At 39.0% G+C, this 138,568-nt stretch overlaps 13 protein-coding genes and 1 long non-coding RNA gene across 29 annotated transcripts in view; 12 read left to right on the top strand and 2 right to left on the bottom strand.

Moving 5' to 3' along the window:
- Positions 1-1,552: 1,552 nt before the first annotated feature.
- On the bottom strand, positions 1,553-4,598 carry LOC111611409. 3 transcript variants are annotated; one of them, XM_023348096.1, is made up of 9 exons: positions 4,512-4,598; positions 4,233-4,349; positions 4,041-4,121; positions 3,652-3,933; positions 3,348-3,509; positions 2,848-2,937; positions 2,657-2,685; positions 2,235-2,300; positions 1,553-1,901 (listed from the first exon to the last, which is right to left on the bottom strand). In XM_023348096.1, exons 1-9 carry the CDS (start codon positions 4,570-4,572, stop codon positions 1,848-1,850), a joined length of 942 nt encoding a protein of 313 aa, XP_023203864.1. In that variant the 5' UTR covers positions 4,573-4,598; the 3' UTR covers positions 1,553-1,847. The 3 variants fall into 3 exon arrangements, with proteins under 3 accessions (XP_023203864.1, XP_023203863.1, XP_023203862.1); XM_023348095.1 differs by having other exon boundaries at positions 2,235-2,297; positions 4,041-4,349; XM_023348094.1 differs by having other exon boundaries at positions 4,041-4,349.
- A 7,699-nt stretch (positions 4,599-12,297) lies between these two features.
- LOC111611451 lies at positions 12,298-14,006 on the bottom strand. The gene is made up of 4 exons (XR_002754056.1): positions 13,954-14,006; positions 13,703-13,804; positions 13,536-13,585; positions 12,298-13,322 (listed from the first exon to the last, which is right to left on the bottom strand). It is a non-coding gene; the product is annotated as an uncharacterized LOC111611451 (long non-coding RNA).
- A 6,089-nt stretch (positions 14,007-20,095) lies between these two features.
- Positions 20,096-30,837, top strand: LOC102218464 (cysteine-rich protein 2-like). The gene is made up of 8 exons (XM_005806437.2): positions 20,096-20,320; positions 25,055-25,149; positions 26,422-26,479; positions 26,588-26,716; positions 26,915-26,983; positions 27,115-27,209; positions 28,638-28,695; positions 30,258-30,837. Exons 1-8 carry the CDS (start codon positions 20,278-20,280, stop codon positions 30,320-30,322), a joined length of 612 nt encoding a protein of 203 aa, XP_005806494.1. The 5' UTR covers positions 20,096-20,277; the 3' UTR covers positions 30,323-30,837.
- A 763-nt stretch (positions 30,838-31,600) lies between these two features.
- On the top strand, positions 31,601-36,644 carry LOC102218205 (proline-rich nuclear receptor coactivator 1-like). Its single transcript, XM_005806436.2, has 2 exons — positions 31,601-32,200; positions 34,573-36,644. Exons 1-2 carry the CDS (start codon positions 31,889-31,891, stop codon positions 34,987-34,989), a joined length of 729 nt encoding a protein of 242 aa, XP_005806493.1. The 5' UTR covers positions 31,601-31,888; the 3' UTR covers positions 34,990-36,644.
- Positions 36,645-46,107: 9,463 nt separating this feature from the next.
- On the top strand, positions 46,108-54,191 carry LOC111611382. Of its 6 annotated transcripts, none has more exons than XM_023347870.1 (11): positions 46,108-46,192; positions 46,564-46,702; positions 47,089-47,239; positions 49,488-49,820; positions 49,967-50,236; positions 50,387-50,479; positions 50,831-50,920; positions 51,000-51,028; positions 51,112-51,168; positions 53,396-53,455; positions 53,885-54,191. In XM_023347870.1, the coding sequence occupies exons 3-11, from the start codon at positions 47,164-47,166 to the stop codon at positions 53,999-54,001; spliced, it is 1,125 nt and encodes a 374-aa protein (XP_023203638.1). In that variant the 5' UTR covers positions 46,108-46,192; positions 46,564-46,702; positions 47,089-47,163; the 3' UTR covers positions 54,002-54,191. The 6 variants fall into 6 exon arrangements, with proteins under 6 accessions (XP_023203638.1, XP_023203639.1, XP_023203642.1 ...); XM_023347871.1 differs by having other exon boundaries at positions 46,111-46,192; positions 46,607-46,702; XM_023347872.1 differs by lacking the exons at positions 46,108-46,192; positions 46,564-46,702 and adding an exon at positions 46,721-46,818.
- On the top strand, positions 53,918-59,825 carry LOC111611383. Of its 5 annotated transcripts, XM_023347878.1 has the most exons (9): positions 53,918-54,001; positions 57,421-57,756; positions 57,916-58,185; positions 58,308-58,406; positions 58,705-58,785; positions 58,866-58,894; positions 58,982-59,038; positions 59,168-59,230; positions 59,519-59,825. In XM_023347878.1, exons 2-9 carry the CDS (start codon positions 57,468-57,470, stop codon positions 59,633-59,635), a joined length of 1,005 nt encoding a protein of 334 aa, XP_023203646.1. In that variant the 5' UTR covers positions 53,918-54,001; positions 57,421-57,467; the 3' UTR covers positions 59,636-59,825. The 5 variants fall into 5 exon arrangements, 3 of the variants coding, with proteins under 3 accessions (XP_023203646.1, XP_023203644.1, XP_023203645.1); XM_023347876.1 differs by lacking the exon at positions 53,918-54,001 and having other exon boundaries at positions 54,366-57,756; XM_023347877.1 differs by lacking the exon at positions 53,918-54,001 and having other exon boundaries at positions 54,366-57,756; positions 59,171-59,230.
- Positions 59,826-61,743: 1,918 nt separating this feature from the next.
- On the top strand, positions 61,744-66,589 carry LOC111611412. Its single transcript, XM_023348107.1, has 6 exons — positions 61,744-62,535; positions 64,761-65,030; positions 65,177-65,257; positions 65,843-65,926; positions 65,997-66,025; positions 66,254-66,589. Exons 1-6 carry the CDS (start codon positions 62,148-62,150, stop codon positions 66,281-66,283), a joined length of 882 nt encoding a protein of 293 aa, XP_023203875.1. The 5' UTR covers positions 61,744-62,147; the 3' UTR covers positions 66,284-66,589.
- Positions 66,590-69,092: 2,503 nt separating this feature from the next.
- On the top strand, positions 69,093-74,541 carry LOC111611357. Its single transcript, XM_023347518.1, has 8 exons — positions 69,093-69,167; positions 69,313-69,642; positions 69,742-70,014; positions 70,209-70,277; positions 70,748-70,828; positions 70,912-70,940; positions 71,291-71,359; positions 72,434-74,541. Exons 1-8 carry the CDS (start codon positions 69,107-69,109, stop codon positions 72,542-72,544), a joined length of 1,023 nt encoding a protein of 340 aa, XP_023203286.1. The 5' UTR covers positions 69,093-69,106; the 3' UTR covers positions 72,545-74,541.
- Positions 74,542-85,844: 11,303 nt separating this feature from the next.
- On the top strand, positions 85,845-96,187 carry LOC111611337. Of its 4 annotated transcripts, XM_023347301.1 has the most exons (15): positions 85,845-85,919; positions 87,610-87,939; positions 88,076-88,354; positions 88,582-88,689; positions 90,674-90,760; positions 90,847-90,875; positions 91,091-91,141; positions 91,228-91,296; positions 91,548-93,092; positions 93,303-93,638; positions 93,767-94,033; positions 94,122-94,277; positions 94,377-94,466; positions 94,550-94,578; positions 94,911-96,187. In XM_023347301.1, exons 9-15 carry the CDS (start codon positions 93,020-93,022, stop codon positions 94,971-94,973), a joined length of 1,014 nt encoding a protein of 337 aa, XP_023203069.1. In that variant the 5' UTR covers positions 85,845-85,919; positions 87,610-87,939; positions 88,076-88,354; positions 88,582-88,689; positions 90,674-90,760; positions 90,847-90,875; positions 91,091-91,141; positions 91,228-91,296; positions 91,548-93,019; the 3' UTR covers positions 94,974-96,187. The 4 variants fall into 4 exon arrangements, 3 of the variants coding, with proteins under 3 accessions (XP_023203069.1, XP_023203067.1, XP_023203068.1); XR_002753998.1 differs by lacking the exons at positions 93,303-93,638; positions 93,767-94,033; positions 94,122-94,277; ... (1 more) ...; positions 94,550-94,578; positions 94,911-96,187 and having other exon boundaries at positions 85,851-85,919; positions 91,548-91,710; positions 92,926-93,023; XM_023347299.1 differs by lacking the exons at positions 93,303-93,638; positions 93,767-94,033; positions 94,122-94,277; ... (1 more) ...; positions 94,550-94,578; positions 94,911-96,187 and having other exon boundaries at positions 85,851-85,919; positions 91,548-93,023.
- A 573-nt stretch (positions 96,188-96,760) lies between these two features.
- On the top strand, positions 96,761-99,866 carry LOC111611338. The gene is made up of 7 exons (XM_023347302.1): positions 96,761-96,852; positions 97,063-97,392; positions 97,521-97,787; positions 97,884-98,000; positions 98,232-98,321; positions 98,405-98,433; positions 98,766-99,866. The coding sequence occupies exons 1-7, from the start codon at positions 96,780-96,782 to the stop codon at positions 98,826-98,828; spliced, it is 969 nt and encodes a 322-aa protein (XP_023203070.1). The 5' UTR covers positions 96,761-96,779; the 3' UTR covers positions 98,829-99,866.
- Positions 99,867-100,512: 646 nt separating this feature from the next.
- On the top strand, positions 100,513-104,557 carry LOC111611360. Its single transcript, XM_023347521.1, has 9 exons — positions 100,513-100,846; positions 101,057-101,392; positions 101,521-101,787; positions 101,884-102,033; positions 102,138-102,221; positions 102,316-102,344; positions 102,609-102,662; positions 102,904-102,969; positions 103,594-104,557. The coding sequence occupies exons 1-9, from the start codon at positions 100,774-100,776 to the stop codon at positions 103,684-103,686; spliced, it is 1,152 nt and encodes a 383-aa protein (XP_023203289.1). The 5' UTR covers positions 100,513-100,773; the 3' UTR covers positions 103,687-104,557.
- A 247-nt stretch (positions 104,558-104,804) lies between these two features.
- On the top strand, positions 104,805-114,492 carry btbd9 (BTB domain containing 9). The gene is made up of 11 exons (XM_005806435.2): positions 104,805-104,966; positions 105,269-105,477; positions 106,721-107,084; positions 107,944-108,211; positions 108,286-108,505; positions 108,702-108,821; positions 110,460-110,569; positions 110,697-110,886; positions 111,242-111,349; positions 112,352-112,430; positions 112,586-114,492. Exons 2-11 carry the CDS (start codon positions 105,293-105,295, stop codon positions 112,781-112,783), a joined length of 1,842 nt encoding a protein of 613 aa, XP_005806492.1. The 5' UTR covers positions 104,805-104,966; positions 105,269-105,292; the 3' UTR covers positions 112,784-114,492.
- Positions 114,493-115,722: 1,230 nt separating this feature from the next.
- LOC102217690 (AN1-type zinc finger protein 3-like) lies at positions 115,723-127,127 on the top strand. 2 transcript variants are annotated; one of them, XM_023347807.1, is made up of 7 exons: positions 115,857-115,875; positions 118,403-118,443; positions 122,179-122,213; positions 122,356-122,547; positions 124,046-124,111; positions 124,204-124,374; positions 125,128-127,127. In XM_023347807.1, the coding sequence occupies exons 3-7, from the start codon at positions 122,207-122,209 to the stop codon at positions 125,280-125,282; spliced, it is 591 nt and encodes a 196-aa protein (XP_023203575.1). In that variant the 5' UTR covers positions 115,857-115,875; positions 118,403-118,443; positions 122,179-122,206; the 3' UTR covers positions 125,283-127,127. The 2 variants fall into 2 exon arrangements, with proteins under 2 accessions (XP_005806491.1, XP_023203575.1); XM_005806434.3 differs by lacking the exon at positions 122,179-122,213 and having other exon boundaries at positions 115,723-115,875.
- Positions 127,128-130,828: 3,701 nt separating this feature from the next.
- The window catches only part of LOC102221850 (polypeptide N-acetylgalactosaminyltransferase 14), a 136,090-nt gene continuing 128,350 nt past the window's right edge, over positions 130,829-138,568 (top strand). The window contains exon 1 of the mRNA XM_023347863.1: positions 130,829-131,256. Coding sequence (XP_023203631.1) covers positions 131,101-131,256 — 156 coding nt within the window. The 5' untranslated portion in view covers positions 130,829-131,100. The remainder of the gene's footprint in view (positions 131,257-138,568) is intronic.

A 138,568-nucleotide genomic window follows, 5' to 3' on the forward strand; every position in this document is an offset into this window, starting at 1 on the left:
CTTATATGATAAGCTCATCAGATGGACAGTTCCACCAAGCGTTTGCTAACTGCTGCTGCTAGTCTGAAGGAGCAGAGTAGGAAAGTCAAGGGGAGAGCTGAGAGGTGGAAACTCAGAAGCTTTGATGCTGCTAATCTAAGGAGGAGCTTTAACATGAAGTAAAGCTCAAAAAGTTGTTTTTACGTAACATTGATCCTGTGACAAACTTCTGCTGCATTTCAAACTTGAACACTGAACCCGTTTTACTTTTTTCCTCTCTTCTCATTTTCTGGACCTTCAGGTTTGCTTGTTTTTAGTGAGTAAATAAAATACACATTGATCTTTAAAGGTAATGATACCAAAAGCAAGTTGGGGGTTTAACTGTGGAAAGCAGGTTAGTTTCTGTTTACAATGCAACGTTAAGAAGCCTGGGAGGAGAAATGTTTCTTCTGCCATTTACATTCTGTTTATTTCACACAGAGACAATACACAACATTTCATTAACCTTTTAAAACATGAACGGTGCCAGTGTAACATAGTTAATGTTGTATAGAATTCCACTTGTCATTACTTCCAAGTTTGGGTTCATGTGTAATGGGTGAAACAGCACCCCCTCCTGGTGGTTGGCAGTGTTAAATATACTGAACACAGACATCTCGTTGCCAGTTCATGAGAGATGAGCGTGAGGTAGGTCCACTGAGTTTAACACTCTGGTCAAATGTTATGTTAGCTTGATGCTAACATGAAATGCTATTCCTCGTAAGGAGCTGTACCCGCTGTGATGAACCTGATTCCTGATCAGTCGTTATTCTGTTCCATACAGATAAAAATCATTTCATCTCATCCTGTCTCCTGGCCCTTATTCACACAACGCAGAACTGAGTTGAACTGAGCTAGAACCCGATCATTATCGAGGTTACACCAGACTAGCAAGAAATTCTAATTTCCACCTGCAGTCTTTGGACTATAGTGTAATGAAGTGCAGGTGTAGTGGTGAGGCAAACGCGGTAGACCCAGGTAGAAGTTAGAGATGATGGTTTAATGATGAAAGTAATCCACAATATAGTCCAACAACCAGGCAGCACGGCTGAGCGGAAAGCCAGGGCTGAACGCCGGTAGCAACTGGAGGAAACGAATGGAAGAACAGCTGACGAGACAAATGACACTAGACAGAACTGACACTACATACAACTAGGACCCGACGAGGAACAAAGAACACAGGTGGGGTTAAATACACAAAGGGTAATCATGGAAACGAGACACACCTGGGAACAATCAAGGGGAAGACAGGACAATACGGAGACTCAGAGACACAGAAACTCAAAATAAATACACAGAAAACTCAAATCCTGACATATAGAGTGCCATTTCAGCCAAAATTACATAGATTATTAATAAGTAAGTTATTGGCTTCTTTATTTATTTATTTCTGCCCATCCTTTTTCATTTTCCTTATTTGTTTCTGCTTCACTATGATAATGAGGGGCGGTGCCTTCAGGCTACAACTTCTCCCATTTGGTTGGTTAGCATCACACTGTACTTAGCTTCAAGAAAGATGGCGACCTACCACCAGTTTATCAGGTAGATGGAGCTTGGCAACTTTATTAGACATTACAACTAAATCAATGGAATGAAAAACACTTTAATTCTACTGAATACATGATTTGCTAGCATAAAAAATACATATATTACAATGAACTTTCTAAATGCATTAAATGTTTGAAGGATTGTGATCCAAGCACTGCAGAGAGGCAGGATGGGAGCAGATTAGGCATCAAACAAGCAGAAACGATCCAGAACAAAACATTCAAATCCACAACAAATGAAAGGAAAATGTTGCTTTTTCTTCTGTTATGGACAGCAGCCAATCAGATCACAGCAGAATGAGGCTGCAGAGTGCTGTAGATCACAGGGTCAGGGACCTGGAATAACACAATAATAAAAAACAACATAAAAAAATATTACTATAACACATTAGCCATAAATAGAGGTGTTAATATTTTAACATTGCTTTTCTGTGCATAGAGAAAGCAGATGGTAAATCCATGTTTATCAGCTCATGGATGATGAATATCACATTTATTATAAAAATTGCACATGAAGCCAATCCATGAATCTTTTGCAATATTAAAACCTAAAGCTTAAGATCCAGTTAGAGAAAAGGTTTCAACATGGAAGACCCTAATATTTGTACATTACATCACAGCGTTTACCAAATGAATAAATTTATGTTGCATTTGAATCGCAGCACTCACGTTGCTTTTTGTCCTGGTTTCCATGCCGAGATTCATGGATGTATAAGAAGCATAAGGCTCAACCTGCTGAAGGAAAACAAAGCAAAGAGAAACAGTGATGTGATTTAAGCAAACTGTTTGCAAAAGAATGTTGTTTTGTCATTGAAGGTTCTTCCTGTTGTTAAGAAGAGTTATTATTGTTATTATTCAGTTTGTTTCTGACGCGTCTGCCTGGAACAGACCTAACCCACAAAACCATCTGATGTCATTCTGCCCTGTGTGGGTTTTTGATAAGACTGAGTCATCATGGCAGAGTCTGACATCAATTCCTCAGCTGAGTTTCATATCTGCGTGGCAAAAGTCCAAAGATGTCCATAAACCAGCAGTGGCTGAATGAGGTTTCAAAATGTCTAAATATGTCATATTTCTGTGGTGAAACTCACAGGTTGGTCTTCCTTCTGGTTTTTACTTCCTAAAAGAGAAAAGAGTTGGACTCAGCTATCATGCATCATAGTTTACTATCTACTGTTACTTTGTTATTTTTTATGCACATCAGAAAAACAACAGTTAAAATATTAAGCAGCAGTTTGCATACATGGTAGTTGTTTTTAAATAAATCAGTAATTGTTCTCACCTTTAGTTTTTATCCATCCAATGGTTACCATCACAGTTATTAAGAGTCCTGCTAACAACATGGACACAATGACAGCCCACCAAATCCACCCTGGTGGAAAGACGACACGTTATATAGAATAACACCACTGGAAGAAAAACACCAACACATAGCATCTGTTTGAAATGAAAGGAATAGGCTGGCTTTGTTAAAGAGACATTCTGTGAGAACAACAATAGGTCAGTAGGTCAGATGGACTCCGTCTTATATATCATTACAGCGGCTTAACAACTTTAACACAGATATATTTAGGCCAAGAAAACAATATAAAAACTTCAGATAGTGTCTTGTGCTGTAGACCTTCCTCTAATCTGTGGATATTTTTACTTTTCTACAAGTTCACTACTTTCTACCACAGCTAATGGAATCATTACTGCTAATATCTTCACTGCATTTCATTTATCAAAGAAGAACCCAGACTATACCTGTAGGTATTTAAACGTAATAAAATGCATCCCTACCTTGTGATTTTGTTTGATTATTTTCGGTAAATAAAGTTGCTGTTGGGGTTTCTGATGTTCGCCACCTGCTGCTGGTTGAAGATGCTGATTCAGTTCTGTCTGATTTGGTTAATATTGAGTTAGTTGTTGCTGATGTAGTTGCTGTAGCTGCTGTTGGCTGTTCTGTAAATTAGGATTATGTTGTGTTAATTAAGCTTAAGTTGCATCATTATATGAAAACAATCAGCTGATTAGAGTAGATACATATAAAAAACTGAAATATTTCAAGTTTGAGAGAATGATGAATAATGTTTCATGTTCTCACCTCTTTTCTTCCCTGATGACTGATGGTTGAAGGTGAACAGCTGGTATTGTTTGGCTTCATATCCATCATGTACTTTGCACTTTAATAATTCATAAAACATTGAGTTCTGATGCAGATGAAATGCTGGGATTGTGACAGCTGCAGAGCAGGAGGATGTTACATTCACATCTGGTGATATTTTCTCTTTCCCCTCATACAGCCACCACACTTTGTGTCTGCAGTATATGTATTGAGACACAGAGCAGGTAAAGGTGACTTTTCCATTGTTTCTTTGTTCAGTCACTGGTGAAGATGGAGATATTTAGAAAAGACAACAAAAGAAATTCAGCTTCATTGTTGTATCACTAAGAGGAAGTGTGACTAAATACGAATGTGATGTAAATACTCACTGGTAACAACAGACAGATCAACCTTCCTGAGGTGATTTGATCTGCAGTAGTAGTGACCAACATCCTCCATTGTGACGTTCTCTATGACCAGAGAACAGTCTGCTGTGACACTCAGTCTGCCTGACTTAGCGTTAGCCTTTTCTGTGAAATTTCCTTGTTCAAACAATGATACACTTCTGTTTCCTGGCTGACCTGACGTCCATGTGATTCTGTCACAGTTGTGTTTCTTCTCTGTCACATTTCCACAGGGTAAAGTGACTCCATCACCAGTTTTAACAGTGAAAAAAGCTCGCTGTTGTCCAGCTGTTGCTGCAGGGAAAAATGGAACAAATAACTGCTGACATGTAGATTGAGAGGTAGAAACAACATAATATTTTTGGTCACAAATAAAACCCAATAAGTAATAAATACTTTCAAGTAACATATTTTACTGCACATCTGAGGATGGATATTTGTTAGATGTTTCCTTACCTGTGAGCTGAAGCATCAGAATTGTAAATAAAGTCTTAGAGATCCACTTAGAGGAAAGCATCGTGCTTCAGTGTCTTTACATCCACGACTGACTGAGTCTGTGAAGCAGCTTCCTTTTAAGCATGAAATCATTGCGTGTGTGTGTGTGTATGGAGGTGTGACTTCCTCAGCAGCAGGCTGTTGTTTGTCACGTATTTAACTCCATTACACACTTCACAGGGCAGCAAGTGGCAGGGGCGGGTGAACAATCATTACAAATATAGTAACCATAATAGAAACTTATTTTTCTCAATTCCACAATGCATGTTAATACCAATAACAAGATATGATGTTTAACTTAACTGCAAAGTAAAATGAAATCCTCGACACTCTCTGCGTTCTGTCACCTCTGGAGGAATCTGACTGTAACTCCGCCTTCTAAGTTATTGTTAGCTTTGATACTAATGTTACATTATTGCAGCATCATCCTGATTTGTAAGTTGCTCTGGAGAAAAGTGTCTGCCAAATAAATGAACAAGAGCATAAACAAACCAGAAATTCGTGAATCAAACATGACAACACCTGATATATGTGCATAAATGTTAGGTCAGGCTCTCATCCTTATAATTCAGGTGTGTTGGAATATTTTTTTTATTGAAGTTTAAAATGGTCCCATTCACAAATCATCCATCCATCTATCCATCCCTCCATTTTCTTCCACTTTATCCAAGGTCGGGTCGCGGGGGTAGCAGCTTCAGAAGGGAGGCCCAGACTTCCCTCTCCCCAGCCACTTCTTCTAGCTCTTCCGGGGGAATCCCGAGGCGTTCCCAGGCCAGCCGAGAGACATAGTCCCTCCAGCGTGTCCTGGGTCTTCCCCGGGACCTCCCTCCCGGTGGGACGTGCCTGGAACACCTCACCAGGGAGGCGTCCAGGAGGCATCCTGACCAGATGCCCGAGCCACCTCAACTGGCTCCTCTCGATGTGAAGGAGCAGCGGCTCTACTCTGAGTCCCTCCCGGATGACTGAGCTTCTCACCCTATCTCTAAGGGAGAGCCTAGCCACCCTACGGAGAAAACCCATTTCGGCCGCTTGTAGCCGCGATCTCGTTCTTTCGGTCATGATCCAAAGCTCATGACCATAGATGAGGGTGGGAACGTAGATCGACCGGTAAATCGAGAGCTTTGCTTTTTGGCTCAGCTCTCTCTTCAACCCCACCGGCCTGTACAGCACCCTCTTGACGGCAGACGCTGTGCCAATCCGCTCCCTTCTTCCCTCATTCAGGAACAAGATCCTGAGATACTTGAACTCCTCCACTTGGGGCAGGACACCCCCCCCTGACCCGGAGAAGGCATTCTACCCTTTTCTGGCTCAAGACCATGGTCTCGGATTTGGAGGCACTGATCCCCATCCCGGCCGCTTCACACTCGGCTGCGAACCGCTCCAGCGAGAGCTGGAGATCACGATCTGATGAAGCCAGTAGGACCACATCGTCCGCAAAAAGCAGAGATGCTATCCTAGGGCCACCAAATCGGATCCCCTCAACACCTTGGCTGCACCTAGAAATTCTGCCCATGAAAGTAATGAACAGAATAGGTGACAAAGGGCAGCCCTGGCGGAGTCCAACTCTCACCGGAAATGAGCCCGACTTACTGCCAGCAATGCGGACCAGACTCTGACACCGGTCATACAGGGACCTGACAGCCCATATCAAAGGGCCCGGTACCCCATACTTCCGGAGAACCCCACACAGGGCTCCCCGAGGGACACGGTCGAACGCCTTCTCCAAGTCCACAAAACACATGTAGACCGGTTGGGCGAGCTCCCAGAACCCTCCAGGACCCTGCCGAGGGTGTAGAGCTGGTCCAGTGTTCCACGACCAGGACGAAAACCACACTGCTCTTCCTGAATACAAGGTTCGACTATCTGATGGACCCTCCTCTCCAGACCCCTGAATAGACCTTGCCAGGGAGGCTTAAGAGTGTTACCCCTGTAATTGGAGCACACCCTCCGGTCCCCCTTTTTGAACAGGGGGACCACCACCCCAGTCTGCCAATCCAGGGAAACTGCCCCCGATGTCCATGCAATATTGCAGAGTCGCATCAGCCAACACAACCCTACAACATCCAGAGCCTTAAGGAACTCCGGGCAGATCTCATCCACCCCCGGAGCCTTGCCACCGAGGAGCTTTTTAACCACCTCAGCGACCTCGTCCCCAGAGATTGGAGAGCCCAACCCAGAGTCCCCAGGCTCAGCTTCCTCAATGGAAGACATGTTGGTGGGACTGATGAGGTCTTTGACGTAGTCTGCCCACCGGCCCACAACTTCCCAAGTTGAGGTCAGCAGCACACCATCCCCACTATAAATAGTGTTGGTGCTGTACTGCTTCCCCCTCCTGAGACGCTGGATGGTGGACCAGAATTGCCTCAAAGCTGTATGGAAGTCTTTCTCTATGGCCTCTCCAAACTCCTCCCACGCCCGAGTTTTTGCCTCAGCAACCACCCGACCCGCATGCCGCTTCACCCGCCGGTACCCATCAGCTGCTTCCGGAGTCCCACAGGCCAAAAAGGCCCGATAGAACTCCGTCTTCAGCCTGACAGCATCCCTCACCAAAGGTGTCCACCAACAGGTTCGAGGGTTGCCGCCATGACAGGCACCGTCAACCTTGCGGCCACAGCTCCAATAGGCCGCCTCGACAATAGAGGGATGGAACATGGTCCACTCAGACTCAATGTCTCCTACCTCCCCCGGAACATGTTCAAAGTTCTGCCGGAGATGGGAGTTAAAGCTCCGTCTCTTAGGGGATTCTGCCAGACGTTCCCAGCAGACCCTCACAACACGTTTGGGCCTGCCAGGTCTGACCGGCTTCCTCCCCCACCACCGGAGCCAACTCACCACCAGGTAGTGGTCAGTGGACAGCTCCGCACCTCTCTTCACCCAAGTGTCCAAGACATACAGCTGCAAATCTGATGAAACGATGACAAAGTCGATCCTGGTGTCCTGGTGCCAAGTGCACATATGGACACCCTTATGCTTGAACATGGCGTTTGTTATGGACAATCCATGATGAGCACAGAAGTCCAACAACAGAACACCGCTCGAGTTCAGATCGGGGGGCCGTTCCTCCCAACCACGCCCCTCCAGGTCTCACTGTCATTGCCCACTTGAGCGTTGAAGTCCCCCAGCAGAACAAGGGAGTCCCAAGGGAGGGGGTACTCTCCAGTACCCCCTCTAAGGACTCCAAAAAGGTTTGTAATCTGAACTGTCATTCAGCCCTTAAGCACAAACGAAAGTCAGGACCCGTCCCCCCACCTGTAGGCGGAGGGAGGCTACCCTCTCGTTCACCGGGGTAAACCCCAACGTACAGGCGCCGAGATGAGGAGCAATAAGTATACCCACTCCTGCCCGACGCCTCTCACCGTGGGCAACTCCAGAGTGGAAGTATGTCCAGCCCCTCTCAAGGAGGCTGGTTCCAGAACCAGAGCCATGCGTCGAGGTGAGACCGACTATTTCTAGTAATAGAAATAATGCAACATGCCTCTCTGAACTGTCTGGTTGGGTCCTTCTGTCATTAAATTGGGTGGTGAAGTGGTGAGGCAAACGCTGAGGACCCAGGTAGAAGTGAGATGAAATGATGTTTTAATGAAGAAAATCCAAAACTCCAGGCAGCACGGCTGAGCGGAAGCCAGGGCTCAACGCCAGTAGCAACTGGTTGTACGAATGGACTGCAGAATACACACAACTGAACTGAACAGAAACAAACGACAAGGACCCGACAGAGACACAGGTGACATTAAATACACAGGAGGTAATCAGGGAATGAGACACACCTGGGAACAATCAAGGGGAAGACAGGACAACACGGAGACTCAAAAACACAGAAACTCAAAATAAACACAGAGAAAAAAACACAGATCCTGACAAAACATCTTTATTCAAAATTTTAAAACAATATTTTTTTCCCATAGGTGACTGATTATTGACATACTTGAGTTATTATAGCCTTTAATACTTGTGGTTATTCATAACTCTTTTATCTAAAAGTATATGAACAACTCATAATGTTCTAAGAAAACAATTTCTTCTTGTTTGACACAAATAAATGTTTTACAGCTTCCTTGTGTTTCAAACTAAAACAGTTTGTGATACATAAAGTCATATTTCATATTTGCTAATGAATTTATTGCTTTATATTGGCTCTTCAATCGATCTGTGGAATCTGACGGAAGCAGAAGACTCTGGGATGTTTTCATATACCACAGTCTCTCCATGCTGATCACGGTTTACCTGCACGACAAAACAGATCAGTATTTATTTTCCTTACATAACGGGCAGCATATGGTATATTTTCCAATTTCCATTTGTATATTCAGTATAAACTTACTGTGTTTCTTTTCGTCGCATGTTTTGTTATCTGAAAAGAGAAACCAGACGACCTTAGCTGATTTCAGCTTCAACAGTTAAAATTTAGCTTAATAATTACTTTTAGGAGCTTTCTTACATTGAATTTTCTCCCATATGGTTACTATGGCAACACACATTATGAGTACTGTAACACCCACAGACACAATGATGCATCTCAAGAAGGACAAATCACCTGGAAATGATGAAAAAAAATTACTTTAATTAGGCTTAATCTGAGAGAATCTGAAGCCAACCACTTGTAACGTTAATATTCAAATATTCAAATATTAAATTATAAAATGAAAATATCTATTGCCTTGTTGTTCTGTTGGATTATGCATTGCTATTGCCTTTGTTGTTGCTTCGTCCCCTAAAAAGTGAATGAAATGCAAGAAACGATGATTTAATTACAGGATATCAGCACCACTAGTGGTCACTCTGATATTCAGACATTTATATTTTAAAGATGAAGAAAACTTAATACCTGGTATTGTCTCCCTGTTTCTTGTTGTGGATATAGGTTGAGTTGTTGTTACTGATGACTTTGGAGTTTCTCCTTTAATATAAATTTAAAGAATTGCAGCAAATCTTTTACCAACAAATAACTGAGCTACATTACCAAAAGCTACATTTAGAATAGCAGGTGTGATGTTACAATTTCAAATCCTTAAGATGTAAATGTGGAATTTGTTCTCACCTCTTTCCTCACTTGATGATTGATGACTGAAGGTGAACAGCTGATATTGTTTGGCTTCATATCCATCATATACTTTGCACTTTAATAATTCATAAAACATTGAGTTCTGATGCAGATTAAATGCTGGGATTGTGACAGCTGCAGAGCAGGAGGATGATACATTCACATCTGGTGATATTTTCTCTTTCCCCTCATACAGCCACCACACTGTGTGTCTGCAGTATATGTATTGAGACACAGAGCAGGTAAAGGTGACTTTTCCATTGTTTCTTTGTTCAGTCACTGGTGAAGATGGAGATATTTAGAAAAGACAACAAAAGAAATTCAGCTTCATTGTTGTATCACTAAGAGGAAGTGTGACTAAATACAAATATGATGTAAATACTCACTGGTAACAACAGACAGATCAACCTTCCAGAGGTGATTTTGTCTGCAGTAGTATTGACCAACATCCTCCACTGTGACGTTCTTTATGACCAGAGAACAGTCTGCTGTGACACTCAGTCTGCCTGACTTAGCATTAGCCTTTTCTGTGAAGTTTCCTCGTTCAAACAATGATACATTTCTGTTTCCTGGCTGACTGAACGTCCATGTGATTCTGTCACAGTTGTGTTTCTTCTCTGTCACATTTCCACAGGGTAAAGTGACTCCAACACCAGCTTTAACAGTGAAGAAAGTTCGCTGTTGTCCAGCTGTTGCTGCAGGGAAAAAGTGGGAGACAATGTAGCAAATAACACATCTCAAGGTTGATCGAGATGTAGTTTCAGCAATTAGAAATGAGATATTTCCTTACCTGTGATCTGAAGTATCATAAATAAAGACATTGAAATCCATAGAAAGGAAGACATAGTGCTTCTGTCTCTGCACACACCCAACTGACTGAGTCTGTAAAGCAACCTCTTTTAAACAGGAAAACATTGCATAGTCTGTGTGACTATAAAGGTGTGAATTCCTCATAGGGACTGTGTTTGAAAAAACTACTTGGTGCCCAACTGCTGCAGCAGCAAGAGCAAGAATAAGTGGAAAAATCTACTGAGCGTCAAGCAACTCACAGACAGAGTGAGGTTAAGCTAAAGATAAAATAACACTATAATTAATACACCAGTACACCATTACATCACTACAACAATTATTTACGCAAAACTGAAGTGTTGTTAAATAAATATTAGCTAGATGTTTTCTTATCTATGAGATGAAGTGTAAGAAGTGGAAATTAAAATGTTAGTTGAACAAAAGCTGATATTTCTGTATTTCTCTGTAAAATGGTTCTAATTTTAACATGAAAACCTTGCGCAGGCCGTGTGGGCGTTAGAGGTTTCACTTCCTCATAGCAACTAAAAACATCACGCCTCCTCTCATTAACTTATAGTTATAGTTCATTTTACAAATTAAGACATTGTTTTTCACATATTTTGATGTCAGGTTTTGGCGGGATGAGCAGCAGATCAAAGGTAATTTGATTCTCAAACTGAGACAAACTTCTTGGAAGCAAAGTGATCAGATAAATGCACAACATCCTCACAATCCCTCTATCAAACAGATGCATGTTTTTAAAGGGACTTTATGTGGAGGTTTTATATTTAACAATGTGAAAAAACTGTTTATGCTCCGTTAGGTGCAACCGAATTTTACACCTAAAATGGTTTCTTTCTCAGTACGTATGATCTCTCCATACAAAGTTAAAAAGGATGTGGACTGGGTGTATAAATACTTATAGATCTCACCTAATATGATGTCACTACCAGCATAACGGCAGTACTATGTCACTCTGCTGCCACAGCATCATTTCCTGTTTTCATATCACATCTTTCAGCAACCATCCTACAGGTTTAAAGTGTTTAGTTGTTTGATGCACCAGTTGACTAATCAGCGATGGCTGAACTGTGGGACGTCTTAATGTCCAAACATGCACATTTCAGAGAACAAGATTAAAGTCTGACCGTAAAAGGATTCTGTAGAAGACGATTATTGCTGGTCATCAGGAAATGAGCAAACCTGGTTTATTTAGACCACAAATGGCATAGCATGTTAGTCTCATTTTTTATATTTAGTCTCAATGATTAACCTGAGGTTAGGGTTTGCAACACTTTTTGTGGTCCTCATTTTGTTCGTCCCTCTTTACTGTTAACATTTATTCTTTACAAACAAGAGTTTTACCCCAGTGTTCAACCCTTCTCTCTTTTTTTTCCTCACTCGTTCCAATTAACAATCCTTTTTCCTGTCATGAGGTGTGGTGGATGGTGGTGAGGCAGATGCTGAGGACTCAGGTACGAGTAAGAAAATGATGATTTTAATGAAGAAATCAGGAATACAAAGTCCAAAATCCCAGACAGCACGGCTGAGCGGAACCCAGGGCTCAACGCCGGTAGCAACTGGTGAAACGAAGGACAACAGTACAACAGCTCACACATACGACAAGGACCCGACAAAGACACAGAGACACAGGTGACATTAAATACACAGGAGGTAATCAGGGAACGAGACACACCTGGGAACAATCAAGGGGAAGTTAGGACAACACGGAGACTCGGAAGATACAGAAACTCAAAATAGACACATAGAAAAACACAGATCACGACAGTACCCCCCCCCCCCACCCCCCTCAAGGGCGGTTCCAAGACGCCCCCCCAAAAAACATCAGTCCAAAATCAAAAACACAAGGGTGGGCGGAGGGACGCTGGACGGGGGGCCAGAGTCCTACAACAAAAAGGGTGGGCGGAGACACAGGAGACAGAACCCACGGTGGACGTCCACGGAGCAGCTCCGACCAAGGACAACAGCGGACCCCTCGGTGGAGGTCTGGTGGGCGACGACGGAGGAGGAGCCGGGCCACAGGTGGGGGGTCCGGTGGGCGATGTCGGCGCAGAGGTGACGGGGGAGCTCTGGGGCCACTGAGAGGCGAGGAGGAAGCACTAGGGGGCGAAGAAGAGGAGGTACAAAGGGGTGGAGACTCAGAAGCACGAGGGGACTCGGGTGGAGCACTGGGAGGCAGAGACTTGGGTGGAGCATTAGGGGGCAACAAGGGGGCAACAAAGGAGCACTGGGACCACTAGGCAGCGCCGAGGGAGCACTGGGACCACTAGGCAGCGCCGAGGGAGCACTGGGACCACTAGGGGGCGACGAGGGAGCACTGGGAGACATAAAGGGAGCACTAGGCGACTTGGAAGGGGCACTAGGAGACTCGGAGGGAGTACTAGGAGACTCATGGTGGTGAGGCAGATGCTGAGGACCCAGGTAGGAGTGAGAAAATGATTTTAATGAAGAAACCAGGAATACAAAGTCCAAAATCCCAGGCAGCATGGCTGAGCAGAAGCCAGGGCTCAATGCTGGTAGCAACTGGTGAAACGAAGGACGACGGTACAATAGCTCACACATATCACAAGAGAGACACAGGTGACATTAAATACACTGGAAGTAATCAAGGAACGAGACACGCCTGGGAACAATCAAGGGGAAGACAGGACAACACGGAGACTCGGAAAACACAGAAACTCACAATAGACACAGAAAAACACAGATCACGACATCCCCACATCCTGACTGACGACTCAGTTGCCCTTCCACTCATCGCCTCTTTTCATACTTGCCCTTCTTTATGGTTTCTTCTTTATAGCTCATGTGGATTAAACTTTAACCATGTTAAATTTGCTTATTCAACTTGATGGTCCCAGATTCAAATCCCGGACAAGCCCCCAAGTTTTATGACTGGCTCACAACACAAACAGGAGACAATGCTGCAAGATACATAAAAGGAAGATTTGTTAAGGATAAAGCATAAGGTTAACAAAAACTATATGATTCCAACTTTTCTCACTGCATAGGTACTATCTTTTTTGTATAAAAGACTCATGTTTTGTTTTGGAAACAAAACTTTCAAAAACTAATTTTAGTGCTGAAAAGATGTTGAAGATTACGATATAGGATTATGGCACAAATAAAACGCTCACCAATGTTTTTGTACTTTGCTGTAGCATCATCTTCATCAGTGGGCCTCATGCTGAAAACAAACAACACATTTGAATATGAGACTCATGTTCATCCTACAGAATTGTATTATTATCTTCCATGTTATTAAAAACTAACACATCCTCATAAGAATAGAGAATGTTTTCACCTTCAGCCTTCCTCTGCAGCAGGATTACAACACACAATGATGTCATCTTCAGAGTTGCCAAACCCAACAGGACAATGATGTACCTTAATGGCTTTAAAAAATCTGGAAAGTAATGAATATCTGATAAGCTAGTACATTTAAACATGACTCAGTATGAAGATGTTTCAGTCAAAACTGGTGGAATATTCACATTTTTAAATTTTTAAAATGAACAAATATTTTGAGTTTGAAGTGATTTTAACAGTTCTCACCTGTTTCTACACCTGGACGATGTGAGTTGCAGGTGAACAGCTGGTCGTTTTTATTGTAACCATCTTTAACTTTGCACTTTAATTGCTCACAAAACTTTGAGTTGTGTTGAAGTTGAGATGTTGGGAAAGTCACAGTGGCAGAACAGGACCTGGAAACATTCCTGTGTGAAGATATTTTCTCTTTGCCTTCATAGAGCCACACCACTGTGTGTCTGCAGTAGACATATTTTGTCACAGAGCAGGTCAGGTTGACCTCATCATCGCTCTTCTGTTCAGTCACTGGTGAAAATAGAAATATTGTTTTAAAAAGAGAAGAATAAAAATAGCTAAAGCCATTTCTTATTGTTTAAACAGAAATAGGTTGTAGATACTCACTGGTGAGAACAGACAGATCAACCTTGATGAGATTTTGTCCTGCTGGGTTCTGACTGCAGAAGTATTGACCAAAATCTTTCACAGTGACGTTCTTTATGACCAGAGAGCAGTTTGCTGTAACATTCAGTCTATGTAACGTAGCCGCAGCTTCTGGTGTAAAATGTCCTTGTTGGAACCATATTTTTCTGGTTCTTAGCTGACTGACCTTCCATGTGGTTCTGTCGCAGTTATTCTGTGCTTGGATCTCATTTACACAGGGCAAAGTGACTTCATCACCAACTTTAACAGTGAAGAACGCACGACGTTGCCCAGCAGCTGCTACAAACACCGCAGAGGAAGAGCAAACAAAGTTATTTTAACTGCAAGCAGAAACTAACGGCACCAAGTTACACACAAAGCATGACTGTCTTAGCTAAAGGAACATATGAAATACTTACCATAGCTGTTTTATTGCAGAGTCAAAATGTTCTGATGGATTTATTCTTACCTGTAAACTGAAGCATCAGTATCTGGAATAAAGACAGCTTCATACATCTGATAGTAATCATTGTGCTTCTGCCAGCTTGTCACATTCACAAATGACTCAAACTCTAATTTAGCTTTAACAAAAACCCTCAGAGCTTCTGCTGATGTCATTTCCTTAAATTGCTTAATTTTGCGTTGGAGTCCAGATTCCCAAGTGTAGCAGAGTTTTTAAATGTCAGAGAGCCGTTTAAAGCCCCGCCTCGTCTCTGGTTTTATCTGGTATTTTTATTCTTCCTGAACTGTATTTCTGGTTGTTTATAATCCATGTAAACTATTTCATTTATTCATCTCTGTGCAAGAAATTTAGTCCAGCTCTGGATGAAAAACAGCTTGAGGTCTTAGTTGTTAAAGAATATGATTCAAATAAGTTAATAAATAAAGAGAAGTTTAAAATGGTGACATGATTCTCATCGTTTTTATTTACAGTTACTGTTAACCTGCTGTTTTGTCTTAAATGCCATTTAAATTAGATGCAGTTTCTAACCAAACCAGGTGGTGGCGCTTCACCTCCTACTTACCAAGACTCATTTTGACCACAAAAAGCTGATAGATGTGGATTAAACTCAAGGCAACTGGAAACAGCGTCTCCACAATTTAAACTTTACCTGTAGATTGTATTTAATTGTAAATTACCTACATGAGCTTTTAAATACAGTTCTGATTTTCTACTAATGTGTGGCAAGCTTTTAACTGGATTGAGTAAATGCAGTCACTGAAAAGTACTGTATGAAATGATTTAACAGTCATCTTGATTAGATTTATAAAATCTGAATTAGTTCAAGAAAAATACAAAAATAGATAAAAAACTGCAGTGCAGACAGATGTGAGGTCTGACTATGTGGTTCAATCTACTGCTAAGCTCAGAGACATTTTGATGTATATTATTAAAGATGAAAAATCTCTGGCATTAACTAAAATTTCATTCTGAGAAAATCAACATTCACAACCTTGTATCACTTTAACGTTCAGGTTTGTTTGCAGGTTTGGTTTTATTTGTTATTTTTCCTCAGTTTGCTTTATGTTGAATGTCTGCAAAATATCCTATGTTAAATCCAAGAAGCAAAAGTTATTTTTATCATCAATGTGGCTTTGTAATGTCTACATTAAATATTTGTGAGTAGATTCCTTACATGTAAACTGAAGTATCATAATCTGCAATGAAATCAGTTTAATCCATCAGAATGCCCTCATCTGTGTTACATTCACAACGCTGTCAACAGTTTCTCTGACCGAAATGTTAAATCTTTTTGCTATGACTTCTTAAATATTTAAGTTCCTTATCTCTGGATGCTTCAGTGGTTTTCAGACTTTTAGATGTTTGAATTTATACATTTTACTGAAGTTGAGCCTACTAGCATTCAGTTTGGTGTCACATTAAGGAGGTCATGTTTAATTAGATGGAGTTTTTGTTGTTTTTGTTTTTTATTTCACTTTATATTTAGAATCTAATGGAGGAGTGCATTCAGGTGTACATTTCTCGATACATCAAAGACTGCAGCTAATTCAGTCTGGAAGAGGTCCATCCATCCATCCATCCATCCATCTTCTTCCGCTTATCCGAGGTCGGGTCGCGGGGGTAGCAGCTTCAGAAGGGAGGCCCAGACTTCCCTCTCCCCGGCCACTTCTTCCAGCTCTTCCGGGGGAATCCCGAGGCGTTCCCAGACCAGCCGAGAGACATAGTCTCTCCAGCGTGTCCTGGGTCTTCCCCGGGGCCTCCTCCCGGTGGGACGTGCCCGGAACACCTCACCAGGGAGGCGTCCAGGAGGCATCCTGACCAGATACCCGAGCCTCAACTGGCTCCTCTCGATGTGAAGGAGCAGCGGCTCTACTCTCAGTCCCTCCCGGATGACTGAGCTTCTCACCCTATCTCTAAGGGAGAGCCCAGCCACCCTACGGAGAAAACCCATTTCGGCCGCTTGTATCCGCGATCTCGTTCTTTCGGTCATGACCCAAAGCTCATGACCATAGATGAGGGTGTGAACGTAGATCGACCGGTAAATCGAGAGCTTCGCTTTTTGGCTCAGCTCTCTCTTCACCACGACGGACCGGTACAGCGCCCGCTTGACAGCAGACGCTGCGCCGATCCGCCTGTCGATCTCCCGCTCCCTTCTTCCCTCATTCGTGAACAAGATCCCGAGATACTTAAACTCCTCCACTTGGGGCAGGACACCCCCCCTGACCCGGAGAAGGCACTCTACCCTTTTCCGGCTCAAGACCATGGCCTCGGATTTGGAGGCACTGATCCCCATCCCGGCCGCTTCACACTCGGCTGCGAACCGCTCCAGCGAGAGCTGCAGATCACGATCTGATGAAGCCAGTAGGACCACATCGTCTGCGAAAAGCAGAGATGAGATCCTAAGGCCACCAAATCGGATCCCCTCAACACCTTGGCTGCGCCTAGAAATTCTGTCCATGAAAGTGATGAACAGAATCGGTGACAAAGGGCAGCCCTGGCGGAGTCCAACTCTCACCGGAAACGAGCCCGACTTACTGCCGGCAATGCGGACCAGACTCTGACACCGGTCATACAGGGACCTGACAGCCCGTATCAAAGGGCCCGGTACCCCATACTCCCGGAGAACCCCACACAGGGCTCCCCGAGGGACACGGTCGAACGCCTTCTCCAAGTCCACAAAACACATGTAGACCGGTTGGGCGAGCTCCCAGAACCCTCCAGGACCCTGCTGAGGGTGTAGAGCTGGTCCAGTGTTCCACGACCAGGACGAAAACCACACTGCTCCTCCTGAATCCGAGGTTCGACTATCCGACGGACCCTCCTCTCCAGGACCCCTGAATAGACCTTGCCAGGGAGGCAAGGTGATTTTCTAAATTTTTCTGGTTTACATTCCAACAGTTTTGAAAGTTGTGCTATGTTCAGTTTTGTCATTTAGAATATTCATTTACATGGTTTATCAAATTTGCAGGTAAAATAAGGCTGAGAGAAACTCTGACATACTTAAAAGGTTAAAATCAACTACTTCTGAAATTTGACCCGCATCGTGATAATTTTGCTCCATTAACCAAAATATATGAAAATAACATATTTTGGTGAAAATTACCTATAAATCAAAGGAGGCTGGGGTAGAAACTGGGAAGGCCCAGACTGACAGCTTCCTCCCAGGGATCCAACAGAAGTCTAGTGTCTGTCAGTTAAACAGGTTAAAATTAGACTCTGATGTTGGTAGGGAAACAATGAGTAGCATACATAAATATAATAACAGCCAGCACTATTAATTTTCGGTCTGACTGCAGACTGTCTAGAGAAATGCTACATCCCTTTTTGCAGAGATGAACCAGAAGCTGCTTGGGTGTCGAGCCGCCTCCACAGCCATGACATCCCGTTGTTCCTGGGCCAAAACTTACAAACACAATCTGGGGGTGTTTATTTTAAGACGAGTCCCTATGAAGATAATAGAAGACCCAGTGGACAGAAGCTGGATGTGTGTTTATATCACTAACTAGAAATACGGGAGGGACTTGTCTCACTGGAAGATTTAGCATCAGTTTTGCTCTTTCAGTGAGACAGTTTTCATCCTTCAGTCATGATGCATTCAGAGTTTATGGTTGTGAAAAAACCTCCCTGACGGCATCTGTAGAAAAACAAGATATAACTTCTGCAAAATTCACATGTGACAATTTCCTGCACTCCATTTAAAAAAGAGTTGACTGGTTTTTTGTTTGTTGTTGCAATTTTACTCAATATCTCCCTCACAGTTAAACCTGTCTGAACGCCATCAGTCAAAGTCAAAATCTGTGTCACAGAGAGTTTTGGAGTATAAAACAAATAAGATTTCACAAACAGAAAATTAAACAAAACTAAATAGTTTGTTAAGTTTTGATTATTCTCTTTGTATACAAAGGGAACTTTTGGTTTGGGGATCATTTGAACATTTATTTTCTCAGAAAGGATTCATCTAATTTCACACCAATTTTCAACAGCTTCTCAGTTCCTGCCAGAAAAAAAAAAAAAGATTCCCCCAGCATGATCCCGTCACACCCATGCATCACTGGGTAAATGGTGATGAACAGTGTTAGTTTTTTGTTGCCACTTCCTCAGTCTTTGTGATCCTTTTTAATTTGTGATATTCCAGTGTAAATAGGTAACTTCTGTGTTTATGCCACAGTTAAATTTCACAGTCATTGTTCTCAGTTCAACTCAAAAGCCCGTCCATGTGTGAGCCGTCCTGCTGTCAGAGCCAGGAATGTGGAGCGTAATAATTCTGGGAGCTGCAGAGCATCACTTAACATTCCCTGTGAAAAGTGGTTCAGGAAAAGTAACCTAACAACCAGAGAGGAAACAAACAGCTGAAGGGCGACGGTGGTTAACGCACAACGAGAAACATGGCTGGAATTCAACATGAATCATATGAGAAACACCTGCAGGATAATATCTGGACTTGGTCATGACATTCATTTTATCTAGAACATTTTTTTTGGTGTGCGATTAAATTTTTATTCTGGGAAGTTTATGAAATGGTTAAAAATATAGTAGACACTAAAATAAGGTATTTCTCACAAAGTAGAAAAAAATATTTAATAGTTAAATATTTAAATTTGTCAATAAGTTAAATTAAATAAAACCAAACACACAACTTGCAGGGACTGTATTTTAATGTAATGTTTTCATTTCAAACAATGGATTAAAAATTAGAACTAAAGAAAAAATATTAGATGAAATCAAAGTTATATTGTATGTTAAGCACATTTATAGGTTCCTGCGGTTGATAAAGCATTTTACAAAAAATAATCCAGGTTGGTGGAAGTTCTATGAAAAATACAACTGATTGTAAAACATCTACTTTTGGAAATCAATCTGAAAGTTTCAAACTTATGATTTCAAGAGATACATATTTAATTTATTTACTTTTTTTTTTACTTTTTATGTCTGAAATCTTTCGTTGCATTTTTGCAAGGTTTTGTTGCAACATTCGATATTTCTTTTAATTTTGCAATTAAAATTTTTAATGCAAATTTAAAATTTGTCTTTGCAAAAGAATTGAATATAGATTTGCATGCAGAACTTCAAAACTTTAATTTCAGATTCATATATTGGAATAAAATTGACCGAAATCCTCAAACTGACAGAAATGTACTAAATTTTTATTTACTTATATTTTGGTCAAATCTAAAAACAGGAATGAATGTCGCTTTGATTTTCTTTTTTGTACATTTTTATATCGCTCTGATCTCATCTGTGGATGAGAGCACGGTGACGTCACAATCGGGGCGGGGCTACGATAGCGCAGCAGAGCCAGTAGAGGCTGGATGTGAGTCTCCTCATCGTCATTAAAGCAGCAGTAACATCCAGAGGTGTGTCTGGTGTGTCCGGTCCACCGGAGCTGCAGACAGAAAGCCTCTCCACCCGGAGGACAGACTGAAAACACGCTCCATCCATCCATCCATCCTGTCCGCTCCGCTCCCATCATGGCGTCAAAGTGTCCAAAATGCGACAAGACGGTGTATTTCGGTGAGTGAATGTTTGCTGTGCAGCCGCTGCAGAGGTACCGGTACCGTGGTTCCGACCGGGGGCGTTGACTGGTGGGTGGAGGGCTGGCCTCTGATCACATTTATCAATGTAAATAGTAATAAGCGATAAGCTGCTCAGTCTTATCAATAGGAAATGATTCCAGTGATTTGTGGTTATTTAGACTCAACCAGACATCGTGGGATTTTATTTTTTGTTTTATTTTATTTTTTTTGCATATTTTATCTCTCATTGTGTCTCAAAAGAAACGCAACTAAAACACATTTATTGGGTTATTTCTGCTGTAGGATTTAAGATTGAGTCACATGAATTCACATTTTCGAAATGATTTTAAGCTGAATTCAGATTTTTTTTTTTTATCAAAATGAAATGATAATTTGGGGGGTTGGGAGATTTAATTATGATTTAAAATATAGGACTCTGACCTTTAATAAACTTTAAAACGTAACAGTTTCAGTGAATGTTTTCAGCATTTTATATTTAAGTAAATATTATGTTGTTTTTTTAATTTAATGAATCTTTGCTTATAGAGAAATTTTACACTGATTTAGACTGCGAATCCACGTTGCAGAGTCTGATTCCAGTCTTTTATTTCCTTTACTGTATGACTTTGTCTTTGCTCTGTGTGTTAAATATTTTTGCTGTTCAGCCAGTCAGACCAGTCACTTCAGCCCCACTCAGACTTTAATCACTCCTCCCACAGAATATCCATTTCAAGGATATTTATGTGCGTAGTCATGTTGTCTGCTGCACTGCTGTCTGAAAATCCTATTATACATTAATCTTCTTAATGCATTATTTGTTTCGCCTTTTCAGCCTGACTGTAGCATTAAACGCTGGTATAGTTGGATACTTTTTGTGAAGTTTACAGAAACATCCCAGCTTTTATGAGCCACTCAGTGATTGTGTGACAGTAACGTCAGACACACTCACTGCACAGATATCTGATGCGTCCGATGTGAAGTGAAAGTGACAGTTCCTCTCCAAAACTGATCCAAAACGTCTCCGCTGCAGAGTCACAGACTCTGACAGATGATTGGTTCTGCCTCGGCTCCAGATCCAGCAGTAATGGCTCCACTGTCTGAGGATAAGATTACAGTGAGCCATTCACTGGCCTGAGTGCTTAAAGACACCAGAAGCTCATAAACAATCCCTGATGTCTCATTAACTCCCAACAGAAGCTGCTCTGCTGCAGGTCTTTGGTTCCAGTGCTGGACTATCAGTGTTTTAGTTTACAATAAATTACAATTTGAGCCGAGACTTTGAGCCACACCCGACTGGCACGGTTAATTATTAAGTAATAGCGCGTTGTTTTTTATGGATCGATCGCCCTTTTGTTCTCTCTCCATGAATTCCCAGGAGGATCTCAGCCAAACTCCTCCCTGCAGCCTGAATGAAAGCAATCTGATGTCAGTTTTTGTCAGAAAGATGATCTGCCTCATGCAGGCGGCTTCACAGGGAATTATGTTAGCTTAGCATTATTAAAGGGCAACATAAGGTGTCCAACCTCTGTGTTGTCAAGACCTTAACATCATTTTTGGTTAATTTTATTTTTTACACTAAGTATTTATTAATAGATCTTATATAATTTATCTTAAGACTCTCAATACTTCCAAAATAACAATAAAAATTATTTTTCACAGTTAAAAAGATGAATTGGACAAAAATAAAACCTTTTAATGTAGATTTTATGTAGAGTCTTTGCAGATATATTTTACCTTAAAATAATGAAAATTGAATTTCTGAAACTTGTGGGATTCTCGTCATGCTTCACCGTTCGCAGTGCTCTGTGTGCGTCAGTCGTCTCTGTCACATATCACCCTGACAGGCGGGCCAGCCTCTGAAACTAAACAGGAAGTGTCATGTTGTATCAGGCTCAGTTTATCTGCTGGGATATTTCAGGAGGAGAAGAAACAGATAAATGATTGTTGGGGAACTTCTCACTCCCTCTGTCCGTCCGTCATGCCTCTCTGATCAAACTCTTCCTGACAGGAAGTATTGAGCCTGAACAAAGGTTTTTATTTGGAGGAATTTGCTCTGTTTATCTAGACAGAGGTCAGAGGTGAAGTTATGTAAGAACTGGAAAACAACAACAGATTTTTGGCTATGATTATTCATTCCTTCTTTGTTACACTTGTGGGTTTGGGCCAAGAAGATTTCATCTACTAGAAGCTTTAATTTACAACCAACAGGGCCGATATTTTTATGCTCAGCTCTGTGGAAATACTTTTCCCAATTCTGTGGTTTTCTTATTGTCATTTAAAGTGATCAATATTTCTGCTTTCTTCCTGAAGAGGTTTTCTTTACTAATTACTACAACAGGAACAGATTTACTGGAATATTTTGTTTCCCGAGCTTCTTTTCTCTGATCTATTAAATCTGAATGAATGAAGTCGAGTTTTACAGTCTGCTGGAATAAGGAATTTCTTAAAAGTCAAGTCGCTGTTGCTACATCCTAATCCAGGAAAGCTTTTTGTCAGTGAATTGATTCAATCTTAGATGAAAAACTTTTTAATCAATTTGAACTTTGCAGGATTGTTTGATAAAATCTATTAATATGCACAATGGAAACCATGTTAGCACTACCACAGAAGCTAATATTTAAAGTACAGCCAATCAGCATCAAGGAAAATGAATGATGCTCACTGATTGGCTGCTTTACAAACACCAGCCAATAGCATGTCAAATATAACAGTTCACTGGTATTTCAGCTTCCTGAGCTTCATTTTCTATCAAATATTTTAGACATGCTCTACAAAAATCTGCAAATGATTTGAAGTTACATTAAACAGAAAACCTTTCTTGGCCAAAAAAACAGTATGGAGTTATATTTGTGCCACCAATCTGAGCACACAGTGAGACTGATATGAATACATATATCCATATGAACAAATAATAGCTTGTGATGTGTGCATTTAAATGTCACACACACTCACTCAGTGCTTGTTCTTGGACGCACTCAACTCTGAATGCTTGGTTCTATGTCGCTTTTCTCTCTTTCATCCAATCAAAGTTTTTCTTGTAAATACTTCATTCAGAATCAGAATCGGCATTATTCACCAAGTTTTTGCATTTATGTTAAGGTAGCTCGTAATTTAGGTATGAGAACTTTACTGAAAATTATTTTTAAAAATAGCAAATATCCAAAAATGTCCCTCAAGAATCAACTTTAAAAGATTACAATAAAGTCTCGTTGCTTGGATGTAAAATATATAGAAATTATTGAAGGTTAGATATTTTTGCATTCATGATGCAGTGAAGTGACATTCTTATCTAACTTGTACCTGACTGATGATGCTACAGGTAACAAAAATACCCATCTCTGTAGATATGGGACTTCATGTGGTCTCTTATGGTTGCCTGGCAACTGATCCAGATCAAGAATTAGGCCGGTACTGTAAGAAAGTACGTTTTTGTTTCCGCCTCTGTGTAGATTCAGTGAAGGATCATCCTTAGGGAGACATTTTGTCAGCCAACATGTGTTAATTATGAAGTAGCCACTTTGTAGAAACACGAACGCAGGATGAAGTTAATTAGGATGAAGGTTCCCTGTGGGAGTCAGGGTTAGGATGATATTTTGCTTCAGTAAAGTTAGATGTAGAAACAGAAATGGACTAAAAAGGTTATGAAAATGGAAAATCTGTGACTCATGACGTTGACCTTTAGATCTCAGTGGAAAGAATGTGCTTTAGACCGATATAGACTCTTACAGTAAGTGGCCTTTAAGTGTTTTCTATCACTTAGACAGTCGACACGGTGACACAGCTGCACTGCTCTTATTCACAGCAGACTGATGTTGGGGTTTTTTCTGGTGCTAGATTTTTCTGTCTCATTAAAACAAAACAGGTAATGTTCTCCAGAGCTAAATAATGACAGAAAGTCTTAATATTAAAGGTTCTGCTGAATGAATTGACTTTTTAAGAGGAGGAAACGGTCATAAGTAGCAGAAAGAGACGTGTAGGTGGAGGAGAAAAGGTCAGAAATAACAATTTATCCCTCTTCTCATTTCTCTGAGTGCTCTACTTTATCTTGTCTTTCTTTTATTTGCCTCCAGTGATGAGATTTAAGGACGGAGACCTGTCTGTACTGTCTTTTCCTTCCTCCTTGTGTCCTTCTCATTGTCTCTCTGTCTTCCAAAGGTATTTTTCTGGACCGAAACGTTTAAATGATTGGAACATTCTCTGTGACAGCTGAAGAGGAATGAGTCTTTGCATAACAGACGGAGAGGAAATGATTTAGCAGGATGATGAACGGCTCATCTGCCTGATGAGATTCACAGTTTAAGGAATGAATGAAGTGATGTGGGATTGGAAATGCACTGAAACAAAAGCAGCAGACCGGATGAATGCCTGAATGAAAGAATGGAAAAAAGAGAAATGATGGAGGCTTTTCAGAGACGAGTGCGGAGGAGTGCCTGCTGTAAAAACACGTTTTTTTCTCACTAATAACAGGTTTCCTGCGTTTTACTGTGCCAGTAATGAAGCATTAGGACAGGTTCATTTTTCACTCCTTCTGTTTTGTTTTTGCTTATAAAATAAAACTTTCATTAAAGCTGGATTACATTCCTAAACGATCAAAACTATCATTTCTTGCTCAGTATTAAAAAGTAATTTGGAATCCTAAATCTAATTAGCAATGTTTTCTGTCAAACTTTACAGGACTTCAGAGAATCATTTCAGACATTTAAACGTATTTGTTTGTTTTCTGGTTGCACAGCGGAGAAGGTTTCCTCTTTGGGAAAAGACTGGCATAAATTCTGCCTGAAATGTGAGCGCTGCAACAAGACGCTGAACCCCGGCGGCCATGCTGAGGTAAGAGGAGCTGCAGCAGGAAATCTGATCGCTTTTCACCAGAAGATCAGGATCATATTGACTCATCAGTCAGACAAATGTTGGTTTATAATGTTTTTAGTTTTAGTATTTTTACTCTATTAGTTTGAGGAGCTCATTTTATTTTGTGTCAATGAACTAAACGAAACATAGTTGAATGTCATGAACATTACATTACATGGCAACAGATGAGAAAACCAAGAGGGAAGATATATAAACCAAATGGGTCCAAAGACCGACTCAAGGGGAACTCCGCATAGGTTTTTATGAAATTGGGACATTTTGTTATTTATAGAAAGAAACTTTTTTTTGTCATGAAGTAATATTTAAAACAACTGAAGGAAGAGTCAGTGAGACCAAGCAGTAACATACAGACAAATAGGTCTTAAAGGTGGAGTGCTTTTTGTTTTCAGTTTCACACTTTAATGCTCAGTTCAGGTTAAAATTGGCTTCATGTCAGTTTTTATCTTCTACAGGTTTTTCTTTTCAGTTCATCTGAAAAGCAACATATAAAGCAGCAGGGTGTTAACAGCTCAGCAGGAGAGTTATCAGACTGTCTGGCTGTTGCTTCAGCAACTTTCACTGTTTTTATTAGACTTCTAACAGGGAAGTAACACAATGAATCACACTGAGCTGGTAACAGCGTCTCAGTAGTGAATGGCTTCATCTTTGTATCATATTAATGTGGCGAGTGATAGAAATTATGCAGACTAGGCAATTTAGGATTAATTATGTGCTCATGTAAAGCCTAATGTTGAGTTAGAAACATGGAAAAACTCGACTAAAAAACGTCATTTGTGGCTCAGGATTCCTGACTTTCCTTCATCGAGCTGAGGGAGAAATTTCACTGATGTCTGGATGACAAATGAACATTTCTACAGAGCAGACAATGCTGCTGATTTTATACCTAAACAACTTTTTATATAAAATTCCTGCTAAACACTTGAGGCGAAAATAGACTCATGTGTTTCTTTTGCTGTAAACAATCCATAACTTGCAACTAGCAGCTTGAAATGTCATATTTCTGGTTCACAGAGCAGAATAACAAACTGTGAACTGATGCGAAGTTTTCTTTTATTCTGCTGTGGTATAAATAGCTTCAAAATGAAAAGCACAAAGAGAAGACTGTCTGTATTTATTCCTTAAACAAGCTCATGTGAAATTGTTATATGGACTTAAAGTTAGATAAATTATGTAACTCAACCTTTTTGAATAAAAAAATGTTTTTTTGAATTATTCTCTCACATTATGCAGCATGATGGGAAACCGTATTGCCACAAGCCCTGCTACGCTGCCCTCTTTGGACCAAAAGGTGCTATTTCATCTTATTAATCAGATTTTCTCTTGGACTGGATTTTTCTCATTAAAGTTTGCATGAAGCACCATTTCTGTTTTGTTTCCCCCTTTGTTCTTTCTACAGGTGTGAACATCGGCGGAGCTGGCTCCTACATGTACGACGCTCCTGTCAACGAGGCCCCGGCAGCCGTTTCCATGGCAACACTTGGCAAACCGGAGGAGGAGAAAAGAGCCACACGGGGACCAGTGAAGGGTGAGAAATATGTGGAGCAGAAATAGAAAACCTGTCACGTGTCGGAAAGTTGTGTTAGAAAAAAGTGCTGTTCCTCTATAAGGATTGTTTTTTAAAAAAGCAAAATAAATAAAGTAGTAGCTTATATTTACCTCAAACTAAATTCAAATTTATTTCAAACAAATGGAAGAAATGACCTAACTGAGTGACATTTTGCAGCTGCGAGCTTTTCGTCTTTCTCCGGCGGACCAAACATCTGCCCCAGATGCAACAAGACGGTGTACTTCGGTGAGCGCATCTGTCGTTATTTCCCACGTCTAATATCTAATGTAGTATCATATCAGTGTCAGAGAAGGGTCTTGGTGACTCAGTCGACTGGTTGCCATAGTGACTGTCTCCATGGTGGTCTCTCTGTGCAGCTGAGAAGGTGTCGTCTCTGGGAAAGAACTGGCACCGGCCCTGCCTTCGCTGTGAGAGGTGCAGTAAGACTCTGGCTCCAGGGAGCCATGCAGAGGTGAGGCGCTGCAGGCGGGCAACCAGTGCAGGAAGGCAACCAGTGCAGGAAGGCAACCAGTGCAGCATGGCAACAACTGCAGGCAGGCAACCACTGCAGGCAGGCAACCAGTGCAGGCAGGCAACAACTGCAGGCAGGCAACCACTGCAGACGGGCAACCAGTGCAGGCGGGCAACCAGTGCAGACGGGCAACCAGTGCAGGCGGGCAACCAGTGCAGACGGGCAACCAGTGCAGGCGGGCAACCAGTGCAGATAGACAACTACACTGCACTGGAAGTCAGGATTTAGCAAAATGACAGCAATTCAGTTTTTTTATGAAAGAATCTGAGGAAAGTGAATCTGGGCTTCACTATATAAAAAAACCCAATAATATCTTGAAGATTTTGTTTTACTTCACATAGAGCTGCACAACATAGTCAATGTTGCAATCGCAGACGATTGCTTGCTTGCATTACTTACTTGGCTATTAAATTTCAAGTGACATGGATTAAATATCTGTCATATTTTGTCATTAGGTTGGATTATTGATCCCCAAATACCAGATAGAGATGTTTTAAACTTTATAATTTTCAAAGTTTAAAATTGATCTAGAATTAACACAAGGCATTATCACGGCACAGAATGATAGAAAAAATTGCTTCCACTTTCCTGCTGCAGAAGCAGAAAAATGTAATGAGATTCTCTCGGCCAGGCAGTTGTTGTGTCCTGGTTGTCTTCTGTTTCAAATCTAAACCCAAATATGACATAAAAGAGGCTGGTTTGGTTCAAAATCTTGTTATGTTTGCCTCCAGGTTTTATGTTTTAGTAGATTAACAGGCCATAGTTTCATTATTTAGGATTTTAAGAGCAGCTGGGGAGCATTTTAGCTAAATAGATCAAAACTTTGCAAAGCATATTTTTGCTCATTGTAAAACATGTCTTTCAAATCAAATATACCAAATTAGATTGATCAAACACTCCAGAGTAAGTTTTAGTTAGCCCCATTTTTATGTAGAAAGTTTTAATGTAAAGTGTGAAAAGTAAAAATGAGGATTTATAAAATGTAGCCTATCCAGGTAAATACTTGCAGGATAGTTTTGTTTTACTGATTATACCATCTGCATACAAAGCTAATGTTGCATTATGTATTTATGGTTTCCAAAAAGTAAATTAGAAATGTTTTTCTGGTGGTCAGGCATAGATTAGTCAAAGTAAAGAGTCAGAACTTTTAGAGGAATGTGAAAGCAACAACTTTTTATTCTTTTAGTCAAAATTTTGTACACAATAAAAAGCAGGCATCTGTATTTTACTGTAATATCACCAGTAGTTCAGTTGTAGTACTACTGCTTGTGCTAGTAGTACTTGAAGCATCATAAAAATTATGAAATGTACACAAGTGGAAAAGATGAAAAGAGAAATGATTAAAATAATATTTTCTTCCTGTTGCAGCATGATGGACAGCCTTACTGCCACAAACCCTGCTACGCTGTGCTGTTTGGACCCAAAGGTATGAAGACGTTGATCCAACCAATCCTGATGGAAAAATGGATTTAAAGCAGAAGCTCAAACCCCTGAGAGTCTAAAATACAGTTTTCAGGACTTTATTTATAACTTTGAACGTTTATTAGAACCAGGTACATGATAGTGGTGGTTTTATTGAATATTTGTGGGAAGAGCAAACTGATTACTGGGCCTTGGAGAGAGAATAGAATCAATATGAAATGTTAACAGGAGGAACAAACAGATCAGAAACTAAAACTGCCACTAATGTCATCATTGATGCTGACAGACAGACACTTTTACTGTGATTAAAACTAATACAAATCCTGCATGCAGCACGAATAAGGTGGTTGCAATGAGCAATCTTAAAGGGCAATCAATGGGGGTAACCATGACTACAAAGAAAGCAAGAAAGATAATCACGTTATCATTGGAATTTAAATTTACATTTTAATCAGCGCACTAGACCCATGATAGATTCCAAGGAGGAAATGTAGTCCAAATTATGAGTGATTAGGATACTGAATATTTTATGCATCATAAAATATTACGATTATTAATGGAACTACTCCAATATTAATGAATATCAGTAAAGAAGCAGACAACCATTTAGTTTTAGTTAGGTACGAGTTGTGTAAGTGGATTACACAATGATCTCCGCCACAACAATAAACCCTTTCAGGAAGTGTGACAGAGACTGGCCTGGTTTAAGGTTTTATGAGCTGACATGGACATGATGTCATGTTGAGTCACTAAAGTCCTGCTGTGTTCTGACAACCTGAATGTCTTCACCTTGATAATTCCTCAGTTTACTCATCCTGACTCGTGATGACGACTCGGAAGTGATCAAATGTTTGCAACAGTTTGCAACAGCTCCGAAACTTTATTTTGCCTCCAAAAAAACCTATTTGCTGTGCAGCTTCGGCACAAATCATGATAAATGATTTGTTCTCTTTGCCAGGCATTAAAACTTTGTTAATATTGTTAATAATGTCAAAAAAACACAATTTCACAATTGCGGTGTTTCCATTACATAACAAATGCATATAAAAATCACACAGTTTGTTCATGCAATAAGTCATTAAATGACATGAGTCATGATCCTCCAACTACTTCCTGTCGTCGTCTTCTTCGTATTTTACACCAGTGGCAACATCCAGTTATTGATCACTTTACTTGTGTGATGTGAAAAAGGTTTTTCCATCGCAGTTTTGCAAAATACACTAACTTTGGACACAGCTAACAAACCACCTCATCCTAACGCAAAAACTTTACTGGTATATAAAAAATGTTTATTTAATTGCCGTGCTTCCATTAATCAAATTTATTTTAATTTTAATGTCACAGTTCAGTATGTCCTCCACAGGAAGTCAGCTGACATGTTATGGCAATCACCCTTTTATTATTATTCATTATAATTTTGCGATCACAATACAAACTCTTAAACAATTTACAATTCTCTGAAAAATAGTGTCCAGAAACATTGATATACGATAAAAACGTGATCACATCTCATGCTGTAGTTTAGTGTAACCAGAAAAGTTGATTTAATGTGGTGTTTCTCCTCAGGTGTGAACACCGGAGGCGTGGGCAGCTACATCTACGACGAACCTGAAGCCGAAGCTCAGCCTTAAACTCAGCCGCTGCTTCCGACGGACAAACACCTCCAGGAGCCTCGTTGTCTCGTTGATTTGCCTTCAATGGTCATTGTGACAAATGATATGTACTACAATTACAGGGATGGATTACCTAGTTATTTATGTTGTATTTGTATATTGTTTATATTATCTATTTTTTGTACTGAAGCAAACCTTTAATATGTCCTCCCAAGTGAGATTGAGATTAACATCTAGGTTTATTTGTTCTCTTTGCCAAATAGTTGCTATTAACCTATTATTGTAGTAGATTAAAGCTCCTGTGTTTCTCCTTCTTGATTAGTTGGTTTTGAAACATTTGTGCACTAATAATATGTACTGTAAAACAACAAAGTACCAGCCCACCTTTTTATTGTCAGTGTTTTTGGACACCTGGTTTTGACAGAAAAAATAGTGTAGTGAGAATTCACACAAACATTTTATTGAATGTTATGAATGCTGGTCAGCTGCAGGTAATGTTTTATACAATAAAACTGTGGGGTATTAAATTATGTTTCCTGTGTGTGATGTTGTGTTTCTTCCTCCAGACTGTAGTGAACATAACTGATGTAGCTATACTTTCTAGTTCACAGACGAATGGCATGAATAAATAGGTTCTGGAGTGGCCTAGTCAAAGTGGATTCACATTTAGTGAATTGCTGGCATAATCTTACGGAGATAATTAATGTTTAAAAAATCTTATATTTGGCTGAATTGATACAATCATGCAAGGATGTATGATATAGGTCTAAATCTCTCTTTGTCTGTTATTGTAACTACTAAAATTAGCCAAAATTTGTTTGATGATCTGACACATTTTAGTGTAACAGAAGCAAAAATTATAAATGTGTAGACAAGTGCATATAATTTTTCACAGGATTGTAAAAGTCCAATTGAAAAGAATCAACTAAGCTGGTACGCCAAATTTCCTCTATTAGGCAGTGCCTGTTAAAAAAACACAATATGAACTTAATTTGATTTGTAGTGGTTGTTGAAAATAGAAAATTTGCAAATTGTTGCACAAAAAAGACAGAAAGTAACTTACTAGTTTATGCCAATATTTTTTACATATTTGTTACACATCATCATAAGTCTATTTTTATATATACATATAGATATGTTTAATAGTGCTTACTGACTACCACGTACTCATTTTAGACTTTGTGATGCAATTTCTGAAATTTTAAATTCATCCACACTGTAGTCACACCCCTCTTTATTTTGAAAGGCTACTACCGGAAATCATGTGACTGCTATAAACTCAATATACAAGCTACTTCTGGTTTATCAGATCAGTCTAGCAGCGACGCGCCACAGAGAAACAATCTTTTGATCGGTCATTTTTCAGTGACCAGAAACGCACATTTTTCAGCACTTGAACTTACAAAAACGCAAACATAAGTTTTTTTTTGTAATTACTGCTTTCTGTTTTGGGGCATCTCGAAAAGTGTAGTTAGCTACTTGGCAAGTTGTTAGCTCACTGTTAGCCTGTGACGTTGTTAGTTAAAACAACTTCGCCGCAGCTGATTTTCGCCGCCTGTTTTATGTTTCCACCACTCCAGAAAAATGTTGGACGGATCTCCTGCGAGCGGTGACGAAGCCAATATCGGCAACGTTGAAAACAACAACCCGATACCGAGCTGTAAAACGAAGCAAGCGCTGCTGAAGAAGGGAGGCAGGAAGCCGCTGCTGCATCACCAGAAACCCCCGAGACACTGCCCGAGCATCCGGCTGTCCGACCACAACAACACCGCCTCCGCCGCCATCCTGACGGGCTCGTCGGGGCACAGACATTCGGCCCAGTCCGCGGCTCACCTGCCTACCGGGACCCAGACGGTGCTGACCCTCCATCATGTCAAACAAGGAGCTAAAAAAGAGGTGAGTTTACGGAAGTTTGTACACTTATAGGCCACAGAGGCATCAAATTCAACCAGAAACAATATTTTATCAATGTAGTGTTTATAACACAGGTAAAATATAAATGACAGGTCTAAACATGTTCCTGATTTCTCAGAAGCAGAACTGAAACAATAATGTGTCCCATATTATTACGCTTTTAACCATTTGGTCACATCCAAGCAACTTTATAGTAAATACCGTATTTTTATATTCATTTACGACACACTTATCCAGTTTTGAGGCAAATTCAGTCATTTTCAAAGTACGTTTCGTGCCTGAGGCTTTTCCAGTGACGCAGTTGCAATCTATTGTTGTGAAGTAATAAGTGAAAAACCAGCTTAACTTCCTGTTTTCACTTGCTGATCAGCGCATAAAGACGCAGCCATTACCACAACAGGTTTCTCTGAGACAAAAGGAGGAAGAGCCAAACTTTACCACATCTAGATAAAAGTGCGCAACAGTTTAAAGCTTCAGCTGCACTTTAGTCAGAAAAAGTTAGTGACATAATTCAGAACGCCATAAACAAAGAGAGCTGGTTAAAGGAAAATGGGTAAAAAGTTAACATTTTTGCAAGTAGTTTTACTAATAACTATGTTTTAAGCCAGCCAAGTGCCAACTTCATTTAATTTAATCATGTAAAACATCATAGCTATTAGACGTTTTTTAATATTATTAAATCTTGGAAAATTGGCTCAAGCCTACTAACAGTTGACATGCTCCTCAAAAGTAGATTGCAAACATGAAAATAAAAGCATCAAACTGACTAAACGGTGCAGAAGTGCAGGACTGAAATCTTCCTTTACCCACACACTCCCTCCAGTCCTGTTCTGCAGCTCTGCACGGCGGTTCTGGGGAACACACACACACACCAAGGTATTTTCTTTCATGTCCTAACCTGAAAACATACTTTATTTAAAAGCTGCTAAATTCTAAACTGTGTTTCCTTTGGGTATGCATAAGAGTAATGAATGTAGGACATGCAGGACTGCAGGCAACACAACACAACAGTTTGTCACAATCCTACTAAAAAAAACGAAAACTACTTGAGGCTGAAGAAATTGCTGGAATTCATGTGTTTGAACTGAATCCTGTTGCTTGAAGTTTTTTCTCCAGTATGAATTTCCATGCCTGCTCCCAGAGAAAGGCTTGGATAAAAAAGTAAAAACAGCAACAATAATTTCCAAAGTTACTGCAAGCCTTTGCAATCAGCAGCGTGACTCAGAACCAGGCGTACGTGACGGATCGTACTTGAACACAACTGTCTGTGGGTGGAGGCCGTTTGTACTGAACATCAACACTGATAGAGAGTGAAACTGAACCCAGCTGCTGTTGAAGTCATGCTTCAGTTTGAAACAAAAGGAAATGATGCTTGTTTACCTCTTCACATCTGATGCATGGATGGATTGTTAGAGATTTGAAGTGAATAGAAAATGGATAAATACTGTTTTTATGTTCATGGAGCAAAACAAAAGGAATATTTTAGCATCAATCAGGCAGAAAACACATAAATTACATATAAAATACAACCTGAATCCTAGTGATTTTTTTTATACTGCAGATTTGTTTCAAGCTGAAACGATGAGTGACTGATCATCAGTTTTAGTTAAACTTTATTTTTTCACAGAGCGCATCTAAAACATCCAAAAGTAGGGCTGCAACTAACAATTATTTTAGTTTTAGCCCATTAAAAAAATTGGCACATTCTGCATATTTTTCATTTTCTTTAAATAAAATGTTAGAAATGCATTCAAAGATGAAAATAAATAATTCAAATAGTTTTCTTTAAAAGAAAGCAAACATTTTGTTTAAATGCAACATCAGCGTTCACTTGATCATTTGTAGCAAAGAATGGATCTGTAGGGATCATTAGCTTCTGTTAATGATTAATCAATGATTAAATTAGTTGATGATTGACACTGATTGGCTGGTATCTTCTGCAGTACTGCTAAAATGGTTTCTACAGTGTGTATTAATACACATTACGGTATATTTGGTGTTGAACTATTAAAATATGCAGTAATAAATGCGTTTAGAGGGACTTTCAAGTATTTGTGGCTCCTAATTCCAGGAAATACCAGCAGCTCACTGTAATTACTCTCAACTGAAATGAAAGCTAAACTAATTACCTACATCTTTACTTTTGTTTTGTTTTACTTTATTTTCAAAAATATCCAAACTCTAAATTGCTCTCAGGTTTGTAGAATGCTACTAGGAAGATTATGATTCTTCATTGTCACTTTTCGTCCTCATTTTAACGACAAACTGTTTTAAAAGTTAATATCTCAAATATGGTTTTGGAAAATAGAAAAAATGTTAGTAATGCATCATTTTAATAATTTCTTTATCTTTAGGTGCTGAAGCCTAAAGGTGTCCAGACGCCCCGTCACCTCCCACGACACGATCAACTCGCCCACAATGTGAACACCAGGAGCCACAAACCCAAACAGAGCCAATCGCCCGTCGCTTCCCCCGCCGCTAAAAAGAACGACAACCGCACTCCCAAGAAGCCTTCGTCTTCCGTCGAACCCAAGAAACACCTGAACGCCTCGAACAACGTCACCTTCCCAACCGGCTCCTCCGCCGAAGCCGAATACCTCAAAGATTGTGAAAAGATTTACGCCGGGCCAAAGTTCAGCGAGCCGCCGTCGCCCAGCGTCTTACCCAAACCGCCCAGCCACTGGGTCGGAGAGGACGGGCCGCAGCAGAACAGCCAGAGCCGTGAGCAGATGAGCGTTCACCTCAAGTCTCTGCTGAAGGTTCAGGACTGACGCGCCGTAAACGAGGCGGTTTCTGCTGAAGAGATGAACCCAGTTTGGCCTTTAGCACTGCAGTAAGATGTGGGGAGTTTTTCTCTGCTCCAGTTTTCCATTGTGACGCTCTGCCTGCGTGTGTGAACACCTCAGCCGCGCTGTGTTGCTGTTTGCTCTTCCTGACATGCTGTGTATGTCAGATTTGCACATGGAAACGAGAGTTGTGTGTTTTTGTTACTGAATCTGTAAAGAAAGTGTTTTGTTTTTTTTAGCAGCAGCAGCAACACAGCCACTGTTTCATGTTTACATTATGCAAAGTGACGGCACTTTGTCCTCCACCTTGAAAAGGCAGCCATGCTTTACTTTTTAAGCGGTTATGTAAAATGTACATAATATATTATAAACATATGATTGTGTATATTTCCTGTTTTAACTGAGATTTTAGTTTTATTACTGAGGACTTTCTGAAAACAAACAAAAAAAAAAAAAAAACGTGTCCCCTGCGAACTGAAGCACTTTGTTCCAGCTCCTTCAGTGAGAGACGGAAAGACTTTTCTGACGGATTTGCACTGAAAACGATGAAGAGGAAGAGGAGGAAAGCTAACTTTGACGTCCCAAAGCTCGACCGGACACTCTGACGTATTCACCAGCCCACTTCCACCTCCTGACTGGTTGCTGCGGAAACGAGACTCGACATAAAGCCATAGCCAAGATTCGAGCCGCTGGCCGACGTTTCTTCTTCTCCTTTCTGTGAACTGGGGTCCAAACGATGAAGAGTCTAATCAGGGACTGGTGTGACCTCTGACCTGAGGCCATCATGTAAAACAATCTCACTGCAGCTGCAGAACGCTCCAGCCGCACAAAGTGCTTGTTTAACGGGTTTTGCACTGAATTCAGGGCGTGTTGACATGAAGCTCGGATAGATGAACTTAATGAAAGGCGTTTTTACGTCGCATCATTTTCTCCTGCTTTAAGAAAAATGAAGCAACAGATTGTTACATTTTCAAATTTATTCCACAGAGCTGTAAATCAGTGAAATCATTTTTTACACATTTAACTGTAAATTTAGATTATTAAATGGCATTTTTTTTTTTTAGATTATTAAGCAAAATGAAACGTTAAAGTGTTGGTCACTATCAGAATGACAAAAGCAACTCTGGCTCATAATGTTTGGAAATATTGATGCACATTTTTATTTTATCAGTCAGTGTTGAAACGTAGTGGATCTTGAATCCCAGATATTATGACATGCTCTATTCCAGCTCCATGTTTTCACTCTGACTCTGAGGGGATTTACTTTCACCTGTACTTCATTTCACTCGCCTCCTCTTGCCTGTTTTTCTCCATTATGACGTGTATTAATGTTTACTGAGGACTTTTTGTTTTACACAGTCTGTCTTCTCTACCGTGAGTATTTTCTTTTTCTTTGGTTTTTTTCTCTGGTGGTTTTGACGGTGGACGCAGGCGGCTGCTGGTTCTGTTTCTGACCTCTGTGATGTCATCAGTCTGATGGGAAATTGTATTAATGTAGCAAACCTTACATTTTATTGCAGTGTTTCACAATCATATCATTCCAGTAATATTCTCATTGGCACAATTAGGGAAAAAAAATGTTTTAAAAAAATTAAAAATAAATTTTTAAATTGAAAATAAGATTAAAAATTGGTTACCCCTATGATGTGTTTGTGATCATTACAAGACCCGAGTCTGACGGAAAGTGATTTTAAAATCTCTGAGTTTAAGTTTAAAACACTGCAGGATTTCTCTGACATCATGGAGTGAACACATGAACTCTTACTCTAGAAAACTCTTAACTCTTGTCTATGAAAACCCCAGTCCCTAAAATTTATATAGTGCTAGCTGTCAAGCTAAAAACAATCACAGTTATGAAAAATGTTGAAATGTGCTGTTGTCTTTTTTTATATTATGCTCTGCATCATGACTGAGGCTTTTCAGCATGTATCAGGCTTCTAGAACAAGAAAACCCACGTCATTGAAAGCTTTATTTTATTTATGATGTTTTACACTTCACCTATCTGATGAGTGATTTCAACACTAATAATAACAATAGCTGGTTAAATATGAGAGAAGAAATACAGAATTGGACACTACATTGCAACTTCGTACGATTTTACATTAAATTCTTGCACAAATGTTTTTTTCAATCAATTCATGTTCAAACGACTACATTCAGTGAGAAATATAAATGCAATTTCACAGAACTTTCAGCATTTTAAGACTGGCTAAAAGTCATAAGAAAACAGAAGACCATGCAGTGGTAAAAGTGCATAAAAAGGAATATTTATTAACAAAAACAACAATGGATTTTGGATATCAGTATCAGTTGTGTAATGCAAATCCTTGGATGTGTTGTATGAGTGCATATGGAACAGTTGAAGTGCAAAAACAAAGACAAATTCAAATGTGCAAAAGGAGAGGAGCTGTACACTTGTAGAGCTCCCAAGACCCTCAGAAATTACAATTAATGTCATAGTGCAAGTATGACAGGAAAGCATGTGGGCGTGGCTAAGTGTCAAACTATTCACTATTCGCTATGAAACATCAAGACTTAATAACATCCGCATGCAAAGTTACAGCTGCATCAGACTTCATATGTCTCACTACAGAACAGTCCAGATCACATTTTCATGGTTAGCTGATGACATCACCTTAGCCTCGCCCACTTCCAACAGGAAGTCACCTGTATTTTAAGACACTCAGAATTTACAATTAATGTCATAGTGCAAGTATCACAGGAAGTCGACCATTTTGGATTGAAGGTCCGACTTTGCCCCCATTCTTACTGTGAACGGTCGCTATCTCACGCCTTTGACCTAATCAACATAAAACTGTGTCCAGAGACAGAAGACATGTTGGTGTGTTGTGGATTCCAACCCCGACCGGCTTTGACATAGCAGGTGGGCGTGGCGGCGTGGCGAAGTGACCTGTAACGCCGTTGCCATACGTTTGGCTCTGAATTCCACAGTTTCAGGCTCAGCTGCTCCAAACTCACTATGATGGATCCTTATCCACCCACCGACAGGAATTCATAACAAAATTTGGTGGGCGTGGCCTAATTTCTCTATAGCGCCCCCTAGGAGATTTTAAATGATCAGCCCCAAGACATGCTTTAACCTAGAATTACGAAACTTGGTACACATGTGTATCTTGTCAGGATGTACTAAAAAGTCTCTTACAGCCATGGTCGAAACCCAACAGGAAGTCGGCCATTTTGGATTGAAGTTTAGATTTTGAACGCGATTTTGACGTTTACAGATCCTATGTCATCATATGATAACGTCATCTAAGCCCCGCCCCCTCACAACAGGAAGTGCTGTTTTTTTCTTTGGAAAGTTATAACTGTAACTATAACTGGAACTTTTATGTCTTTTTCTCTGACCGTTCCCCGCCGTGTTCCTTGGGATTCATGAAGATCTTTGGTCTCTCCATTCTCTGAAAATCCTCTGATTCAGTTATGAAACAAACGGATTGATGCTGACATTACAGTCAATACAACTATTTCCATATAAAATGGCCTCAATTTGTTTCAACTAGATGTGATTATTTGGTGTCAGAGCCAAGGGACTAGGATCACCTGAAACTAAAAAAGTAAGAGCAAAACAAATAACCATGAACCAAAATTTATTTATTCTACGGAAAGAATAAATCAGTCACACTAACACTGTATAACTGAGGAGGCTGGTTGGTCAGTGTGGTAGATTTCTCAAACACTGGCATCATCATCATTCCAAAGATTAATCAAAACTCTGTGATGTCACAACTAGTCATGCTTGTGATGTCATCAGCACTGTATGTATGTAACAAACTGCTACCTTCTTGTCATTGCTTCCTGCACTACTGACGAGTTCAGACGTACGCAAAGCGCTTTCAGATAACGACAGATTTGAACAAGCATTGTTTTGTATAAACATGTCTACGGAAAATTACTCTCCCATTGAAATGCAGAGAGAGATCCAAAGACTTGGATCTATTTTGGAAAAGGAGAGCGCGAGGTTGTTTGATGTGACCCAAGAGCTGGAGACCACCCAGAAAGAACTGGACAAGACAAAGAATGAGCTACAGACACAGAGAACTATAAAGAAGATTTTTATGAAGAAGACATTAGAGTTAAAGGCACAACTGGATGCAGTAAACAGTCCAGCGACTCTCAGCCATGCCGTAACTGACATGATGCAGCTGGAGCATGATGACGACAAGGAGAAATGTCTGCAGAGAGAGCTGGAGCAGATGAAGACGTCATACAGAAACTTAAAGTGGAGGTATGAAGTGGATGTTTCTGCCCTAAGACAGCAAAACAAGAATTACCAGCTCGAGATAACTCGTTTGAATGAAGCACATCTAGAAAAAGCTAAGAACGACCTTGAGATTATTGATACACTCAGAGCAGAAAAGGAAGATATGGACCAGAGAAGGAGGGAAGAGTTGTCTGTCCTGCAACAAGAATCGAATAATACAATAAGACATCTTAAAAGTATTCTGGACCTGGCTACAATTTCTTTCGAGGGACTTAAAGCCAGATATGAAGAAGTTTCTGGCCTAATGCAGCAGGCAGACCTTTTTAAGCAGGATGTGGCTAAAGAGAGGAAAGCTTCCTCGCAGAAAATCAAGGAGCTGGAAGCTGAGAAAGAAAATCTTATTAAAGAACTGACTGACTTCCAGCAAATGCACTCTGGCTGTGAGCTTAGTCTCAAAACGGAGCAGGAAAAAATGAAATTTGATCAAGACGGAAATGAGTTTGGACCTTCAGGAAAAAACATGTCCAAGTGTCAAGAAGGAAATGAGGAAGACACAAACAGCATTTCTCACCCTGGAGCCATAAATCAGGAACATCACTTAGAGGCAACCATGTCAGAGGACATTGATGTACCTCATACATTGAACAAGGAGATAAATGATTTTGTAGTAGAGAGAGATCCTGAATCCATTGAAATGAGAGACAGCTGTGTGCAAAATCTGTTAGAGCAACCAGTGGAGGCAGCGGGCAAAAAACCAACAGTGTGGAAGAGAATACAGGACAGTTTCAGGCTGAAAAAATCCCAGCAGAAGAAAGGCAAGAAAAAATCTTAAAAGAGCAACTAGGAGAAAATATCTAGTTAATTTCTGAACCGTTTGCAAAACCAAAAAATAAATCTCTTATTTTAGACCAGAAAAAAAAAATGGCCGTGGGTTTTCTCCGGGTGCTCCGGTTTCCCCCAGATTTCCAAAAACCGTGTAAATTTTGATGATTGCCCAATGTAACGTGTCCTCAAGAAAGGTAGTATTAATTTCTATCAAATTTAATTTGCAAACGGTTCAGATTGGAGAAACATTTGTGGTGAGAAAAGAAAACCTCTAAAACAAGCAACTAGTTAAAAGAGTCCAGATCAGAACCATTTTCAAAACCCCAAATTACATCTCATATTTTAGACAAAAAAAAGGTCAACACGGTGATGCAGTGGTTAACACGACATCTTCACAGAAAAGAGGCCTTTGTTCTCAACCAGGCGCCTCTTTCTATGGGAGTTTGTCTGTTCTCCCCGTGTTAGTGGAGGGTTTTCTCCGGGTGCTCCGGTTCCCCCCAGGATTTCAAAAATGATGTAAATTGGGGTGATTGACTATAATGTACATTGTCCTCAAGAAAGGTAGTATTAATTTCTAGAAAACTGAATTTGCAAACGGTTCAGATTAGCGAAACATAATGTCAGGTGAGAGTTGCTCTCCACAAGTTGCTCTCCATGGGTTGCTCTCCACAGGTTGCTCTCCACAAGTTGCTCTCCACAAGTTGCTCTCCACAGCTTGCTCTCCACAGGTTGCTCTCCACTGGTTGCTCTCCACGGGTTGCTCTCCACAGGTTGCTCTCCACAGGTTGCTCTCCACGGGTTGCTCTCCACGGGTTGCTCTCCACGGGTTGCTCTCCATGGGTTGCTCTCCACAGGTTGCTCTCCACAGGTTGTCCTTTGTCACCAGTGTCTAGATGCAGTTAAGGTTTTGATGGGATCCGTTTTAGTTGCCTTAGCGTCGCGTCTCTGCTTTTTGCAGATGTGACGAGGTCCTATTGGCTTCAACAGCTGTGAGCAAATAAACTTTGTTGTCGGCCTAACAAGGTGAATGCCTGAACTGGAAAAGGAGTGGCCCTTGGTGGCCCTTGGTGGCCCTGCACATTCAGATTTCTGGCTCCCCACAAGACAGACTATGAAGATACTTTGAACTAACCAATAGCATACAAAGCTAATGCTGATGTTACACCAGTGAGTCACTAAGGAGAGTCTTGAAGCTCAGCACAGATGGACAGAGTACAGAAAAGATGTTGCAGTTTTTTCCAAATAACCATGTAAGTTGACTAATGTTGTATCCACAAAATGTTGCCTAGATGATGACTAGTTAATTCACACCAATATATCATGAAATGCCTGTTAACATGAATATTAATGTTGCTGTTAACCCATGCAATATTCCTTGATAGCTAGTTGTTGCCAGGAATAAACCCAGTTCTCTTTATTTTCTTTGCAAAAGTTGTTCTCACTGTTGCTTTTGATATATTTCAAAGAAATGTTTATTGTCACAACAGAAGGAGCAAAGAGTCGGAGAGGAGACAACAGACCAGAGGCCAGCAGCAGGACCATGATGTAGGATCTTCTGTTACCTGAGAATAATTTGCTTAAGACGAGCAAATTATTACTTATTCATAATTTGTTTATTACTAAGATAAGTAATAAGCAAATTATTACTTACCTTAGTAATAATCTGCTTATTACTAAGATAAGTAATAAGCAAATTATTACTTATCATGCAGATAAGTAATAATTTGCTTATGCCCTAATTTTCACCCATACAAACACAAAACCAACACAATGCTTATGACCCACACAAATACAGGCTACAAGCACACAACTGTAGACACGTTGTGTGTCTGACCCACACAAAGACAAACACACACAATGTTACACAGCCACACACACAAACCTATATTCCTACATAGCCTATATCTTACAAATTACACTAAGTTATAAAAATAGTCAAATGAACCTTACCTAGTAGATATGAATTCTCCTCTTGCCGGTTCTCAGGCTCAGATTCTGTCTGTGACACCCAGAGGAGGTGAAATGATCCCAGACGCGCCATTTCTTTTCTTTTTGTAAATATTTCTGTCTAAAAGTCTGTTACACAAATTCTTTGTTTAATTTTTAGCTTCACATTTAGATATGGAAAAAGTGTGAGTCACAAAAAAACCCCAAGCAGTTTTGAATCTGAACTCAGATCCAGAACCGCACAGCATTCTGGGAGATGTAGGCAGAGGAATGACTTTAGCTGTTCTTCCTGACTCTCTCTTTGGTTACCTAGCAACTTAGTCATTCTTTGGTTACCTAGCAACGACCTTTTGCGTAACTCGCGCAGCAGCAGTTTCAGCTACCAGTTTGGTAGTATTTTGGATAATTAAATCAAAAGACTAATAAATAATTATCAATATTAACAATTATTGACAGACTGATGTGAAATACTTTTACTGCTATGAGTTTTTCAGCTTTATTGTCCAGCTTACATTCAATAGAGATCTAAAAAACTCGTTTCCTTCCCTTGTGAAGTGACGTTTACATACGTGGCTCTTGTTTATAGTCTGATTTAATGTCACACAGAGAGGAAATGCATGTTTCATTTTATGTAATATCGTCAAATACAATGTGTCTTTGGAATTCATGCGACATAATTGAATACTGTAAGCCTTTCTTACGGTGTACATGGTACTTTCTGCTATAAGGTAAGGCCATCGTGAGGTTTTTCTATGTATGCTATATCTCGTTGTGAAATATCTGAAGTGTTATATATATTTTTCTTTAGGACAGAAAAGCGTCACAGACCTATGATATAAACAGAAACTTTCCATAAGTAGGAAAGAAAGAAAACATGCATCCAAGTTATTTGGACTATTTCTGAGTTATGATGGCCTGGTGAGTCATCTGACAGGTTTGATTGTGTCTCTTTTGTGTTGGTTTTCTGAATGGTACAGGATTGTTTTCATGTGCAGTTCCATCTCAACCTTACACAGACAGACGTAGACATGCAGCGTATAAATCGATTCTCAATAAAACGTTTTGCACCAAAGAGTTGAGAATAAACACTGAGGCTCTTTACTGTATTTGAAATGTTAAATTGACATTTGTGACTGTATACGATACAGACCAGCAAATATTGCAGTAAGCATATTGCGAGGGAACACAAAAAAAATCTCCCCTTCCCCCATGTCCCCTAGTTTCACCTTTCTTAAAACACTAAAACTCTCAACACTTGTAGGTAAGGCAGAAGCTGCATTGCCATTAAAGAAGAGCAACAAAATCATCTCAACTTTGTTTTATTGGAGATTTTTCTACATTATTACAGTATTTACATTTACAACATAATTATCAAATATAATCATAGAGCTAACTGTTAGCATGATTAGTTTGATTATGAATTGATCATAAACAAACTGATGGAAAATAGGTTTCACTAAACCGAGAAATGAAACCTTCAGGTCCTTTCAGCAGTTCGGTTTCAAGTCGTATTAAAGCGGTTAGCGCCATCTAGTGGACAGAATGCTGAACGGCATCACCTGACTGGCTTCATCCACCTGCGTTATCTTCAGGACTGTCAGACAATAGTTTCTAGTAATTAACGAAAAATAGAAATCTGTATTAATAATAATAATATGAAAAGGATATTGTGTCAAATAATAAAGATTATTTTTGTATTTTGTTGAGAATAATTAATCTGTCCCCAGTTTCGGGATTCATAAGCTTTTATTTTGAAAGATGGGTAGAAAGTTTATCCATTAGCGGTTGGAGCATGGTATTTATTTACCTTGGTATTTCCTTATTTTAGGTTGCTGCTACAATGTTAAAGTTATTAGTTTGAAATCTGCTGCAAACAGGAAACTGATCTTACGTAAAATAATCAGAAAAGGTTTTTAAATCAAACTAATTCCTCCTTTAATGACTAAGTTAGTGGGAAACTCAAAAATAATTTATGTTCTATTTTAATGTGTATTTTTTACTGCTTACATTTTTGTCCAATTGCAACAAAATTCTGACCTTTAACAATTTAATTGATTTTTTTCTTAAAATAACTGGGTTAGAAAACTATAGAGAATTTTTTTTTAAATCTAACAAAAATCTTTAACATTTGAAATATATTTTAACAACACCTTTATGTTGTATGTAGAGTTAGAGAGCATAAATGTTTCCTTCACTCCATGTAAATAGGAATCAGCTTGAGTGAAGGTTTAATGATCTTTATACTCTGCACATTTTAATGTTCCTTGCTTTCGTAAATATTTAACTATCTTTCATCTACAATTTATTTGCTCAATATATTTTGGTTTTAGTTTTATATTTCATGCAGAAATAGGAGAGTAACATGGCCAGGCGGACTGATTGTGGCCAATAGTTTTATTTATTTAGTTAGTTTTAAAATCTGACATTTATTTAGCGACCCGATTCACACTCCATTCCAGTAGATGGCAGTAATGCTCATCTAAACTTGGCTTGGCGACCGCTTTAATTAGAAACACCTGCAGCCTCAGGTTCCCACGGGAAGCTTTTTACCTGCTTTGTTTGACGGAACTACTTTATACTTTGTACCCAGGTAATAAGAACATTTATATATTAAAGATCTGCGTTTTGCTACAGATACGTGAAAGTCAAACATATTTCAGAAAATGTCATCAGTGAAAATGTCCAGATTTTCTCTCTGCTGATCAAAACTTCAAGAACTTTCTGCTTCTCCTCCGAAAAGTTGTAAATATCCTTGTATCCACGACAAGGTGAGCTTTGTAAATTATGAGGTCAAAAAATGTGTTTTTTCCCGTAGATTTGTAAAATGGGTCCTAATTCTACAGGTTACTGGTTAAAAGCTGAATCCTCTCAGGTGGATGACAGGGAACAGATTTTGACCCCTCAAACATTTAAAACGAATATTTTTATTTTGTTTTGCTGATTTTTGCTGCTTTTGTTTGTTGCAATGTTGTATTACCTTAATATTTATTCCAAATTGGTGAACTTTTCTTATTTTCCTGCTTCTATTGTCAGGTTGTGTTCTCTGCATGTATTTAGGTAAAAATGATTTCTGATGTTCAGATAGGATTTCTCAATAATCAGGATGCTGAATGATTTGTTTCTCTGAGAGAACAATAAATGATTCAGAACGTTTATAACAAATGCACTTTTACCACATTTTGTCTTCAGTCTAGAGTTTTCTTCCTGTAGCAGTTTGAGACAAAAGTTTATTACCAGAATATTTCTTTCTTTCTAAATGTGCACAAGTAACGCCAACAGCAGGAACGTTAGGTTTCTGTTCTCATACATTTGTACATTTTGCTGAAGAACAAAACGGAAACAAACAAACTTTGCTGAAACTGGATCTGCATCCAAACCAGGTATGAACCGTTAACAGTCATAACATCTGTAAACAAACTGATCTGCTTAAAAGACTTTTTCTGCTCTCATGAAGGAAGTTTCTGTGATGTGTTTCAGTCTCTTTGTTTTCTCCACAGTTCTTTGTGTTATCGCTGTAACAGTAAGTCGAACAATGTTTTCTTTTCTCGGCCTGCATCGGATTAGACTTTGGACCGAACTTCATTCAACATGACGCGGCACCTTTGGCAACCTGCCCACCCTAAAGCTAAATGTTTTTGCAGAATCAAACCGCAAATCTCAATTGTTTCTCATTTTCCTGCATCAGAGAAACATCTCAACTCCATAGTCAGAAAATACAATAATATTCAGTATTTTTGTGTTTGCATTGATACTTATGCTTGAGATCAAAGTAATCTATTTTTTGTAGGAAGAGAAAAATAAAATCAAGTCATTTACATGTTTAATGAGGATTTTAATCATTTTGTAGATATTCCAAACATTGAATTTCTGACATTAAATCCACGTTGGTTTATTTTTATTTTTCAGCCTTCAGTCTGACATTTAAATGTTCCAGCTTGCAGCACTGTGGTGCTTTCGCAGCAGAATCATTTCCTCAGTCTTCTGTGGACGCTGCACGCCAGCGTCAAGCTCAGGGCTCATGTTCAACAGTTCTTCACTAAACCAAAGTACAATGAAGCCCAGCAGAGGGGAAATGAGATGGAGGAAGTCTGCGGTCGCCCTGCAGTCAGCAGGAAGCATCAGTGAACCCACAATGGAGCCTGGCAACGAAAAACCCCATAGCAACGGTTGAAGTCTGCTGTTCAACAGGACAGGTGGAAAAATCGATTCTAATCGTACATAAAGGATCAAACTGAACACTTTCCTTTTAGGTTTTTTGTGCCTTTCCTGCCTATTGGACCTTTAACTCTGGTGGACAATAGAAGATAATCCAAGAATCTCCCAAATATAGTAAATTAGAGAATATTCTCTAAAATATCGCAATAATGCTGCAAATGAAACAAAATGGATTGAATCAAAAGTCATTTTGTTAAACTAAAGACTCTGAGCTCAGAACACAGTTCATTGTTCCTCTTTTTTAAAAAAATCTCTGATAAGGAATGTTTTAATGGAAATATTTATGGATATAAATATTTTTCTTCTTGATTGTAAACCAGAGGAAATGTTTTTAACCCCACTCTGTCAGGTTCTCTGAACATTTAGAGAGGCTGTGTGTCTCTGACCTCCAGCTGTTTCCAGAAGCTTCATCTGAGCGGAAATCATCCAGGAAGTCTGGGAATGAAGCTGCTCTCTGCTGGACTGGGGCGGAGATGCGGTTCTGCCAGGTACGGACCCAGTAAAGTTTGAGCCGCCGGGTTAAATTTGTGTAGATCTGACCCTCAGGAGTCCACAGAGGAACATCCTCCTGAACCAGCCGGTTTATACGCCCAGATTTTACAAAGTACGTTCAGGCTAACACAGGAAACAGTTTCTATATGCGTTTTTATTCCCAAAATGGGAAACACTAATAAAGGAACGCTGATTCACCTCTGTTCCTCTTTGTAGGCATAAAATTAACTCTTTAGCAAATATTTTTTTGTATCTATTTTAAAGACTTTCCAGAAAGCTGACTTGTTTCAGTGTTGCTCTACACGAACAGGTCCATGTTGATCTCAATGTTATGGCACTCGGTGCTTTGACTTGGTGACTTTTCACTTTTTATTTTTGGCAGCTTTGCGCTTCCATACTTGTGGATAAACAAGGAGCAGGAGGGTGAACAAACAGGAATTGGTTTTTGACCTGGATTATGCTGAGCGGTGAAGACGCATGTTCTCTGGGATTCTCCACGCTCTTTTTCTGGAGTGTTGCATTTCAAAAATACGGTATGTTTGTCCTTTTTTTTTTTGGACGATGTATATTTTATCTTTATATGATTAAAAACCAAAAACAGTGAGTATATGGAGATAATGTGGTTATTCCCAACAATCAAATATAATGTTATTTTTTAAAATTGAACTTACATCAGATTTGTTGTTGCTGATCCAGACAGAAATGATAAACGTATTTTATTTTGGAGCGACATCCAGAGGAAATGAAGCTGCGGTCCAGTTACCTCGGGATGCGGTCCAGTTTGACGTTACACCCGACGTAACGGCGACTTTCATCATAGTGACGTCCACACAGACCAGACATCATGTTGAACTTTACGCTCCACAACCAAACACCATTTCAGTTTGTTCAGATTAGTTGCTGGTTCTACTCTACCATTGGTTTAAGACACACTCTTACATAAAATAAACATGTTTCCACCACAGCTTACTGCAAGGAGCGGCCATATTAAAACTCAAAGTCAGCCTTACAAGTCGTAACTGGGGCAAGTTGGCGTTGCTCCCAGTTTAATAGTGGGAAATCCAGCTTGTGAGGGCGATCTGCTTGATTTTACCAACTGGGATGTTGGATTTTCCCAATACAACTGGAACGCAGCATGAGTCCCCATGTATGAAGAGTATGTTAATTTAGCAACCCAGAAAACGGCATATAATTGCCATTGGATACTAATAACAAATCTGCCTGTTCTCCTTCCATTTTCTGGGTTTAATAGATGCACTAACTCTAGAACTGTTTGGTCAAATGTTTGTGAAAAACGTTTCATTTAAATCTTGTGAGGTATAAGCATTTCCCATAACTACCATGTATAATAAATGATACTAACAAGATTTTATAAAGGCTGGTATTGAGATTAACAAAGCAACTGCAAATAAAACAATAAATGAGAAGCTTGTCATTAGTCAAAGCCAGTTTAGTTGGTAATATTTTAGAAAGAAGTTTATGAAGGCTGCTATAAAATGAACCAATTACAAACATGACATTTTGGGTGCCTGACTTTTATTTAACTCTAAGAGCTGAAATGTTGTTATATATCAAATAAAGTTTATAGCTGCATTTTTAACAGTAAACTGCTGCCTAATGGTTTTTTGTGGATACAGCATAAAAAATGACAAAACAGAAGTGAAAGATGTTAAACGTATTGAGATCTTAAAGGGAGACGTTTGTTTCGTCGTTGTGAGCAGTTGTGGTGTTGCTGTGAAAACGGATCCTGATGCAGCAAACGTTTTCACCAAACCACTTCCCCCTTCGCCTCTCATGAAGGCCGAGTTTAAATTTGAAGCAAGTTTCATTCTTTTCAACCTTTTTTCTAACTGTGTTTTACCTGCTGCTGTTGCGTGATGCATGTTTTATCCATCCATCCATCCATCCATTTTCTTCCGCTTATCCGAGGTCGGGTCGCGGGGGTAGCAGCTTCAGAAGGGAGGCCCAGACTTCCCTCTCCCCAGCCACTTCTTCTAGCTCTTCCGGGGGAATCCCGAGGCGTTCCCAGGCCAGCCGAGAGACATAGTCCCTCCAGCGTGTCCTGGGTCTTGCATGTTTTACTCAATGCTAAATCTGCAAAGATTCTTTGGAAAACTTTTGTTTATTTGAAAACTTTTGCTTCACTTTCAGTTCACTTTTCCTTTCTAGCTGTGAGAAACGCCTCTGTCTCTCATGTGCTTTGTGGCTGAACACAATGTTCACCAAATGGCTTAAATATAAGTTTTTACACGTTTACTTACTTGGTAATGTTAAAATATATTAACACTTAATGCAGATTAATCTGTTCTTTAAAAAACTTGTAACTTAGATAAAAGAAATGAAGCCTAAATAAACATAAGAGATGAGGAAGTATCACCTCTCTAACAGGAAGTACAGATGCCCTTCAACAAAATGCTTCTACCAGACGCTTTATTTAGTCAGAACAAGAACGACGAGGCGTCGATGAGCAATGGCTGAGCTAAAATTGATCAAAGTTCATTTATTTCTAATCCTGGGGCTTCAGTTTATTGGTAAGAACATAAAGAAATATTTACTGTCTCAGAAAATATAGCTGGGTATCAGATCTAATTCTAGATGCTAAATTCAGTATACTGATGTTATATTTACACTTTTATGTATTAGAAATGAGCTGTTTTCTGTTATTAAACACGAGAATTGAACAATGCATCAGTTGGTTGACCTGAATCATCTTGAAATGTTTAGATTTATGCATTTTAAAAGTATTTTTCAGTGTCTTTTTTTTTTTTTTTAACCCAACAGTGTGCGCAGGTGGATCATCTGTTTTCATAAGATCTGGGGATGATATGGTTTTGTCTTGCCAACATGTGATAAGTGGTCAGATAAACTGTAATGGTACCACATGGCTCTATAGTAACCCCAGAGGCTCAGTAGAACTGGTTACACTGGGACAGGTTAAAAATGTTCAGAGTAAATCTAACAGACTGAGTGTTGCAGCAAAATGTTCTCTGGTAATGAGGAACATCACAGTGAAGGATGCTGGTTATTATGAATGCCAACAATATAAATCTGAAGCTGAACCCAGTAAACACATTCTGGTTCATCATTCTGGAGTTTCTCTGTCTGTTGTTCACAGTGAGTATGAATATGAAGTTATTTTTCTCTTCTACACTTTATCACTGTTGTATCTATTTTAAAGATTGAGCTCAATAGTAGCCAGACTGTCCTATTTTGTCTAATTTGTGTAAAATTTCTCATCCAATATCTTATTTCTTGACCAGTGAGTGAGCAGAAGGTTACAGATGTGGTGACATTAACCTGCTCTGTGGAGACACGCGGTCAGTGTGGATACAGAGTGAAATGGCTGACTGACTGTTCTACTGGGAATATCGCTTTGATCAACTGTACAACACAACACTCTGGCTGCTCTGCTGCAGTTTGTTTTATAGAGGATTCCTATACACAGAGGTGTGAGGTCCAGTGTGAAGTCACAGACGGTGAAACCAAACAGATCTTCAACTTCAACCATCAGTCCACTGAAGATAAATCAGGTGAGAAAAGTTTTTGCTACAGACTGAACAAAATAATCAGAAATACTTAATTTCATCTGGTTTGATGTTTGCATGTATTTTGTTTTTCTCATTCAGATTGAAAACATAAACCTAATAACTTCCTGGTTTTGTCCATTTATTTGCATGCAGGTAAAACTTCATGCAACCCAACAAGAAAACCGTTTGATACCACAACATCAGATCCAGCCACAAAACCTACAAACGTTCTCCTGTCAAATGAAGGTAATGAAACATTAACCATAAACTCCACCACAGCACTGAGTTCTGATAGTCAAAGAACCATTTGGTTCTTCTCATCATTGTCTGTTACCAGGACATTTCTTTCCACATAAAGGCGACACATGCTTGTTCAGTCAGGATCTTGTGTGAAATGCAAACATGTCAACATCCTACACTAATGGCCAACTAAGAACAAGCATTCAGAGGAAATTATTATATGCAACCATTTAAAAAACTATATTTTTACCATTTAACCAACAGAACCATTTCATATGTTTGTTTCATTAATTATGCTTTCAACTATAAGGAAAAAGTAAAAACTAAAGCTGATCTCAAGTGTAACTTTTCATTAAGCTCCATCAGGAGCTCCCTACATTGCTGCTGCTGTGGTCTTAGTCGCACTCTTGACAGTTGCTGGGATTGTCATCAGATGGAGAACTAAACGTGAGAACATAAAACTTTAAATATTAAAATCAACAAGCGTTTTAACTGGATGTTAAAGTCGAGCCTGACGACTTTGCAGGAAACGTGAAGCAGGTGCATGTCTATGCTGTGAGTATCACTTTTATAACTAATTACACTATTCCTCTTTTTGAAAGCAGTTATTAATCAGCCTGCTTCTTTTCGTGGTTCAGGAAGTGAATCCAACTGTTCCAGTATCTACCACCAACCAGGAAACCAGCAGAGACAACGTGAGAACACACACAGCGCAAAGAAACCTCTGCTAATCATGACAACCGGAAACATGAGTTTCATATAAGATAAGATAAGATAAATCTTTATTGTCATTGTCACAAGGACAACGAAATTCAAAGGGTGCCATCAGTCGGTGCACATGCCCAAAAACAAAAAATAACTGTCTCACAATTCACACACAACGCAAGAATCAACAAACAACTGGCAAAAAAAGAAAAATAAGAACAGCCACATTCTCATATACATCATTTATGATGATTAATGGTTGTTTTTGATTGCATTTAGTTTTGTTATTGCTGTCGGGTAGAAACTGTCTCTGAGACGGTTGGTTCTGGTTCTGGTTGCTCTGTATCTTCTGCCTGAAGGCAGCAGTGTGAACAGAGAAGGTCCGGGGTGAGAAGGGTCCTTTGTGATGTGTTGTGCTTTTCTTAGACAGCGGTCGCTGTGCAGGTCCTCCAGTGAGGGGAGAGGGCAGCCAATGATTTTTTGGGCTGTATTCACAACCCTTTGGAGAGCTTTCCTGTGAGCCGTAGTGCTGCTGTTATACCAGACGCAGATACAGTAGGTCAGTATGCTCTCTATGGAGCACTTGTAGAAGGACACCAGCAGCTTCTCCTTGATGCTGTTCCTCCTGAGAACCCTCAGGAAGTTCAGTCTTTGCTGGGCCGTTTTTATCAGCTCCAAGGTGTTCATGTTCCATGTGAGGCCCTGCTCAATGTGGACCCCCAGGAAACAGAAATCAGCTACCCTCTCCACACATTTCCCCCCAATGGTTAGTGGTGTAATGTCCGTTTTATTCCTCCTGTAATCTATTAGGAGTTCTTTTGTCTTTGAGTTGTTGAGGAGCAGATTGTTCTCCCTGCACCACTGCAACAGCCGCTCCACCTCTCCCCTGTAGGCGGACTCGTCACCTCCTGAGATGAGCCCCACCACTGTGGTGTCATCAGCAAACTTGATGATGCTGTTGCTGTGGTGGGCAGAGGTGCAGTCGTATGTGTACAGACAATAGAGCAGGGGGCTCAGCACACAGCCCTGTGGAGAGCCAGTACTAAGGCTGAGGGCAGTGGATGTATGTTTTCCCACCCTAACTCTCTGCTGTCGGTTGGTCAGGAAGCTCAGAATCCACATGCAGGTGGAGTGAGGGAGACCCAGGTCCCCCAGTTTGTCCACCAGTCTGTGAGGGAGGATGGTATTAAAAGCAGAGCTGTAGTCTACAAAGAGCGTCTGCACATAGCTCCCCTGCTGCTCCAGATGTGACAGAGCAGCATGGAGGGCCATGATCACAGCGTCCTCTGTGGATCTGTTGGCTCTGTAGGCAAACTGGTGGTGGTCAAAGCCAGGAGGGAGAAGTGCTGTGATGTGACCCCGGACCAGTTTTTCAAAACACTTCGTCACCACAGGGGTTAGTGCCACTGGCCGGTAGTCGTTGAGGCAGGAGATGTGAGGTTTCTTGGGTATGGGGACTATGGTGGAAGATTTCAGGCAGGATGGGACTGTAGACAGGCCTAGGGACTGGTTGAAGATCCTGGTGAAGACTCCAGCCAGCTGATCGGCGCAGTCTTTCAGGACACGTCCAGGGACGCCATCAGGTCTAGCAGCCTTCCTTGGGTTGACAGCCCGCAGTATGCGCCTCACCTCGTGCTCCTCTACAACGAGGGGTGTGGTGTTGTGGGTCGCTTGGTGTAGTGTGGCTGCCTCTGTTGGCTTCACCTCAAAGCGGGCAAAGTAGAGGTTCAGCTCCTCTGCCAACGTGGCGTCGCCTTCCGCAGCTGCGAGGTTGGTCCTGTAGTTGGTGAGATGCTGGATTCCCTACCACACCTGCCTGCTGTTGTTACTGTCAAGGTAGCCCTCTATCCTCCTCCTGTAGTCAGACTTAGCCATTCTGATGCCGCTCTTCAAGTTAGCTCGGGCTGTACTGTAGACGGTCCTGTCCCCAGACCTGAAGTTGGTATTCCTGGTCTTTAGCAGTCGCTGGACCTCCTGAGTCATCCAGGGCTTCTGGTTTGGGAAGACCCGGATGCGTTTATCCACAGCTACAGTGTCAATACAGTACTTGATGTAGCACAGATATTAAGATTACTGTTCAAAAGCTCATAAAGCATCTAGAGTTCGATGTCTGCCTCTTTTAAAATAAACTGTTAAATTAGAAACGACTGTAACAAGATAAACCTGTCAAAGTTACTCTTCATGTCTCAGATGTTAAACTAAATGTTTCTTCTGCAGGTGGAGGATGAAGATGGTGTCTACTACTCCACCATCAGTGAAACTCCAGTCAGGTTTAATGTAAGTGTGATGCTAGTCAGTAAGATGTTCTTTACTCCTCGTCTCAATCTGACTGAAAGTTTTCACTCTGCTCCTCATTTTATCAGACTTGAATTTAAACTAAAGATTTTGACATTTCTTGTTGTTTCAAACCCACCAATGTTTGGAGTTTTTCAGCAGCACCACAGCCCAAAAAATGCGCAGATATGCAGAGAGTTGGTATTAGTGAAACATGAAATCTTTATTTTTGCAAACTTGTGTTTGCTCCACATGTCGGTGTGTCACGTTATGTGATTTTGTCTGGAAAAACAAACAGAAATTGATAGGTTGGAGCTAAATAGGATAAAAATAAAAGATAAAAAACTTGAAGCAGCTGTGTTAACATTTGTCAGGTTTTTGTGAATCAAACAGGAAGTATCTTATACCTTTTTGTTTTTTATTTTTCTCCAGGTTGTTGGTGAAAGGGACGACATGACCTACAGCACTGTGGGAGCTCCAGGCCCGCCTGCTGCAGCCTTTACTGATCCCAACGGCCTCTACTCTCTCCTCACCGCTCCAGGCAAATAGGTTGGAATGAGACTTTAATAATACTTTTCTGTTAAATTAGTAACATGTAAGTTCCAGATGTTGGTGGTTCTGAGTGACTCTTATATCTCTCTTTGTTTTAAAACGAATTCGATAATTTTGTCTGACATTTGCTTTTATCAGTTTCCTGTATTTCTATCAGCTGCATCAATAAAATAGTTTGTTGTCGTTACATGGGTATTACAGTCACTAATGTATACTTCTGTAGGTTTGTAGATATCTGAAAGCTGATTATAATAAATAGAAACTAAAGAGAAGCATTAGATTATTACACTCAGATGACACATTTACTACTTCCTGTTTAACAGCCATCAAGCAGCCGAGTCACACTTACCGCTCCCTGGAGTTACCAGAAGTACTAATGTTTTATTTCTTCCTTTCTTTCTTCTTCTTTTGCACCATATGATCATGCTCTACTTAATTTTATGTAACTTCATCACTTCTCTAGTTCAGCTGCAGGTTTATGAAGTTATTGAAACGAGAAAAATCATCAGAATTTGCAATATAACACATTTCTGAGAAACAAACTTATTTACTCAGCTGCATGTTTGAAAACACAACATATTAATCATTATTTTAATTGCTATATTTTCTAATTAATAAATTTACTCCTTATCATTTTGTCATAGTCACATTTTCAAGAATAATTCATCCAGTAGGAGGCACTGTTGAGTGAGATATTAATGTACCATATAGAAGTCATCGGCAACAGATATAGAAAATCTCATAATGAGAAGTTTTTTTTTTTGTTTTTTTTTTGAGTGGCAGAAACGGGCTTCCATTAAAAAACAGTGAGTAAAAACTGAAGCGATGATTTATGTTTTTAGTTGAGCACATAAACATAGATTTTTACATTTCTCAATGTTTTAACTTGACATGTTGTTACATTTAATTTGAATTAGATTAATATTTTTAGGATGTCTCTAATATAAATCTGTATAGTTTCAGGACTCTACATTCATATTCTCCAGTTTTTAAAAATGATCTGTTAATAAAATGATTTTAGTTTCATCTCAAATGGGTTTGTCTTCAGTTGCAGAATGATGATGATTTTTATTATGAACTGTGAAAAGACTGGACACTGTTTTGGTTTCTGTCTAAATCCAGTGATCAACAACATCAAATCCACAATAAAGTTCCCAAAATCCCAAACTGCACTTTGCATCAAATCTTTATTTTATTTTGTAATTATATTCATTACACACAAGAGGGCAGTATAGAGCCAGAATCAATAATTGTTATCAGGTTTTAAATAGTCAGACAGAAACTTGTTCTGTTTTGCTCCAGTTTGTAACCACAGAGATGCTTTTACTGATGTAAACAGTTTCAAATGTTCTGGTTTGACACTTGGGTCCCTCTTACCTTCATTAAATGGGCCAGAAGTTGAGTTGAATTCACCTTCTGGTTCTATCAGGTTCTGTTCACAACAAAGCTGTTATCAGTGTGCGATGTGTCCACTTCTCTTTCTGTGGCTCTTCTAGTCTCTCTGTATCTATGTTATAATCTGCTGTTGACGCTTTAAGCTCAGCTTCAGCCTGAGAACTTCCTGTTTGTCGCCGTCCAGTGACGAGATCCTGTTGACCAGAAGTTGCTTATTGTCTTGGTCACATGACAGAATGTGAACGGCATGATGACTATTAAAAAACCAACTATGATGAAAGCAGGAAATGCATTAGTTGACTCACGGACTGAACAGTTGGTGTGAATTTTGGACTTAAGCTCAAAGTTGGAGAACAACAAGTTGTGAAAAAATCTCCTGAAACATTGAAAAGCTGGATACATGCATACAAAAATTTAGAAAAGGTCACACTAAAGTTACCTATAGAGGTCATAGTTCACCGTAGTTACTCTTGATATTTTACTCGCTGAATATCGCATTTTGTAAATGAACAAAGCAGCTGCTAACAGAGCAATCAATAACAGTAAAGGTTATTTCTATGCAAAAACTAGTTATTAGTATAACGTAGCAAGAAGTATAACAAGAATACTAATTAACTGGATGTAAAGTGACTCTTTTCTAAGCTAAAATAAACATGAGTTTCTCGTTGTTTTAACACATTCTTTTTCTTTTTTGAAAACCAGCAGAGCTATGCAGTGAACCACTTTCTCACCAAATGACTTCCCCCTTCATGTGAATGTCTGAGTTAAAAGTAGAAACAAGTTGTGCTAAAATTTCACCTTAAACTTTCTGCTTTACTTGCTGCTATTGTAACTTTTACATGAATTTGATTTCAATGCTGAGTCTACAAAGACTGACTGTTAAACTTTTCTCTTAAAGACCTTCTAAACATTCAGTTTAGTTCACTTCCGCTTTATGACGGTGAGAAACGCCTGTCTCTGATGCGCTTTGTGGTTGAACACAATGTTCACAAAAAGGCATTAAGATGCATTTTAGCCTGTTTAGATCTTAGCAAAGTAAAATATGAATGTGAGAGTTAAAATGTCTAATTTTAGCTCAGACATTCATCTGAGAACTGAAGAGGGAAGTGCTTTGATGAGAATGTGGGCAGCAGCAGAGAGCTGCTGGTTTTCACAGCAACAAGTTTAGTTTATTGTTAAATGCCATGAATCGAGGGAAAGTATTTATTGCGATGTTGAATCCTGCTGGCTGAATGTGGCTGTGGCTTAAAAGTGCTTTGAGTTGTTGGTAGAACCTGAAATGTGTGGATATGTGACTGATGTTCGATGGCTTATAAAGATGCAGTTAAATATGAGGCAACAATTTGAGTAGTGTGTGTAATAATCCAGTTCATCTGTTACAAATGATGATTTTCATATTAAGTATCATCACAATGAGAGTGAAAGTCTTAAAGACTCTTAACCCAACATACTGACCAACCTGTTGCGCTCAGGTTTAAGAAAAAAAAGTGATCTGGTTTCTGAATGTATTTTGTCTTTTGAGATGCAAAACGGAAAAAGTTTCGCATGGGAAACTTTTAAAAGCTCTGAAGGTTTTACCACAATGATGATGCAATAAATGACCAAGTTACATACTACTTATTTCCTAACATAATGAGTATGTGAGAAAGTAACACCTCTTTTATCACGGAAGTACAGACGACCTTCAATAGTTGCCAGTGTCGGTTTAGTTCATTAGAACAAGAAAGACGGAAGCATCAAGGAGCAATGGCTGAACTAAAATGGATTAAAGTTCATTTATTTCTGTTCCTGGGGCTTCAGTTTACTGGTAAGAACATAAAGAAATATTTAAATGGCTCAGAAAATATAGCTGCTCATAATCATAACAAGGAAACGTTTTATTTATAATGCTACCACAAGTCAGTCATTTTCTGTCATTGAACATCTGAAATATGTCTGCAAGCTTCCAGTTAAATTGAATGATCTTGAAATGTTCAAGTTTCTGTATTTATGTCTTTTTTACTGTCTGTTTTTGTCAACAGTGTGCACAATAACTGGATCATCTGTTTTCATAAGATCTGGGGATGATATGGTTTTGTCTTGCCAACATGTGATAAGTGGTCAGATAAACTGTAATGGTACCACATGGTTCTATAGTTACACCAGCGGCTCAGTAGAACTGGTTGAACTGGGACAGGTTAAAAATGTTCAGAGTAAATCTAACAGACTGAGTGTTGCAGCAAACTGTTCTCTGGTGATGAGGAACATCACAGTGAAGGATGCTGGTTATTATGAATGCCAACAATATAAATCTGAAGCTGAACCCAGTAAACACATTCTGGTTCATCATTCTGGAGTTTCTCTGTCTGTTGTTCACAGTGAGTATGAATATGAAGTTATTTTCTCTTCTACACTTTATCACTGTTGTATCTATTTTAAAGATTGAGCTCAATAGTAGCCAGACTGTCTATTGTATAATTGTATAATTTGTATATTTTATGTAAAATTTCTCTTCCAATATCTTATTTCTTGACCAGTGAGTGAGCAGAAGGTTACAGATGTGGTGACATTAACCTGCTCTGTGGAGACACGCGGTCAGTGTGGATACAGAGTGAAATGGCTGACTGACTGTTCTACTGGGAATATCGCTTTGATCAACTGTACAACACAACACTCTGGCTGCTCTGCTGCAGTTTGTTTTATAGAGGATTCCTACACACAGAGGTGTGAGTTCCAGTGTGAAGTCACAAACGGTGAAACCAAACAGATCTTCAACTTCAACCATCAGTTCACTGAAGATAAATCAGGTGAGAAGACTTGTTTCAGGTTGAATAAAAATAATCAGGCATATTTAATCTCATTTGTTTTTTTGCATCTTGTGGAGGGGAAAACATGAACCAAATAACTTATTGATTCTGTTTGTCTGCAGGTGGAACCACATGCATCCCAACAAGTATAGTTGAAGATACCACAAAACTAATTACAGCCACAATACATCCAACCATTTCAACGTTTAATAAAGACAAAGGTAATTAAAAATGAGACTCCATCTTGATACCCCAACAGTCAAAACTACTTGGTTCTTCCACCATTACCTGTTACCAGAACAAAAGTTCTTTCCACATCAGCACAAATGTCCCAACATTAAGGTGACAAGAGTTTGTTGAGTCAGCGTCTGGCAGAAAATATAAACATGGCTCCTGCACTAACATTTAGCATAAGTGAGTTGTATTGATTATATTTTCACCCATAAGACTAAAGTAAAAAGGAGATAAATTCCTTAACAGGTGATCTAAGATGTAATTTTTTTACTGGTTTGTTGTCAGGAGCTCCTTACATTGCTGTTGCTGTGGTTTTAGTCACAATCTTGATATTTGCTGGGATTGTCATCAGGTGGAGAACTAAACGTGAGGAAACTTTAAATATTAACAAAAATCATCATGCATTGTAATTCTGGAGGTTAAATCCAAACCTGATGTCTTTGCAGAAAACCAAAGACAGGTGCACGACTGTCCTGTGAGTATAATCACTGTTATAACCAATTTCTCAATTCTTCTTTGTGAAAGCATTAAAATGATTATTCATAACTGTCTTTTTGTGTAGAATCTGAATCTAAATGCTCCAGTGCCTCCTACCCTCCTGGAAAACAGCCATGGCAACGTGAGAACACAAACATAAAAACAGATTTTTAAAGTTGTGCCTTTTAAAAATAGATTGCTAAATGTGATAACATATTAATTAAAGTAACTGTACATCTCACTGAAGTAAAACTACATCTTTCTCCATTAGCAGGTTGATCCAGAAGATAGTGTCTGCTACGCCACCATCAGTAAAGCCCAAGTAAGGTTTAATGTAAGTGTGACTCCAGTCAGTAAGTGGAGACATATGTAAGATTTTAATCTCTAGAAAAGTCTCAATAAAAGCCGTTCCAAGTTTTCACACTTGAAATGGCTCAAATAAAGCGAGGACTCAGCAAAACAGATAATGGGCTAAAAGTTGAAGACATTCAGAACAACAGACAACAATCCCAAGTCTGGCTGTTGGAGAAAATTAACCCTGAGAGCAGACCGCAATGTGCTAAAAGTCTAAAAGTATCATCACTTCATCAGGTGGCTTGTTTGACTTTTCCTTTTTTTTCAGATTGTTGGTGAAAGAGACAACGTGATCTACAGCACTGTGTCGGCTGCTGGCCCGTCTGCTGCAGCACCATCTGACCCCAACAACCTGTACGCCACCATCACCGCCCCAGGAACATAGTTTTATAATGAGACTTTAATAATACTTTTGTGTTAAATTAGTAACATGTAAGTTCCAGATGTTGGTGGTTCTGAGTGACTCTTGTATCTTGCTTTGTTTTAAAATGCATTGGATAATTTTGTCTGACATTTGTTTTTATCAGTTTCCTGTATTTTATCAGCTGCATCAATAAAATAGTTTGTTGTCGTTACATGGGTATTACAGTCACTAATGTATACTTCTGTAGGTTTGTAGATATCTGAAAGCTGAGTATAATAAATAGAAGCTAAAGAGAAGCATTAGATTATTACACTCAGATGACACATTTACTACTTCCTGTTTAACAGCCATCAAGCGGCCGAGTCACACTTACCGCTCCCTGGAGTTACCAGAAGTACTAATGTTTTATTTCTTCCTTTCTTTCTTCTTTTGCACCATATGATCATGCTCTACTTAATTTTATGTAACTTCATCACTTCTCTAGTTCAGCTGCAGGTTTATGAAGTTATTGAAACGAGAAAAATCATCAGAATTTGCAATATAACACATTTCTGAGAAACAAACTTATTTACTCAGCTGCATGTTTGAAAACACAACATATTAGTCATTATTTTAATTGCTATATTTTGTAATTAATAAATTTACTCCTTATTTTGTCATAGTCACATTTTCAAGAATAATTCATCCAGTAGGAGGCGCTGTTGAGTAAGATATTAATATACCTACAGTTTCAAATGTTCTGGTTTGAGACTTGGGTCCATCTTACTTTCATTAAATGGGCCAGAAGTTGAGTTGAATTCACCTTCTGGTTCTATCAGGTTCTGTTCACAACAAAGCTGTCATCAGTGTGCGATGTGTCCACTTCTCTTTCTGTGGCTCTTCTAGTCTCTCTGTATCTATGCTATAATCTGCTGTTGATGCTTTAAGCTCAGCTTCAGCCTGAGAACTTCCTGTTTGTCGCCGCCCAGTGACGAGATCCTGCTGACCAGAAGTTGCTTGTTGTCTTGGTCACATGGTAGAATGTGAACGGCATGACGACTATTAAAAAACCAACTATGATGAAAGCAGGAAATGCATTAGTTGACTCACAGATTGAACATCCATCCCTCCATTTTCTTCGTCTTTATCCAGGGTCGGGTCGCGGGGATAGTAGATTCAGAAGGGAGGCCCAGACTTCCCTCTGTTTCTGATGCGCTTTGTGGTTGAACACAATGTTCACAAAAAGGCATTAAGATGCATTTTATCCTGTTCAGATCTTCTTAGCAAAGTAAAATATGAATGTGAGAGTTAAAATGTCTAATTTTAGCTCAGACATTCATCTGAGAACTGAAGAGGGAAGTGCTTTGATGAGAATGTGGGCAGCAGCAGAGAGCTGCTGGTTTTCACAGCAACAAGCATCAAAAACCTAAAACTATTTTTAAACAACAATAAGAAAACTTCATATCTTGATCTTTCACATTGTTAAGATTAAGTGAGTCTCATGCTGTTCTCTAGTAAAAGTTGACTCATGCTGAGAAGAAGTAATGACCGCTAATGATGTTTCAGACATTAGTGAGAGAGATATGCATCAACCACTGTTATGATGGAAAATTCATAATTGATCATCTGAATGCTTTTTTGAGACCTTGAAACATTTAAGTGTTCTGAAATCTTTACCACAGTCATTTCCATGCATCTGCTGTTAAAAAAGTTTCCAATTCTTTCCAATTCGTTAAAACGTTTAGTTTTAACGGCAGAGAGGGAATGCCATGAATCGAGGGAAAGTATTTATTGCGATGTTGAATCCTGCTGGCTGAATGTGGCTGTGGCTTAAAAGTGCTTTGAGTTGTTGGTAAAACCTGAAATGTGTGGATATGTGACTGATGTTCGATGGCTTATAAAGATGCAGTTAAATATGAGGCAACAATTTGAGTAGTGTGTGTAATAATCCAGTTTATCTGTTACAAATGATGATTTTCATATTAAGTATCATCACAATGAGAGTGAAAGTCTTAAAGACTCTTAACCCAACATACTGACCAACCTGTTGCGCTCAGGTTTAAGAAAAAAAAGTGATCTGGTTTCTGAATGCATTTTGTCTTTTGAGATGTAAAACGGAAAAAGTTTCGCATGGGAAACTTTTAAAAGCTCTGAAGGTTTTACCACAATGATGATGCAATAAATGACCAAATTACATACTACTTATTTCCTAACATAATGAGTATGTGAGAAAGTAACACCTCTTTTATCACGGAAGTACAGACGACCTTCAATAGTTGCCAGTGTCGGTTTAGTTCATTAGAACAAGAAAGACGGAAGCATCAAGGAGCAATGGCTGAACTAAAATGGATTAAAGTTCATTTATTTCTGTTCCTGGGGCTTCAGTTTACTGGTAAGAACATAAAGAAATATTTAAATGGCTCAGAAAATATAGCTGCTCATAATCATAACAAGGAAACGTTTTATTTATAATGCTACCACAAGTCAGTCATTTTCTGTCATTGAACATCTGAAATATGTCTGCAAGCTTCCAGTTAAATTGAATGATCTTGAAATGTTCAAGTTTGTGTATTTATGTATTTTTTACTGTCTGTTTTTGTCAACAGTGTGCACAATAACTAGATCATCTGTTTTCATAAGATCTGGGGATGATACAGTTTTGTCTTGCCAACATGTGATAAGTGGTCAGATAAACTGTAATGGTACCGCATGGCTCTATAGTAACACCAGCGGCTCAGTAGAACTGGTTACACTGGGAAAGGTTAAAAATGTTCAGAGTAAATCTAACAGACTGAGTGTTGCAGCAAACTGTTCTCTGGTAATGAGGAACATCACAGTGAAGGATGCTGGTTATTATGAATGCCAACAATATAAATCTGAAGCTGAACCCAGTAAACACATTCTGGTTCATCATTCTGGAGTTTCTCTGTCTGTTGTTCACAGTGAGTATGAATATGAAGTTATTTTTCTCTTCTACACTTTATCACTGTTGTAACTGCTTTACCACAGAATACTTAATTTTCAAAAGTATGAACTTAATAGTAATTATAGTGACATATGTTGTTGCGCAACATCCCCCTCCCCCCTTCTTTCTCTACTCTCTCTCTCTCTACTTCCTCTTCTGAGAGGTAAGATGTGCTACCAGCTCTCTGTCTAACGGGTTAATTGAGTTTCCTGAATCTGCTGGGATGTATCCTGTCCAGAACTGAAGTAAACTCTGTTTAAAGCTGGTCTCCAGAAAAGACTCATCTGGTTTCTGACGGCCTACATCCAGGTGTCCCAACCTTCCTAACCCTGTGAATCAGCCAGACTGATCAGCCTGCAGCCAGCTAGTTTCACAGAGCTCACCTGTTAACTGTCGCTCCTTCTCTAAATTACAACTTGCTCGTTACTGAACCAGGTTGGTTTTAGTGACTCGTTCGAGTCCAAAGGATGTTGTTTTACATGTAGTTTTTGGGCTAAAAGCAATCTATAAAACATTTTCCAGCTCTTCCTCTCCAGAATCAAACATCAGAGCTATTTTACAACCATCAAAGAACTTTAAGGTGACTCATTAACTGAATGTTCACAAAACCTTTGAGAGAGACGGACGGAGTTTGGCGTTTCAAGAAACCAGAACTGGCCTGATGATGAAGAAGGTGTTGCAGCAGGAAGAGGAAGTTGATCGATGAAGGCAGGGATCTCTGTAGGTCTGATGAGTTTCTTCTCCGCATGGATGGTGAGGTCACACAGGACTTGGTGCTGGCAGGAAGAGTAGTGACTTAGAGCGGCAGGTCTCGGCTCTGAAGCTCCCTCCATCTTGTCTCACAATCTTCCTGGTCTGTTGAGATGTAGACAAGCCGACCTCATGGAAGGAAGGCACCAGTTCTTTGTCTTTGCCTTTATTTTCATCTTTGTCTTTGGGGTCTGAACCCAGCTGATGAGAGAAGTGCGATTTGAAGCCACAGGTTGTGGGCCTGACGGGTTGGTCCCCATGCGCAGGACAGTCTTCGGCTCTGTGGCCCCGGCTCTTCTTCAGCTGCAGAGTTCTTTGTCCATCTCGATCTTGGCTCGAAGCTGCCTGGAGGATCCAACCAAAGGTTCCTCTTTTGCACCCACCTTTTATAGGGTTTATCCACCTTTTGGTGGGTTCGCATTGGCTAGCCCTGATGTTGTGCTTGTTTCATTGGCTGTCTGCTCAGACAGATGATCTCATATTCATCACTGTCTTATAGACATTATGTCCTGATGTCTGTGCTAATGTCTCAGGGTTGCTCAACCTCCTATGTCCGTTGCCTGCACAACCTTTTCTTTGAAAAGTTTAAGTTGTCCAACAATCTGCTTCCAAATAAGACGTTGATCATCTCTGCTCTCCTGTTAGTTTCCCTTTTTCCCCTAACCTTTCACCTTTCACCTACCATCTATCTCCAATATATCAGTGATTGCAGTTACACCTTTTTACACCATTTCAATTTCTATGTCAAAATTACATTTATAACTTCTTTAGCTTCTCTGATTTAGCATTCATTTATAATTTTATAACCATAACTTATTAGTTACTCTTATTATAATCCTAATGTGAGTTATTACAGATGTTTTCTGAAAAGAAACCAAGAATAATCCATGATTCTAATTATTTGACACCAAAGTTACAGTTACATGTTTTACTTGTAAGTATACCAACAAATGTAAGTGTAAGTATTCTTACAAATAAACCAATAATAATATAAGTATTTTACTTTGAATCTTATCCAATTACTCAAAATGTTTAGACTTTATTCTTTAAAATTTTCATGTTTTGAAATAAGGAATAGTCTCAACTATTTTTATAAATCTGCAGGCTGGAAACTTACTTCCTCATTTTTTGGAAAACCTGCTCTTCCTGTTTCATGACTCTCCATGTCTGACTATGATTTCTTATGATTAGATAGAAAAAAGAAGTAGAATTAAAGCAAAGTCTGCAGGAGACAAAAGCAACACACACAACCAGATGGATTTTATTGACGTCTAAGTCTACTGTTGGGCCTAGATGTCACTTGTGTGATTAACTTTAAAGATAACTTTATTTATTGTTACTGTTAAGCTAAAATCTTCAGCATTGGGAAGTGAGATGTTCTCGGGTTTCCTTGACACATATTTTCTATAATTTGTATAAAATTTATCTTCCAATATCTTATTTCTTGACCAGTGAGTGAGCAGAAGGTTACAGATGTGGTGACATTAACCTGCTCTGTGGAGACGCGTGGTCAGTGTGAATACAGAGTGAAATGGCTGACTGACTGTTCTACTGGGAATATCGCTTCGATCAACTGTACAACACAACACTCTGGCTGCTCTGCTGCAGTTTGTTTTCTGGATCTTTCCTACACACAGAGGTGTGAGTTCCAGTGTGAAGTCACAGACGGTGAAACCAAACAGATCTTCAACTTCAACCATCAGTCCACAGAAGATAAATCAGGTGAGAAAAGTTTTTGCTTCAGGCTGATTAAAATTATTAGAAATATCTATTCTTCTGGAATTTCTGGTTTGGGTTTGCATGTATTATTTTTTTCATGCAGAGTGAAAACATGAACCTAAAAGCTTCTTGGTTTTGTTTGTGTGCAGGTAAAACTACATGTAACCCAACAAGAAAAACTGAAGATGCCACATCAGTTTTGCCTACGAGAAATTCTTTGTCCAGTGAAGGTAATGATGTTGGATGTTACTGTGAAACTTAAGGTTGTAAGTTTATTTATTTCTGTCTATATGTTTGTCACTCAAACTGCATGGAGTAAATGTTTGGGGGGAAAGTTCCCTGACTCATTAGTATCTTTACCAAATAGTTTTTAATGACCTAATCTCTTGTATGGTTATCAAACCAAATCCAAATGATTTTGTATTGATGGATCCATTGGAAGCAAAACCAAAAAAACATGCAAAAGGAGAGAGGAAGAGTTTCTGGAGGGACAATGTTAGTATCAAGCTTTTGTAGGCCGGAGACAGAAACAGGAAATTTTATGCGCCCCAAATGATATATTTACTGAAATAACCATGAAATAAAATGGAAGTTTTATTAAGTTATTTTAAGGCTTTCTGCTTGTTTACATGTGAAGATGCTGCATCTTAGTTTGATTTTAAACCTAATATCATTGCTGCAAACTGTTCTATCAGAAATCATTGGAATTAATGATGTGGACTATTTTAGATTTCTTTTTAGAGTTTGATGATGTGAAAATTAACAAATGTGAAATATGAAGTGACAGTAAACTGATATTTGTTTTTTATTTTCAGGAATAAAGATCATCATCTTCTCTCTGGGTTTAGTGGCACTTTCAGGATCTGTTCTGTTCGTTCACATCTGGATAAGAATCAAAGGTAAATACTAAAGATCTGACAGATTTCACTTACAATTCAATTAAAATTTACCATCCTTTTTTTGTTTTAGGAAACAAAACATGGACTGTAAGAAACAAAGTAAGTTAAAGTTGGATATTCAATGATTTACGCCTGTTTTTGTGGACAAACATTTTTTTTTGTTAAATTTTGTATAAATGTTTATCTTTGAGGATATTTGTCAGATAAAGCTGGGTTTCCTTAAAGGTCCTTTGTTTATATTGTTGTTGCCTGATGTTCATTTTTTCCTTCATTCATTGTCAACTAAATGGTTTTATCTCAAGAGAAATGTTTGTTTTTTATTTGCAGAGTGGTGATGATGAAGAAGATGAACTGTAAAAACCCTTGAGACTGTTTGGTTTATGTCAGAATCCATTCATGAATATTACCCAGTCCTCAATATATTAAGACCCAAACTGTTAGGCTGCAGACATTTTCATTAGTATTGATTTTATATGATAGTTAGATTATTTGCACACAAGAGGGCAGCAGAGAGCCGGAAGTAGTGAATCTTGTCACCTTGTTTTCAGGAAGAGGTTTGGTTAATGTCAGACAGAAACCTGTTAACTGTCGTTTTGCTTCAGTTTGTAACCAGAGATGCTATCAATATGTATGTTTTGCTAATTCTTTGCAAAAATATTAAGATTAATGTGGATTTATTATTATTTTTCTTTACATTTTATTTATTCTAAAATGTTGCTTGTATAAATATTTGTTATAAGATGTATTAAAAACTGCACATTTAACTTTTTTTTAGTAAAATTTGCTTTAAAAAGCAAGACATTGAATTCATTTTATGCTAATTGTTTATAATTGCTAATTTTATGCTGTTGAATAAAGTTATCAGCATATGACTCATAATCCAAGCAAAGAAAATAAAGACAAACTAAGTAGAGCTGTTCTGTGTTTGTCATGACTTGTTGAGTTTAGAGAAAATAATTACACACTTTCAGGTATTTTCAAACTTCACCTGGCTGTGAAATGTTTTTTAAATTAATTTTAATTTTTTATCATGAATAATTTCAACACTTTTTCACTTCAAACACTGATCATGTACGATTTAACAGAAAAATGAAAACTATTCAAAACTAAAGAAATTAAACTGCATCAATGTAAATACCCAAAACTAATAAATTTGTATTTTTAGAAAATGTGTATTTAATGTAGCAGCTTTAGTGTTGCATAATAAACTGATATGTACAATAAGAACTAATTTGTATGTTTTCATAACATACAAATTAGTGGGAATTGAAATGAATCCATCTTTATTGCACTTCATTTTATTGACCACTAGATGTCTCACTGGAGCACCGTGTCTCTAAAGCTTCTAATAAACATTTTTTTTTTTGCATCGGAGCTTCAATAAAACTTCAACCAACCATAACTAAAAGCTTCTTTGACTGGTTGGAGAAAGGGAGCTGTCAGTGTGGAAACTGTGGAAAGTTCTGACTCTAAAAATGTTGAATTTAGTAGCTTTTTGTAGGACTATTAAATTCATGTTATATTATTGCCTGTAACTTTAAAATAAGAGGATGACCATCAGTTTTGAAACAGTCTGTCTCGTGTGTTGTAGTTAAACCTCCAGATGTCTGTTTTAATTTTTCATCAAACACTTCCTCTTTAGTGGAGGTCTCTTCCTCTTTTTACGACTTCTAACCTCAGAATGCAACAGTAAACATTGTTGAATTTACATTTCCGTTATTTTTTGGTCAAAAGACAAGTTGTTCTGTCTTCAGCTTTCATTGTTGTGTCACTTCTGACCTCCTTAACACTGTCTTGGTCTAAATTAATTAGATCAAACATCTTAATTAGATAAATCCGACATATGATCTAAGTAGTTGAGTAATTTATTCTCCTTGAAGATCCTGGTCAGAACTGGAATCGGTCCATTGCTGTTTCCACTGCTAACACAAAACTGTGCAACTACACACAAGGAAAAACTCATCATGTTTACAGATGATTCTGCTGTTATGGTTCTTATTCATGGGAATAATCAGTTTGATTTCCTGTTGTAGGTTTAAGACACGCTAAGCTAGAAAGCGCTAACTTCCTGTGTTATTAACTCAGCGCCTGTTTCAAATGCTTCCTGTTTACTGATCAAAATGTTTTAGATTAAATAAGAATAATACTCTGATTTCTCAGAAATACGTTTTTATTGTTTGTGACATGTTTGGTTAGTGTTTGGATTATGTTTCATCTATAACACAAATTCTGTGTTTTTAAATCAACATAAACACAGAAGAAGAAAAGAACGGTGCTGCATCTAATAGTCAACGCTTATTTATTCACTTCCTGTTAGACGTCCTGTTCAGTTATCAAAAAATCAACCCCTTGGAGTTGTGATAAGACATTTGAGGTCTTAGATTGTCACGTATAATATGATCAGTGAAAAGCATTTCAACAGGATGTTGATTAGGGAGAGTCTCTGCTCAGCAGCAGAAACATTTTTTTTGATCACAATTGGCACCGAAATAAAAGCAGAATACAAGATTTAAAAATCTTCCTTCTCTGTTTTCATTAGTAACTTGATTTTCAGTTTACAGGAAATTCAAGGATGCAAAAGCAGTCGACAGGCCAAGATTAATGAAATTAAATAAGAAACTGACGGTGTGATCAGAATTTTGATCCTCTAGTTTTGCGTGTATTTAAGCCAAACTTAGAAAAGAAGAACTGTGTAGCATCTGATATTTTTCTACTCAAACAGTCTTTACATCTTTATTCAGTTCCTCTTTTTCTTAAAGAAACATCAAACACACCACAGTCAAAGATGTTGATTTGCACTGCTGGATACAGCCTGCTACAATTTATTATTTTTACAGCATCATTAAGTGATGCTGTAAAATCCTACTTAGATCATATGTAGGATTTATTCCCTGCTTTTCCATTTCTTACCAAAATACTTTTAGCATTTTATAATCTAAACAGTTTAAATCCTAATAGCTTAAAATTTTAATGATTAATATTGAAAATTTATCATGTGCATATATATTTAAATAAACCTGCTCCTCTATTTTATCTAACTAAAATTCTCTTTTATTTTTCTGCCTAAAAATAAAACGATAAAACCATTCAGTCGGCATAAGGAAGTGGTGAGTGTCAGGAAGTAGCTGCTGCATCTCTGTTGTCAGACTCAGATCTGTGGCTGAGAGCAACAGAAGCAGAATGACTGAACTCGGATGGATTAAAACGTTTTTATTTCTGGTTCTGAAGCTCCAGGCTACAGGTAAGAGAATAAGATATATCTGATCAGCTCTGAAGCTGAAACCTTAAACATTCGTTCTGGTTTGTTGAGTTAATGACTGAAATGCTTCCAGATCCTGATGCACATGGCTTTATGTAAAACTACTGGATCTGTTCTATCTTTGCAGCAGTCACTGTAAACACTGCGTCTGTTTTAAAGAGAGCTGGAGATGACGTCGTGTTGTCCTGTCAGAATGTGGTGGAAGGTCAACAGAACTGTAACGGTACAACGTGGCTCTTGGGAGGGTCCAAAAGCACAGAGCTCTTAGCTCTGGTTGCGTTTGGACAGATTGAGGAAACCAGAACCAGAACCAGAACCAGTATAACTCCAAACTGTTCTCTAATTATAAAGAACATCACAGCTGAGGATGATGGACAGTATGAATGTCAACAGTATAAATCTGAAGGCTCAAAATATCTGCCTCATCGATCTGTGATTGATCTGTCTGTTATTACCAGTGAGCATTTTTATACGATATTTCAATCTTTTTTCTGAAACTTCTTCACCATAGATAACAACAGTAGAAATGACAATTCTGTGAATATTTTTCCTACAGTGACTAAACACGTGGAGAACCAAACGGTCACATTAAGCTGCTGGGTTATGAAATATGGCTCCTGTAAACACAAAGTGAAGTGGCTTTTTAGTCATCAAGAAATGGAAAAGTGTAAAGTGAAGCCGTCTGAGAAGGATAAAAAGTGCTCTGCTACTGTGATCTGTCTGGAGTCTAACTCTGATAACTCATCATCGATGGATCAGTTATTTCAGTGTGAAGTGACGGGTGCTTCTAAAAATGTTCAGCTGTTTTCCTTCAGTCAGCATTCATCAGGTGAGAAAACTCTAGAAAAAAGTAATTCAGTTGAATTTTATTAATAAAAAATTCACTCTTATGATGTGTGTTTTCACAATGACCAAATAACCTATAGGTTCTGGTTCTATGGTTGTTTTATCTTCTAACAAAAATAAGACAACAGACAGAAAACATAACATTATTTGAGTTTAATTACTTTCATTTGCTTTTAGGTGCAACAGCAGCGACACAAAAACCAACAACAACTGAAAACGGAAACACAATGAAGACCAGAACAGGAAGTGAGCATCTCATTAAACCGTGGAGAAAACGTTTTCATGCTTCATGCTGTAGATCTTTATCTAGAATGATTTCTTCTATTTGTGGTTTTATTTTTTTAATACTTTCAAATACCTTCAAAGTGTAGTTACTAAACAAATGCTTTTGAGTTATTTTCATATTCAAGATATTAGAGGAAAGCTCCAAAATAAACAAATTGATAATACTTGAAAAAAAAGACAGTTTATGAATAATAGTAATCTGAATGTAAAGTGTTTAAACAACAATATTAATTATATTTATTTTGGTCATCAGTTGATCCCTAATTCCCCAAAATTTCTAAAATTTATGCTTTTATAAACTAATTTAAAACTAAATCGTTTGTAAGGATGTTTAATCTGTTTCCCATTTCTGAAATTAACTTTAAAAATGAAAAGAGGCTCTAAAAGCATTTCCACATAAGCTTTTATTTATGCTTCCTTCTTCTTGTCAGGTACTCCATACATTGGTGTCGGTGTGGCGCTGGTCGTCATGGTGATAATCGCCACGGTTGTCATCAGATGGAGAGCTAAACGTGAGAACTCTGTTTGGACTTATATAAACAACTTTTTTCATCCTATCCATAAAATCTGCTGACTTTTTAAGTTTCTTTCTTAGGAAATGAAACACGACGGGATGAAAACGCTGTGAGTGAAAATAAGAAAATATTTCCTCTGTGAGAAATAAAGATTTTATGAAATCTGAACTCAATAAGAAGCTGAGTCTCATGTTTATGCATGTAGGAGAAGCTTTTATACAATTTATAAATCAATATAAAACAAATCTACTTTAGGATGAGATGTAATTGTCTATAAATAAAACTCATTATGTTTATAGATCCAAGTTAAAGTACCAAAAAATCCCATAAAGAGCCTTTTTAAGTGAATATTTAGAAACTCCAAGACTCAGACTCGCCTACATGAAGAAATGTGAGAAATATTTACTATACTGCAGTTATAAATGATTGATGCGTCTCTGTTGTTTTCTTCGTGTTCAGGTTGATGCAGACGATGACGTTTCTTATGCCGCCATCAGACATCCCAAAACCAGCAGCGGCGAAGTTTTGGTAAGACAGTTGCTTTTTGTTTTCGCATTAATCGGTGAAAAACATTCTCAGAGAAACAGAGAGTGTTTATCTTGCCTTTATGAATTTGGCTGATAGGTAAATTAAGAAGATGAAGAAATACAGCTAGTATGAATAATAAGTTATAAAGTTAATATGTAGATTGTGTTCTCTGGGTTTGGCATCGTTTTGTGCTCTAAATGTAACTTGAGGTTTTGTTCATGAGGGATGGAAGTATACAGCAGCAAATAGTCAATAAACAGGAGCTTCCTTTAATGCAGGCATTTAAGGTTTAAGGAAGGAAAAAGGTGAATTAAAGTAAAGTCCTTCTTTTACTGGTCTTAACTCTCAACCATGAAGCCTAGAAGCTAGAAATCATGACTGAAAAAAATACAATTCTGGATAAACGTGGATGAAATTAGCTTCTCTCACAGACAAAACTGTCATACTGTAACCATGGAAACAGCAGTAAAAATATCAGGAGAGTAAACATCCATCCATCCATCCATTTTCTGTTCACCCTTGTCCCTAATGGGGTCGGGAGGGTTGCTGGTGCCCATCTCCAGCTACGTTCCGGGCGAGAGGCGGGGTTCACCCTGGACAGGTCGCCAGTCTGTCGCAGGGCAACACAGAGACATACAGGACAAACAACCAGGCACACACACACTCACACCTAGGGAGAATTTAGAGAAACCAATTGACCTGACAGTCATGTTTTTGGACTGTGGGAGGAAGCCGGAGTACCCGGAGAGAACCCACGCATGCACAGGGAGAACATGCAAACTCCATGCAGAAAGACCCCGGCCGGGAATCGAACCCAGGACCTTCTTGCTGCAAGGCAACAGTGCTACCAACTGCGCCACTGTGCAGCCCAATTAGATAATATCTATTGGTAAAATCTGGTCGGCTAGTTTTAACCATTTTGAGAAACATCTTGTTTTAGTTTGTTTCATTTTTTGTTATATGACTAATAATGTGAGTAAACTGAGAGTAAACAGTCACTTCAAAAAGTATATTCAAACATCTGTTGAGCTGTTCCTTTATCTTGATAACGCTGAAATATTGTGTTTTTTCCAGGTTCATGGTGATCTGGACTCAGTGACCTACAGCACAGTGAGAAGTCATTCATCATCTGCTGCAGCCTCCAATGACCCCAACAGCCTCTACTCTCTTATAAACTATAACTAGAATCGGACCAAATCACGGTGAAATATTCAATGTTTTATTGCTGGTTTGGATCAAAAACCAAACACTGAAAATAAGCATAAAACTTCACAGCTGTAAAACATTTGGCAGCTCCAGAACCTGATCATTGTTATTGGGTAAACAATGTATTGGCCTACTTCACTGTGCCATGATCCTAAAGACTGAAACATTTTAAAACATAGCACTGCTTAATAACAACATAGCGTCCACCAGAGGGCAGCAGATATGTTAGGGTAAGATCTCGTACAGCTTTCTCTTCTCTGAGGCAGTTAAAGCATGTTAACGGGAAGGAACAAAAATGACAAAATGGCCACCTATCTTTGGCCATTTTCTGGCCAAACAGAAAATGACTGAACATATTTGAACACAGAAGATATCTATGTTCAGAGCACAGAGAACATCTCTGCTGTGGCCTGGAAACGTCAGAGGATCCTCCAGAAAGAGCTGGAACTTTTCAGAGACAAACGACTTATTGACCTGAAAACCTTTTCCTCACTCTGATGCTATCAAACATCCAAAGAGAATCCTAAATCTAACTCAATAAATCCTGTTGGTTCACCTCGGGGAATCAAAACTGCATTCTGGATTAGATGGAGTGGAGATTTGTAAACCGCTTTCAGGATGATATTTTTTTTTTCAGCCTGGTATGACTATAATTCTATAAACTACAGCAATTAATGGATATTTGTCTGCATATGTGCTACAGCTGCAGCTTTAAAATAACTTCTGTTGATGGGGTTGTCAATGACACCTAACAATGAACAAACCACACCTGATTTGGTCTTTGTGGTTAAAACCTCCAGAGCTCTGCTGATGCTGATGCTCACCATGTTCTCATCAAACACTTCCTGTTCAACACAAAATAACTCTGCCCACTGCTGTTCTTCGTGCTGTAAGGTTTATGCGATTCACATGTAACTTTCAATTTGATGTGGAGAACTAGCACATGCCTCCACTGTGCACACACACACACACACATGTACACTAGAAACACACTTCAACCCCACACACATTCACACAGACATGTTTAAGTATACACAATCTGAGGTTGTAGTTGTCAATACAGGTTAGCTTTTCATGATGCAACCTGACCACTTTGAACAGAGAGTCAATCATACAATTAGAATTATCTTTTTGCAAAGAATGTCCTGCTGCATGCAGGCCATCTGCTTCTTCATACGGTATGTCTGGAATGTCGATGTAGGACGAGCATTAAACACAAAAATTGAGTTGTGTGCTTCTTTAAGCCTTCTCTTGTGTTTTCTAGGTGACTTTTTCAGTTAGGAATCTATATATTTCTATAGAATGTAGTACATACAGCTGTCTGTCTGCAGATGTGTCTCTTCCTTCTACAGCTTTAAAATACTTCTGGTTGATGGGAGTGTCAATAATATGACACGGAGCAAACCACATGATCTTTTAGAGCCTTCGACTGTTTTGCTCACACAAATGACTCAAAGTCGTCTGGAGATAAATGTTCAGAACACAAATGTAGGTCCTTCAGAAGTTGTGTTTGGCTCCGACTCGCTCCCACTTCTCTCTTCTTTTGTGTATGTGTGGGAGGTGGGTTTTTTTTTCTTTATACAACCTGCAGATATTACCTGATATCACACCAGTCAAACACAATATGACAAACAACGACCAAAGTAAAGTTAGCCTTCCTGTGTTTACTCTGTAGATTCCAGCACAGAATGGACCAAGACGTGTCATCAACCCATCGGTGAAAAAAGGGCAACATCCATGGGTGGAAAATATAACAAAAGATGTAAATTTTTTAAAGTGATTGAGTTTTGGCATACCACAAACAACTTTTTTTTTACTTAACAGGAAAATTACGACATATTTAAGCCAACATGTTCAACTAATCTAGGATTCCTTTAAAAGGATAAAGAATAAACTGTTATTGGTTTGCGTGACTGTGTGTACGCATACCTTTTATGATTATGAGACATTTTTGTTCAAGCTGCATCTTTAAAATGATGTTCAAAATACCAGGCATACAAAATAAAATTCACATTTAAACTGTTTCCTGTTGCAGTTTTAAAATACATTTGTTGGTGAGTCTAAATGACACCTCACACGGTGCTAACCACGTTTCACACTGACCATCATAGGTTAACACCCCCAGAGCTCTGCTGAAGTTCAACATATTCTCATCACTAAGATTAAGTAGAAGCTCCATCTGTGTTCAGGAGGCAGTCAGTCAGTTCTGACTTGAGAGCAACAGAAGCACAATGGCTCAACTCCCCTGGATTCAAGGCTTTTTATTCATCATCCTGCAGCTCACAGGTAGGAAGACACTAAACATTTCTATAGAGCTACAGATCATAGATCTGCTTTATTCACTGTGTTCAGATTTAATGTTTATTTACATAATCTCATGCTGACAAGTGTCAGACGTTCACTGAACACCCATTAAAACTACACTGCCTGGCCAAAAAAAAAAGTCGCCACCAAAAAATGGTCACACTCTCTAATATTTTGTTGGACCGCCTTTAGCTTTGATTACAGCCTGCATTCGCTGTGGCATTGTTTCAATAAGCTTCTGCAGTGTCACAAGATTTATTTCCATCCAGTGTTGCATTAATCTTTCACCAAGATCTTGTATTGATGATGGGAGAGTCTGACCACTGTGCAAAGCCTTCTGCAGCACATCCCAAAGATTCTCAATGGGGTTAAGGTCTGGACTCTGTGGTGGCCAATCCATGTGTGAAAAAGATGTCTCATGCTCCCTGAACCACTCTTTCACAATGTGAGCCCGATGAATCCTGGCATTGTCATCTTGGAATATGCCCGTTCCATTTGGGAAGACAAAATCCATTGATGGAATAACCTGGTCATTCAGTATATTCAGGTAGTCAGCTGACCTCGTTCTTTGGGCACACAATGTTGCTGAACCTAGACCTGACCAACTGCAGCAACCCCAGATCATAGCACTGCCCCCACAGGCTTGTACAGTAGGCACTAGGCATGATGGGTGCATCACTTCACCTGCCTCTCTTCTTACCCTGATGCGCCCATCATTCTGGAACAGGGTAAATCTGGATTCATCAGACCACATGACCCTCTTCCATTCCTCCAGAGTCCAATCTTTATGCTCCCTAGCAAACTGAAGCCTTTTTTCTGGTTAGTATTAAGGGAGAATAATTTATAAATTAACTTTGGAAAATAGTTTGGCTCTCTCTTCCTCTGGATCCCAGGTACTCTCAGCGGGCGACGTGCAGCCACAAGGAAAAACAACAACAATGCGTGTTAACGTCACAGAATTACAGAGTTTAATCCCATACAAAGCAACGTATGCATCAACAACAAAACTGCAGAGGAACAGAGATATGCATTCTTTACCTGAGACAGACAAAGACAAACAAAAAAAACAAAACAAAGACAGACAAAGACGCGTCTTTGGAGAGAGCTGATGCAAAAAGCAAAATAGTGGCAGCTTTCTGAATTATTACTCCTGTACACGAACTCTTATACTGAAGGTGTGTCTTTCCTTTTTAATATATTCAATTAAGGCGTACCTCTGGTTGACCAACTGGAAGCTACCTTGGACACTCAAAAAAACTTAGAAACTCCCCCTAATTTACGCCAAAGATCAAAGGCCATTTGGTCTCTGGTTCAACAAAAGAGCCAACAGCTGCGTCCTGGCCTCCTGGATTCTACGGTCATTTGGGCAAAGAAAAACATGAGATAAGATTTCACAGATACCTGTGGAATCCGGAGTCTCTCCCGTTATCTATCCTCCAGGCTCAAGTGATATTGCCCTGCAGTAGATGCTAATTTTATGGCCTCCTGTGCTCTGACAACACAGCAGGAGCTCCATTTAGAGATCCCCTTTTGATCTGCATTTGGTTTCTGTAGTTTTGAATACTTGCCCATCAATAGTTTAGTTTTAAATCCTTAACACAAACCTGTTCAAAATTAAGAATTTTGTTCAAAATAAGAATGTTCAATATACCTTTTAAACTTGCCGTAAGATTAACTGTATTAAGCACTAAAAATAATCATTTTTCCTCAACATTAGCCTTACTGATTAGAGGTTTTCTTACGGCTACACAGCTGTTCAATCCCAACCCCTTGAGTTTCCTTCGCATTGTGCGTGTGGAAATGCTTTTGCGTTCACAATTAAACATACTCCTGAGTTCTGCTGTTGTTTTTCTTCGATTTGATTTGACCAAACGTTTAAGTAATCACTGATCACGATCATTCAGGATTTTTTCCGACCACATTTCTTCCTGGAAGACGATGGTTCCCCACCATCCGTCCAGTTTTTAATGATGCGTTGGACAGTTCTTAACCCAATTCTAGTAGTTTCTGCAATCTCCTTAGATGTTTTCTCTGCTTGATGCATGCCAATGATTTGACCCTTCTTAAACAGACGAACGTCTTTTCCACGACCACAGGATGTGTCTTTTGCCATGGTTGTTTATAAAATGAGGAGTTACTCATTGCATCAGCTGGGGTTAAATAACTTGTTGCCAGCTGAAAGATAATCGCCTATGCAGTACTTATCCAATAGGAGGCTTGTACCTATTTGCTTAGTTAAATCCAGGTGGCGACTTTTTTTTGGCCAGGCAGTGTATATTTTTAATTGCAGCATATTTCAATGCACTGAAGTCATTGTTTTTTTATATAAATTATAAATCCGTTTAAACATTTCAGCTGATCAAATCATCCCATGGAAATTAAACACTATTTCTGCAGCGGTTTCCATGCTCAGAGAGCCAAATGAAAAATAATAAAGCAGTTTAAATGTGTGACTTCATTATTCCTTCTCTGATGTGCTTACAATTTTGATCTTTATAAAAGAATAACAAAATGAAAAATGTTTAGGAATTGAGAGTCTGTCGGATTATTGAATATGACTTCACGTTGTGCACAAGTTGAAACGTTTATGTTTTTCATTCAGTTCTCTTTTAATCTATTTAGTAATTCATTTTTTCCTTGTGTTATTTGTCTCGTTTTAAAATAGTTTGGCTCAGTTTTTGCTGAGCCAGACAGATTTATTTGGTTATTTGATTCTCTTTAGTGTAATTTATTGTGTTATTGTTGCTTGTTAAATTCATTTTCTAGAGATTTTCTTTTCTGTTTTAAATCATTTATTAGTGACTTGATAACAACTTAAGGTAACAATGTTTCCTCACTGCATTATGAAACTGCAATGAGGGAAAATACATCATTACCTGTTTAAAAATCTATGCTGTCCTGTGATAATAACTTTTTCTGTTTGCACATTTAAATAAAAAAACAGCATCACTACTGTCACCTATTGTCAGTTTAAATGTACTACATCCTTGCTTGATTTATTAACATCAGTTTATTTTTAAGGTGTATTTTCTATCATTTTGAAGTTGTTTTTTAATTGACTTGAATGGATTTTTTTTTCTGTATTTTCTACGTTGCTGTAAAACTGCTCAAAGTTTTGTTTCTGTTTCAAAAATATTCATATTGAACACAAGGGGGCGCTGCCCACTTTGGTTACCTTCTGCAAGATTTTTTTATCATTGATGTTGCAATTCAACTGTGGTGTATATTAACATAAAAATATTAGTAAAATATCAATTTTGTTAATAGGTAATTCAGATAATGAATTATTATAATACCAAACTGCAGCTGGTCCATAGGACAGTAGGGGTCAGAGTGATTCCACCAATGACAAAGAGATCGACGGAGAAACAGATACGGTCGTCACTAAATCATACATGCATCATCTTATTTCCACGTAATATTTTATGATTGACTCTTGTGAACCTCTAAGGAGCCCAATAGCACTGAATTGTAATTTGACTCCACTGCGCCCCCTAGTTTAATCCATCTGTATCTCCTCACTACATCGGCCGATCTGCACCAGATTTTTTGTGCGTCGTCGGGAAGTGCTGCCGAACGCATCGATGCGTATCACCTGGCAGACGGGAGCGGGAACTAACCCCCGACGTGGCCAATAGGCCGGAGAGGCGCTGAGCTGCGAGGGCCAACCGACGCCGCTTGCGGCTTTAATTGGGGCAGGAACCTATTACTATTGTCGGAGAAAGTGTTTCTTTCTTCTTCTTTATTTTTCTTCCGTAACCGTTAATGCGGCTCGTACCGCTGGGTGCACACCTACAAATGAGGTATCAAAACGTGCAGAAAATTCACGCCATTCCAGCTATTACTTTTGGTGGGATTTGGGCTTAACGTGGCGACATAATTCGCAAAAAACTACGAAAAAAACCCCATTATAAGTCAATGGGAAAAATCCTAGAAATACCCTATTTTTGAGGATTTTCTGTGTCGTCACAATTTCACCTAGAAATGCCATTCAAATTTCATTTTGTAGATACGTCTGTGATCTCTTCGAAAGTGAAGACGGCTCGTCGATACCAGTTACGGTTTGTCCACAATTTGCCTCTAAGCGACCCAAAGTTTCTCATTTTTCCTAAAGTTAGAGTGCGTCTCTCGCTGATTAGAGTGAGAGATCAAGACAACTTTTTCAACCCAAATCATTTTTGAAATCGCCATCACGCCCACAAATATCGCACGATTAGTATCAAAATCGGTCCTGACATTGATACGCCTGTCTGCTCCGGTAAAATGTTTTCGAAATTTATCTAGACCGTACGGTTTTCTGTCACGGTGCTTCAGAGCAAAGTCATGCGACAGGATTTTCTGAGGCTGTCTGAGGCTCTCTCCCATGTATTTGAATAGAATTTCAGATCTGGGCACAACATTTCTTTCTCTCATCACTGTAAATGCTCTGAGTGAGGTACAGATATGAATCTCGGGACTATCGCAGAAGACACATTGCCCTCTCATACGCTCGAAACGCTTTTCGAATATGTATTACGGTTCCCGAACACGAAGGATTTGTTTCCAATGCTTTTTTTCAGTAAAACGTGTAGGCTCAAACACACAATGGTGTGTTTGAGCATGTATGACTCACAGCTCACACCTGCTGAGACCATTATTTACCATAGCAACGGAACTCAAGAGGCTATTGGCTGGTGGTCAGGACTACAAATACGCATCGCTGTAGTTCTATCTATCCTCAGTTGAAACAGATCAGGACTGAACTGGCCTTTAGAACTAATTGCTGCTTTGGGCTGTATATAACTGATTTAACTCAGTAACTGTTACACATGGGATTAGTTTGGAACTTTAAAATTAAGCATATTGAAAATTTCAAAATAAAAGCCCTGAATATTTTTACATGACGTAATTGCTCTTTTTGGCTTTATTTTACTTTTCCATCCAAAGCACTGTTACACATGGGATTAGTTCGGAACTTTAAAATGGAGCATAATAATAATTTCAAAATAAAAGCCTTGAATATTTTTACATCAGCTAATTGCTGTTTTTGGCTTTATGTGACTTTTTCATCCAAAGCACTGTTACACGTGGTATTAGTTTGGCCCTCTGAAATGAAGCATACTGAAAATTTCAAAATAAAAGCCTTGCATATTTTTACATCATGTAATTGCTTTTTTTGGCCGTATATGACTTTTTCATACAAAGCACTGTTACACATGGGATTAGTTTGGAACTTTAAAATGGAGCATAATAATAATTTCAAAATAAAAGCCTTGAATATTTTTACATCATGTAATTGCTCTTTTTGGCTTTATTTGACTTTTTCATCAATTTCAAAATAAAAGCCTTGAATATTTTTACATGACGTAATGAAGCATACTGAAAATTTCAAAATAAAAGCCTTGCATATTTTTACATGACGTAATTGCTCTTTTTGGCTTTATTTGACTTTTTCATCCAAAGCACTCTTACACGTGGTATTAGTTCAGAACTTTAAAATAAAGCATACTGCAAATTTCAAAATAAAAGCCTTTAATATTTTTACATCAGCTACTTGTGTTTTGAGCATTATATAACTATTTTAACCCAAGGACTATTACACATGGGATTAGTTTGGCCCTTTGAAATGAAGTTTAACAAAACTTCCAAAAATAAAAGCCTTGAATATTTTTACATCATGTAATTGCTCTTTTTGGCTTTATTTGACTTTTTCATCAATTTCAAAATAAAAGCCTTGAATATTTTTACATGACGTAATTGCTCTTTTTGGCTTTATTTGACTTTTTCATCCAAAGCACTCTTACACGTGGTATTAGTTCGGAACTTTAAAATGAAGCATACTGAAAATTTCAAAATAAAAGCCTTGAATATTTTTACATCAGCTACTTGTGTTTTGAGCATTATATAACTATTTTCACCCAAGGACTATTACGCATGGGATTAGTTTGTCCCTTTGAAATGAAGTTTAACAAAACTTCCAAAATAAAAGCCTTGACAACATTTTAAATCGTACCGAATGGTGCACGTCCGCCTCGCTTAACGTTCTTGCGGTTCTCCGCGTGCCACTGATTACGTCGCGGCGTTCTTTAGCGTCGACGCCAATTTGTAGCGACGACGCCGTGCCCAAACCCCACGGGCGCGCCTCGGCAGGCCCCGGCTAAATTTCTTCCGAAATTTTCTAGTTACATTTGTAATCTTTTGGGATAAAATGTCAATTCCTGTTTTGTACCTATGTAAATGGAAATACGTGTATGTAAAAAATCCATTCTATATAAATGTTGTGCTAATAAATCAGAATTTGTAGTTATGGATAAATGTTTCTATCTTTTAAACAAAAATGTCTGAAATTTTCATGTTTGTGTCATGAGTTGGTGGTGTTGAGGTGGTGAGGCAGACGCAGCAGACCCAGGTAAGATGAATGATTAATTTTAATAAAGACAACACAGTCCAATCAACGGGCAGCATGGCCAAGCAGAAGCCAGGGCTTGACGCCGGTAGCAACCGTTAACACGAATGGACAACACGAATGACATCACGCACATTAGACAAGGACCTGACAAAGAGCAGACACACAGGTGACACTAAATACACTGGGGGTAATCAGGGAACAAGAAACACCTGGGAAACTAGTCAAGGGGAGAACAGGACAACACGGAGACACAGAGACACTGAAAACTCGAAATTAACACACAGAAAACACAGAACACGACAGTACCCCCTCCTCAAGGGTGGATACCAGATGCCCAAAAAACAAACAAACAAAAAAAACACAACAAGGGTAGTGGGAGGGGCGCTGGACGGGGGGCCAGAGTCCAAAACAACAACAATAAACTACCCAACAGAGAGGGCGAAGGCACAGGAAGGGCCAAGAGTCCAAAAACAAACAAAAAACTACCCACAGGGTGGGCGGAGGCAAAGGAGGCGGGAACCAAGGAGGTGGTCCGGCGGCCGTCAGTGGCACTGGAGGCGGGAACCACGGAAGCGGTCCAGCGGCCGACCCCGGCGCTGGAGGTGGGAACCACGGAGGTGGTCCGGTGGCCGTCCGCGGTGCTGGAGGCGACGACGAGGAGTCCCAGGGGCCGCCCAGAGGCGGCGACGGCGACGACGGGTCCGGGGGCCGCCCAGAGGCGGCAAGGAGCGCAGAGGGTCGGGAGGAACGCAGAGAGTCGGGGTCTCGGGAGGAAAGCAGAGAGTCGGGGTCTCGGGAGGAACGCTGAGAGTCGGGGTCTCGGGAGGAACGCTGAGAGTCTCGGTCTCGGGAGGACCGCTGAGAGTCTCGGTCTCGGGAGGAACGCTGAGAGTCTCGGTCTCGGGAGGAACGCTGAGAGTCTCGGTCTCGGGAGGAACGCTGAGAGTCTCGGTCTCGGGAGGAACGCTGAGAGGCGGAAGTGGTCCGGAGCTGACCCTTGGAGCTGGCAGCGGAGGAAGTCCAGAGAGGAGCCTCGGAGCCGGCAGCGGAGGTGAGCCGGAGCGAAGCCTCTGGGCCTGGAGCGGAGGTGAGCCGCAGCGAAGCCTCTGGGCCGGGAGCAGAGGTGAGCCACAGTGAACCCTTGGGACCAGTGGCGGAGGAATGCCGGAGCGAAGCCTAGGAGCCGGCAGCGGAGATGGCGGTTCCAGAAGCGACGAGGGGCCGGGTCCGCCGGCGGCTCACGTGGCTGTCTTCGGGCAGCCAGCGGAGGTGGTGGCTCCGGAAAACGACGAGGGGCCGGCTCCACCGGTGGCTCACGTCGCTGTCTTCCCGGGCGAAGTAACGGCAGGGACCAAATTCGGGGGGCTCTGGAGTGGTGACTGGTGGGGTATGACATTGGTTCCTCCATAGATCATAGTCCGAATCCAGCCCCATTTCCTCCAGCAGCAGCGGAGATGGCAGGATCTCTACATCCCTGTAGAGATCCCTCTGAGCCAACTCCAACTGCTGGTGGAACCATACCTCCTGGTACGCCTGAGCCATGAAGCTGCTTCCTCACGTCGTTCTGGTCGGGTCCTTCTGTCATGAGTTGGTGGTGTTGAGGTGGTGAGGCAGACGCAGCAGACCCAGGTAAGATGAATGATTGATCTTAATAAAGACAACACAGTCCAATCAACGGGCATCACGGCCGAGCAGAAGCCAGGGCTCGACGCCGGTACCAACCGTTAACACGAATGGACAACACGAATGACAGCACGCACATTAGATGAGGACCCGACAAAGAACAGACACACAAGTGACACTAAATACACTGGGGGCAATCAGGGAACAAGAAACACCTGGGAACTAATCAAGGGGAGAACAGGACAACACGGAGACACAGAGACACTGAAAACTCGAAATTAACACACAGAAAACACAGAACAAGACAGTTTGTGCATCTAATGTTAATTTAAATTTAAATAAGAGCTAAAATAGAAAATAATAAAATAATTACACCAGTTCCACATTTAATCTTAATCTCTGTTTACAAATCAAAAAGTTGTTAGTAAAACTTTGCATTGAGATAATTAACTTACATGAATTTTAAAGCTCCAGGTCCAAAACATTGACCAATCTCAGCTGATTGGTCAATGTCATGTCAATCACAAATTCAACTATCCAATCAGAGAACAGAAGGGTTTGGCTGTCAGACCTGGTTCTACTGAGTTTCAGGTAAAATATGATTCTGTAAATGTGTTGCTCTGTAGCTGCAGGTTTAAAATAAACTGAGTTGATTAGTGAATAAAATGTTCCCATCAACGTTCTAATAACGTGTATTTATGTGGTTATTGTGGGTTAAAACCTCAGAGCTCTGCTGCTGCTGCTGTTCACTTCCTCATCATCTAACAGAAAAACATGTCAGAGATCAAACTGGAAATCAGCATATCTTAAAAAGTAAAAGAAAATGGTAAATGTGATGGATCCATAAAACTGGACTTTTCATCACTGACTCCAATCAGATCTCCTGGATTCTTCAGCTTAAATATCAGAGTCTCTAATAGACCCTAACAAAAGAGAAAATGCATCTATTTACAACATTAATGTAATCTGAAAATATTCACATCTTGATTTTTCTTTCTTTTTTTAGTCATCTTGCATTGTGTGTCATGTCATAAACCAGTGGGGCCCAAAGTGGGTCCTGGAGGCCCGGCATCCTGCATGTTTTAGTTTTCTCCCTGGTTTAACTCACCTGGATCAAATGATGGCTCATTAGAAGCTATAAGAAGAACATTAACATGCTGAAAAGGTTGTTATTACCAGCAGAGAGAGAACTAAAACATGCAGGATGCCGGGCCTCCAGGACCCACTTTGGGCACCATGTGATAAACAGACATGTATGAGTACATAGTTTTATTCAGTTCTTTCTTAAATGCAGCTTCTTTAACCATATTTCAGTTTACAGGAAACAAAATGGTTTCCATGTGCTCATCAGTGTTTTAACCATCTCATTTTTAACAGTTAAAACCTTCAGAGCTCTTTAGCCACATTCTCTCAGAAAACTTCCTCTTTTCTTCTCAGAAATAAACCGTCCAGTGGTACCATGAACCAATAAAGGGTCTGAGGTCAGCTACACATCTTAACTTCATCAGTGAGGTGAGAAACTGACCGGGGCGTTCACACATATCTAAATGTAATTTTCACACATTCGTCATCTTTCTCTGGTTAACACCTCACTGTCAGAAAACATACTGATCTCACACTTTGCGCTTTAAAGGACACAGGGCAAATGATGCTGTTCACTCTGAACATTTATTAATCAATATTTTCCCTTTAAACAAATGATGAGTTCTTCCAACAGTTTCCCAGTGGGATCCCCTCTGAGTTCGACTCCCGTTGTGTCCTTGGATTAGACTCTTCACCGCCTCGCCTGCTGCTGGTCAGAAATGAGCTGGATTGAAATGTTTTATTATTGAACAGTTACAGGTAAGGATGAAGTTATAGTTCTTCCTTTGATTGTGTTTGATAATCTTTAAACTGATTTTAGCAATTTCGATTACTTAAATCTCCTCAAAATGGCAATCATTTATGTCAATGTCAATCATAATTTAAGACATCCAATCAGAGATCAGATGGGTTTGGCTGTCATTTTTGTGTTTTACTGAGCTGCAGCTCAAATGAGGATTCAAAGTTTCTGATTTTATCCTAACTGAAAATGTCTTTTCTGACAACTGTACTTTTTTAGTTTATTGCCTTAAATGATTAATTTGTATGCAGGTTTTTCCATATCCTTAAAGATAATCACCATTTTACCAGTTAGGTGTCCAGGAAGTGTAATGCCCATAAACAGTAAAATATGACTCTGTAAATGTGTTGCTCTGTAGCTGCAGGTTTAAAATAAACTGAGTTGATGGTTTAATAAAATGTTCCCATCAACGTTCTAACCACGTGTATTTATGTGGTTATTGTGGGTTCAAAACTCAGAGCTCTGCTGCTACTGCTTTTCACTACAACAAACACTTCCTCATCATTTCACAGAAAAACTATTCAGAGATCAAACTGGAAACCCATTTTCTGTACGCCCTCGTCCCTTAGAGCGATCAGGAGGGGTGTTGGTGCCTCTCCAGCTACGTTCTAGGTGAGAGGCAGGGTTCACCTGGACAGGTCGCCAGTCTGTCGCAGGGCAACACAGAGACATACAGGACAAACAACCATGCACACACACACTCACACCTAGGGAAAATTTAGAGAGACCAATTGACCTAACAGTAATGTTTTTGGACTGTGGGAGGAAGCCGGAGAACCCGGAGAGAACCCGCCATGCACAGGGAGAACATGCAAACTCCATGCAGACAGACCCCGGGCCGGGAATCGAACCCAGGACCTTCTTGCTGCAAGGCAACAGTGCTACCAACTGCGCCACTGTGCAGCCCCCAAACTGGAAACCAGCATATCTATTTTAAAAGTAAAATAATATGCTAACTATGATGGACCAGATGATTTGACCAAATAAAGCGATGAGCCTCCATCAGTCAGAATGAGGAAGTGGTGAGAATCAGGAAGTAGAATCTTTATCCGTGTTCAGGAGGCAGTCAGTCAGTCCTGACTGTGAGAGCAACAGACACACAATGGCTCAACTCCCCTGGATTCAAGGCTTTTTCTTCATCATCCTGCAGCTCACAGGTAGGAAGACACTAAACATTTCTATAGAGCTACAGATCATAGATCTGCTTTATTCACTGTGTTCAGATTTAAGGTTTATTTACATAATCTCATGCTGACAAGTTTCAGACGTTCACTGAACACCCATTAAAACTATATTTTTAAATGCAGCATCTTTCAATGCACTGAAGTCATTGTATTTTTATATAAATTATAAATCCGTTTAAACATTTCAGCTGATCAAATCATCCCATGGAATTTAAATACTATTTCTGCAGCGGTTTCCATGCTCAGAGAGCCAAATTAAAAATAATAAAATGGTTTAAATGTGTGACTTCATTCTTCCTTCTCTGATGTGCTAACAGACCCACAGCTGGTCTCTCTGCCTGCAGCAGGTTCAGTCAGTTATTAACATCATCTGTCAGATATGAATATTGAGTGGCTTGTTATTAGTGGAGACATTAGATAATATCCATCCATCCATTTTCTAACACCTTGTCCCTTAGAGGGGTCAGGAGGTGCTGGTGCCTCTCCAGCTACATTCCGGGCGAGAGGCGGGGTCACCCTGGACAGGTCGCCAGTCTGTCGCAGGGCAACACAGAGACATACAGGACAAACAACCATGCACACACACTCTCACACCTAGGGAGAATTTAGATAGACCAATTGACCTAACAGTCCCGTTTTTGGACTGTGGGAGGAAGCCGGAGTACCCAGAGAGAACCCACGCATGCACAGGGAGAACATGCAAACTCCATGCAGAAAGACCCCGGGCCGGGAATCGAACCCAGGACCTTCTTGCTGTTAGTAGCTACCAACTGCGCCACTGTGCAGCCCAATTAGATAATATCTATTGGTAAAATCTGGTCGGCTAGTTTTAACCATTTTGAGAAACATCTTGTTTTAGTTTGTTTCATTTTTTGTTATATGACTCTAATAACTCTGATGTTCTCATCAGAGTTTTAACCACTTTTTTAACAGTTAAAACCTTCTTAGCTCTTTAGCCACAGTCTAAGAAAACTTCCTCTTTAGTTCACAGAAACAAACTTTTCAGTGGAACCTTGAGGAAGTAAAAACTCTGAGATCAGCAACACATCTTAACCTTGTCACATATCTGAACTGTAACTTTCACACATTCATCATCTTCCTCTTTTTAGCACCTCATCTTCAGAAACCTTAATGATCTCACCTGCTGCTTTTGTCTCTTAACATTTACTGGTCTATTATTTTCCTGTTAAAAAGGAGGGGCAACTTTATTTTTCTTTAATCCTTTAACCTTCTGACCTTTCTCTATAATCAGTTCAGTTTTAAAGTCTATAAATGATTTTGCTTTGGCCTCTGACTGCATTTGTACCACATCTAAACCAGATTAAGTTTTAAAGAAGTCCATAAATATCAGTCAATATGAGGAAGTGACATCATGTGGGTCAGTAATAAGAGTCTCCATCTCTACCAGAGATAAATACTGAGAAAAAGAGACTATTGATGGCTAAATTCAGATGGATTAAAATGTTTTTCTTATTGATTCTAAATGTTACAGGTATGAATACAGCTATAGTAAATCTACTGATTGTGTTGGATCATCTTTAAACTGATTTAATGAAAATGTTCAAATCTGTTTAAATGATCTCAAGATGAAAATGAATCATTTATGTTGATTATTGTGACACAAAGCTGCATATTCCTGATTTACTTTCTCTCATCTCCTCAGCAGCAGCAGCTGAACAAAGATCTCACTTTGTTGTCAGAGATGGAGATGAAGTCACTCTGCCTGCTCAATGTTTTAGAAACCAGGTGCAATCCTGTAATAAAACTACCTGGATATTCAGTGGTCAAGGAAATACAACAGTAACACTGTATGAAGATGGAAAGATTCATAAAGATTCCAGAATTAAATCAGACAGACTGAGTGTTACAGCAAACTGTTCTCTGGTTATAAAGAAGATCTCAGTGGAGGATGTTGGTCTTTATGCCTGCAGACAGTTTGACTCATCAGGACACAACGTAGCAGAATGGGTGGTTGATCTGTCTGTTGTTAAAAGTGAGTATTTATATTATTATGTTTTCACTTCAAAATATTTTGCTACAGTAGAAAATGATACAATACAATGAATACAACAGAAGTGATGAAGTTAGCATTAATGTTGTTACTGTAACAATGTCTTCACCTTCCTCAGTGACTGAACAGAAGATCAGTGATGAAACCATCCTGATCTGCTCTGTGTTGAAACTTGGTGGATGTTCTCACTCAGTGAAGTGGCTGTATGATAAGAAAGATGATGAAAATATCAGAACCATAACTCCGCCTCAGTCTGCCTGTTCAGCCACTGTTAGCTTCACAACTTCTCCTCATGTTTCCACATCAAAACGTTCTGAGTTATTCAGATGTCAAGTTAAACCTGAAGGAAACATCAAGGAGTTTACCTTCAGGATTTCACCTCCGAGAGAAAAACCAGGTGAGAATATGAACTGTTAATAAGTACTTCCTGTCTGTTGATAAAATGATGCTTCTGAAATATTACAATTTAAATATGACGGTTTGTTAATTTAGAAATCACTCATAGAAACATAATATTCTTTGACAGGATGAAACTGTGACAATAGTTGAGAATTAAATCTAACTTGAAGATATTTGGGTTGTGTGATGTTTTCTTTAAAATATTTATTTTTACTTATTTTCCAGGTACGACACGACCAACCAAAGTAACGACGACTTTGACTAGAATGAAACCAACAAAAGCTAAAGAGACAATCCAACCCACAACAGGAAGTTATTCATCAAACTCTGAAGGTAATGACGATAGAAATGTTTAAATTCAATGTTTCTGAAAAGTATTAATTTATTTCTGTGATTTTTGTCTCTGGTATATTATTATAATTCTGTCAGTAGATTTATGGCATTTATTAAATCTATTGAAAATGTATTTAAAAAACAAAACCAGTGATTTGGTTTTGTGAGAGAAAGAAAGCATTAAGAACATTTCCTGTTTGTTGTTTGTACTTTACCATAAAACATAAAAAATAATTTTATAAACTCTAAACCAGTGGTCCCCAACAACTGGTTTAGACGTATGTTTTGTGCATCAAAATTGAGCCAACTTGCAGCAGAATGACTAACAAAACAACATCGGAGTACTGCTCGCACAACACCGCCCCAGTCCCCAGCAAAATTGCGAAGGGATGACCGGTCCGCGTGACTAAAAAGGTTGGGGACCGCTGCTCTAAACAACTGAAGAGCTGCAGATTCACTACGTCAGCATTCTGAACTATAAAACATGTTTTAATCTAAAGAAGAGAGAAGATTCAGAGGTTCCATGTTTCTGGTGACTGATTCTGATTGTGATCAATGTTTTCATTATATAACTACAGTATACTGTATATATATACAGTATATATACTGTATATCCCTTTTGCACATACTCTTGGCTACATATTGTCACACATTAATTACATTTTTAAGCTTAACTGACTTAATATATTTATTGCACTTTAAGGTTTAAGTTTTGTAAGGAAAAACTTGTATTTGTCAGAGAAATCCACTTTAAATTTGACTTTTGAACATATAGGTGTCTGGTCTGTCTGGCATTCCATATATTTTTACATAAATTTATCTCAGTAAATATTTTTGTACCGTATTTTCCGCACTATAAGGCGCACCACATTATAAGGCGCACCTTCAATGAATGGCCTATTTTAAAACTTTTTTTATATATAAGGCGCATAGAATAGACGCTACAATAGAGGCTGGGGTTACGTTATGCATCCATTAGATGGAGCTGCGATAAAGGGAATGTCAACAAAACAGTCAGATAGGTCAGTCAAACTTTATTAATAGATTACAAACCAGCGTTCTGAAAACTCCGTTCATTTCCAAAATGAATAAACAGCTGTTTTATTATTTTCCCCGAGGTAAAGTCAGTGACGTGGTATTTTTGTGACACAGTTTATCTTTTAACAACAGCAAGGTATAACATATAGTGGAGGGGAACTTTTCCTCGATTCAATAAACACGTAAAAAACTGTCTGATACTGTTACAATAAATCAAACGTTAGTGCAATCACCATATATATCCACTTCCGCACCATTGATTCGTTAATGTTAAATTCTCTGGCTGCTGCTCTGTTCCCGTGTTCTACTGCGTGACTGATCGCCTTGAGCTTAAACTCTGCGTCGTAAGCGTGTCTCTTAATAGGAGCCATTTTGGGGTCTTTACACAAAACCCAGCGTGCACCGCGCGCTTCTTCTTCTACGGGGGAAAATGAAGTCGGTGTCTGCTTTTCCCCGTTTCTTCTTCTATGGGGGAAAATGAAGTCGGCGGAAGCTTACTGTAGTTGCGAGACCTGTTGTGGCTCAATATTGGTCCATATATAAGGGGCACCGGATTATAAGGCACACTCTCGGCTTTTGAGAAAATTGAAGGTTTTTAGGTGCGCCTTATAGTGCGGAAAATACGGTAAGTTTTTGTTTCGAGTTTCTTTTTCAAGTTGTTTTTCTGCTGTTATCTCTACTAGATTTCATCAGTTGCTTTTATTTGAGTAACTCTGCATCCCTTCACCCAACAACTAAAATGATTTCTATAAATCCTCTTCATTTTCTAAGCTCTTCTTGATTGGAGGTCAATCAGTCTTTTTAGTTTTTCAAGTTATGCCAAGATTATACACATACAATGTCCATAAGGATCAACCATCAGACTCTTCTGTTATTATTTCTCATGATGAGAGCGCTGCCATCTCAATGTTACAATCTTCATCTTCATTGTTTTCTGGTTCTGCAGACTTATGGAAATACGTTGCTGCAGCTGTTGGTTCAGTTCTGCTGATAATAATTATTGCTGCAGCAATCAGATGGAGAAAGATTGAAGGTTAGAACATTTTAAAGATAAAACTTTCCATCTTTCAATCCAACTATAAATATTGTTTTTAAACAGCATTTTTTTCCCTTTTCCAGGAAACAAAACACAAATGAATAAAAACACAGTGAGTTTTTAAAAGTCCTTCTAAAGATAAATGTTCTATAATTAAAAACATGATCTAGATACACCTCTTTCTTTCTTTGGTTGAAGATTTCATCACTTCTATCACACAGTTAAAAGCTAATGATAATCAGATTTAACCCTACAGATTAAAGAGCTAGAGTTTTTAACTAAACCTAAATTATTGTTGTGTCTTTCACGTCATCTTCTTTATTTCAGAAGTTGGTCCCTGCAGGGTCTCAGGCTGCAGGAGGATCCAGTCACAACTTGGTGAGTTTAAACTCTCAGCTCTGTTTTCTGTTTCGCCAGCATTTCTAGCGTTAGCTAACTCTTATTGTGCTGTCCTCACTGCAAAGGATGATCCTGAAGGTGGTGTCACCTACGCCTCCATCAGCTACACCAAGAAGACCAACAGAAACAACAAAGTAAGAACTCTGAGCGGTTTCAGCGACCAAAAATCCAGATGAAAGATAAAAATATATACTTTTACATTTGTTTCGTTTGATAATATGTTCACAACTCTGAGAAAAGACTGAAATAATTTCACTTAATTTATGTTTTTACTGAACTACTATCACTACATCAGTATTAAGACATTTTCTGTGTTTATTTATAGCAGCATCTCATTTCATTTTATCATCATTGATGAATTTTATGCTTTTATGTTGATTCTCAGGTCATTGATCATGAAGATGATGATGATGGCACAGTGGACTACAGCACAGTGAACTTTTCATCCTGAGATGATCCCAATAAACTCTTCGCTGCCATCAACAAACCAAAACACTGAGACATTTTGTGACTCTACTGTTGGTGACAGTTATGGTTAATTCAAACAAGTAAGAATTCAGATTACACATAATACCATATTAAATTCAAATAATTTTGGTCATACATTTTTACATAAATTTAAAATTTTACTTTGATAATTGTTGTTTTTCTCTTTGAGACCAGAAGAGGGCGCTGTAAGACAAAGATCACACAATATATTTTAATCTTTAGTAAAAGAATAACAAAATGAGAAATGTTTAGGAATTGAAAGTCTGTCGGATTATTGAATATGACTTCACGTTGTGCACAAGTTGAAAAGTTTTTGTTATTCATTCAACTCTCTTTTAAATCTATTTAATAATTCATTTTTTCCTTGTGTTATTTGTCTCGTTTTCAAATAGTTTGGCTCAGTTTTTGCTGAGCCAGACAGATTTATTTGGTTATTTGATTCTCTTTACTGTAATTTATTGTGTTACTTTTGCTTTTTAAATTCATTTTCTAGAGATTTTCTTTTCTGTTTTAAATCATTTATTAGTGACTTGATAACAACTTGAGGTAACAATGTTTCCTCACTGCATTATGAAACTGCAATGAGGGAAAATACATCATTACCTGTTTAAAAATCTATGCTGTCCTGTGATAATCAATATTTTTTTCTGTTTGCACATTTTTAAAAAAAAAAAACACAAAAAAACAGCGTCACTACTGTCACCTACTGTCAGTTTAAATGTACTACATCCTTGCTTGATTTATTAACATCAGTTCTATTCATTTATTTTTAAGGTGTATTTTCTATCATTTTGAAGTTATTTTTTATTTTATTTAAATGTTTTTTCTGTATTTTCTCAGTTGCTGTAAAACTGCTCAAAGTTTTGTTTCTGTTTCAAAAGTATTCATATTGAACACAAGGGGGCGCTGCCCACTTTGGTTACCTTCTGCAAGATTTTTTATCATTGCTACAAATCAACTGTGGTGTATATTAACATAAAATATTAGACATCCCATTTTAAATAAACACACAACATGCAAGCTTTTTAATGAATATACCATAACTGTTATAATAAGACACTTTATTTTAAGTATTAATTCAAAATTAGTACACAAAATTTTGATCAAATCTGATGCAGGATTAAAGTAGATAATGTGTGTGTCGATTTTAAAAAAACAAGATTAAACAGTTTAGTGTTGAACACATCAGATCATTCTGGCTTAAAAAGGAAGATGGCAAACAATGACCAAACCTTTCTGCTTAAAACCACAATCTGTGGTGTGAATCTTCACAGCTCGACTGAAGAAGTTAAAAAATAAGTACAGGAAGTAGAATGACGAAGGTTTAAGAGCTCAAGTTGTCACTGAGGTTCAGGAAGCAGAGAGACGATGAAGCAGAGAGGAGCCATGGTGGATCCTATGTGGAGGAAAATGTTTCTGTTTTTCATCCTGCAGTTTACAGGTGAGACTCTGAACAGCTACTGTTTATTAAATTCTCTTCATTTCAACATTAACATCACTGTTTCATCGATGCATCATGTTGGTAGTTTCATAAGGAAGAACCTGAGTTTAACTTCCTGTTGATAATCTGGTTCTAGAAGATATAAAATGTCTCTACAGTTATTCTTTATTTATATTTCTTATGTGAATATTTCTGGTTTTGTGTCATCAGGAGCTCTGAGCAGAGATCTGTCTCTCTACTACGCTGTCAGAGCTGGAGATGACGTCACTTTGTCCTGTGAAAATGTGATCGATGGTCACAGTAACTGTGACCCAACATCCTGGGTCTACAGTAAAGCAGGTCGACAAGCTGTAGAGTTAGTTATTCTTGGGCAGGTTAATGTTAAGGTTACCAGATCAGACAGACTGAGTGTTTCTGCAAACTGTTCTCTGGTTGTAAAGAAAGTCACAGATCAGGATGTTGGTCGGTACACCTGCAGACAGCATGAGAAACCAGGAGAAGGTCAGGTTGGTTCAGATGCTGTGGTTCGTCTTTCTCTGGTTCACTGTGAGTATTATACAATATTTTCATCTTCAGCTCTTAGTGACAACAACCTGCTGACAGCAGAATCATAATGGTTTCATGAACTGAAGTAACCATAGTTACTCTGCTTTTCTCTTTCAAATCCTCCTCAGTGACAGAACATGATGACCAGAACAAGATAATATTAACCTGCTCTGTGGTGACAGATGAACCATGTAAACACTCAGTGAAGTGGTTGTATCTGGGTTACTATATGGATAAAGACAACAAAGAAATAACAGAATCATCATCTTCCTGCTCTGCTGCTGTCGCCTTCCAGACGTCTAATTACTTTTACCAGTCAAGGTTTAACATGTTCAAGTGTGAAGTAAAGACAGAAAATAAAGTTCAGCTTTTTACCTTCAGCTCTCGTCCATCAGGTGAGAAATTATGAAGTTCTTGTAAATATATTAATCACATGAAACAATTTTTTCTAAGAAGTATTGTTGACTTATGCTCCATTTGTAGAGAAAGACAAACCAACAACCACATCGGCAGTTACAACTAAACCAGACAAAATACAAACAACTGAGGAAACCAGAGTTACAACTAAACTTGATGGAACATCAGCCATAAGAATGACAAGTACAAACACTCCAACACGTGATCCAGATGTAGAACCAAGTAAGTTTTACTTGTTGACATTTAGTGCTACAATTGATGCTCCACAAATCAAAGTTGTTGTTCCAGTTTCTCTGGTTTGTCTCTGAACATAACCTGCAGCAGACTGGTGGAGGTTCCTCTCTGGTTCTGTGGGTTTAGCTGCTCTGATAGCAGCTGTTCTGATCGTCACCATTTGGGCCAGAACTAAAGGTCAGAGTATCAACAGATCACTGGGAAAACTGGATAAACATGAAGGTTCTTTAGAGAAGCTGAACTTTGCTCTTCTGTTTTAGGGAGGAAAACACATCTGGATAAAAACACTGTGAGTTTTTAAAACAAATATCAATCATTTGTTTTCAGTTTGTTTTATATCAGAGTAAAGGAAATGTGATCTGAGTAAATGTATCTGCCAGAACAATGTGAAGAGCTGTAGTTTATTAGTTCCTGAGAAACGTTAATCATGCAGAAAACTACCTGAATAAAAACACCAGCTGCTGGATTTAGTCATAATTTCAAAGAGATTAATTCTGGTTTAAGTGCTAATCTGTACAGCAGGCTGTTGGCATGTTTTATCTCACGTTTATACTAAATATATGTATATTGATCTCTTTTTTTAAATGTCAGATGTTAATAAATTGTTTGTGTTTCTCTCAGGTGTGTTATGATGAAGATGAAGCTGCTCTGAACTATGAAAACATCAGAACTTCTTCAGTTTGATCCTCCTGCTTTTCTCAGACTCAGTAGATCCAGAAGATCAACATCAGCAGGTTTATCTGTTTTAATGTTATCTGTTGTAATAAAAAACTGCTGAAATATTAAAATAACATCTTAAAATAAGCATAAGAAGAGTTTAATGAGCAGATTGTTACTTTTCAGATTAAATATCAATTTTGTTAATAGGTCATTCAGAAAATGAATTATTTCCTGGTTTGTGCTGCAGAGCGTCATGAATTAATTATGTCATCCTGATGAGTAAAGCAGTAACTGAACAGTGTGGAGAATTTTCCTTCTCCATGCTGAGTTCTTGATATATGAGGTTGAAGAAGAGTCAGTGAGTTGAATTCATGATTTTCATTTATTAATACCAAAATGCAGCTGGTCCATTTCTCATGTTATCCTTAAGGGCTAGCAGAACAAAATGGCATCAAACAAAGTTTTTCATCCTCTTTGTTAGCCTCTATCTGATCTACGCCCTAAAGAGGGCATTTCCTAGTGTGTCATTTCCTTTAAATGTGTCATTTCTTTGAAATGTGTCATTTCCTTTAAATGACACCTTAGGGTCATTTAAAGGAAATGACCCTGGTCTGGAAATAAAATGTTAGGGCGTTCCCTAACATGTCATTTCCTTTAGCTTTAGCTTTGCAACTAGCTAAAAGAGATAGAAGAAAAACACAGAATTATTTATTCTCAACAATAGTATATTTACTGCCACCTAGAGTCAGATTTACATCATCGCTTTGTTTCAGGTTGATTAGTTTTGCTCAACATCAGCAGGTTTATCTGTCAGTTTATCATCCAGTGATCAGAACAGTTTTCCTTCAGCTCCATGAGGGATCATTATAGATCCGTTATAGATTTCCACAGAATGTTGAGTATAAACATTTGTCCTTTTAATCCGCCTTAAATTATCCGCCTTAAATGTAGATAAATAAAATTGTTCCAGAGGTTCAAAACTCACTTTTTTTGATTATTTTTGGATTATTTTTTCTTTATGTGTGAAGCAGCTGAAATGACATTTTGTTAATAAACTGATCTGATTTAAGGTGGACGTGTCTTTAATTTGTAGAATTGATTCTTTATTAGTTGTTGTGACATTTGATCCACCTTAACCTGTTGGTGAGTTAAGCAGAACTCCTTATCATTAATTTACAGGTAATTTGTTGAAATGTTTGGTGATAACAATCAAATTTTTAATCTTAAAATTAAAACCATATTTAGTTTTAAACTTAACTTAAAATTAATCTATTACCAGTCACAGCTTTAGATGCACTAAATGAATGCATGATGCTGCTGTTACCCACAGAGAGTGAAGTCATTTTTCCACGTTCAGACCTCTGCTGCTTCTATAACCACATTCTCATGAAAATACTTCCTGTTTTAACAAGGTACTACCAGCTACTTCGGTTTTTCTCAGGATAATTTCTGTTCAGAAATGTTTTTCATTAACTCTTTCTTAAACCTTTCTGTAAATATTAATAACTTAAAATGGAGATTTTTATCAATGTTTCCTAAATCATTTATTTTTGTGATTTATCCACGATAAGATCAAGTTACATTAGATGAGTCTCATCATGTAAATTTGTTGTAAATTTGCAGCATTTCAGTGTCTTAAACACAGCAGTTCATTCTGAATTCAAAATGAAGACACAGAAACTGACCCAACGTTTCTACATTACACCACCAGCTGTGGTGTGACGCCTTGCAGCTTTCATGACGAAGTTAAACCCTGAATAACTACAGGAAGTAAAAACATAGAAGTTTAAGAGCTCAAGTTGTCACTGAGGTTCAGGAAGCAGAGAGACGATGAAGCAGAGAGGAGCCATGGAGGATCCTATGTGGAGGAAAATGTTTCTGTTTTTCATCCTGCAGTTTACAGGTGAGACTCTGAACAGCTACTGTTTATTAAATTCTCTTCATTTCAACATTAACATCACTGTTTCATCGATGCATCATGTTGGTAGTTTCATAAGGAAGAACCTGAGTTTAACTTCCTGTTGATAATCTGGTTCTAGAAGATATAAAATGTCTCTACAGTTATTCTTTATTTATATTTCTTATGTGAATATTTCTGGTTTTGTGTCATCAGGAGCTCTGAGCAGAGATCTGTCTCTCTACTACGCTGTCAGAGCTGGAGATGACGTCACTTTGTCCTGTGAAAATGTGATCGATGGTCACAGTAACTGTGACACAACATCCTGGATCTACAGTAAAGCAGGTCGACCAGCTGTAGAGTTACATAATAATGGGCAGCTTAAGGTTACCAGATCAGACAGACTGAGTGTTTCTGCAAACTGTTCTCTGATTGTAAAGAAAGTCACAGATCAGGATGTTGGTCGGTACACCTGCAGACAGTTTAAGAAACCAGGAGAAGGTCAGTTTGGTTCAGATGCTGTGGTTCGTCTTTCTCTCGTTCACTGTGAGTATTATACAATATTTTCATCTTCAGCTTTTAGTGACAACAACCTGCTGACAGCAGAATCATAATGGTTTCATAAACTGAAGTAACCATAGTTACTCTGCTTTTCTCTTTCAAATCCTCCTCAGTGACAGAACATGAGGACCAGAACAAGATGACATTAACCTGCTCTGTGGTGACAGATGAACCATGTAAACACTCAGTGAAGTGGTTGTATAATGGTAACCTTTTGGGTAAAGACAACAAAGAAATAACAGAATCATCGTCTTCCTGCTCTGCTGCTGTCGCCTTCCAGACGTCTAATTACTTTTACCAGTTAAGGTTTAACACGTTCAAGTGTGAAGTAAAGATAGAAAATAAAGTTCAGCTTTTTACCTTCAGCTCTCGTCCATCAGGTGAGAAATTATGAAGTTAAAAGTCTCTTGTAAATATATTAATCACATAAAACAATTTTTTCTAAGAAGTATTGTTGACTTATGCTCCATTTTTAGAGAAAGACAAACCAACAACCACATCGGCAGCAACAACTAAACCAGACAAAATACAAGAAACTGGGGAAACGATAGTTACAACTAAACTAGATGGAACATCAGTCTCTAGAGACGGAGGTAAAAATAAACCAACTTTTGCTGAAAATATGGAAAAAAGTGAGTCTTAAATGTCCATTTAGTGACATTTTTAAACAACAAATGAAGTTTATTATTTTTGAAGCTTTAAATAATGCAGCTTTAGGTCGTTCATTATAGTTTGTATTCTTGCTGTTTTTACATTAATTGATGCTCCACCAATCAAAGTTGTTGTTCCAGTTTCTCTGGTTTGTCTCTGAACATAACCTGCAGCAGACTGGTGGAGGTTCCTCTCTGGTTCTGTGGGTTTAGCTGCTCTGATAGCAGCTGTTCTGATCGTCACCATTTGGGCCAGAACTAAAGGTCAGAGTATCAACAGATCACTGGGAAAACTGGATAAACATGAAGGTTCTTTAGAGAAGCTGAACTTTGCTCTTCTGTTTTAGGGAGGAAAACACATCTGGATAAAAACACTGTGAGTTTTTAAAACAAATATCAATCATTTGTTTTCAGTTTGTTTTATATCAGAGTAAAGGAAATGTGATCTGAGTAAATGTATCTGCCAGAACGATGTGAAGAGCTGTAGTTTATTAGTTCCTGAGAAAAGTTAATCATGCAGAAAACTACCTGAATAAAAACACCAGCTGCTGGATTTAGCCATAATTTCAAAGAGATTAATTCTGGTTTAAGTGCTAATCTGTACAGCAGGCTGGTGGCATGTTTTATCTCACGTTTATACTAATTATATGTATATTGATCTCTTTTTTTAAATGTCAGATGTTAATAAATTGTTTGTGTTTCTCTCAGGTGTGTTATGATGAAGATGAAGCTGCTCTGAACTATGAAAACATCAGAACTTCTTCAGTTTGATCCTCCTGCTTTTCTCAGACTCAGTAGATCCAGAAGCTCAACATCAGCAGGTTTATCTGTTTTAATGTTATCTGTTGTAATAAAAAACTGCTGAAATGTTAAAATAACATCTTAAAATAAGCATAAGAAGAGTTTAATGAGCAGATTGTTACTTTTCAGATTAAATATCAATTTTGTTAATAGGTAAATTCAGAAAATGAATTATTTCCTGGTTTGTGCTGCAGAGCGTCATGAATTAATTATGTCATCCTGATGAGTAAAGCAGTAACTGAACAGTGTGGAGAATTTTCCTTCTCCATGCTGAGTTCTTGATCTATGAGGTTGAAGAAGAGTCAGTGAGTTGAATTCATGATTTTCATTTATTAATACCAAAATGCAGCTGGTCCATTTCTCATGCTATCTTTAAGGGCTAGCAGAACAAAATGGCATCAAACAAAGTTTTTCATCCTCTTTGTTAGCCTCTATCTGATCTACGCCCTAAAGAGGGCATTTCCTAGTGTGTCATTTCCTTTAAATATGTCATTTCCTTTAAATGACACCTAGGGTCATTTAAAGGAAATGACCCTGGTCTAGAAATAAAATGTTAGGGCGTTTCCTAACATGTCATTTGCTTTAGCTTTAGCTTTGCAACTAGCTAAAAGAGACAGAAGAAAAACACAAAATTATTTATTCTCAACAATAGTATATTTACTGCCACCTAGAGTCAGATTTACATCATCGCTTTGTTTCAGGTTTATTAGTTTTGCTCAACATCAGCAGGTTAATCTGTCAGTTTATCATCCAGTGATCAGAACAGTTTTCCTTCAGCTCCATGAGGGATCATTATAGATCCGTTATAGATTTCCACAGAATTTTGAGTATAAACATTTGTCCTTTTAATCCGCCTTAAATTATCAGCATTTGGTGCATTATGTAATATGTTATCCAAAGGTTGTTTTAGATTTATTTGCTTTGCCTTTATTACTCAAAATGAGGCATGATGCTGCCATTACCATGCATAGTTAACCATATATGTTGTTTTTATCTACTTCTTGTTCTGTTTGCACATTTCTGCTGAAAAATGTAGATAAATAAAATTGTTCCAGAGGTTCAAAACTCACTTTTTTTGATTATTTTTGGATTATTTTTTCTTTATGTGTGAAGCAGCTGAAATGACATTTTGTTAATAAACTGATCTGATTTAAGGTGGACTTGTCTTTAATTTGTAGAATTGATTCTTTATTAGTTGTTGTGACATTTGATCCACCTTAACCTGTTGGTGAGTTAAGCAGAACTCCTTATCATTAATTTACAGATAATTTGTTGAAATGTTTGGTGATAATAATCAAATTTTTAATCTTAAAATTTAAACCATATTTAGTTTTAAACTTAACTTAAAATTAATCTATTACCAGTCACAGCTTTAGATGCACTAAATGAATGCATGATGCTGCTGTTACCCACAGAGAGTGAAGTCATTTTTCCACGTTCAGACCTCTGCTGCTTCTATAACCACATTCTCATGAAAATACTTCCTGTTTTAACAAGGTACTACCAGCTACTTCGGTTTTTCTCAGGATAATTTCTGTTCAGAAATGTTTTTCATTAACTCTTTCTTAAACCTTTCTGTAAATATTAATAACTTAAAATGGAGATTTTTATCAATGTTTCCTAAATTATTTATTTTTGTGATTTATCCACGATAAGATCAAGTTACATTAGATGAGTCTCATCATGTAAATTTGTTGTAAATTTGCAGCATTTCAGTGTCTTAAACACAGCAGTTCATTCTGAATTCAAAATGAAGACACAGAAACTGACCCAACGTTTCTACATTACACCACCAGCTGTGGTGTGACGCCTTGCAGCTTTCATGACGAAGTTAAAACCTGAATAACTACAGGAAGTAAAAACATAGAAGTTTAAGAGCTCAAGTTGTCACTGAGGTTCAGGAAGCAGAGAGACGATGAAGCAGAGAGGAGCCATGGAGGATCCTATGTGGAGGAAAATGTTTCTGTTTTTCATCCTGCAGTTTACAGGTGAGACTCTGAACAGCTACTGTTTATTAAATTCTCTTCATTTCAACATTAACATCACTGTTTCATCGATGCATCATGTTGGTAGTTTCATAAGGAAGAACCTGAGTTTAACTTCCTGTTGATAATCTGGTTCTAGAAGATATAAAATGTCTCTACAGTTATTCTTTATTTATATTTCTTATGTGAATATTTCTGGTTTTGTGTCATCAGGAGCTCTGAGCAGAGATCTGTCTCTCTACTACGCTGTCAGAGCTGGAGATGACGTCACTTTGTCCTGTGAAAATGTGATCGATGGTCACAGTAACTGTGACACAACATCCTGGGTCTACAGTAAAGCAGGTCGACAAGCTGTAGAGTTAGTTATTCTTGGGCAGGTTAAGGTTAAGGTTACCAGATCAGACAGACTGAGTGTTTCTGCAAACTGTTCTCTGGTTGTAAAGAAAGTCACAGATCAGGATGTTGGTCGGTACACCTGCAGACAGTTTAAGAAACCAGGAGAAGGTCAGTTTGGTTCAGATGCTGTGGTTCGTCTTTCTCTGGTTCACTGTGAGTATTATACAATATTTTCATCTTCAGCTTTTAGTGACAACAACCTGCTGACAGCAGAATCATAATAATTTCATAAACTGAAGTAACCATAGTTACTCTGCTTTTCTCTTTCAAATCCTCCTCAGTGACAGAACATGAGGACCAGAACCAGATAACATTAAACTGCTCTGTGGTGACAGATGAACCATGTAAACACTCAGTGAAGTGGTTGTATAATGGTAACCTTTTGGATAAAGACAACAAAGAAATAACAGAATCATCATCTTCCTGCTCTGCTGCTGTCGCCTTCCAGACGTCTCATTACTTTTACCAGTCAAGGTTTAACACGTTCAAGTGTGAAGTAAAGACAGAAAATAAAGTTCAGCTTTTTACCTTCAGCTCTCGTCAATCAGGTGAGAAATTATGAAGTTAAAAGTCTCTTGTAAATATATTAATCACATGAAACAATTTTTTCTAAGAAGTATTGTTGACTTATGCTCCATTTTTAGAGAAAGACAAACCAACAACCACATCGGCAGCAACAACTAAACCAGACAAAATACAAACAACTGAGGAAACCAAAGTTACAACTAAACTAGATGGAACATCAGTCATAAGAAGTACAAACACTCCAACACGTGATCCAGATGTGGAACAAAGTAAGTTTTACTTGTTCACATTTACTGTTGCTTTTAATCACAAATTAACCTCAGAATGATTTTTTAAATACTTATTTTATTGACATTTCATTCTTCCTTTCAAGCTTTTCTGTGGTTGTACATCACTCTACCTCTGCTTCTAGTGGCCTTGATAACAATTCTGTTCATCCTGTTAAACAGAGCAAGAGGTGATTTTTTTTAAATCCAAGACATTCAGTTGACCAGAATTTAACTTCTGAAGAAACTTAAGAGGCTAATCTGAAATCTTTTTTCATTTTTTAGGCCACAAAGCTAAACAAATTTCCAATGACGTGAGTTTAAAATTTTTTCTTGTTTTAAATGTGTTTTACTTTACAAAATGTAAAGGAAGAGACAATTATAGGAAGTTTGTAGCAGATGAACAAGTATGAAGCTGATTATTATTTTGTTTATCCAAATGTGTGCATTGAATTAAAGCAGCAATCTTGCCTCAGGATATATGACATCTGCATGAATTTAGTTGCACTTTGGTTGTAAAATATTTCAAATAACATATTGAAAAACTGACCCAGATTAATCTGACTATGTTTCTACAGTCTGTCACTCTTAAACCTGCAGAGACTCAATCTGCATCTGAAAATCAGCAACAGGTAAATAACAGCCTCTCTAGTTATTAGAGATAACTAAAATGTGTGTACAGTAAATGCTGCTTGTTGAAGAAGATTGTTTAAAAAATAAAGCAGAAGTTTCTGTGAGCTGCTGCAGAACAGGAAAAGGAAAATGTGAAATAAGACGTGACAAGAACTATCTTGAGACATAAGCCACACTGTATAGGAGAAGTAGTGTGTCTGCATGCATCACTTGCTACTGAGCGGTTCTCACTCTCTGCAGGTTGATCCAGAAAATGGAGTCTCCTACGCCTCCATCAGCTACACCAAGAAGTCCAACAGCAGCAGGGTAACCTGTCTCTATTCTTGTTTCTAACTTGTGAGGTTTGAGCAAACCTAGTAGTTCCTCAACCAGCGTAAAAAGGTTTATTTGTCAAATTGACTTTTACTCAGAACAACAGGAAAATCCTCGTAAATCAGTGAAAATCTGAGAAGGAAAAAGTGGATTTACACAATTTGGGAAATCGTTCTGAACTACAGGCTCTGAGATCTCCATTGCAAACATTACAGTGGTCCAAAAAATCCACTGAACTGGTACTGGAATAGTTAAATTAGACCAATTTAACACTCCTAGAAAAGCCTTCCCAAGTTAATCTCTATTAAAAATTAAGAACTGAGCTTAAAAGTTGAGTCTGAAGCAGAAAACCAACCAACTTTTTAAGGAAAGCTTCCATTTCTGCCAAGAACTTGGTCAAATATACAATAAGATGCATATTTAACCACGTGCATCTTGCATAAGAGACCATTTAACCTAAAAGTATATGCAATGTCGTATACATTTAGAATGTGTGAATGTCTTTATCCTGTTATTTTTGTAGATCTTGTTTTAGGTTAGAAATTCATTGCCAACATAAATATGATGGGTGTATGCAAACGTCTGACCAGAGCTGCTGCTTCTGTTCTGTTTCTGCAGGCTAAAGGTGATGATGAAGGTGAAGTTGTGACATACAGCACGGTGAACTCTCCCGCCGTAGATCCCAGCAGCCTCTATGCTTCCATCAAATAGGCAGACAAACAGTCTGAGGTCCCAGGAAGGAGCTAAATGTTAGATTTGCTGTTACAGGTGTGCATTGTTAAAAAAGGGAAATGCCTCATAATTAATATAGATAACTGCATAAGAGAATGAAAATAATGTATATTGCACTTGTTTAGCTGTGCTATGGTTAATTACTATAACTTATTAATCGAGCTTTGCGATGTTTGTTTTTGCTTTAAATTCCAATTTACCAACTGAAAACCAGGAATTTTATTTTGCAGGTTCAGTGTTTAATATTTAAATTTTTCATTTTTATTTGAGACTGAAGAAATGGATGTGATATAATTAGTATTTTAGTATCATAAATGACTCCGTCCAGCAGAGTAACTGAGATGTGGAACTGTAAAAGTCATAACAGCCATCTTCAGCGGGAGATTTTGAAGCTGGTCAAAAAAGGAGAACGGCTCTCTAACCCTCAAGTTTTGTTTTTTTGTGGTCATATTTCTTAAAAGAAACCACCAACTTAGAGAAGTAGATGTGTGAGAACAGCAGAGACGTTTTGAGAGCTAATGTTTGCACAGGATCTTATTTGGAATTATTCAATCATTTACTGATGATCCTTATATGGGTCTGATGATTGTTATGGTTTTTAGAAAAGTCCTTTTATTTTCTGCTAGAATAATTACAGGTTTCCAAATAATAAAGCTCAATTATTACATTGTGTTTGTGTGATGCCACCTGCTGGTGAAATGTGAATAAAGTTTATACTGTATGTGAAGGGGTATGTATTAATGCCTCGGGATTTATATTAGATGCTGTTTTTGTCCATAAAATTCAAGAGGAAATTAAGCTCTCCATTTTTATTTTATTTGCATATATGTTTAATAAAGAAGACAACAAAATTCTGTTGATTAATTTGTATGACTGGAGAATGTACAAAAGATAAATAAACCATAAAATGCAACGAAGAAACGTTTTTATACAACATATAAACTGAAGAACAGTTTAATTTTAAAAAGGGATGAGAAAAGATCGATCAAGCAGGGGTCAGGCTCCTGTTGTCTCCTTTTCAGATTTAATGTGTAAAACGTTCTCCAATCCAGGAGGGGGCGCTGCGGTTTATGTTCAAACTGGGGCAGGAACCGGAAGTTTTCCTCCGTGGTAACAGTATCAATATCCAGTGTTGCGATGTCGGCCGAACCTTGAATTTGTTGCTGGGTTTTATTTCCTTTGAGATCGCGAACAATTAACTCCGTCTTTATTTATCAAAACAGCTGAAAACACAACCGGAAGTGGCTGTTAGTAGTTCGGTAAGTTTTAAACGCAGAATGACGTTAACAAACAATCCTAGTGGTCAGTTAGCCGTTTGTTAGCGGCTACAAACCGGCACAGTCTATGAAATAGCACTTTCTTATGTTTAATATTTTACATGTGTTAACATATATGAACTGTGAGGTAAAACATCTGTTGTTTAATCATATATTTCTTGCTGAGCCGCCGAGTTCAGTGTTATTAGCATGTAGCATGCTAACGGTGGGAGGTTCTAGAAAATGTCCCGTCTGCTTCAGGTTTCAGTCACTGGGTTTGTTTGCATGTCTGCTCTGTGCGTTAGATGTGTCTGGGGAAACCTTAGACCATGAGCAACAGTCATCCTCTGCGGCCTCTGGCCTCCGTGTCGGAGATCGACCACATCCACCTGCTGTCGGAGCAGCTCGGAGTGCTGGTGCTGGGAGAGGAGTACAGCGACGTCACCTTCGTTGTGGAGGGAAAGAGGTTCCCGGCGCACCGGGTCATCCTGGCGGCTCGGTGCCACTACTTCAGGTGCCACTGCAAGTTCGGGTTCATCGGTCCTGCTGTTTTTCTGTGGTCTAAGGGATCTCTGCAATTGATAGGCTTTATTTAAACTTCTAAAATACTTAGTCATATATGAACTAGTAGTTTTCTATAAAAACAAAATATATTTGTTTTGAAATAATCAGTGTTTATTGTCCCTTCTTGCCATGACACACATTGTTGCTGATGTGTCATTATCCACAATTTAAGTTAAGTGGATTCAAATTTAATTATGAAAAGCATAACTACAACTAAAACATTTTCACTAGTATTTAATTCAGTTAAAATATTTTGTATAACCCAAAGGAAAATTTAATTTCATTGTATCATCCAAGGATATTCAAAAATTCGTTGTGGATGGTGATGCTATGGACTAAAATGATAACCAGTAGCAGTCAGTCTTACAACTAATCTGAAGAGGCCTCTGACTGAAGACTGTTTATGACTGTCATGACATGCTAACAGCTCAATATCAGGGCACCAGAGATGATATTCCTCAGTAACATGTCCTGGATTAAACCATTGGTTCTTGGCTAGCACTGCTAATCCACTTCATCTGCTTTTGGTGCTCCTCTTTAAATCTCTGTCTGGCTGTTTGGTTAGAACGGCGGGCAGAGAGATGTTGGGGTCGGGGATATGACCCCATTATCCATCATGACAGATGGAAGTTATTAAAAAAACACCTTGTTGTCATGGTTGTGCTTCACAACTGGTTTAAAGAAAAAGAAAAAGCTAAAATCCTTCCAGCTGCACAGCATCCAGAATCAGAGAGAATAATTGTAAAAAAAAATATTGAAACCAACCTAATTTATTAATGTACCTTATCAAGTCCAACATGCTGCCACCATGAGAGCTACAGTCCTATATTTATTATATGAATACTTACTTTTCACAGCAGTTGGTGTGCAGCTAGATTATTTAGAAAACAAGTGACATCTGACTCCAGTTTTAATTTCATACGTAAATGTTGTAAATATAGTTGCAGTTTATCAAATATAATCTGTCTTTTCCTGAAGATTAAACTGATTATATTGGACTTTTGGACATAAATAATCATTTTAAGCTACGGTGATCACATGACACAATGCGATTCTTCTCAGTCTTCTTCCTTCTGATTTTAAGAATTAATTTCCCTGTGAGTCTGTAGCCATCTGAAGTCCAAACCTACATTTATCAGTTACACCCCTCTGATTAAATATAGTTATCACTCTGATCTCTCTGTCTGCTTCAGGGCCTTGTTGTACGGTGGGATGAAGGAGTCCCAGCCCCAGGCTGAGGTTCGTTTGGAGGAGACCCGGGCTGAAGCGTTCTCCATGCTGCTGAACTACCTGTACACGGGCCGGGCCAGCCTCAGTTCTGCCCGGGAAGAGGTGCTGCTGGACTTCCTGGGTTTGGCTCACCGCTACGGCCTGCAGCCTCTGGAGGACTCCACCTGCGAGTTCCTGCGCACCATCCTGCACATCAACAACGTGTGCCTGGTGTTCGACGTGGCCAGCCTGTACTGTCTGAGCGCGCTCAATGAGGCCTGCTGCGCGTACATGGACAGACACGCTCCAGAGGTTCTCAACTCTGACGGCTTTCTGTCGCTCTCCAAGGTAACATGATGGAGCTCATTACTTACTGCTGCAGTCCAGAGAAAACATCCAGACAAGCTGTCTAGACCTATTTAACATTTTGTTTGTATTTTATCTCTAATCAACTGCTCTGATTGATTTTTATGTAGATATTGATTTGAAAAGCTCTAACTTGACAGGTTATCTCTATGATTTGCTTTTATTTTTAAGTTGTATCCATGCCCTATAAAAACACAGAATTGTAAAGTTTGAGGTAATATTAAAAGCAATGTTGTGGGACTGCAGCTAGTGATTAATTTAGTAATTTATTATTCCATAAATCATTAATCAATTGGTAAGTCAAAAAATGGCACCTTCTGCAGATTCTTCATTTGACCACTTATAGCTTTTTCATACAATATTTGAAATACATTAAAAATGTAAATGGATCATAAATCACTTGTAGCAAAGGATCTTCAACTAAAAAATTACTGATGTAAAAAGTTCAGCTTCTTCTGCTTGACTTAGCATCAGTACAGTTTAGAGCTAAACTGATTATTTATATTTCTAGATTAACCAATTAATAATTGGATGAAAAAAGTTTTTAATAAGAGATTTTTTTCAGAGGATTTGAACCAGGTGAAGCTAAGACTGCCACTTGAGGAATGCTGGGTAGAACACATAGAAGGTGTTTAATGTTAAATACTAAATGTGTCTATTTTTTGTACAGTGTTGGTTTACTACTGCTCAGACTGTGTTGTTCTTTCAGCAAAAGGCCTTAATCAATTCCTAAATTAGTTGATGGTTATTTCAATCATTGATCAATCCTATTAATTGTTTCAGCTCTTCAATGTTGGCTTTTTAAATCCTACTCATGCTTTATTTGAATATCTTCCTCCAGGTGGCGCTGCTGACTGTGGTCCGTCGAGACTCCTTTGCTGCCAGTGAGAAGGAGATCTTCCAGGCTCTGTGTCGGTGGTGCCAGCAGCACGAGGACGGGGTGGACACACAGGAAGTGATGTCAGCGGTGCGGCTGCCGCTCATGACTCTGACGGAGATGCTGAACGTTGTGCGGCCGTCCGGCCTGGTGAGCCCCGACGACCTGCTGGACGCCATAAAGAGCCGCTCAGAGAGCCGCAACATGGACCTGAACTACCGGGGAATGCTCAGTGAGTTCTGCTCTGGCCGGACCCGCGGAGCGGCTTCAGCGTTTTTACATCACTGTCTCTGTGTCTGATCCCAGTCCCAGAGGAGAACATCGCCACCATGAAGCACGGAGCGCAGGTGGTCAAAGGAGAGCTGAAGTCGGCTCTGCTGGACGGAGACACCCAGAACTACGACCTGGACCACGGGTTCTCCAGACACCCCATTGAGGAGGATGGTCGCTCCGGCATCCAGGTCAAACTGGGCCAGCCGTCCATCATCAACCACATCCGGCTGCTGCTGTGGGACAGAGACAGCCGGTGAGACGACCTGCATTCCCAAAGGAAATGAAACTCTGGCTGATAACTGTTGCTTTTAGAAATGTTATGATTTAGTTTATCTAGAACATCTGTTGAGTTAAAGGCGCTGACTGATTTAACTGATTATATCCTCGTTCTAAAGGCATTTAAACCAGCCTCCAGTAAATCTAACCAGTAGGATATGATATTGTTTCAGGTCGTACTCGTACTACATCGAGGTTTCCATGGATGAGCTGGACTGGGTTCGGGTCATCGACCACTCCAAGTACCTCTGCAGATCGTGGCAGAATCTGTACTTCACTCCACGAGTTTGCAGGTAAAATAAACTGTTATTTTCTCCTGGTTCAGTTCCGCTCACTGTGGTTAGATCTCAACTCAAACGTTTAGGTTAAAATACCTTTCAGATCTGTTTCATTTCAGCCTCCATTTCTGTTGAAACTAACGTGTGAATAATTCCAGATATTCGTGCTCAGTGATTTGATTCTCCCTGTAGATGATTTCACTTTCAACCAAGTGTGATAGTCCTGTAAGATGATGAGTTAAACATCTGAAGAAATGTGAGGTATAACTCTAAATGGGTTCATATAGCACATATATTATAGTAAAATAACAAAAACAATCAATTTAGGCTTAACTTACATTTTTGTTGTAATTGTAATTGAGTTTAATCTTTACTTATCTGGTTTTATGTCATTTCTAACCTGTTAATTCGTTATTTCATAATGTTGTTTAACTGGGAGTCGCGGTGGGAACTGAACAGCTGTTTCTAACGTTACCAGGAACTAGCCTCAGTTGTGATGGATGCAAACATGAAACATGATTAGATGACTCATTCATAGCCTTTAAATGCAACATGCTGCTACAAGCAGTAGCAGCATGTTGCATTTCCTGATTGTTACTTTGATTATATTTTAAGCAGCACCCTCTGACCTGCTGTTAAGACATAAAACTGAAGTACAATACTTTTAACTTTGTGTTTAGACACTCAGCTTTGTCATTTTTGCAGTGTAAAATATTTAAATGTGATTTTTTTTTAAGTGAGTTTAAATGCCTTTGAGTGGTTTTGCGAGCCTGAAACTGGAAATAAAAGTTGTCCTGGTTCCTGCTGCCGCTGCTGCTGTTCAACAGGTCTTTAGAAATACACTAAGGCCTCTAATTAAGGGAAGATATGTTTACATGAGTTACCAAACTTTAGCCCATAAAAACAGATTGACTTCATTACGACTGGATGTATAAGAGAGTTCATGTATAAATGTTTGAGTTTGGACTTTTTCATGCGCAAATGATGAGATCATTATGGTATGATCTCATACCATGTTGTTATCTTATTTATTACACAAAGATGAAGACAAAAAAAGATTTTTTTCTACAAACTAAATATACCTCAAACCTCTACGTTCATAACAGAGCATGTAAAATCCTTAATTTAAAAATAAATGTGCTTTTGTTTTGCAATGACTATATTTTGGCATTTGGAAGTCTAAACTTTTCTCTTATTGTTTGAAAACTTTACAAAGTGATGCAGAGTTGTTAAAATCTCTGTTAAACATGATTTTGTTCATTGTGTTCATATTTCTACATTGAAAAAGATGCATATGAGCTCATTTTATTTTGAGATGTATCCTGATTCACAGTTGAGACTAAATGTGTTAAAGTGTTAAATATTTAGAGAAATAAGAAAACAAAACAAGAACATTTTAATATTTTGGAATTTCTATTGTTTAATTTTTTGTTGACAGCTGTTTATCCCACTCAAAATAAATTCTTTAGAAACTTCAAGCGGTTTACGTCCTCTCAACGGGCGTAGAAAATTAACAAATGTTGCTCATTCTGTGTACCAAAATGTCTGTGTCATTTATTTTAGTCTCCAGATTTTTTTTCGTTTGTTTTCCTGTCTTCAAATTTTGGATGTTTTTCTGGTTTAATGTTTTTTTTTGTGTGTGTGTGTCTACAGATATGTTCGCATCGTTGGAACACACAACACTGTCAACAAGGTGTTTCACCTCGTAGCTTTTGAATGCATGTTCACCAACCGTCCATATACGCTGGAGAACGGCCTTGTGGGTAGGTTTGTGGCTGAAAACTTGCTTTATATTATTAGCTTTCATGCGTTATGACCTTAATGTTCCTCTGTGAAATCATTGGACTTAAATGTCACATCCTGTCTCTGAGCTGCTCCCACTGTTCCCAGTTCCCAGTGAGAACGCTGCCACCATCGCAGCCTGTGCCAGTGTGATCGAGGGAGTGAGCCGCAGCAGAAACGCTCTGCTGAACGGCGACACTCGGAACTACGACTGGGACTCGGGCTACACGTGTCATCAGCTGGGCTCCGGAGCCATTGTCATCCAGCTGGCCCAGCCCTACTCCATCGGATCCTTAAGGTCTGTAATGGGTCGGGTACCATGTCAGGTTCCACCACCGTGTTGAACGGTTCCACTGTCAGAGACCCACTTTATTCTACAGTTCCTACGGTAGGAGTAAACAATGCTTTTCTGTTTTTAACTGAAAGTTATCAGGTCAAGATTTTGGGGAAATACAGGTGATTCATGAAACATGATTCATTTTTCACTCATTCCTCATGTTCTCGTGCCTCATTTTAATGTCAGTGGTGTAAATTGAAAAGTGAGTGATGTTCATGTAGAGTAAAATCTGCCTTTCAGGCTTTGAGCTCACGTTTCATTCTGTACGTTAAAGTAAATCTAACTTTACTGATTATGTTTCCCTGTGTTGATCCAGGCTGCTCCTCTGGGACTGTGACGAGCGTTCCTATAGTTACTACATTGAAGTTTCCACCAATCAGCAGCAGTGGACGAAAGTGGTGGATTGCACCAGAGTGGCCTGCCAGTGAGGAACCTCTCATTCCTAATGCTCCAACTCCTGCCAAACCTCAGCAGGAGTCGAGTTTTATATGAAGCTGTCATGAATTGAAGCTTTTAATGTAACATTAAATCCTAACAATTTAACAAAGAGCGAGTAAACGTAAGAATACAGATTTAATCGCTGCATAAAAATTACGTTTGTCAGAATGGCTCAGAGTTTAGTTCTGTCTAAAATTATTTGTTTGAACTTTTTTTTTCTTGTTGAAGTTATTTAAAGGGGCGGCATTATGAATTTTCCAGGCACACAGTGCAGTTTTATAGAACAAGCATCTAACTATGTTACCTTCAGTTGTTACAAAAATGCTATGCACATCAAATATGACCTAAAAAATGACTTTGTAATTTAATGAATTGAATTGGGCCAGGGACCTTGGCCAATGTAGACCAAAGATTCACAATGCTCACAGTAACATAGCACCTCTATAGTCCCACCAGCAGAGGGCGTCTCCACAGGATTGTGCCATGCTTGGTGGCCAATTCGGTTAATTTCTTTTGTTCTAAATGACAAACTAGAATCATACTAAACCTAACAAACAGGGTTCTTCAGTAGAATGTTGTAGTGATGTCATTTCCTCCCAAACTGCAACCATTAGAGGTTTTCTGGTCACACACATCACTCCAGTCATTAGTCACTACAGGCTGAAAGTTTTAAACACATCAAAAAATAAGAAATGTTCTGAATGTTTCCATAGCTGGATGATCGTCTCTGTTCTGAAGTCGATAAAACACAAAACTAGAAAGATCCCAGGATGTTTTGCAACTATCATTAAATGGTGGCTGCCATCTTCTTGGGAAGTGAAATGTGCTGAGAGATTTGGTTATATAGAGCAGCAATCAAAGTTTTTTTCTAGGTTTTTCCTGAACTGGATGATTTTCTTCAAATATAAATGAAAGTAATCATATTTGTGATCTGTTGACTCAATCCTGAAGTAGGACAGTTTAAAATTTATTTTAATATTTGTTGCAGATCGTGGCAGACTCTGAAGTTTGAGAATCAGCCTGCTTCCTTCGTCCGTATCGTTGGGACCCATAACACTGCTAACGAGGTACCTGAGCAGCTGAAAATCTGCTTTCTTTAACATTTTAGAGAATTATTCTGTTCTCCCTGTGTCTGGGAGATTTAAACTGAGATCTAGTTTAAATCTGAACTAGATCTCAGGATGTTTGCTGTGTTTTGACCTCTGTCTGAACGTCTCTGCAGGTTTTCCACTGCGTCCACTTCGAGTGTCCCGCCCAGCTGGACATGAAGGTAGCTGAGGGCAGTTCGCTTTCGGATTTGTTTGATTCTGGTGCCGCCAACCAGCAGCAGCGACTTCAGCAACCTTCACGCACACACAGCCTGATGCCCACCCAGCCTTCCTCCTCCTCTCCATCCTCTTCCTCACAGTTCCACCATTAAAAGCTCTCAGACCTCCAAATGCCATTTTGCACAGCTTTCACCATCCAGACTGCACTGCTCTGATGCTGCTAAAGTCCATTGTCTCGTTGTTCCAGTCCATCATCCCTCTGTCATGTGTGCAGCAGTAGAAACCTGTGTATCTGTGGCAGCATACTTTATTTATATCTCCTGTCTTCCCAGTTTTCTGACTGAAATATGGTTTAAATGTACTGACATGTACGTTTTATGAAGGTACTTTTTAATCCTTTCAGAATCTTGAAGTCCGATTTATTATTATTTTTTCTTTAACGACGAGGCAAACACTGACATGATTATGCCGTACTACTAAAAAAAGCAGTCAGACCAGGTAGGGAAGGGAACAGCGACGTGAATTTGATAAATTCATACTAATACCTTTGAAGAACAAAAAGGATTCAATCCTTATCAAGCTATTTTTTAGGAATTTGTCTTAAAAAAACAGATCCAACTGACTTTTCTTACCATAAACATAACAGAGTTGCAATCATATATTTTTTAAAGTTTGAAAGCTCATTCTTAAATAAACCCACCAGAGCAGGGAAGTAAAAGCATCTTGTTGCTTTTTAGGTGCAAATAAAACTTATTAGTGTTATGCATTTACATATTGAGTAATAACTGAGAATTTGAATATCAGGCTTTCGTACGCTAAACGAGGCAGATGCTGATATCTGGTGCCACTTTTGATAAGAATTCACACCATAGATGAATGTTATAAGCATTTAAGTTGCTTAATATAAATAATTGAGGGTTAAGTTTGCATAAAGACATAAATCAGGGCTCAGAGCTCGGACCAAATTAACATGCACTATGGCTGCCTGATGTGAAGAGTTGGAAATATAAGCAGCTGCTGTTTGCACTTTATTTTAGGACACAGAAATAAAGTTTGCAGATTGGATTTACTGACTGAATTACAGCTCTAGAGTTCTGATTGGGTGTCTTTCTATTTGTAAGAACAATTAATTTAAACTCTTAGTGGTTTCTGGGGGATGTAGTAAGATTTTCTGTTTGAGGTTTTTATTTAAATAAGCTGTTTTGTGTTTATTTTTTTCTTGTGTGCATTCAAGTTTTGCACTTTTGAGTTTAAAGAAATCTTATTAGATTTGTTCAGTGTTGTATTATGAGAAATAAGATAATTAGCTCAATTGTTTTCTCTCTTATCACCTCCTCTTTGCAGTGTATAAGATTGATTAGCTGGTTAAAGTCTTCCTCACTAACTAAACAAAATAGGGCTGTTTATGTTATGATAGAGATGATATCCCATAGCTTTATGAATTTTCCTAGTTTAGCTTTTTGCATATATTATTTTTGATCAGTGATGCTGATTGTGTTTCTGCACTCATTGTTCTACAAACTGCTTCTCAGTAATGTGATTTTTAATTTTTGGAGATCAACTAACAATGCTAGTTGTGATTTCTGTGAAGGGGTCCCACTGATGTGCCCGTGTGGAAAGCTGCTGTTAGCCGTTAGCTGCTGTAAGTGACGTCTTTCATACAGGCGATGCAGTGACCTCGATCTCCTGAGTCCTCAAAGCTTCTGTTACAGAACAAGCTGTGCTGATTGATTAGTAACTATGTGTTCATCATGCTTTAGGCACTAATGCTCTGTTAGCTCATTAGACAACGTTGATGCTACCTACTGAGAGGTTGTTGTTGTCATTAAACTTTTAATAATCTTTGATTTTGAAACTTGAATGGCTCACTGTGACATTTTCTTTAAAATGGGTATTGGAACAGTTTTTATTTCATTTTTAAATTGTGCACCACATTTTGGGCCCACATGGGTCCCACTTTTTACCCAGAGGAATCCTGCATCAAGACAACTAACGTGTAACCATTGTGAAATCTCCAGATGTCTGCCCATTCCCTGCTTCCATGGGTCCTGTGTTGCAAGTGTTGGTTGAACACAACTGATAAGATGGGTGAGAGTTTTGGATGTAGCAACAATCCTGAAATCCTACTTTTGCAAAGTGAAGTTAGTAACACATTTACAAATAGCAGTAAATAAATGTATTATCTACCATTTCTTTCTATCTTTGGCAGCATGAAGGTTTAACGACAACATCTATATTCCCACCTAATTCATTGCAGTAGTTTCACTTGGAAAAAGTCAGATATTCCATTCTATCTTACATTTTTCTCCCTGGTTTTTGCAGAAGAACATTTAAAAGGGATTTTAAAAACTTTTTTTAACCCATTTAACCACACAAAGTACATCAAACTCTTATTTTTAAAATATAAATGTTAAATTTGTTTGATTTAGTTGATTAAAACCTTCTGTCTGAGCTTTACTCAGGTAAACAGATTACAGCAAAGCCAATAATCGCCACTAGGCCGACCTATTCACAGTCTCGCCTTATTTTAACGTCAGCTGCCATAAAAAAGTAAAATATTTTAATTTATTTCCTACTCAGTTCAGTTTTATCGTGTAATTTTAAGTTTTTTGCTTCATTCTGCTTTTGTCTCGTCAGTCAATATTGACATTTCTGGTTTGATGGACGCGTTTCCGGCCTAACTCAACGTACCAGCGACGTGTGAATGGGGGTGGTCCTGCGCCGCCGTGAGGGGAAGGCCTTGGTCTATTTATTTTTTCTTTCTTTTATCTCACCCTCCCACCTATTTAACGTCGCCATAATTGTGTTTTATCTGTTTCTCCGGACGGCTGGTGGTCATTTCCCGTTTTTCGGTGCGGTGTAAAGCACCGGGACTCCCCCCATTTCTCTTTCCGCTCGCCGATCGAAACGTCCGAATGTCCAGCTGATTGCTTTGAGTACCGTTCAATTATTCCACTTCAAACCGAGCCGTTTGTTCTTCCCAACGGCCGAAACGGACCACCTTCACCGCCCTTCCTCCTCGGATTGTGGACTTTAACGGAAGCTAACATTCTTCCTTTGTTTTGTTTTGTTTCTTTTGGTTGTTGGACCGTTTTCCTCGTTCAAGGACCAGGCCCCGGACTCATCCCCGGCCTTGCGTTTCCATACTGGGGCTTTTTGGGGGCTTGTTGGAAGTCATGGGAGACACAAGTGAACGGAGCAAAGCTTCCTCTCTACCTCCCCGGTGTCCCTGCGGATTTTGGGGGTAAGTTTTTGAGCCGGTATAAACTAGATTAAACCCTCTATCTATAACTGAAAAGTAAATCCGGATGAAATGTTCTCAGCGGGTTCAAACCCATTGTTGTTGTTCTATCGAGCAGGCCGAGGGTGGGGGGTTGGGAAGTTGGCTAATAAATACACCTTATCGCCTTTAAAACAACTACATTTAATTACATGTATAGATACATGATGGATAAATGTAATTCCGGTGGTGGGTTTTGTTTTTCGCTTTAAAAAGATGGTGTTTTAAATCCGTTCGTGAAGCCAGGAGATGACGTACCCGAGAGAGAAAATGATTTATTGCCAGCAGGTTTCTTTTAAACGTGCCATTTTGTCTTTAATCCTTGAAAAGAAATATAAATAAAAACTACTAACAGGTGCTTTTGCATATATTGTAAACAATTCCTTCATTCAAAAAAGCCTTTAAGCATATTCAACCGTTTTTACAGTCGGTTTTGTCAAACTAGTGGATGTGTGTTGCATACCGGATGTGATTCACTTATGTCTGCTGTGTTGCCCCATAGGAGAAATGACTTCATATGATCTTTAATCTATTCAACAGCGACACAAACGACTGTCAGTTTGTTTCTCTCCACCATTATGCTACTCATTGGATAGAAACAGAGTGTTCTCAGCTTATCTCTGTTTCATTACTGGACACTCACCGTTTTATCCCTGATTAATGGAGGCCACCTTCAGACAGGAAGATACTCCCATGTTTTCTGTCATATGACTTGTCATTTGGGAAGCAGCCACCCCTCACCCATTTGCCCTGTACTCTGGGTGTAGTTGGCAAACCTGAGCCCACCTGTCAATGTCAAGTGACCCAGATGGTACCTTTGAGTGTTAATGACTCTGGCTGCCTCCACTCAGAATAACACCTGCCTGGAGCCGCAGGCCGGCCTGACCCACCTAACCTTCTGGCTGCATTCAGCTCCGAACAGGACCTTCCTTACAGGAATGGATGTTAACCTTTAACGTTGTCTAAAAAAAAAACCAACTGTTTAATTTTAGATCCTGTTGAGCAGCTTTCAGCTTCTAAATGGACCAATTCCTCTCTGTTATTGGCCCTTCTTCCTGTTGTAGCTCATGAAAATCACATTTTGAGATAATTTTTTTAACTAAGTCATTCTCAGTTATTAATTTAGCATTTAAGGCATTAAAAATCCATAAACGCTGGTGTAGACTTCCTTCTCAATTTATGACCTTTTATCTTGATTTTAAAAAAGTGTTTTTGAATATTGTCACTTACTATCATCTTTTGGACAGTTTGAACATGTGCCAGATATGTGTATTTTACTATTGTTGAATCTAAGTAAAGATAATCAGTGTATCATTGTAACCAGTATTATGAGTCAGTCCTACTGATCTGTTTCTTAAAGTATAAGAATTCACAAATCCTGATTTAAAATTTCACTTTTCGTTTTAAGTCTGAGCTTCTGGTTCCAGTATTTCTATTGAAACAAAATGTTTTGTGTGAACTTTGGTTTAATTTCAACAAATAAATAAAATATATTTATGGGTAAGAACTTTAATTATGTGGTCTCAAAATAGGAACTCCAAGGTGTGAAGACGACGACTCTGAGTGTTTAAAATAGTTTTCATTCCAGTCTGAACTTTACTGGCGGAGCCTCTCAGGCCAAGTTTGGATCAGATTTTAATCTTGATGAAACAAATATTGAAATAAAACAATCATCACCCTGTTAAAGAGCAGAAATGTTTTCCTACTACTCATCCTGCAGCATTAGTGCCATAACTTCTGTAGGAAGAACAATGATGGGAAAATCCCATGAAGTTTTAGTTTGTGTCCCATTGACAAGAGCGACAGGTGACAGAAACGCCTCAGTGTTGTCATGGAGACTAACGAGGGGTCCAGAACGGGGCGGAAGCAGATGAAGGTTCAACATTGGAGGAAAACCAGAACAGAGCAGATGTTCTTCTAAGAACAGCCATCATTTTAACAACACAGCTTTTAACGCTGATTCATAGTTCAGTCGGGACATCAGAATAACTGAAAACACGTAGAAGGCAGATTTAAAAGGTGGACATTTACATCTGTCTTCATTAACGCAGTCAGCCAGTGGATTGAAATGAAGCAACAATAACTGTGACATAATTAGTTGAATCCAGCCATAAGGATATCTGGTGTAACAGCAGTTTTCTGTTTCTGTTTGTCTTTGCTCAACTGGGACTTGAAGGAGCAGTTTCCAAAATAATGTTAAAGTAAATGAAGCTTCCTGGCTATAGAGGTTATGAAAGCTGTTATATTTCACTCAGGATGTGAGATAACTGTCATCTGAGATGTTGAAAATGGGCTTAATCTTACTGGCTTTTATTTATGAAAGAGGAAGGTAGTTTTTTAGTCCCATTTATTATCTTGCTGTGAATGAACATATTAAAAAAACATAACTTTGTGTTTTATCTTGTGTATAATTTAGCTTTTCCACATTCTGAAACAGACTCTGGATGTCTGAGCTGTTGAATAACTGTTACTGTTTTATCTGTTCTTACAGGTCCAGTAAAACCATGAACTTATGCTCTAAATGTTTTGCTGGTGAGTCTTTCTAACAGCTTTATTTGTTCCAGATTGTTCTTGCATTTTATTACTTGGTAACTGTTTCAGTACAGTAATGGTAGAGAACAGCAGGTGGCAGGAAACTGTGAAGCAGATCTAAGAAGTACAGTTTGTAGGCTGGAAAAACAATTTCTCATAAAAAATAATGAATTTAACTTAATTAGTATCTTAGATTTTCTCCTTCCATTTAGTAAGGTTGACTTGTTATGCAGGCTTTCTTAGGCCTTAGACACGAGAACTTTTAATATATTTAGACAACAAAGTTTAGTTACCCAAGGGTGTTGAAAGTGAGGCTCGGGGGCCATTTTTAGGCCCTACACTGATCTTGTGTGGCCTCGACGACCACAATTCAAGAATATTTTTAAAGAAATTGGAACAAAACTATGACTTTTACAATCTACTTACGAAAATGTCAGCTAACACAAAGTGATCATATTTTCCAAGCTCTATGCCTTCATTTCCAGTTTCATGCTAAATAGGGCCAAATCTACGCATTGATTATTACGTTAAAGAAACAAATTAGCTTTTAATTTCAATATCTGAACTTGGCTAAATTCAGCAAGTGCTTCCAAATGAAGACTGGCCTAAAGCCTGTTTTATTATTGCTGAGAACTGATAAAATAATTTCTCAGTTTTCTTCAGTTGAGCCCAGAATAATAAGCAAACTGGTTTCCTTTCTTTTAACAAGAAAATTGTGCAAAAAACATTTGAAGTGTTGGGTCTATGATTGCATTTCTAGAAAATGATGATTGATTTCTTTATTTGTTTAATTAAAACAGTTCACACTTAGTTTAGTGTTGAAAAGTAAAAATAAAATAAATAAATTTAGTTTTTAAAACTTATACTTTTCTGGTAAGACTTTTGAGTTGAAGATTTTGTCTAAAAGTTTGGACACCCCTTCTCTAACCTGACTTCTAACCCCAAACACGTCAAACGTGACACCAATGGTGTATGGTAAAGTTCGTCTTGTTTTTTATTAGTTTTAAACTCCAACATGACGCTCAACTTGGTCATCTCTCCACACTAAAGCCTCCACTCATTCTGTGACGTTTGCCTTTTTTCCTGTTTACCGCTAACATTGTGTGGAAGCTGTATACACATACACCATACTCCAGGTTTAGCACCACCTACAGGTGTGGAGGAGTAAAAGCAGTGTTTTTTGGCCGCTTGTAAACATTTCCACCTGGGCGGGGCCTTAATGATGTTTTACTGATATGAAGCAGTTCCTAAATGAATCAGTTGATGTTGCAGCCATCCCCAAGCTGCACAGAAAATGTTGGTTTCTCTTCCTCAAACCTTTGTTATATTTAATCTTTCTCTACAAACTGAAATCAGTAAAAACCGTTGAGATAAAAATAACTTCCATGTAAATGACCCTGTCCTCAAGCTTTCTCCTGCTTTTTTTGCATGCAGTGGACCTGATTACATTAAGATATTTCTGCTGAGTACTAATATTTGCTTTAAAACCTTCTCAACTGCATATCTAAGTTTAACTTAAATATGTAGAATAATTTAATATCTAAAATAAAACTAGTTAGTTCCTCCTTCTACATGTTTCTGTTTGGAGTTTAGTTTCTCTCCAGTGGTTAGCACGAACACTTGTTGCTTAACTACAGTCGCCACAATTTACTGCAGAGATTCAAATCCCTGAATGCGGCAGGTGAGTGCATGTTGGGTGCGTTGCATCGTTGCTTTGCGGCGGTGCTTTCAGGTCCCCTATGACGGCTGCAGCAGAGCTGATTAAACGACAGATTCCTGTTTTCAAGGTTTTTCTCTGTCATCCCAACCCAAAGCCAATCCAGCTGAAGGGAGATGTTGAGTCATAGATCAGTTGATTGAAGAAAAGCTGAAAATATTTCCTTGATAATGAAATGTGACTCATGTAGGTTATTTTAAAACTGGTTTGAAAAGTACCGGACTCCTCCTGTGGTTTCTGGGTTTCTCCGGTTATAAAGTTGTTTTTAGATTTTCTTTCATTTCCCGGGCAGAGAAAATCTCCAGTTAAAGTTTAAACATGCTAAGAAATGCATGAAGTTTTCTCTAGTCTGGCTGTGGTGGATGGATGGAGGATGCACTGCAGCCCCGTCTGTGTCCATGGCAACCAGTGGGCACTGCAGACAGAGGACCTAAGGGCCCGACTCTGAGGCTCCCACCAGAGACAGCGCTGCTGCTCAGAATAGACCCAATACACACCAGTTGGAGCCGAGCAGAAGTGGGTTGTTGCAGACCAGCAGCCACTCTGAGCTTCAGTAACCAGGCTGGAAACAATACCTGCAGGCTTCAGGAGAGTCTGAGGCCAAGCTCTGGTTTCCAAGGTGACCAAACGGTTTTTCTACCGGCCTGGAAGTAACTTGGACTTAAGGAAAACTATTTTGTTCCACCTGGAAATCTAAACTGAAGTGTAGAGATGCACTGTTCAATGTCGATGTGTTACGTCTTGTTTGAATTGCTGACATACGATGAAAACTGAATTATGAAGTCGACATTTTAAAAATTCATTAGCTTCTTAAACCTCCAGCACCGTCACTGTTAACATGGGTAGCATTATTAAAACAACAGTATTTATGGATATTCCCTTATCTTGACTCATCTCCAACTTTCTCAAATGAAAGATTTTTCAGAACAAAATTTTAAACCTTAAAAGAATAAATCAATCTTTACTGCAAACAGCCTTCCTGTTATCTATTAAACTCTCTATTGAAGCTTGAATGAGCTGCAGACATGTCCTGACACGTTTCCTTTTAAATGGTTTCTTCCATTGTTTCCTCCAGTGTTGCCAGACTGGGCTGGTATCCCCCCATTGGGCCGGTTGTTGAAATTGCTGCTTTTCACAACATTTGTTGTTTTTAGAAAATGTTTAAAGGAAAATTCTATCAAGACAGTTGTCATCACGTTGCAGAAAAGCACATTTGCGTGCATATTCTTTCACTCATTTTATTAATTCATTTTGAAATGCCTATAGTGTGTCAAACGTGACATCATCAATGATTAATAATAATTGGTTAATAAAGCGTTATCATGTTGTAAAACATAAATAAAGTTTAATTTGAAAGGGCAAAAAACACAAGTAGTATTGTCATGAATTGAAAATGTCTAACTTTTAGTCGTCTTCACTCAGTAACAACATCTGCACTTAAGAGAGTTGTTCCTGTCACCTAGGTGACTTTAAATACGACTCATTCACTGACCGGTAAAATATCAGGTTTTTGAGTTTTCAACTTTCCAATAAAACTGAAGAACAATTAAATCTGATCACTTTCTCTGTTTATCTGTAGTTAATTGGTTTTGTTTACCAAGAGATTAATGTTCATACCAAATATCCTAAAAGAAATGGAACTGGTAACTTAAAAAGTTAACTAAATAAATATTTAGTGGCAAATATGTGAACTGAAATTTGTGTGTTTTGACTAAAGTTAAAAGTTGTTTTTAACAAATTTGTCAGACTACAAGCTTAAACTTGGAAAATGATCTAAATTATTGATTATTTTCCAAACATGATCGCTTTTTCTGCTACATATCACGTCAGTTAATGAATTATTCAAGTATCAGGAATGTTTGTTTGGTGTTTTAAGATTTTATTTAAGAATCTAATATGAGATCTTCAGATGCTGCTGACTCAATAAGGTTCAAGTCTACTGGGTCAAAGGTCAGCATGAGGAAAGTCGCCTTAGACTTGAGAGCAAATGATCTGAAGATTTAATCCTTTCTCCCCAGCAGGGAGAAGTAAAGGCATGCGAGCTGCATGAACGGTTGTGCAAATTTCTTATTACACGTTTTTTTTTTGTTTTTTTTATTACTGCATAAATAATTTTTCATGACAGGATAAATGCGGCTCATTAACAGTTGAGATTGCAGTGTGGTGACGCTTTTCCCCTCCGTCTCTGCGTCCAGATGTCCAGAAGAAGCAGCCAGAGGACGACCTCGCCTCCAAGCCCATCCAAAGTCCCGGGAGTAGCCAATCATCCGTGTTCAGCAGCGACAGCAGCAGTAGCAGTAGCCAGTCCCTATCGTTGTCGCTGCCGCCCGGCTCGGAGCCGCCATCAGCCGCAGAGTCAGCGGCCATGTTCTCCAGCCGGACAGAAGGTAAACGTCGTCATGGTTACCCTGTTCACCTGTTTTAACAAGCAGTTTTTAAGGCATCAAGTCTTAACACTGCATAACGTATAAGTTACAAAATAACTTCAGAAGTGAATGAAATGTGAATGTCTAATATGAAGCTGACAGCTTGGTGAAAGACTTTGATGATGAAGGAAGATGATGATGTTTGTGTTTTGTGTCCAGTGGAAGAGTGCAGAGCTACAGAACCTGGCTGGTCTAGAATGTAAAACTTTGACTGGACACTAGGTGGAGCAGCTCCCAGTCTTTGAAGCTTTCGTAGAAAGAGTTCAGTTAAAGTCCCTGCATGAAGCTGGGTTCAGACATGCAGAGTTGACAGAGACAGCTGCCTCAGCAGCAAAATGTCTGTCTTCTAACAGCTAATCTGAGTTTAGCTTATTAACAAGTCAGGAGATCACATCATGAATTTTTCTGCTTAACGTTCGTTTACTGATTGATGCTTTTGGGCTTCATGTAACATTAGCTTCAAAAACTAAGCTATGAAAGGCTGACGGTAGAAATCACAGGAAGAAGTCGTAGGTTATGTTCATACAGCTGCTCTGGATGCTCTACTCATTTTGCTGAAATGTAATATATCTGCAAATAATCAGCTGCATATCTGATTTAATTCTACATATAGAAGTGGCTCAAATCAGATTTCTCAGGGGGATAAAAACATCAAAATTGAGCCGTTCAGACGGCTATGAAAAAGTCACATATGGACAAAATAAATAAATTTTAGTTGCATTTGCCTGCTGTGAGAACATAGATAGTCAGATCATCACTTCATCAGATCTGTCTCTGCAAATCATTCAGAAAACACTCGGTGTGTGTCCAAATTCATTCATTCATTTATGCATTTTGCCTTTGTGAAACATTTTGCGACCCATATGTCTGAAAGATGCTATAGAAATAAGCATTTACTTTTATTAATTTAGCGCTACACAAATTAAAAGCATGAATCAGTTGTGTTGTTGGGCTTTTACATAGACATGTTGCTAATCATTTTTTTCAACTTTTATATTATTTGATTCATTAGAAAAGATTAAATAAAGATCCTCAATATTTCAAGCTAAATTTTTACCATCTTGCTTAATCCTGTCATGGTTGCTAGGCAACAGGACATATGTAAGGTAGGGGTGGGAATAAATCTGAAGCTCACTTCAGGTTTTTAGACAGTAGAGGGAACTCTACTGTCCATACCAGCTCTTTAATGCATCTTTAGGACAGGTTGTGCTGCATCAGGTTAGAACATTGATCCAAACCTGTAATGTGATGAAGAGTATTTGACCTTCATTTCCTGTTTCATGTCCAACCAGAATCCTCAGATCTCTGAAGGTAGCGTCTTCTGCCTTCATAACAGTTGAACCTCGTGTTTTCATCATTATGTTGTTGTTTCCAAGGTTTTCCCTCCAGCAGGCTGTTGGCAGTGGAAGCAGGTCATTTCTCTGTGTGTATCTCTCATCCTGTGACTGTCCATCTGCAGGCGTGACGTCCACAGAAACGGCCCAAGGCACACTCTGCACACCCACAAAACGCCCGCGCGAATCAGGTAGGCGTCCGCCCCCTCCCCGCCCGCCGCCCTGCATGAGCTGCCCCACTTCCAGCTCCACACACACGTAACCCCACCGGTTGTGTTCGCAGCCTCCGGCCCAGAGAGCGAAGCCACGCCGGAGAAACGGCCGCGCACAGAAGAGAAGGAGGGGAACGGCGAGGAGAGCCGCGGGACGCCCAAACAGAAGAACCGCCGGCGCTGCTACCGCTGCCAAACCAAACTAGAGCTGGTGCAGCAGGAGCTGGGCTCATGTCGCTGTGGTGAGTCCTGCAGAACCCCAACACAAACAAAGTACTGAATGTTAAACAGAACTGCAACAAGCAATTCATTCATTTAATTATTCTCAAGATTAATCGAGTATTCTGACTAAAAAAAGGACCTTCTGCTGATTTTTCATTTACCTAGTGAAGCCTTTCTTTAAGCAGTATTAGAAATGCATTAGAAGATGCAAAGGAAAAATAATTTACTTCCTTTTTAAAATAAGAAAATAAACATTTTATTGTCTAAAATGCAATAAAAACCCCCTCAGTTTTAGCTTCACCTAGTTTAAATTCTGTGGGGGGGGGAAATCTCCTATTAAGCTTATTTTGGTATAAAAATATTAATCATTTAATTGGCAAGAGTCAGCAGATCAGCCTAAACTATATTAATAAAAGGCTGAGCTTTTCACATGTTGATGTTTGGATGTTTTAGCTGCAGATTCATCCTTTCCTACCAATAATGTTGTTGCCTTTTAGGTCGTACAATTTTTATTGTCATTTAAAAATGGAATTAAATGTATATATTTGCACTTTCTTGTGCATTTCTAATATTGTGTAAAATATTCTGAATTGTCACAATAATATAGTCGATGATATAACAATGATGCTCGATTACTAAAATGAACGCTACAGTTTTCATCTTTTCATTTGTTAAAAACAAAACATGCAGAGCCGTGAAGCTCTGTGACCAAACATGGAACATTCTGAGCGTTTCCTAGGTTCCCGCCTCACTGCGCTCCGTTTTTCCTCCAGGCTACGTGTTCTGCATGCTGCACCGTCTACCTGAGCAGCACGACTGCCTGTTCGACCATCTGGGCCGCGGGCGCGAGGAGGCCGTGCTCAAGATGGTGAAGCTGGACCGCAAGGTGGGCCGCTCATGCCAACGCATCGGGGAGGAGTGCTCCTGATCGGCCGACCCGCTCCACAGACCAGGCACTTAAAGAGGAGGAAGAGGAGGAGGAAGACTTGGGGGAGGGGAGGGGATGGTGGGCAGGGCGTCCTGCATCTGACCCAATAAATATGGATCTAAGCTCGGTGCTGGAGCGTTTGCTCTGTTTCAGGCCCGCTCAGCATGTTCACACACACACACACACACACAAACACCCCGACACACACACACAGCCTTAACCCCACCCTCCCCTCCTGGAGAGGACGGACCCGGTCAGACTCGTCGCCATGGTTTCCTCCTCTTCTCTCCGTTTCTCTCTCCATCACAGGAAGTCCGGTCGAACGGTTCCGCCGCTCGGCCCGCTTTCATCTCTTCTTCCTGTCCTCCATGACTCGGCCGCGGCGGGGGGTTAGGCTCCGCCCCGCGGCCTCTCCTCAGGTCGCCATCAGGGGGTTGGAGTGTAAAACCTGTAACCCACCTTCCTCTTCCTCATTTCTTCTTCTTCTGTTCCTTTCATGACGTTTCGGTCCACGCGCAGCGTCACAGCGCCCCGCATGGCGTTGGGTGCCATGACGGTGATACGTTCTGTTTTTCCCAGCCAGTCCCTGCCTCGGCTCACCTGGACTAAATCATAAATCTTAATCTTAATGAGGAAAAAAACACTAAAGGACCGAGTCCAACAGATCAACCCTGTAGCAGATCCTCTTCTCCCGCTGAGTGGTACACAGACGGCGACGCGACTTCATTTTGTTTTCACTGAAAGTGTTCGACACCAAAACGGCATCTGAAGTTCATTAGTGCTGAAGTGAACTGAAATCATTCTGCAGTTCATTCGTTCTGTGTTTGGGACTGCAGGAAGCTGTTTGGAATGTAATAATTAGCATCTTATTTCATGTTTATATTATTTTTTTTTTCAGCATAAGTCACCTTTTCTGCTTCTGAGCTTTCTTTTCATCAGAGAAAACCAGGATTAAAAAAAATCAGTTTAAACCTGGGACGTTTGCCTCAGCTTCTGGTGTTGTCATAGCAACCAGCTGTGATTGGCTGAGCTGTTTCAGATTTAAACTGATTCTGTGTTTTAATGATGCTTCAGGTGGTTTTGGCTGCAGAAACAAGGTGAATTGTTGAGTTTGGTGGTTGGTTCTGACTGGGCCTCTGCAGCCTGCCTGTTCGGACTTTGTGCTGTGCATATTGTTCAGTTTTTTTCCATCTGTTCTTCAGAGACTCGCTCTAACATGTATCCGTTTGTGGCATTGCAGACGTTTTCTTCCTCCTCTTCGTTCTTAATTTGGGCATTCAGTGTTCGTGCAAAGGTTTGAAGTTGCAATCTGTTAAAAACAGGCTCGGAATAACCGCACGGTGCAGCGTTACCCACAATGCATCATGGGTAATGCTGGACTGTATGTTTTGTTGTAGGATTAACTGAGAAGCGCGAAGCAGAACTGGAGCTTCTGCAGCGTGGCGGGTTGAAAACCTGTCCATCACCACTTTACTATGCTAACCCTCGGCACAACCGGATTATTTCTTCCCTCCTTCGCCTCTAACGTCTCCCACGGCGACGCAGCAACGTGTGAGAGGGTTCTGGAGAAGTTCTGACTAGTTCTCATTTCCATGCGTTTCTTTTCCTTTGAGTGTTGATGAGAAATGGAAAAAAAAAAGATTATCTTTCTGTACCTTTTTAAAGAAGAAAATTATTTAACCTTATATCAGTTTGAGTTACTTACACCTTAGCATAGAGTGGCATATTTAGTTAAATGTATAAAGCAAGAACATAATTCTGTCCTATTTTGTTTCCCTCTTTAATTTGATCATGTTCCACTTTTGTTTTTCTGCTGAGGAAATTAAACTGGATTAGAGGATGTTGCTTTTGTGTTGGTGTCAATTTATTTCCATATGTTTGTCAATACAAACCTAACTTGTATCGATATATTGGAAAGTAAGAACCAAAACAATAATCTATTTCAGTAATTCTGTAACAAAAAAAAAACACTTGGTGTTTTGAAGGCGGTTAAATTCAGAAAGACTTTTTTTAATCCCAAAGAGAAATGGAATGTAACTCATATCATCCAAGGATCTTTAGTGTCGCTGTCGATGGTAATCCAGTGGGTTGAAAGGGTCTCCAGTAGCAGTCAGTCTTGCAGTGAATCTGAATAGGCTTCTGACTGAAGGCTGTTTCTATATGACTGTTGTGACATGCTAATGGCCCCATTTCCAGACAACAGAGATATTTCACAATAACATGATCTGGACGACATCATCAGTTGTTGGCTAGCTGCTAGCTAGCTGCTTTTGCTGTTTCTCTCCCTCAGTTCCTGTTTGGCCGACCGGTTAGAAAGCTGAGAGACGGCATTATGATCTGTTGTAGCGGCGGTTTGAACTTCCTGCTTCTCTCCATTCTCTGGTTCTGCTCTGCATCCATGAAGCCTCTTGTTCCACACCTTTGGGGTCAAAGTTCATGTATCGTTTGAGCTTTTGAGATGCTAATCTGCTGCTCCTGGTTGTAAAATCACTTTGTTGCCACAGCTATGCATTATAACAAAGTTCCTACTAAACCCAGCTTTCCACACACTGACTTAATGTGCATGTAAGCATTTATTTATCAGATATTTTAAATGTAGCAGCGTATACACCAGCCTGAATGTTGCTCTTTACAGTGTGTTGCAGTTTATACACCACTTGGAAATCAAACGGATTCATTACACACTATTTACAGGTACTACACCTTTTAGCAAACTAGAAGAAATCTTTGAGATTAACTTTTCTTGTTATGTGAAGGTAACCTTCAAAGAAATCATTGTAGAAACAAACTCATTTCTGTCCATATTATTAAAATAAAATGAATAAAATAATTCCAGGCCACGGTGCTGCTGTTAGGATGTAAAGATAAAGCATGACCCAAACTACTGCAGGAATGAGGTCATCACCAGCAGGAAGGTGACTCCTGCTGCACCGCTGCTAATGTGGTTCAGGGGCAAACATGGAAATGTAACAGGACTGCAGAAAGAGATGAAAGGTTTCCCTAAACTCTACATCATAAAACAATAAAAATATAGAAAAAACGTGACCCAACAGTTAGCATAAACCGCTTCTGTTCTTAGATTATCCCCAGACTGAAATAGAACAGGAAGCTGCCGAGAAGTTATTCACTGATTTCCAAACTGATTTATTGATATTTTTTTAAATAAGTGTTTCTTTTTGTAACTTGTAATTTGGAACAACATTCAGACTAAAGGCTGAGACTGACTACTGCTAGATGCTAGAAATAACACAATGACTGTCAGTAAAATGTTTTGGTTTATAATTTCTTCTCATCCTTCTTTAAATAAATGAACATATGATGCTTGTATTGTATTGCTAAGTTTAGCAGGCAGCACTTAGGGACCAGTAGTAAAACCTGACTGTAGCATTAGCTTTACGTCTGATGCTGCAGATGTACTATTGAAAAGACTCAAGTTAGTTGGTAAACTCAAAAACAAATCAAGTTATTTGAAGCTAAAAAATCTTTACATTTTGAACAGTTATAATTAAAACAGGAAAATATTACGTTCAGCATATTTTCTAAAAGGCCGATAATAAAAAATGAGACAGTTTGGAAAAGAAGTTGATGCAGATTCTTACCTGAATTGTATTAAAACTGCTCACAGTCATAAGGAATGCAAAGAGTTATAAATCTGCATTTAGCTATGCAATACATTTCTTGGATAACTGTCCTTCAAGAGTGGGCGCAGCTAACTTTTTATAAAAATAAAAGAACATTTTGGGTCTTAAAAAGGGCAGGAACAGATTAAAAAAGGAGATGGGATTGAATTTGAGCTGTCCTGTGAGATTAATGCCCACTCGCCACCTGCAGGACACGGTGTGACACCACACTGGGATACTTTCACTCAAAGGTTAATTCCCTGGAAAGCACAAACATGTGAGATGGCTGCTTCATTGTTTCTTCAAGGTCTTCATAAACACAACAGTACCTGCAAAAGCAACTTTACTTGTGTCTAAAACACAACATTTGTTGTGGGAATATCAGAAATACAGATTTTAATTATTATAAAGGTAACATGAAGCTGCAGAAACATTTATGTTTTTCTGGGTTTTTCATGCACAATGCCAATTTTTGAAGACAATATAACGTATTGTTTGGGCAGATCTGTATCTTTTTCCAAGCTTCACTGGAAAATGTAGTTTTACTCTGCAGTTGTGTTACCTCACCACTAGATGGCGGACCAAGATAGTTGAAGGGTTTTTCTTTCTGAGCTCTTTCCTGACATAAATGGGATCATTTTTTATATTTTGCTCCACATGTTTTATTCATGAACTCTAAGACAGAGCTTTATCCTCAGTGGGATGTCTGATAATTTATTGAAATAAAACGTGGGATCACTGACTCTCTTTTTTCCAACTCGATATTAATGGGACTGCAAACGGAAAGCCTTCGTCTCTCCTCTGTCTCTTTCTACCACTTTTGACCATGTTTATCTCATGTTCTCCATTTGTATTTTGTTCTCTGTCTTTTTCTCTTTCTTTTTCCCGTCTTTCCAGATGTTTTGTTGCAGCTGGAGACATTTTTTTTTTCCATTTCTCAGTAGGAGCTGGGTAGATATCTGTGATCAGAGTTCAGTCTCACTTTGACCTCATGTCAGCCATGTTCTGCTGTTATATTCTGATTTGTGACTCAGCAGTGAAATCTATTTTAAACTTCAGAAACACATCGCTGCTGACTGGTCACTACACAGATGTGCTGCATTTGTGTCTCAGGTGAGAAAGATAAACTGATTATGATGAAATATAGATTATTGCATATAAATAAGTCCTAAAGCTTGGGTTTCTGCTTGTTTTTATCTTTTTGCTGAAGTTATTTGCTCCTCTACCTCCTCCCTGAGCCACTATTGCCTCTGAAAAAATACACGTCTTCTGGAAAAACGACCATTCAGCGCCAGGCGGAGGGTCTTAGTGCTGTCAGTCATGCTTGTGTATGCGCTGCTAATGGTGGAGAAACAACTTACCATTCTAGAAAAACGATTTATCAGCCGTCATCAGTGGACACGCAACTAGTCGGAGCATTCATGACAGCCTCTATTATGGTGAACCAGTTGTAGCATAGCAGAGAACAAGGGGGAGAGTGTGAGCAGCACGTACACAAGCATGATTGACAGTGCTAAGACCCTCCTCCTGGCTCTTATTGTTGTTAGAGCCAGTTAGCACTGGAATCACTGGGAGAAGGCAGAGGAGCTTGACACTGCATAACAGGGCGGCTCAAATCAAATTCTGCTCAAGGCCCCACAGAACCTTGGGCCGGCCCTGCTTTAGAGTCCTGAATACAAAACAATGTCTAAGCCAGGTATATCTTTCACATTTATGCTTTTAGTTGGTTTATCGCTCATAATTCTTATAAAATACAATGAAATTGTGTTACAACGTGAGAAAATGTTCCGCTCTGCGGTCCCACACCAAGCGGCACACCTGGTTCTCCTGCAGCCGCAGACACTCACATGTCGCCCAGCACTGGAGCAGCTGAGTGGGTGTCGGCAGGTGGAGCTCCGCCATCCCATTCAGACCTGCAGGAGGGTCCAGGACTACCTCAGAGAAACGCGCTCAGCCACTCACTCCGCACTCGCGCACCGACCTCACCCGCACGTGGACAGCGCGTCAAGGAGCGCGCGCGCGCGCGCACGGTGTTGAACAGCCAGCGGGTCCGGACGGGCTCGTGTCGCCTCAGCTGGAGGAGCTCCCTCTGCTTTTATCCGCTTCTTTTATTTCTTTCTTATTTAAATTCCGGTTCCTAAAATGGGATTCTGACAGCACCCGGGCTGCGGGCGCCGTCGGCTCCTCCTGACCGGAAAATGAAGCGTCTCTGTCGGAGGCTGGCGGTGGCCGTGGCGGTGCTGGTGTGGCTGGGAGCGCTGGTTTACCTGCTGGTGCTGAGTCGGAGGAAGTTACCGGAGCTCGGTGCGGGAGCTGGAGCCGCAGCCGGAGGCGGAGAGACGGGGAATAACCAGGTGAAGGAAACACACACACATGCCACTTTGTGGTTAAACAGACTGAAACTGATGCTGAACGGTAATGACAACACTGATAAGTTTGTCCAGATGTTTGTTTTTATTCGCTTCATGACGTTTACACATCAGAACAACGTAACTCTCCGTTAGTGTTGAGATTTTCAAGTAAAAAAAGAGATTAAAGAACTGATTTAGTAGACATTTACTTTGAATGTTAGTAGAAGAAAACTTGAAATATAAGATGATAGACTTCATATGTTGAATTTGAAAAGAAGTTAAACTTCCTGGTTACTTTATGCTTTATTTTTCTAGGGATTTCGTTTAACTGCACATTGCTAAGGACATTCAGTAAAGTAAATTCTCTAATGTGTGCTGGTTAAAGTAATTGGTGACATAAAACTGAAGGACTAGATGTAACCAAACATCCTTCAAAGTGCCGCTTTCTTTCAGATAGCACCCACAGTCAGGCTGTTTAAACTTTTTATTACTTTTTAAAAAGCTTTACGTCCTAAGATATAAATATTTTAGATAGATGGAGATAGATAAGACTTTATAATCCCTTGGGAGAAATTTTATTTCCAGCAGAAATACACAAACAGTTTTTGTCTTTGCTGATTTGCAAACCACTTTATTTCCAATTTCAGACTCTTCAGCTCATTCTGACCTGTTTCACTGTAACACGGGAGTTATTTCTGTTGTTAAAGTTTATTATAAACCTTTTCAAGATAACTGGACTGATTTTCAACCTGGGTTTGTGTCTGTGGGATCTGCTTCATTCTGTAATCTGTAGAATTCAACTTGTGTAGATATCCTACATTTAAGTTATCAGGAGTGTTTTCAGGAATCTTGAGGAAGATTTGGAGCACAGTATATAAATGCAACGTCATTATGTGTGAATTTCCGATGCTGTTTGATGAAAGTATAAATTTAAAGATTAGTTTCTTTGAAACTGAAGCTTTAAAGTTTTGTTTCTGTTTGTCTGAAGAAGTAAAGTATCTTAACTATCACGTGTCCATCAGAACCAGTTAGCGGTTCTGTTTGGCTTGAATTTAATGACTGTCTGCAACTCTGAGATGAAAGGTTTTTGGATGTAAAAGCTGTTTTATTGATGTTTTTGTGGAAGCGATGCTGCGTATTGAGCTCCTTCGTTTGCTGGGATTCAGCCATCTTTGTCTTTTGGTAAAATGTGAATTTATAAAGCAGGAACGCTGCACAGCTGCATGTTTTTTAGCATTCTCTCTTCATCATTCTGCAAAAATGTAAATATTATGTTCCTCAGATGTTTGTCGCTGCACCTGAGCTCAGCTTTTATAACTGAGCTGTAAATGCAAACTGGATGCTTTCACAGAGGTCTGGGCATATTTTGTGTGAGAACACCTGCACTGTGTGTTTATGCTTCTGTGATGATCTGATGCAGTGAAGTGGAAGCTATGAGGCGAGAACTGTTTGAGGTGAAAATCTGTTTTGATATCTTGCGTTGTAAAGAGCTAAGCTGCAGCTTTAAACTGTGAAGCCAACTTTTTTTCCACACAGTCCTGCAGTGGAAAGGGATTATTAAATCCATCTGAGCTTGGCTCCGTTATGGTGCTGATTGTTGGTCTCAGTATACAAATATAAGGAGATAAAAGTCCAGCTGGTTTGTATAATCGCTACTGAATTATCTCCTAAAGTGTTTATTTAGATATTTATTTAGATGCCTGAGGCTCTTCCTTGTATTGAAAATTCTATCAGCTAAATTAGACAAATTTGACAGTTTTTTAAGAGTAACATTCAGATTAAAAAGTGGCATTTTGATCTAAATATATCAATATTTGTACCACTGCAATTGTAATATGCTCTTTCATGTTATGATGCTTTAATATTTTCTTGATATTTTAGAATTGAATAAAATTCCTGCTTATACTTGTACTGTTGAGAAATTCTTCCTGCTAAGTGACGAATCAGGATCTTTACTGGGTGGACTTTTTAAAAATTAGACTCTGGGTTTAAATTTATAATTTACTGCTTAAATAAACACATGTTTTAGTGTTTAAAGTTTTTTTTTTACCCCTTTTTAAACAGCTCCACAACCTGACTTCGTGTGATTTGTGCGGCTCTGACGGCTCAGCCTAATGTGCTTCGTGTCTCTACTTGTCTCAAAAAGCAGACAAGAGAACGACACTGAACTCTGATTTTTCCAAAACAAAATGTGATTCATCTCCTGGACATACTAGTATTGTTTTCCGATGAGTTTACATTTTCAGTTTCAGTCATGGTTTTGTTTAAAAGCAGCTTGGTTAGTTGTACTTGTCAGTAATTCTGTTTCTTGAATCATTTTTAAAACAGATGGACGGCTCTCTGCTGAGCTAAACTTGGAGAAATACTGAATGCCTGAAGGATAAGAGAGATTGTCTTTTTTGTTTAAATCATTCAACTTCCTCTTCATAAATAAGAATCAACTTAATGTAATGTGTGTGCGGCGTATTACAAAGTGACTCAGTGCAAGTCATTTTGTCATCACGACTTGCACCAATATCATCACGTTTCGCTAATATTCCGATTCTGAGAGTTTTCAGGATGAAAACCTCAGTTTGATCCTGTGTTTAAAATAAACGTTTTCAGAGCAGTTTTGTCTTAATTTTAAGGTTTGTGTGAACAAAACGTGTTTTCAGATGGTTTGTTTTTCAGCTGTTGAAGCTGAATTTTCTGTTGCTGTAAGTTGACGTGAATACATTCCTCTGCTAAAAGTCTCAGTATGAAACGTAGAGTGAAATTAAACTGCTCCAGTTGGAGATAGAAACAGATGCAACCACTGTGGCACATCAAGAACAGAAAAGAGGGAGGAAAAAACTTGTGTGGACTCGTTCTGCAAACTCTGAGCTAATGAGTGAATCTCAGCTCTTTCTGCAGGAGTGTGTGGGCGTGTACGTGTGTGTGTAAATGAATGGATCTTTTCAAGTCATGACACACGTGTTTAACTCATCTCTGCTACTTGTGCCAGATTCAGACTTGCCAAACTAATCCCACAGAATTTCACAGCCAGTGTGAGGCTGTCGGATTTGTCAGCAGGTAAAGGTGGCCTCCTGCGATCATTACTCTGCACACAGTCTGCTTCTGTTGCAGGAATAAGAGGAGCTAATTGGGATTCATCCAGTGTGTGATGGCTTATTATCTGAATACACGTTGGAACTGAAGCTGGAGTTACTTTGGACCAGACCTGAACGTTTCTGGGACTGACTGTTTCGTTGGTGCTCAATAGTTTTAATGCAACTCAGCTGTTTTCAGGGAAATGAAAGTGAAGGAGCATTGTATCTAGAATTAGCATATCTTCAATAAAGTAAGTTCTCTTCTCTGGAATGACTTCCTGTCAGGAAAAAGTTCTGGACTTTGACTAGGCCATTCCAGAACTTTGATTTTCATCTGGTGCAGCTGTTCTATCGCTGATTTTTGACCAGCTGTTTTTGGGTGTAACTTTTACCTACAGCTGTTTTGATAATCCACATCCGGTTGCAGGTTAAGTAAATTTTTTTGTTCATTTTTCTGTGTAAAAACAAACTTAACTATTACAACATAAAATGTAATTGTTGGTCAGATTTGAGCTTTTTCTTAAATAATTAGAGTTTGTTACACTTTGCTGTCAGAATTGAGATCAGCTTAGAGTCACAAACAAATAATTATATCGACATAAAGTTGCAAATTTATTGACCTGGATTTTCTGATCAGTAGTAGTTCTGGACCTTTGAGCTCATCTAGAAATCTTTAGGACATTTGAACATATAGATAAATTCAGTTTTAGTTGAAATAAAACATAACATTTCAGAATCAATAGACTTTTAAATGTAACTTTTGTGGAAATGTTTTTTTTGGGGATTAAAATTCCTAATTCTGTTCCTGCTAAATTCATTTCCATGTTTTGCATGTAATCAGAAGTTGTTTACACAGGCTCTTATTGGCTTAATCACATGTTAATCACATTATTAGCGTATATGTAAATGCAGGCAGTGTTAGTGTTGGGTAACTATCAGCTGGAACGGTGCAGAGGAGCATAAATACACAGCAGGTCAGAAACAATCAGCAGGTCTGTTCCTCGTTTGTGGCTCTGAATAAACATTAGACCCTGTGTTTGTGTGTGTGCCTTAAATAAATCCCAAAGGAGGCGTGTGTGTGTGTGTTATTTATGTTTCTCACCCATCTTGACTTCTTCTCCGACGATTCGCAGGCCTTGCTTGTTAGCGATGTTGTTGTTTACTCAGTTTTTCCTGTCTAATCAAAAACTGTCCCAAGCAAACACTGGAACTGATAAACAAAGTAAACAAAACAATCAAAAACAAAATTAAAATGGATTTTCAGTTTCCATTAACAAAAATTTTACTTGAATAAAAACTAAACAATATAAAGCCAAAGTGGAAATAAATACTGCATTCAACTAAAAGAGTGCAGATTATTATATTGCCCTTCAGTAATAGTTAGATTTAAATAGAGGAGATGGTCACATCGACTACCTGATGCAATAGTTCACACTACATGATTTTTTGCTCCTATTTTTCCCTTAGACAATCTTAGAATGTTGGGACATTTTCTTCTTCTACAATTGTCGCTTGCGATTTTATAACCGATCATTCTGTAGTGTGTGGTGTGTTACGGTAGATCGTCGTGGCCGCTCCGATCCAAATCAGGGGGTTTCCCCGACTGGGACGTTAACGCAGCCTGTTGAATGTGACAGGCAGCCAATCAGAAAGCGAGGATTCTCCTCAGTGTTTTCTGAGGGGAAATTAGGGAGGGGAATCCCAAACAGCTGACGCCGCGCAACCCGAAGTCCAGCGGACATCGGAGATGATACGTGGAAACAACATTAATGTTTATTCAACATTTCGTGTAAAGAATATAGAAATGACAAGAGGAGGAGTTGGAGCGAAATTGCTACCGCAGTTGATAAACCCGGTAACTTTTCAGCTGTTCTTCGTTAACGTGACGTAAACAGGTTATAATGATTTTCATTCAGTCAGGACTTTACGCTGACACTATGCATTGCAGGTAGATTGTAGTAAAGCATCGATTAATGCCTGGTTTTAAAATTAGTTCACTGGACTTGTAGCCATTATTTTGTGCCCATTGTTGGACACCACAGGGCAGGACCGAACCCGATCGAACCGTTATACCTAGGATTTCTGTCGGCTAATGTGTGGTCTGTCAGGATTTGAAAATGGGCCGACAATCGGCAGACAGCTCTAAGATCGTTTAGTGTGCGCTGGGCTTTACACTAAGGAAATGAGGAAGGGAGGGTCAGTGGAGAGCACCGGAGTTGAGCCTTTTTTCATTCAGTGTCATTAACAGAAAGAGAAAAAGGCCGGAAACCGATAATTAAAATGAGGTCGATAGTTTTAATTTATTGTACGATTAAATTATGTATTGTTTATTGTGACAGGCCTACATACACAGATATTTATTTCTAGCTTTCCTACTATGATAAGTCACTAATTATAGGAGCAGAGGTGACGTCACACTGTGTGTGTGAGGAATCACTGCAAAACAGGGATTTATTATTTTAAAACAGATTTATTGACAGTGTAAATGTTTGACCTCTTACATTAGCAGTCCAGATATTAACATAATTTTTTTCTGTCTCTGAGAATGTAAACAATCACCTCAACCGGTAGATTCACAAAAATGTTAAAATCCAGGAAGTTCAGTCACATTTTTCCTTCTTATCATATTTTATTTCCAACACACTCGTTTAGTCCTGTACATCTTTTCTAGTTCTAGTTTAGCTCCTTAGTTGTTTCATTCCTTATATATTAACTTCTGTAAAACACTTTCCAGCTTATTTTCTGTGTTTGTTTCTTCACTTTTAAGCCAGAAACCATCACGGCTGTTGAACTTTGAGATGTTGGATCTCATTGAAATTCTCTCTGCAAACAGGATGTTGTCCGCCTCTGACAGGTTTCTGTCTGTCGTTCCTCAAGAAAAACATGATCGATGCTCCAATCATTGTGCTCGCCTTGTGTATCACAACGCCCAGCCGCTCCACAATAGGACAAGACGCAAACACAATGCCCCCTTACACTACAGTAAATGACACAATTACACACATACACAAACTGGAGGCGCATTCGCAGTTGAAATTATTCATTTCCCCATATGAAATGCGGTTATTGTTCCTTTCTCCTTCCCTCCCTATCAGGAGGTATTCACATGGACAAGAGGAGAGGGAAATGAGTTTTCAGAGGAGCCATAACCGGCTCCCAGGGTGGGAATAATGGTAATAATGTTTTATATGAAGCTCGTAGTGCAGGGGGGCTCACAGGTTGGCTAACTAAACTGGCCTCTGCCACTGAGGGCCTTATCTGTGGGAAAGTCTCATCACCTGGCTGGCAACCTGCTGTTGTTTGAAAGCTTCTCAGGATGAGTCACCTGACAGTTTGGCTCTTCTACTGAACCCAAACAGTACAGTTTGGAGAAAAAACAAATAGTTTATACAATGCAAATATGACAGAGTTACTCAATATTCCTGGATGCTCCTTCTTTACTTTCTGTCATGTTCTGTGTTTTCTGTGTATTTATTTAGAGTTTTCTGTGTCCCCGAGTCTTCGTGTTGCCCTGTCTTCCCCTTGATTGTTTCCCAGGTGTGTCTCGTTTCTGTGATTACCCTCCCGTGTATTTAATGTCACCTGTGTCTCAGTCGGGTCCTCGTCTAATGTGTGGTCAGTCCTTCGTCTTGTCCATTCTGTTTACCAGTTGCTACCGGCGTTGAGCCCTGGCTTCTGCTCAGTCGTGCTGCCTGGTTGTGTGGACTTTTGTGGGACATTCATCATTAAAATCATTTATTCATCCTACCTGGGTCTGCTGCGTCTGCCTCACCACCCCTCACCGCACCGTTTCGTGACACTTTCATCTTGTGAGATTTTTTTGTATTTTTTTTCACTAACAAATTTGTTTTCTCCACATAGTTCAATATGATAAACCAAGCAATCTGAAAAAAGGTTGATTCCAATTTCATTAAATAGAAAAAAATGACTATATTCCCAGATAATTTTTCTTTCCCTGTCCATCAACTAAACATGATGTCAGGAAGACATGTGACCACGATGCTGCTGAATATTTTACAAACTCTTTTTTTCCTCTTTCCTTCATTATAATCTCCCCGTCCGCCACAATGAGCTTTAGCATCTCTGCAAATAAAACTATACATCAAGTTAGCGTTGAGGATTATTGAAGTCTAATTAAGAGACCAAATATATTAAATATGAGTGATTTTGACTGATGGCAGGTGAAATATAAAGTCTTACTGAATATTGAATTGAAGCACTTCATTTGGATTGAGATTCTGTTCATG

The sequence above is a fragment of the Xiphophorus maculatus genome, chromosome 15 (genome assembly GCF_002775205.1).
Source record: "Xiphophorus maculatus strain JP 163 A chromosome 15, X_maculatus-5.0-male, whole genome shotgun sequence".
Taxonomy (NCBI): domain Eukaryota; kingdom Metazoa; phylum Chordata; class Actinopteri; order Cyprinodontiformes; family Poeciliidae; genus Xiphophorus; species Xiphophorus maculatus.

What these genes read in the sequence shown, in the direction of transcription:
- LOC102217690 (XM_005806434.3), top strand. Translation starts at nt 115,808, where the DNA reads ATGGGAGACACAAGTGAACGGAGCAAAGCTTCCTCTCTACCTCCCCGG. An exon ending in TGTCCCTGCGGATTTTGGGG is followed by an intron (nt 115,876 to 118,402) that starts GTAAGTTTTTGA and finishes CTGTTCTTACAG; the next exon opens with GTCCAGTAAAACCATGAACT. An exon ending in ATGCTCTAAATGTTTTGCTG is followed by an intron (nt 118,444 to 122,355) that starts GTGAGTCTTTCT and finishes CTCTGCGTCCAG; the next exon opens with ATGTCCAGAAGAAGCAGCCA.
- LOC111611409 (XM_023348094.1), bottom strand. Translation starts at nt 4,572, where the DNA reads ATGCTTTCCTCTAAGTGGATCTCTAAGACTTTATTTACAATTCTGATG. An exon ending in TAATCAAACAAAATCACAAG is followed by an intron (nt 2,938 to 3,347) that starts GTAGGGATGCAT and finishes TCTTTCCACCAG; the next exon opens with GGTGGATTTGGTGGGCTGTC. An exon ending in TGGATGGATAAAAACTAAAG is followed by an intron (nt 2,686 to 2,847) that starts GTGAGAACAATT and finishes TTTCTCTTTTAG; the next exon opens with GAAGTAAAAACCAGAAGGAA.
- LOC102218205 (XM_005806436.2), top strand. Translation starts at nt 31,889, where the DNA reads ATGTTGGACGGATCTCCTGCGAGCGGTGACGAAGCCAATATCGGCAAC. An exon ending in AACAAGGAGCTAAAAAAGAG is followed by an intron (nt 32,201 to 34,572) that starts GTGAGTTTACGG and finishes CTTTATCTTTAG; the next exon opens with GTGCTGAAGCCTAAAGGTGT.
- LOC111611360 (XM_023347521.1), top strand. Translation starts at nt 100,774, where the DNA reads ATGAAGCAGAGAGGAGCCATGGAGGATCCTATGTGGAGGAAAATGTTT. An exon ending in TGATCCAGATGTGGAACAAA is followed by an intron (nt 102,034 to 102,137) that starts GTAAGTTTTACT and finishes CTTCCTTTCAAG; the next exon opens with CTTTTCTGTGGTTGTACATC. An exon ending in CATCTGAAAATCAGCAACAG is followed by an intron (nt 102,663 to 102,903) that starts GTAAATAACAGC and finishes CACTCTCTGCAG; the next exon opens with GTTGATCCAGAAAATGGAGT.
- LOC111611338 (XM_023347302.1), top strand. Translation starts at nt 96,780, where the DNA reads ATGAAGCAGAGAGGAGCCATGGAGGATCCTATGTGGAGGAAAATGTTT. An exon ending in TCGTCTTTCTCTCGTTCACT is followed by an intron (nt 97,393 to 97,520) that starts GTGAGTATTATA and finishes AATCCTCCTCAG; the next exon opens with TGACAGAACATGAGGACCAG. An exon ending in CTTCAGCTCTCGTCCATCAG is followed by an intron (nt 97,788 to 97,883) that starts GTGAGAAATTAT and finishes CTCCATTTTTAG; the next exon opens with AGAAAGACAAACCAACAACC.
- LOC111611382 (XM_023347870.1), top strand. Translation starts at nt 47,164, where the DNA reads ATGCTGAGCGGTGAAGACGCATGTTCTCTGGGATTCTCCACGCTCTTT. An exon ending in CATCAGATGGAGAACTAAAC is followed by an intron (nt 50,921 to 50,999) that starts GTGAGAACATAA and finishes ACGACTTTGCAG; the next exon opens with GAAACGTGAAGCAGGTGCAT. An exon ending in AGGAAACCAGCAGAGACAAC is followed by an intron (nt 51,169 to 53,395) that starts GTGAGAACACAC and finishes TTTCTTCTGCAG; the next exon opens with GTGGAGGATGAAGATGGTGT.
- LOC102218464 (XM_005806437.2), top strand. Translation starts at nt 20,278, where the DNA reads ATGGCGTCAAAGTGTCCAAAATGCGACAAGACGGTGTATTTCG. An exon ending in TGCCCTCTTTGGACCAAAAG is followed by an intron (nt 26,480 to 26,587) that starts GTGCTATTTCAT and finishes TTCTTTCTACAG; the next exon opens with GTGTGAACATCGGCGGAGCT. An exon ending in CTCCAGGGAGCCATGCAGAG is followed by an intron (nt 27,210 to 28,637) that starts GTGAGGCGCTGC and finishes TTCCTGTTGCAG; the next exon opens with CATGATGGACAGCCTTACTG.
- LOC111611337 (XM_023347299.1), top strand. Translation starts at nt 85,865, where the DNA reads ATGGCTCAACTCCCCTGGATTCAAGGCTTTTTCTTCATCATCCTGCAG. An exon ending in TTATTCATCAAACTCTGAAG is followed by an intron (nt 88,690 to 90,673) that starts GTAATGACGATA and finishes CTGGTTCTGCAG; the next exon opens with ACTTATGGAAATACGTTGCT. An exon ending in CACAAATGAATAAAAACACA is followed by an intron (nt 90,876 to 91,090) that starts GTGAGTTTTTAA and finishes TCTTTATTTCAG; the next exon opens with AAGTTGGTCCCTGCAGGGTC.
- LOC111611412 (XM_023348107.1), top strand. Translation starts at nt 62,148, where the DNA reads ATGTTCAAGTTTGTGTATTTATGTATTTTTTACTGTCTGTTTTTGTCA. An exon ending in GTCCACAGAAGATAAATCAG is followed by an intron (nt 65,031 to 65,176) that starts GTGAGAAAAGTT and finishes GTTTGTGTGCAG; the next exon opens with GTAAAACTACATGTAACCCA. An exon ending in CATCTGGATAAGAATCAAAG is followed by an intron (nt 65,927 to 65,996) that starts GTAAATACTAAA and finishes TTTTTGTTTTAG; the next exon opens with GAAACAAAACATGGACTGTA.
- btbd9 (XM_005806435.2), top strand. Translation starts at nt 105,293, where the DNA reads ATGAGCAACAGTCATCCTCTGCGGCCTCTGGCCTCCGTGTCGGAGATC. An exon ending in TTCACTCCACGAGTTTGCAG is followed by an intron (nt 108,822 to 110,459) that starts GTAAAATAAACT and finishes GTGTGTCTACAG; the next exon opens with ATATGTTCGCATCGTTGGAA. An exon ending in TGCACCAGAGTGGCCTGCCA is followed by an intron (nt 111,350 to 112,351) that starts GTGAGGAACCTC and finishes TATTTGTTGCAG; the next exon opens with ATCGTGGCAGACTCTGAAGT.
- LOC111611383 (XM_023347876.1), top strand. Translation starts at nt 57,369, where the DNA reads ATGTTCAAGTTTCTGTATTTATGTCTTTTTTACTGTCTGTTTTTGTCA. An exon ending in TTCTCTGTCTGTTGTTCACA is followed by an intron (nt 57,757 to 57,915) that starts GTGAGTATGAAT and finishes TTTCTTGACCAG; the next exon opens with TGAGTGAGCAGAAGGTTACA. An exon ending in AACGTTTAATAAAGACAAAG is followed by an intron (nt 58,407 to 58,704) that starts GTAATTAAAAAT and finishes GTTTGTTGTCAG; the next exon opens with GAGCTCCTTACATTGCTGTT.
- LOC111611357 (XM_023347518.1), top strand. Translation starts at nt 69,107, where the DNA reads ATGACTGAACTCGGATGGATTAAAACGTTTTTATTTCTGGTTCTGAAG. An exon ending in TCTGAAGCTCCAGGCTACAG is followed by an intron (nt 69,168 to 69,312) that starts GTAAGAGAATAA and finishes CTATCTTTGCAG; the next exon opens with CAGTCACTGTAAACACTGCG. An exon ending in TGATCTGTCTGTTATTACCA is followed by an intron (nt 69,643 to 69,741) that starts GTGAGCATTTTT and finishes TTTTTCCTACAG; the next exon opens with TGACTAAACACGTGGAGAAC.